General features: G+C 39.0%; 1 protein-coding gene across 2 annotated transcripts; it reads right to left on the bottom strand.

The window, feature by feature from the left end:
• Positions 1 to 15453: 15453 nt before the first annotated feature.
• Positions 15454 to 79585, bottom strand: TMEM26 (transmembrane protein 26). 2 transcript variants are annotated; one of them, XR_003509179.1, is made up of 7 exons: positions 79027 to 79585; positions 58228 to 58306; positions 57030 to 57166; positions 52533 to 52646; positions 41051 to 41271; positions 22687 to 22763; positions 15454 to 19777 (listed from the first exon to the last, which is right to left on the bottom strand). XR_003509179.1 is itself a non-coding variant. In XM_027530600.1 (6 exons), the coding sequence occupies exons 1-6, from the start codon at positions 79215 to 79217 to the stop codon at positions 19353 to 19355; spliced, it is 1107 nt and encodes a 368-aa protein (XP_027386401.1). In that variant the 5' UTR covers positions 79218 to 79571; the 3' UTR covers positions 15454 to 19352. The 2 variants fall into 2 exon arrangements, 1 of the variants encoding a protein (XP_027386401.1); XM_027530600.1 differs by lacking the exon at positions 57030 to 57166 and having other exon boundaries at positions 79027 to 79571.
• Between the last annotated feature and the right edge of the window lie 64594 nt (positions 79586 to 144179).

The raw sequence follows: 144179 nt of genomic DNA on the forward strand, positions 1-144179 counted from the left end.
GCTGTCCAGAACACTGTGTATGGTATAACTTTGTCAAGTGCAATGGAAGGAATTTCTGTCTAATCTTAGTACCAGCAACAGTAGTACTTCTGAGTAATGGGTTCATTTAGTATTTAATGGTCTCAGGGAACTATCTAATTGATCACATTTCCCTTTTCATACTGGTAATAAGAGAGAAAAATTCTCATTTACATCCTTCCCAAAGCAGTGTATAGATCCATATAGTAATGGATTGTCGTTGTCATTTCTGAATTCACTTTATGTTCCTCTAACATGTTTTTATTATGTTTAGTTAGCTCTATACATCTGGTTAAATGCCTTACTTAAGTCATTTCTGGAATGAATGTGGGAGTTTGGGAGGAAGAGAAAAGAGGAGAAATTTGAACATTTTAGACTTTGACATAAATATAATTTTCTATTACAAATTGTAAAATCTATTTTTCCTGTATTTACAAAAGAGGTAACTAAATTCCCCTTAAGGGATTCATATCCTTAATGCTAAATACCTCTGATAGTAAATATGAGTTTTAGCTTGTATCATGTTCATGGATATAACCATATTAATCCACATTGAATATTACTGTGGGGTTTAATACTGTGGGATAGTTTCTTAATAGGTTTCTTGCCTCTGTTCCAATTTATTCCTCTATAAAATGGCAGTAATTGCATGTACCTTGAAGGCTTGTGAAAATTAAAGATAATCTCTATGAAGAACAAATCTTAACCTTCTTGTCCCTAAATGTTCTAATCTGTGAAATGGGTATAAAATAGTACCTATGTCACAAGTAGGTTTGCGAAGATGAAATAAGAAGGCATAGTAACAAACTTAGGAAAATTTCCAATTGAGTATAACTGCTATTCTTATTATTTCTCATATTTTTATTTTATAAAAAATTTATAAATACCCAAAATTAATTGCTCTAACTTAAAGGTTGGAAATAGAGGTTTACCGAAATAATCCATAGTAGGCTTCTTAAATGGTCTTAAAATGTCCAGGTTTTAAAAGTCACTTAGTCTACCAGTGCCTCCTTGGACCTCTCTTTTTACATTGATCCTAAATAACACAAGTTCAGCTACTGTGGAACTGTAGTTGTCAGCTGGGTGATTTTGACCCCTCCCCACCCACTCCCTAATACCAAATAACTTTGATTGTAAATATCAACTTTAATTTGTACCATGTTCAGGGTACATTTGACAATGCCTGGAGTCATTTTTGATTGTCATACCTGGCTCATGGCATCCAGTGAGTAGAGACCAGAGAGGCAGCTGAACATCCCAGAATACACAGGATTGGCCTGACACCAAAAAGTGATCTAGCCCTGACTGTCGACAGTGCCATGGTTGAAAAATCCCGGTGTAGATTTTTTTTTTCTTGGCCAAAAGGTGAGTAACAGAAGGAACTGTTAGAAAACTGGCAGAAATTAAAATCTTTCTCATTCAGTCACTGCTGTTTCTGCATTTCCACCCAGATTTTGGTTTTCAGTTTAGTTGGCTCAGAGGTTAAAGCGTCTGCCTCTAATGCGGGAGACCTGGGTTCAATCCCTGGGTCAGGAAGATCCCCTGGAGAAGGAAATGGCAACCCACTCCAGTATTCTTGCCTGGAGAATCCCATGGATGGAGGAGCCTGGTGGGCTACAGTCCATGGGGTCGCAAAGAATCGGACACGACTGAGCGACTTAACTAACGAACTAGTTTAATCACAAGCTTAACAAATACAGTAAGAAAATTAGGAAATGTAGCATGGTATAGTTTAAAAAATTCTGACAACTGTCATTACCTACTTGCCTCTAAATATACAAACAGTTCTATCTTCAAAAAGTCACTTAGACCCAAATGAAGAATCTCAGAAAGAGCTGTCAGTGTCTGCCTCTAGCACACATCCTAGAGCAACTCTCATGCATGTGAGTCCATGGGGCTCTGCAGAACAATATTTTGGTAATGGTGAAAAGTTTCTAAAGGCCCGTAAAAAGGAAATGAATAGAAAAAATAAATTTAAAAATAAGTGAACTAGATATGTTTCAAAATGGATAGAGGTCAACCATGATCTGAGTGAAAAAAGCAAGTTATAAAACAGCTTGTTAGGGTACCACCATTTCTATCAGAATCTTTTTTGGTGGGGAGTGAGGAAGGCCATGGAACTTACCTGACCAGGGATAGAATCCGTGCCTCCTGCATCAGAAGTGCAGAGTCTTAGCCACTAGACCACCAAGGAAGAAAAAAACAAACAAAAAAAAAACACAAATATCAGCAGCTAGGACTGTGTTTAGCTATGTTTGCAGAAATTTAGTGGCAGTGGCTTAACCAAATCAAAGTTTACGATTTTATCTTGTAAGAGTTCAACTGAAGGAGATTCAGATGAAGGTAGTTCCAAGAAGCCATCAGTCAGGTCCCACAAAGTGCAGGGATGGGATGCTTATACAGTTAATCAGGTCTGGTGCTCCAGAAAGGGGACAGTGTATATGATGATCACTTGTAAATATGTTTAATCAGTCCACTTCTGATGGACAGCTTGACAATAGTTTTCTGGGGTCCTCAAAGCTGCAACCAGAGTTCCTTCCCAAAAGCTCATTCTATCTTTCTTTTATGTTCAAAATGGTGAGAGCTCCCATGCCACACTGTGCATTCATGCATCAGGTCCACAGAGAGGGAGGGTAGAAGGTGACTCTGAATCTGAATCTGAATATATGCACTCTTACCAAGAAAATGCTGTTTTTTTTCCAGAAGCTTCATCTTCTGAAATTCTGCTTCCACCTCCTTGACCAAAACTAGGTCACATCCTCTCCTCTGCTTCCCTCCCCTCCCCTCTTTAGCTGCACAAGAGCCAGGAGGGGATGATGAATGCCCTTCTTGGACCCTGCAAGACCAAGGTCCTGATAGAAGGGAAGAGGGGGATGACGATGATTAGGTGGACAAACAGAATCATCTGCCTCGAGTATTACAAAATGTTTAAAGATGGGTAGTGAAGATATAAAAACATGGGCTGGGAGAATATATCCCAGATTTATGAGAGTGTGTGCCTCTAGGGAGGGACAGAGAATCCCATTGAGTAGGCATACAAAGCGGATTTTCCCTTCATTCCTATTTTATTTATGTGTTTAATATGAAAGATTTCTGGAGCAGATATGATAGAATATTAAAATTTTAAAATCTACATCTTTAATATATGAAATGTATACTCTGTTCTATCATGTAAGTTTTCTAAGTTAAGGGAAAATCTCATAACTTTTGTTAACCTGCAAATTACTTGGGGTGGTGGTATGTATTCTTTTGTCTCAAGAGAAAGACAGACATGAGTGAATCTACCCAGATAATGAGACAAGTGAGGACTGGGATAAAAATTGGAGGGAGCAGCATCCTCACTGGCTACAGAGCTGGTCAGTCGTTGGAAGCGCCAACCCCCAAACCCATATTGCATATGGCTTCCCTCAGGTGGATACTCTGAAACAATTAACTAGGATTTCAGCAGAACTGTGGGGAAAAATTTTTAAGTATTCATGATTCATCTCGTTCTCAGTGAAAGTCAGCATAAAAGCTTGCACGTACAATGTTTCCAAATAGCTGACTGTCCTAACATTTCCTTTCATAGGAGGTAGGTCACACGGGATACTCATACAAGAGGTGCTTTTATGAAAGGCACTTTATCCACCGCACCACCACCAAAAAAAAAAAAGTGTAATGAATTATTTTCTAAAGCTGATGATTTCGGAGCACTCATTTTCATGAAAGTCAAAGTCACCCCCACTCAGTAATGAATTCCTTTTGGATGCAGTTCAGACTTTCCAAGGTTACCAATTCATATTTTACAGAAAAAAAATTATTACCAGTCTTCAAGAGACATGCATGAGAAGTTGAGGAACAAAAAGTTGAGGAAGCCAAAGTCCCAGGATGAGGTGACTGGGCATTTCCTGAGCACTTGAAGAGCTTATTTTCATGCCAAGGAAGAAGCCAGTTTAGAATAGGTTTTAATTTATGTAAATGAAGAAGTCAGAGAAAGAATAAAAAGGAAGACTCAGTGATTTTCTTTCAGTTTCACCTGCTGCAGACTCATGGCCCTGTGACCTAAAGTGCTTCTACAAAAGAGGAAGAGCTTGGAAGGGAGAAGGAGGGAAAAAATTCTGTGTCAGGGAAACTCAAAAGGCCCTCTGGAAAACAATCCCACGTCTTCCCTGTCAATGTCTTTTATTAATTCGTCTAAGGAAATATGGTAGGGGTTTCAGTATGGGAAGGAAGAAAAATGAGTTTTATTTTTTCTAATGCCATTAAATACAGAAAAGGAGACAATAAAAAGAAAACACTATATGGCATAATTAATCCCAGGACCACAGAAACAACAGCAGCAATTTCCTTTGAACAAATGTGGACAACACAAAACTCTCTTTGGGAAGAAGCAGGCAAATTATGGGGTTGTCTAAAAAGCTAATCTGGGTTTTTCCACAGCATCTTGGCTAAACAAACTTTTTGGCCAACCCAATACTTTAATATTCCTGAGGATCAGAGTTCTTGGGAGCAAATCAGTTTAGGGCCCAAAGAACCAAAGTGGTAATTTTGTCCCATTCTGATGATGCTGACAGGTGTTCTTGTCATCTTATGGAAGAGGCTTGGACCCACTTCCAGGGACAGCAGGACAATTTTGCTGGTCAAAACTAAGTTTGGAAAATTTCAGGCCAATGAGAAAAGAGAATCTATTTAGATTGTGAAGTAGGTTTGTGCTCACGGCTGCTCACTGATGGACAGAATCATTTGTAATGTGTTCCTGCCTGTGGAGCTGAACCTTTGGACTCAGCTGTCATTCACCCCCAAAGATATGACCTTTGCTAGCCTTTTGGCCACCCTGAGTGTTCATTTCCTCAGTTGTTTAAGAAAACAAACAAAAAAACAAACCTTGCATCCAGAATGGTTGTGAGGATTAAAATAATTTGTGTGAAAGCTTTGGGTAAACTCTGAAATGTTGAGCAAAGAAGATTGTCTTCAGGGTGTTATAGATGCTATGTTATTAGCTGAAAACTAAACCTGTTTAATTTTTTGTTCTGTTGTATGCATTTTGCTTTTGTGCACAGCTCATTTGATCTTGAATGTGCCATTCATGAGAGTAAAGCTAGGATGCCCCTTCCCTTCTTCCAGCTTTCATTTCTTCGCCTTCAAAGAGGTAAGGAGATCTAACATCCCTTCAAGCTCAAAGGCTCCAAAGGTATGTTACTCAAAGTACAAACACAGACCAGAATCCGTCTTGAGTAAAATCCTTGTGTGAGCCCATCGGAAAGGAAATCAACAGCATGACATGAGTAAAAGAGCATTGTTAAGGCAACTGAAGCTAAAACATAGAAACTGGTTGATATTTGCTTTGGCTTCATGAAATTAGAGAAATGAGGTCTGTATCCTTTGGAAGATTTTGATTGAAAAGAAGATTTTTATTAAGTTTTAGAAAAGTCATGAGGCAAGGTTGAATTCTCTGATAGCTGCTCAGATAGTTCCTGAACATTCTCCCTTTAAGGGACTGGAGCTTTGATGAATGTGGCTGTCACCCCCAGAGGTGTCATGCACAGGATAATAAATGGCTCAGCACTGGGATGTTCAATCTTCTATGGAAGAACACAGAATACACAGATTCGAGGGGAAGCTGATTTTGCTTGGTGCTGAGTTTACATCTGGGCTGGTAGGTGTGCAGTTTTCAAATATGAATTACCAGCATGCTGTAGATCACTGGCACTCAGGCTATGAAGAGGTGTGTGCATGCCGCAGATCCAGGGATGTCTGAGAGCTCAGTCAGGTCTGACTCAACAGCCTTGAGAGTAGAAGCAACAGCAGATCCAGAAATACCAGCCACAGCAACTCAGGCTGCTAACTCTCAAGCCAAAATAAACCGGGCTGAATGAGCTTTTTTGTCACATCTGATTCAGCAGCATGCAGCTTAATGGACTGCTTCCCCTGAGAGAAGTGATGGACATCTGCTCTTAAATATGACTGACATTTTCCCCAGCTAGCATTTTCTCTAAAGTTTTTGTGTCCTAGATTGTTGAAGTTTAATCTTAAACTTTTTGCAGAGTTAATGAAAGAGGTTGTAATCTGCAAGTACAGACCCTGTGTGTCTTCCTTTTCTGAGATTGTTTTTGCTGTGATGGAGATTGCTAGAATGCAAGTCCTCCTTTCAGCTCACGGAATCTGTAAAAATAAATGTCACTGCTCCCTCACATGTGACAAATGAGCATCTTTTGTCCTGGACATGTACTAAGAAATGCTTTAGATGATTCTGAAGGTCCGAATAGTGCTTTTGAGTCTTCCATGGTGCTTTTGCATGAGCAGTGTCCCACTACTTTGAGCCTGGAAATACGGCTGAGTTCAGACAAAACCTCTCCAGAACAGCTGCATCCTTTGAAAAGAAGAGAAAAGATAATCTCCAAAATCATTCCAGGTCCACAATGAGCTCTTGCAATGTTTTAGGGGTCCTACAATGACTGTCTCACAGTGATTAAGAGCCATCACCTACAAAACATGTTTTAAAAAATAAACAACTTTCATTTCTTTTCAATCGGCCCTTTCAGATCTCCTTTCTTTTTTTGCATCCCCTCTTATATTTCCAAGTATATGTTGGGAGCTGGGAGCTTGGCTGGAAACGTAGGTCCTACACAAAACCCAGAGAGAACTAAAATGAACCCTTCACAGGCATGAAGACAGGTGGTAGGGCATGAATTTTTGGCAAGGTATAGTACCATTTGTGTGTGTGTGTGTGTGTGTGTGTCTAAAAGCCATAGATATAAATTTCCTCAAAAGCAAGGGTGATGACTTATTCATTCGTGTGTCCCTCGCATAGCTGGTATTGGCTTATAAAGACTTTAAAAGAGATTTGTTGAGGCCATTGATCAGTCATAGGGCAAAATATTATTCTACAGATACCATAAGAGTCAATTCAACATGGAGCATAGACAGATGAAGAAAGTAAGGTCCAATTCCAGAGTTTCCACAGGGTTAGGTTCCAGGCTTCAAATTCCCAAAAACCCTAAAACAGGTACTCTTCATTTCTCCACATGAGGTTTTGTGTTCCTTCATAGAAGTAATACTGATAAGATTGAGAGCTGAAGTTGTTCATCATAAAAATATAAATTAACCCACAGTTTTTACAACTCTTTGGTATTTTTTTTATCTTTAAAGACTTAATTAGTATATTATCCCATTTATATGAACTCATCTAGCTAGCTAGCTAGTTGTCCTCTATGTCTATCCATCTATCTGGGAATACCAGACCACCTGATCTGCCTCTTGAGAAATTTGTATGCAGGTCAGGAAGCAACAATTAGAACTGGACATGGAAAAACAGACTGGTTCCAAAGAGGAAAAGAAGTTCGTCAAGGCTGTATATTGTCACCCTGCTTATTTAACTTATATGCAGAGTACATCATGAGAAACACTGAACTGGAAGAAACACAAGCTGGAATTAAGATTGCCAGGAGAAATATCAATAACCTCAGATATGCAGATGACACCACCCTTATGGCAGAAAGTGAAGAGGAACTGAAAAGCCTCTTGATGAAAGTGAAAGTGGAGAGTGAAAAAGTTGGCTTAAAGCTCAACATTCAGAAAAGTAAGACCATGGCATCCGGTCCCACCACTTCATGGGAAATAGATGGGGAAACAGTGGAAACAGTGTCAGACTTTATTTTTCTGGGCTCCAAAATCACTACAGATGGTGACTGCAGCCATGAAATTAAAAGACGCTTACTCCTTGGAAGGAAAGTTATGACCAACCTAGATAGCATATTCAAAAGCAGAGATATTACTTTGCCAACAAAGATTTGTCTAGTCAAGGCTATGGTTTTTCCTGTGGTCATGTATGGATGTGAGAGTTGGACTGTGAAGAAGGCTGAGTGCCGAAGAATTGATGCTTTTGAACTGTGGTGTTGGAGAAGACTCTTGAGAGTCCCTTGGACTGCAAGGAGATCCAGCCAGTCCATTCTGAAGGAGATCAGCCCTGGGATTTCTTTGGAAGGAATGATGCTAAAGCTAAAACTCCAGTACTTTGGCCACCTCATGCGAAGAGTTGACTCATTGGAAAAGACTCTGATGCTGGGAGGGATTTGGGGGCAGGATGAGAAGGGGACGACAGAGGATGAGATGGCTGGATGGCATCACCAACTCGATGGACGTGAGTCTGAGTGAACTCTGGGAGTTGGTGATGGACAGGGAGGCCTGGCGTGCTGCAATTCATGGGGTCGCAAAGAGTCGGACACAACTGAGCGACTGATCTGATCTGATCTGATCCATCTATCATTTTTCATCTGAAATAAAATATTCATGAAAGAATGATTATTATTTTTAATGATTAATGATGAACATTGCAGTAAAGGGGGATCCCATGTGATTTTTGCCCTCTTACATTTCCATGTTTGAAATCATTGCATTGAACATGTATGACTTGTATAATCAGAGAAAAGCAGCAAAATTATATTCATTATGCAAAAAAAGAAATAGGATTCAGTAAATATGTGAATGAGGCAAGTCAAAGATGACAACTAAGACTGAGCCAAAATAACTGGAAGGTCGGTGGTTTTGTTAACAAGCATTGTGGGTTCAAGAAAAGGGTTGATTTCCCTGATGGTTCAGTGGGTTAAGAATCTGCCTGCAATGCAGGAGACATGGGTTCTACCCCTGGCTTGGGAAGCTATCCTGGAGGAGGAAATGGCAACCCACTCTAGTATTCTTACCTGAAAATGAACAGAGGAGACTGGCAGGCTGCGGTCCAAGGGATTACAGAGAGTCAGAATTAACTGAGCATGCATACATACATACATGCATACATACATTGGGAGAGGACACGTTTTGAATCCAGCTGTGGACATGGTGGGCTGGGAGCACCAGGAGATCATTGCCATGGAAACATGATAAAGATGCTTGGGAAGCAACTGGTGCTGTAGACCTAAGGGGTCGCTGATGGGAGTGGGATTGCAAAGGGAGAGATTAGCCAGATGGATGAGTTGGAACTTCCACATTTAGAAAGTGAAGGAGTAGACAGACCCATGGAAAGAAGGAACCAGTAATGGAAAAAAATGAAAAATGAGAGGTGAGGATTCTCACATCACCAGGGGAGTGGCCGCAAAGAAAAGGCATTCCAGGAACCCAAGGCCTAGTGCTGAGGAGGAGGATGGCTGGAAAAGCCTGTGGTGTTTGGTGAGGAGGTCTCCTTTTTAATTAATTTTATTGGAGTATAGTTGATTTACAATGTGTTAGTTTCAGGTGTACAGTTGAGTGAATCAGTTATACATATATCCAGTTTTTTAGATTCTATCCCTATATGTCATTAGAGAATATTGAGTAGAATTCCCTGTGTGAAACACAAATATCATATGATATTGCTTATATGTGGAATCTTAAAAAAAATGGTAATTAGGTCTTTTTCTACATTCATGCAGAAGAGTTTCTTGGCATTATATTATCAAAGAATAATTAACATTAGGAAAAGCTCAAAAATGATAAATGAACAAAGCAGAGTATATACATAAATATGTTTTATGTAAAAACATATTTCAATTTTATAAAAAACTATAGATGTAAATAAGCACAGAGAAGTAATGTACTCACAAGTAGTTTTTTAGCAGCTGTTATGTGCCACCCACTGGGGATCCAGAGATGAACAAGATAGGTACTCTTGACCTTTAGGTTTTCATTATAGGTAGGATAGACAATAAACAAATAAATTTATAAAGCAGAGATAATTTCCCCTAGTGATAAAATCTAGGAATAAAATAAAGATAGAGGTGATGGAGATTATTCAGAAAGGGAAAACGTGATGGTCTCTCTGAGGACCCTGCACTTAAGCTGGAATCCAAATGAAAAGAAGGAGCCAGCTCTGGGGGAATGGGAGAAGGGGTGGGAGCTGTCCCGGGTAAAAGCACCAATAGAACAAAGACTCCCAAATAGAAAGAAGCTTGGTGAATTCTGTAAACAGGCAAACTTTCAGTGTGTCTGGAGCAGCGAAGTGGTTATAATAGAGTCTAAGACATGGCCCATGGCCTCAGACAGCTCCCAGAGACATAAACAAGTCATTACATATATCATGATAACCACTGGAAAAGAGACAAGTGAAGGCGAGTGGCTTGGTCCAGGAAGCAGGCAGATGTGGTCTTTGCGCTAAGCCTCTGAAGCTTTTGTGGTGGTTTCTACCAGAGCTGGAGATCATTGCTGGGTGAGATGTATTGCTAGAAGGGGGACACTTCATAATAAGCAGGGGAAAACGTCACTAAGACAGTTTAAAGAGAAGCTGTAAGATTACAGCTACCTGTGATACAGGAGAAACTGCCTCGTTCAGCCAGATCTGAGAAGAGGGGAAGACTTCTGGGGACCACTGACCTGTCTCTTCTCCTGTAGATTCTTTCCATGACCATGATAAGTGACAAAGCCCACAGCTCTACATTCACGTTGTCTTACCCGAAATTTTCATCAGCACTGCTGCTTCAAAGGAAACCCTAGAAACCAGGGACCCCAGACTGGAGGATGTCTCTGCTTCTAGAAGATGCCTGTGCTCACTTTCTTGGGTGCCCTTAGGATGCAGAATAATCTTTGCTGATGGGGTTGTTCTTCCTCCCCTAAAAATCAACTCTGAGTGGGAAAATAGGCCACCCACAAGAGCTGAGGGGTGAGTAGACAAGGAATTAATAATGGAGTGGTTGCAATAGCATAGTTACATTGAAGAAAAGAAATAGCAAAGTACACAAACACATAGCAATGTAAAAAAGCTCGCTCAGTCGTGTCAGACTCTTTGTGACCCCATGGACTGTAGCCCTCCAGGCTCCTCTGTCCATGGAATTCTCCAGGCAAGAATACTGGAGTAGGTTGCCATTTCTTCCTCCAGGGGATCTTCCTGACCCAGGGATTGAAACTGCAGCTCCTGCTTTGGCAGGTGAATTCACCACCTCTGCACCACCTAAGAAGCCCCAACAAAGTAAGGGATAATAGCAAATTTAGGAGATCATGAGTAGTGTGTTATGGTGGCAGCTGCATGTGTAAGTGTGTATGTGTTTGCGTGTGTGTGTGTGAGAGAGAGAGAGAAAAAAAAAACAGTGATGGAAAACAAGATTGAAAACTCAGTATGGGGCCAACTTGTGATAGGTCTTAAATGATTTCCTCCAGACTTTATACTTGATCTTGTTGAAAGCGGGACATCATCAAAGTGTTAAATAGAAGAGACATGTGATAAATTGTGCCTTTTAGGATGGTTCTGAATGCAGTTTGGAATATTTTTATGGGGGATTAAAGCAGGAAGTTGAATGACCATTTGAGAAACGACTGTGGTCAGCGAGGTAAGAAGTGATGAGACACTAAATTAGGATGGTAGCAATTGGACTAGAGAGGCAGGTTATACATTGAAAGGAATGATAAGCAATAAAACTGAAAGAATTTGGAGATCACTTATGTAGGAAGGATAAGAAAGAAGAGCCAAGGGTCAAGGGTATCTCCAGTTTTAGCATGGGTACCTGAGGGGCTAGTGGCTACAGGCCATTAAGTGGAACACAGGGAGGGGATATAATGCAATTTGAGTGTGGTACAATATGTATTCTATGTATACTGAGTGTATGATGCTTGCAGAATATCTGGGGTCGGGGGAGGAGATGCAAATCTAGGCACAGAGTCCAGGAAAGAGGTTGAAGTTAGAGACGGATAACTAGGTATTGATAGGAATTAGTTGAAACCAAGAAAGCTGATGAAATAATTACAGGTTTTGACCCAGCTGTTAGCTGTCACTCGGGTCATATGGGAACCCTTGAATACTAGAAAGAACACTCTTTGCCAGAAGGTAGAAACAACCCCCAAGATCCCAGAACCACAACCATCCAAATTCTCCAGCCAAATACTTGGCAGAAACTGAACAACTGCCTCCACGGAGAAAACATATTTTGTCTCATAAATCCAATTTTCCTTGCCTGAAATATCTTAGTTTAGATACAAAGACTGTATGATACCTGACATATGGTTGGTTTAGGGATTTTTGTTTTCCACAGTGATTTGATCAGACTTGCATACAATCACTTCACCACCATCCATTGTAAATTTAGTTAATATTTAACCAAAATCTAAAGAAGTTTATATAAACAAATTAGATGGGCTATGAATATGAACTTGGAAACAGATGCATAGATTCCTTCTGAAGTTTTCTCTTTTAGGTTCCTTTAGTTGATTCTCTCTCTCCTGGGGAAATCAGCTGGACTTTCTAATTCAATGTAAAATTTCTCTATGGTTTGTCTTGCTTGTATGAATGTCAGGGAGGGCAAAAGTGTCAGACTGGCCCTTGCAAAGTATTCATCAAGTTTATCAAGACCCAATGAGTTATCTTGGTCAGTTTGATTTTTCTGACTTCTTTCAGATATATTCATTCTTTCATTTCCCAAGGTTTAACACTTCACACAGCAAGCAGAATTTGACGTGTCTTAAACCTTCGATTTATCTAATGCATCTAAAATAATCCTTTGTTGGGTGAAGACGATCAGTGTGCTTTCCTTTTAACTGCAAAATAATATTGGCAGCAGGCGCAGTTGGTAAGATTTATTTTTTGTGAATAATAGCCTTTAAAATTGCGAAAGTAATGCATAATTAAGGTGTTCAAACTATAGAAAGCATTAAGGTTAAAAAAAAATGAGGGGCTGCCCATGAGCATTGGAGGCTTGAGCATCATTTCATCCATGTACTAGCTACCAGTAAAGGCTTGGATAACGTTTATAAAGAGTTTGCTCATGGTTTTCTCCGTTACGTTTATGTAATAAAATATCTAAGTGATTGTTCCTAATTAGCATTTATGGATCTACTCCATTCTCTTTAAAACCTACATAGTAGTATGTAGTGGGAAAGTAAAAGTGTCACTCCCTCAGTCGTGTCCAACTCTTTGAACTCTGCAGTCGTTAGGTATTTGGCATTTAGGTGTTTATTTCTATATAGGTATCGTTGTGTGTATATCTGTGTGCTGGGTCGTGTTCGACTCTTTGCAACCCCATGGGTTGTAGCCCACCAGATTCCTCCACCCACAGAATTTTCCAGGCGTGAATATTGCAGTGGGTTGCCATTCCCTTCCCCAGGCGATCTTCCCTACCCAGAGATCGAACTCATGTCTCCTGCATTGGGAGACATGAGTCATTCCCACTTGGGAAGCCCGTTATGTAGTATATATGTTCCCTAATTTAATAATAACCCTATTAATGGGCACCTGCTGCTGTTATAGAAAATCCTACTCTGAACAGGCTTGTGTATATATTTTTGCACACATTTATCTGCAGGATACATTCTTAGAAGTTGACTTTGCTGGTCAAATGATAAATGTATTTTAAATTCTGACTGATCCTGCCAAATTGTCTTCCAAAGGAGTTGTACCAATTTGCGTCCTCACCAGCGATGAAAAAGATGCCTCTTCCCTTAATCCCTTCTAATAGAGCATTTGATAATTTTTTTTTGAATCTTCACCAAACCGCTCACTGTAAAATGGTATCTTATAGTTTAGTCTGCATTTGAAAAATGGTATTTCACTGTGGTTTGATTTGCACTTTCTTTTTTTTTAAATTACATGTATGTATTTTTTGGCTGTGCTGACTCTCCATTGCTACTCAGACTTTTCTCTAGTTGTGGGGAGCGGGGCCTCCTCTCCAGTTGCCGTGTGCGGGCTTCTGGTTGCAGTGACTTCTCCTGTTGCAAAGCACAGGCTTTAGGATGCGAGCTTCACTTGTGTGGCACGTGGGCTCATCAGTTGCAGCTCGCAGGTTCTAGAGCGCAGACTCAATACTTGTGGCGTGTGGGCTTTGTTGCTCCATGGCCTGTGGGATCTTGGACCAGGGATCCAACTTGCATCTCCTGCATTGGCAGGCAGATTCTTTACCACCGAGCCACCAGGGAAGCCTGATTTGCATTTTCGTAATAGTATCTTTTGCAGTGAACCATGTACTTAACATCTTTTGTTCATTTTTCCAATGGTGTTCTTTTTCTTTTGCTTATTTGTGAGAGCTGTTTACTCATTAAGAAAACTAATGCTTTGTTACAATTGTTGCAAAAATATTTACCCAGTTTTTTGTTTAACCTTTAAATTCACTTATGGTATATTTATGATATAAAATGTTTAGTTTTACAAGTTGAAATTTTTGTATCATCTATGCTTACTTAGTTTTATATCTTGCTTTGAAAACATCCTCATCATTACAATTGTAAAAACATAGTTCTCTGTTTTTGATTTTTAATGTTTAATTCTTTGATCCATCTGGAAATGTTTTAGATATAAGGATTGAGGTAGGAATCCACTTTAATATTATTCATATCTTAAACCTCTATAAGAGTCATTCACTATTTATCTTTTATTAAAGTCCTTGTGTATTTCAGTTTATTTCTTGAACTTGTTCTGTTTCATTTTTCTTCTTGACAGAATCAGATTATCTTGCTTACTGTAGCTCTTTAATAAGTCTAATGAAAGCACACTCTCTAATTTTTTTCTCCCTTTTAGTATTTCCCAGCTATTATTTCATGCTTGTTTAATCATAATATTTTAGAATCAATTTGGGTAGTCATTAGAATTAAAATCTTGATTTATTCTGGAGATTATATTAAATTTATAGATCAATTTAGGAGAAATTGATACTTTCTAAAATATCAAGACTTCTTACCATTCCCCAATAGAATATATCTTTCTATTTGTTAAATTATTTGTTGAAGGTCCTCAAAGTCATTTTAAAATTTTCTTCACATGAATCTGGTACATTTCTTATTCAGTTTATTCCTATGTAGTTCATGGTTCTAGATCATATTATAATGGAAATTTCATCTTCAAATTTATGTTCTATGTGAGGTTTGTATATAAAAAAGTTATTGATTATTGTATAATTTCAGATTATTTATAATAGTTTCTTTAGTTTTTTGTGTGCTTTTCCTGGCTATTCAGGACACAATCATCTATAAGTAAATGATCAATTTGGCTCTTCCGTTCTGATTTCTCCACCTGTCATTTCTCTCCTTTGAGTACACTGATACCCTTCTCCATAAAAGAAGGTATTAGTGATGTATTGATGATACCTTTTGCCATTTAGAAATTTTAAATCTTTGCATAGGAAAATCTGTCATTCTTTTCTTTCATAGCTTCGGGGGTTTCTAACTTGCCTTGGAAGGTATTTCCCACTCCCCAAATGCTAAAGATACATTCCATATTTTCTTCTAATATTTTAGAGTTTTCACTTTTACACTTAGATCTTTAGTCCATCTGGAATTTATTTCTATATATTGCATGAGATAAAAAATTAACTTTATTTTTTCCAGATGGTTTGCAGGATTTCCCAACATCATTTATAAAATTGGTCAATCTTTCCTCACTAGTTTGAAATGCCACTTTCATCACATTCTAAATAAGTCAGTTTTCTTTTTAAGCAAGAGCTTAAAAACTAAATGAAATGAATTACAGTAGAGAACAAAGATAGGAAATGGAGGCAAAAAAACAGACATTGATAGAGTTCTACACAAACTATTTAATGTATATAATACAATACAAATGTCATTCATAGCAAAATAGTAAAAATATAAATAATTCAGAGCAAACATTCTTATAAAATATTCTAGTAAGAAAGATTCAGAGGATGGACACCCATGAAATATAAGTGTGCAGGAGTTATTTAAACATTAAAATTGTTTATAGTTACTCCCATCATGTGGATTGTTATTTAAAGCCTCAAAACTATAAACATCCTCAAGCTGCCTAGTTTAACTCCAAATCAGATATTACTGAGAGAGGATCAGAATGTACATTAAGTAAAAAAAGCCTAAAATTAGGGGGGAAAAAGTAATGGTCTCTTCTGTTTTAATATTTCTAGATGGTTTGGCTTTTCATTGACATATCTAAGGCTCTAGATGTATGTCAGTGTGTATGTCGTACATATATGTAGAGTGAAGGTGGAACAGTGGTTCTGTGCGATCCTTTTTCTCTTGTAACAGAAGAGTTAATTAAGAGTCATTGAGATCAACTGCCAAAGATAACAAGAGTCAGTGTGAACTCTGAATTCTTGGTGGAAATACCAAAATATGTGCACTAAAATGCATGCCTTCCCAAGGCTTTGAAAGATCTGTGAAATAACAAGTTGACAATTACTATTATGATCCTGCATCCTGATAGTTCTCAGCTACATCCTTTTAGTCTTCAAAAGCCTGAAGTGCTCCTACCCTTCACTTTGTTAGTGGAACTACAACAGAGCTAACTGATGCATTTGTGAAACTGTCTTCACTTTGGAAGATTAGAAAGAATATTATTGGCCAAGAAAAATTTCCATTTCCTCATGTTATCTGTTCCAGCTTAGATCAAAATTAACAGAGTAGTCAGAAGAGAAAGACAGTTCACTAATCTTGCAGCGGCAAGTCATGTCCTCTAGGAAGTAAAGAAAGGCCAGAAGATGATTGTGAGGCGTGTTTCTACACAGCGCCACTCTGTTTTCTCACAAATGAAATGGCAGGATTTTAGGAAGGACATTCAGTTGAGTTCATCCAGCAATTAAATAGCAGCAACAGTAGTAATAACAGCAGCACCAACAACCACAAACAAGCCACTTGGTTCAGTGGCGAGGATATGGATGTTCTGTGTCTGTGAGGGGTTGGTAGAGAGGTATGGCCTGTTTTGCGTTGTATGAATGGTATAAGTCAGTTATGCTGCACAGATAAAGCAGAAGCCAGTCCCAGAATGTCAGCCTCTGGGAAGTAACTGCTGTCCAGGGCACTTTACAGCAAATACTATAAATGTTTTAATAGTTTAAAAAACATCCATAATACTATAAATGGATGTTTTCAAACATTACAATATTTAGCAAACTACAATAAAAACATGCAATTAACTAAGTCAAGTTTTAAGTTTTCAACAAGGGTCCTAAGCATAGAACCTGAACTTAGGTTTTATTTTTCAATAAACTAAATGAATATAGATTTTCTTGACTATGGAAAACGGTCCAAGAGAGTGGCCATTCTGGCAGTCAGGTTAACAGATGTTTCCCTTAATAGTCTTTCCTGGAAACTCTTGCAGAGCATGTGTCTCTTTTGCCACCGCTACTTGTTGAGACAGCTTCCCAGGCGGCGCTAGTGGTAAAGAACCTGCCTGCCAATGCAGGAGACAGGAGATATGGATTCAATCTCTGGGTCAGGAAGATCCCCTCGAGAAGGAAATGGCAACCCACTCCAGTATCCTTGCCTGGAGAATCCCACAGACAGAGGAGCCTGGCGGGCTACAGTCCATAGGGTCGCATGAAGTCAGATATGACTGAAGTAACTCAGCATGCACGTACTTGCTAAGATTGTCTTGGTTGCTCTCTGCCTTCCTGGCAGTGGGGTAAAGCTAGACTCTGGACTTTCTTTTTCCCAGGCCTTTGGAGGACTGCTAATTACAAAATACTTAAGTACTAGAAACTCATTCACTGAGCCAAGCCAAGTCTCAGAGTCAAAAGCATTTTAAAAATATCTGCACAACAGCCATACTTCTTCATACTTCATCTATTTTTAGAGGCCCAATATTTGTTTTGCTGGAAAAGAAAAATTAAAACATAAAAAGCATGCCCATGAGCAAATCTGCAATAATAAGTGGCACATACATGATGTAGAGGAAAACATTCAACATAAGACAGTCAACATAAAAACAGATTCAGCTGAGTATCTTTATAAATAGAAGTTATTATTTTGTGTTCAATTGCTAAACGTTTTAAATAACATGCCCTTAAAAGTTATCAAGTTCTTTACATAAATACAATTTCCTGATGTTAACTTTTCATAAAATTATTATGGAAAATTATAAATGTACTCTATTATTTTCATGTGTAATTTTGCAATCATCATATTGTTAAAATTAGAAACATGAGGAAGAAAAGAAACAGAAACATTATCAAGCACCAAAGAAACTATTAACCGAAAAATATTAATTTTTCTGTATAAAAACAGTTTGTCTATGCAACTATTAAATAGTTTGAACAGATATCATGTCACACAGATTTATAGATAAAATTTGTCCCAATTGGGTGTCCTAGGTTATATCCAATTTAAGTTCACACCCTGCCTTATCTTTAATGTCCCTTTCAATTCCTGAGCATAATAACAAGGTGGAATTATGCTTTGAACCCTAAAGGAACAGTTTTGGAGTTGTTTGCCTTATATAATTACTGCTATAAAGCCAGGTAAGTTTTCACACTGTATCTTTAAAAGCAAAAATCATTTTAAAAGGTTCTGAATCGCCTCCAACTGGAACGTACAGAGGCATATGAAAGGAAAATACAGCTTTTTCAGTACTGGGGAAATGCAGTCCTAATGCAGGGAAGAAAAGCAAATTTCCTGATTTCCACAATGCTGTGGCATTTTCTGACCCCCGTCACTCATCAAGGGCTGTCGGTGGTGAGGAGGGCTAATGCAAGCCTCCATCACCACCATCTTCCCGAGACCAAAGGCTGGCTCCAGCTGTGGCAGTTCAGAGGCGCTCCCAGGACTGCAGACGGACACCAGCGATTGTGGTAACACTTAAAGGGCCTGAAATACCTTTATTCACTGCTTCAGTGCTTTCTTGCATCAACCCACATAATTCGACTTGGCAATATAGAAAATGGTAAAGTGGAGTTAAGGAAAATCCTGACGAAGACTGCAAATCATGTTCAGAGTGGAAACTGTGACTGTCAGCATTACCAGTATTTCCTGCCCCACAACCAGTAGATCTGTAACCAAAATGGCTTGCTGTGAATTTTGCAGCACCCAAGCCAAAGCAATAACATTTCCAGAAGAGCATATGCACCATGACAGAAGACCACAGCAGCCCAGAAAAATGATTTTCCTGGGAAGGTCCATGCAGTGATGAATAGGGCTCTTGATGCTATGGCAGCTGGGCAGAGATTTTCACTGTTTCCAGCCCACAGTGAGGTAATTTTAAAGGCACTTTTCCCTTCATTTGTTCTACATTCACTGAATGTACATTTTTTGATGTCAGAGGCACACTGCAGAAAAGATCAGATAAGATAGTCTGACAATAGAGCCAAAGTTCAAAGATGCTCTATTTTCAGGTAACAGCCGCGACAGCTTGTCTGCATTAAATCTCTCGAGGGCATGTCACTCTAACCCTGTCCACAGCTTTTCAAACAGTTCAAAACAAACAAATCACTTAGTCATTGAACAACTCGAACATCTGATACCATCACACAGAAGTTGTAGCGATAGCCACTAATCAAAGTTCTTTTCATTCCGTTCAAAAAAGAAAATTTTTCAGCTTTGGTTTAAGATCACTTTTTATGTTGTTCTTTTGAAAATTATTATATGCCAAAGCCAAAAAAAGAAGATTCTGTCTGAAAGACGAACCAGAAAGTCAAGCTGTCTAGCTGCACGCTGCTGTCAGCGACTAACTATGGTGTGGGGTGGGAGTCGTCGGAGGTGACCGGCGAGGCCTGTAAAGGAATAGCCAAGGCCTCCATGGAACTGCCTGGCCAGGCCTCAGGTGAGACCCCACACTCAGCAGGTACATCCGGGCATCTGTGCTCTCCTTTCAGGCGTTCCCTCTGACTTCGCAAGGAAGCGCGTACATCCAAGGCCAACACCACCAGGCGGTAGAACTGTAACACCACCACCAGGAAATTCTTGGCAGCAAAGAACACTAGCATCTGGTTGATCACTTCGAAATAGGTCATGAGTATGAGCCGCACAACAAGGAAGGGACCATCTTGTATGAAGATACTGATTCCAATGTTCCATAGGTCGGCACTGTATTGGCAGAAGAACCGGCTGGAGAACCCCCTCGTTGTCATGGACACGGGGCACACGACATTCTGTACTGAAAACACAAGACAGGCCAATTAACGCAGGTCTCTGAAATGCATAAAAGAATGGAGGGGGTAAAAGCCATCAAACACTGGGGCTACACTAGTTCACGATTGGGAGTGAGCCTGTAATTTCATTCTGCGGGGCAGGGGCACAGAAACAGCTGAAACCACCCTGCCATTGGACATCCTTCATCACTTTATATTCAAAATGCATCATCTGTTTTAAGTCCAATCAAACACATGAAAGAAAACCAGCCTCTACTTTCTATCCATGTAAAAAAAATTCAGCTCACCTTCAAGTCCTCACACTGAGGAAAGCACCATTAACTAGCTAGATAAAGAACAGAAGAAACTGCCCTGTCTTTGAAGTCTGCAGCATAGGGAGGCAGCAGGGCGGCAGGGTACTCTGGGCCTCAAGTCAGGGAGTCTGGCTGCTGCTTCTGGCTTCCTTACTTTCTAACAGCAAGATGCTGGCCACGTTACTTAGGCTGCCTGGGCCTCAGTTTCTTCCTTTGAAAACTGCAGAACAATGATACCTTTGAGGAGAAGGGCCCCTGTTCCCTGACTCTTTTTGTTTCCATTAGACTAACACCCTGGCAACTCTCCTTTCTCCCTGTCCGTCTCTCCCTTAAGATAATGTATGACTTACCTGGCTGCTAAATTTGGAAGATGAATCGGAGTATGCATGGCCAAGATCCTTCTGCATCCTTTCTTTGGTACCTACCTATTTACTGGCTGACTCACTCAGGCCTCTATGTAAATTGTGTTGTGAAAACTCAAAGTGCTTCTTCAAATTCAAACTTAAGTCATGTTAAACATATTTCTCTAATGGTAGTGGGAAAAAAGCCCAAATAACTGCCATTGTTATTATATTTTGTCTAATTCCTTATGGTTTTGTTTCACAGTTTACAAGAAAGACTGGATATAATTACTGATTTTCCAGTTGAACAAAAGGAGGTCCAATCAACAATGGAACCTTATTTGTTTTAATTTTTAAAATGTAAATTTAATTCAGGGTCAAGGGCAGAAAATAGTCCTTTTATAATAATACAGCCTTCCACGTGGAGTTTTCAAACAAAGAATGCCTTCATCTATTGGAGCCTGCAAATACTATGAAGCCGCTTTGATATGGGTGCACATAATGTACTGTTTGTTGGAAAATACAATCGTGATTTAGTCAGAAGTAACATTTGGTCTTTGTTTTTCAAACAGCTGCATAACATTACCACCCATGAAAGTTTACAAAATTTCTTTCTTAAATAAAAATTTTCCAAGTGAGGCTATAAACCACAAGATATGGGAGGGTAAGGATGAGCAGAGGGAATGACAAGAGAAAAACCAAGATAAGATCAATAATAGCCTTTCCTAAGATGTTAGGGTCAGGTAATGTCTCCCAGAGGATCTCCTAAGGGTATCTTTCAACATCTAAACTGATGATGCCTAATATTCTGGCAGAGGACACCAGCTGATCGATGGGTATAGAGCACGTGTGTGTGTGTGTGTGTGTGTGTACTTATTTGTACACATTTGTTTGCAGTTATTAACTCATAATTAGGTTCTGAGCATTTCCAAAAAGCCACAGCCATGCTTTCCATCTATTCTGTTGAAAATTTTGTTTTGCAAAAGTGGATGCTAAAGTCTAAAATGGCCTCTGAAACTTCTGTGCTTATCGGAGTGGACCGAAAAAGGATGCAGAAAAATTAAATATCTTTGTACAAAGATTCATTCTACCCCTGAGGTCATCAGGTAGGGTTCCATAAGAGAGGAATCAGACTTGAGGAAAATATAACTATTCAATCCAAGAACTTATTCAGAGTGAAATGGTATCCAGGAGAATTGCCACATCAAAATTCTAGGGCTCCTAGAATTTATAGGCTCACTCCAGGTCAATGCAGTACAATAAAACCATCTGTATTAATAAAAAAAATATACATTCTATATCTGTGCTGACAACACAGCCATGTATGACCACTGAGCAGGCTAGTGTGACTGAGGAACTGAACTTTTAATTTGATTTAATTTTAATAACTTTAAATAGCCACATGCGGCCAGTGGGTACTGTACTGGATAACATAGCACTAGATCATCAGTATGAAATGCCTGAGAAACAGTTTACTTCTGGCAAAGTCTTAGGAGGTTTATGTTTTTATTAAAATAAGCCCAGTGGGAGTATAAGACCCTCTACTGAGGAAAAAATCCAGTTTTCCATGTGGCCCTGAAACTGCTCTTATTCCTTTGGAAGTTCTAATACAAAGGTCTGACAAAAGAATGAAAAAGTGAAAGTGAAAGTGAAGTCGCGTCTGACTCTTTGCGACCTCATGGACTACAGTCCACCAGGCTCCTCTGTCCATGGGATTTTCCAGGCAAGAATACTGGAGTGGGTTGCCATTTCTTTCTCCAGGGAATCTTCCCAACCCAGGGATCGAACCCAGGTCTCCTGCATTGCAGGTGGATGCTTTAACCTCTGAGCTACCAGGGAAGCCCCCAAAATATCAAGAGATAGCATGAATATGCCAGTAACTATGCTAATAAGCACAAATTGTTACAAACTACATCTTATTTTTGTCACCACAAGAACACTCAACCCTCACTACAGCAATTATCAACTCTATTTCATGGATGAAAAACTGAGGCTCCTAACTAATTTGCAGAAGTGATGGAACCACTGTATGAAATGGACATAAGGCTGTGCTCTTATCCTCTCAACTATCTCGGGTTCACCAGGTACTCGAAGGGAACCTTCTTGTGGCTCTCCCAAGTTTCAACCCACTTTTCTTCTAAACTGACCTGGAACTAACACTGAGATATCAAAGTGATAAAAAAAAATGATAGTCCTCTCAAATGACTCCTTAGCTTCATTACAGTTTCATAATCAAGAGTTGTTATTTTCTGTTTCTCTGAGCAAACATCAGATACTTACCTGCCAGGTCAAGTGGAAATTGTAGCATGCTCCAGGTCCATATAACAAGGATGGAATAAACCAGGGCAGGGCTATTCCTGGAATGTAGAAAAGATTTTAAATTAGCAATGAAAAATATGATCACATGCAGAAAAACAGTTCCTCTTTTTTCTCCTTTTTGACTATACCCTAATAAACGAGAGTTGTCAAAATATCACCAAGATATTTGTGAAAAATCCATGCATGATTAAAATGAAATAATGAAAAAGAAGTTTTAAAAAATATGAAACTTAAAACCCAACTTCCACATGTAGCAACGTCTATGTGAATCATGGCAAGACCTCTTGGTCCCATATTCCTGTATTTCATTTTACAAAATCAGAGAAGCATTATAGGACAAAAGTTAGATATTAACCTGAAAATTCGGAGGAGTTATTTCAAGAAATTTCAAGGACAGAAAGTGAAAATTGTCCCAGGTTCCCAAGACTCTGACTTAAAAATCCCTCTCAAAAGGGCTGGATAAGGCTCAACAACTAAGAGCTTAGCATGTAAAAGAAACTCCATCCTCAGCTGGAGAAAAGGTGGGAAGATAAATCCAATAATCAAAGATTTACAGTGGACACTAGGAGGTAAACTATTTCATTCACAATTGAAGCTGTTTCAGTTGTGAATCAAGGAATAAGATTGTTTCATTCACCACTGGATTCCCAGTGCCTACAACAGTGCCTGGGAAATAACAGTCACTCAGAAATATTTATGGAAGGAATTGTTGCATGTACAAAAGGATCCATACCTGGAAAACGTACAGATGTCATAGACGGAGGAGAATGGTCTCAAAGACTAAAGTCAGAAAGAATAGAGGTTACAAAAATATAAAGGATATGAAAGAAGAATCAAAGTCACTCTTTTACAGCAAAAACCCAAAGGAAGTTATCAATTTGAGGTTAGTGGTGTAATAACAGATTTTGTTGCCAACTTCTCTGTCAAGAGGGATTTCCAGAATGGAGAGGGATAGAAAAACATCAGGGAAGAGTAATTGAAACCAAATTCAATGAGGTGATTGTAAGGGATGTTTTTAAATGTTCCAAGTATTGAAGTCCTGAAAAATTAGATCTCAAAACTCTGAGAGAATTTGTAAATGAGATTTCTAAGCCATCATTATCTATCCTGGCAGTTGATGGTGCAGACAAGGTTGGTGACAAAAAAATGAGGTCTTAACTTTCAAAATGAAGCAAAAGTATATCTTGAACTATAAAGGAGCATTTACTCTTAATCCCTGGTTAGATTATAAAACTGGTTATTTGAAAGATTTCTGAGAGCCTGTATTGAAGAGAACAGTAATTACTAGGAATCATCACAGGTTTCCTGAGAACAAAAGCACTCATCTAAGATTATTTTCTCTCTCTCTCTTTCCTTTTCTTTAAAAATAGAGTTAGGATTACTAAGCAGGTAATGATATATAAATTAATAATAGACATTTGGATTTAAACAAGGCTCATGAAAAAGCCTCCCATGGTGTTCTTATTAGCAAGATGAAGAAATGTTCCGGGTGTGAGTACAGTAAGGTGGGTTCCTAACTGCGTAAATGACTCCCCAAAGGAAGCTCTCTACCGGGTCGCTGCAGGCTCTGCTTTTGATTCTGTTGCACTTCACATTTCATCCCTGAGTTGGTTGCTGATGCTGATGGAAGGCTTCTCCTATGCACATATGACACTGGAGTTTGGATCGGAAACCAATACCTCAGAAGACACAATCAGGATCCCCAGAGATCTTGACAGGGTGTAACTGGATGACCTTAATAGGATAGAAGAGGTGGCACTTCATGGCAGCCATTCAAAAGGCTCAAGGATTTTCCCTTCCTATTATCTAATTATGAGTCCGCGGTGTGACATAATTTTTGATTTTCCAAAATCAAATGCAATCATAGATCACTTCCCAAGAAGTATAAGTCAAGAATTTTAAATGAAAATGCCGGGGGGATGTGGTCTATAATTTTCCCTTTGCAGTTTCAATGTCTATATTTAGCACACCTTCAATAAGTGCCTGGATTTTTCAATACTCTTACCTGCAGTTTCTGAGCTCATACTATGTGCCAGGGAGTTTTCTAAGTATTTAGCTCTTCAGTCACACTTAATCCTCATACCGGCTCAACAAATGGGTACACTTATGATCCCTATTTGGCCAGTGATTTCAGCATCCACCCTTTTAACCTTTACATGATAGTATTTCCATGAAGAAAATGGAAAGTTTTAGCCCTGCTCTGTTCTACAGTGTTCAGAGTATATCTGAAATATTATGTGCTGCCTTCATGTTTTAGGAGGAACGTTTAAAATGTCTTTGGTCCAAAGGAGAGAGTCTAGGATGGTGAAAGACCTCAGAGCCATGTTAGAGACGGTATAGTTCATGAAACTAAAAACCAGAGACGATTCCTTAAAAACTGAAAGGGTTATCATCTGGAAAATGAATTAAACTTATTTCTTGTGACTTCAGAGAACCAATTCAGGTTCAAAGGATTTTAGCTGCACCTATAAGAATCCAAATTTCATCACAATAGAGGAAAGTACTTTCTTATAATATTAACTCAAAATAGAATGAGTTGCCCCTGGGGTTAGTATATTCTCTATTAGTGAAAATGTTCAAAGAAAGTCTGGACAAAAACTTATTGAGAACATTTTGGAGAGGATTTTGCAAGAGATGTAAAATAGATTTCTCCATAGATGGTCACTTTTGAAGTTTCTTCTCATCTCAGACTTCAATAACTCTACCAAAAACCTCATGTGCAATTTTGTCTGCAAGGCAGCAGAAAGAAATGGTAAGGCATGAACTCTGGTGCTGGGTTGCCAGAATTCAAACATCAGCTCTAACCCTCACCAGAAAGACAGGGCGTGGGCCTCCAATCCCAGACTAATCATTTACCAGCTACATGAATATGGACAAATAATTTAATACCTATGTGCTTTAGTTTGGTGTTTTAGTTGCTAAGTCAAGTCATGTCTGACTATTTGTGACCCCGTGGACTGTAACCTGCCAGGCTCCTCTGTCCTTGAGGTTCTCCAGGCCAGAATACTGGACCGGGTTGCCATTTTCTTCTCCAAGGGATCTTCTCCTGCTTTAGTTCACCCACTTTCAATGACAATAATAATAGCTACTGGATTTTATTTCATAGTTGTATTACATGTTGTTTAAATATGTTAAACATATAAAATCAGCTCTCAAAACAGCACATGATACAGACTAAGCATAGTTGAGTCCTACAAGTTATATATATATATATTACTAGGTAACCTTGAGACTGTCACAACTTCTCTTGACTACCACTGTTAAACTTATAAAATTGTGATATTGATAGTCTCTACTTAATGGTATTATTGTAAAGACTAAATAACATATCACAACTAAAACCCTTAAAGCAGTGCTTGGAACACAGCAAGAGATAAATATTATCCAAGACTACTATTAGTAGTAGTAATAGTATTTTTATTATGGGAACATACTTCTTAAACACTTTGTGTTTTAACTTCATTATTATACAAAATAGGGATAAATAATAAGCTGACCTTGACCCCAAATAAGATTCTAACTCTATGATACTGAATATATATTTTTTGCAAGTATTCTCTGAGCACATGCAATATGGGAGAATATGGGTATTGACAAATGTATTAGTAAAGTTATCAAACATAAATTTTGAAAAGATGATCAGAAAATCTTTGGAACAAATTTGCATTATGAATTCAGGCAGTAAAATTTACTCAAGAAGGTTAAACGCTGGAATATAATTAAATCACTAAGCTTAAATGGCAAACACTCCAAATTTATGAAGGAATTTTGGAATGAATTTATCCAACATTGTCTCTATTGTGTAATTGTCTCCCCTACTTGTCTTGCCCCATTTTCTCATGTGCAATCTATCTTCATAAATGTCAGCTGAGAAGCATGTAAGCAGACAATGGACTCTATTCATAGACAGACAAAAGATCTTTTGAAGTATAATTATAGATGTGAGTATCACTTCTCTACTTGGAAAACTTAGGAGCATAAAAGCCTGACATTTGGTAGATCAGTGCACCAAAACTATTGAGTGAAAAACTAAAAATAAAGTCATGCACTGCTAGCTTTTTTAAATTTATTGATTTACAATGTTGTGTTAATTTCTGCTGGACAGCAAAATGACTCAGTTATACGTATATATATATATATTCTTTTTTATACTCCTTTCCATATGGTTTATCCTAGGACACTGAATTTAGATCCCCATGCTATACAGTAGGACCAGTTGTCTCTCCATTCTATATGTAATAGTTTGCATCTACTGACCCCAAACTCCAACTTCCATCATTTCTCCACCCCACTTCTTGGCAACGATGTTTGTTCTCTATGTTCGTGAGTCTGTTTCTGCTTTGTAGGTAGGTTCATTTGTGTCTTTCTTTAGATTCCACATATAAGTGGTGTCATATGATATGCCTTTTTCCGACTTACTTCATTTAGTATGATAACCTCTAGTTGCATCCATGTTGCTGAAAATGGCATTATTTCATTCATCTTTAATGACTGAGTAATATCCATTGTATACATGTACCACATCTTTTTTATTCATTCAACTGTCAATAGATATTTAGGTATCATTTCCCTGTCTTGTCTATTGTAAATAATGCTGCTATGAATGTAGGAGTGCATTGTATCTTTTTGAATTATAATTTTGTCTGGATATATGCCCAGGAGTGAGATTGCTGGATCATCCTGTGCTGTGCTGTGCTTAGTCACTCAGTCATGTCGGATTCTTTGTGATCCCATGGACTGTAGCCCACAAGGCTCCTCTGTCCATGGGTATTCTCCAGGCAGGAATACTGGAGTGGGTTGCCATGCCTTCCTCCAGGTTGCTGGTTCATAGGGCAATCCTATTTTTAATTTTCTGAGGCTCCTCTATACTGTTTTCCATAGTGGCTGTACCAATTTACATTCCCATCACAGTGTAGGAAGGTTCCCTTTTCTCCATATCCTCTCCAGCATTTGTTATTTTAGACTTTTTAATGATGGCTATTCTGACCACTGAGAGATGATACTTCATTGTAGTTTTGATTTGCATTCTCTAATAATTAGTGATGCTGAGCATCTTTACATGTGCCTATTGGCCATCTGTATGTCTTTGGAGAAATGTTTATTTAGGTTCTTCTGCTCATTTATTTATTTATTTATTTATTTTTTTATGTTGTTGAGTTGTGTGAGCCATTTGTATACTTTGGAAATTAAACCTGATTGGTCACATTGTTTGCAGATATTTTCTCCCATTCCATAGGTTGTCATTTCATTTTGTTTATGGCTTCCTTTGCTATAAAAAAGCTTGTAAGCTTGATTAGCTCCCATTTGTTTATTTTTGTCTTTATTTCTATTGACTTGGAGATTGACCTAAGAAAACACTGGTATGGTTTATGTTGCAGAGCATTTTGCCTATGTTCTCTTCTAGAAGTTCTATTGTGTCTTGTCTTATAGTTGTCTTCATGGCATTTTGAGTTCATTTTTTATGCACATGTAAGGGTGTGTTTTCATGCATTGCTAATTTGCTTAACTATGTCTGTTTGGAAGTGTAAATTCATCCATAAATAACAGATAATCAGTGGATAGACTTGCTCTAGCTTTTTAAAAAGCATCCAACAAGCTTTTCAGAGGAGGGGAAAAATTAAGGGGAGAGAGAGAAGGAATGAAAGGAAATGAAGTATTAATCTAACCTGGAAGAAATGTTTCACCAAGCAAAAAGAGCTAAATTAAAAGAACACACAGTGTGAACATAGAAAAACTCCTTTGTTTGGTCAGATATTCACAGTGAAGTTGCAATAAGGCTACAGGAACATTTTACCAAATGTGTTTCTTCTTTTCAACAAATGATCTATGTTCAAAAAAAGACTGCAGAGTGATCTCCAAAGGTGTAAATAACCACTTAACCAGTGCTGGCAACTATATGGAAATTTAGACTTGTTAAAATGTTGGAGGGTGGCTGTAGCAGAATGAAATGGTCAGCAAACCCCGTCCCCAGCAAACATACATAACAATGGAAAAATTATCAAAAACAACCACTTCATATCTCTGGAAATAAACCAAAGGCAAATAATAAATTGAGTAATTTATTCATGAAAAGCTGGTAGAACTTTAGTTAAGAAGAGTGAGTATCTAAGACATTCTTGCTCATGGGATATTCCCTTATTCCTCCAGCTTTGTATGTAAAGGAAATTAAATAAGAAATGAAGACTTCATTGAAGGCCATTGCAGTAAGCTTTGTATGTAAAGGAAATTAAATAAGAAATGAAGACTTCATTGAAGGCCATTGCAGTAAGGGAGAAAGACTGAATTCACCCCCATTGAAAAAAAAAGGCAGAAGAGTTTTTAAACAGGGGCGTAAACTAGTGGGAAAGTACTGCTGCTGCTGCTACTAAGTCGCTTCAGTCGTGTCTGACCCTGTGCGACCCCATAGACGGCAGCCCACCAGGCTTCCCCATCCCTGGGATTCTCTAGGCAAGAATACCGGAGTGGGTTGCCATTTCCTTCTACAATGCATGAAAGTGAAAAGTCAAAGTGAAGTTGCTCAGTCATGTCTGACTCATAGCGAGCCCATGGACTGCAGCCTACCAGGTTCCTCCATCCATGGGATTTTCCAGGCAAGAGTACTGGAGTGGCGTGCCATTGCCTTACTAGAGGACATTAAAGAGGGAAGTTGGTCAATGTGATTAGGCCATCTGTATTGCTTATTGGCACTGATCTAAGTTAGGTTCCTATCATCCCAAGAGTCTAGGAGACAGAAGTGCTATCTTTCTTGATGATCAAATTTCAAAGGGATAGCTCTTACATTCTTAAGAAAGATATTCCTGGGTCATATTATAAAACTGGAAAGAGGCTGAGAAAAGACTTGCATCTCAAAGGGATGGAGGAAGAATTTTTAGCCCCAAGTTTCTTAAAATAAATGCTTTAAGGAAAGGAAAATCAGAGGCCTATATGCAGGAATAAATCTTTTTAAAGTTTAGTCAAGATGAGGGAAATGTTAAGATTGTCTTGGTTAATCGGAGTAGTGGTTTTTACAACAGGTAGAGCTTGACAATGAAAACCAGAAGCCCCTTGTAATCAGAGTATACTGACTTGATTTGGAGTCGAGTGTGAAATCCCATGGTTAAAGGTGTGGTCAGGTAACAAATTTGGTTGGAAATGAATGGGGAAGTCCAAAACTTTGCTACTTTGAGGTTGCAATCCCAGTGGGGGTGAGTGGTTGACTAACTTGAAATTTAATGGAGAAACTCCGAAAACAAGACAGCCAGAGAAGGGCTAGGTAACATCTCCATGTATGCCAGACATATGCAGAGATGATCCAAGAAGGGTCAGTAAAGATTTGAAACTGGATAAATCTGAAAACTTTGATGTACTTTCCAGTTCATACAAAGATCCATTTGTTCATGGAAGGTAGAAATAAAAAAGGCTCAAGGTGTTTGATCACAATCGCTGCTCAAATCATTGACTGATCATAAACTGTGCAATTATAGGTGTGACTCTAATAGCCACGCTAAAGACAAAAATAAGAAATAAAAAGAAACAAAACAAGATCAAGCAGAGACATCAGTGACTGGAATCCAAGGGAAGATAGAATCCTCAGAATACATTCAGGCAGTTTATTGAGACAACAAAAACAAGAAGATGCCTGAGGCATATGGGGAAGCCTGAGGATAATATATTGCAACACAATATAAAATGTCTAGTTTTTAGCCAAAAAAGTATGAGACATGCAAAGAAACAGGAATGTGTGGTTCAGCTCAGGAGAAAACAACAACAATCAATCAATCAATCACTAGAAACTAACTCTAATGGGGTCCAAATGTTGGGTTTAGCAGATAAATACATCAGAGCGACTAAATAAATAACTTCAAACAATGAAAGAAAACTATGTTCCATAAACTAAAGAAAAGTATGATGACAATGATTCAACAAATAAATAACTGAACTACAAAATATAAACTAAAAAGAGACTTAAATAGAAATTCTGGAGTTGAAGATATGGGAACTGAAATGAAAATTTCACTAGGTGAACTCTGCAATTTTGACTCTACATATATATTGAACATGGTAGACAAATCAGTGACCTGAAAGATAAACCCATGAAAACGATCCAGTCTAAAGACTAGAGAATAAAACAGATAGGAGAAAAAGAGTCTCAGAGGCCTACAGAATGCAACTAAGCGTATCTATTTGTGATAGAAGTCCCAAAAAGAAGAAGAGACAATGGAGGAGAAAACGTGAAGAAATCACAGCTGAAAATTCCTCTGAGGAAAAATATTAGTTTACATATACTAGATCAACAGATCACAATAAACTGGAAAATTCTGAAAGAGATGGGAATACCAGACCACCTGACCTGCCTCTTGAGAAACCTGTATGCAGCTCAGGAAGCAACAGTTAGAACTGGACATGGGGCAACAGACTGGTTCCAAATAGGAAAAGGAGTACGTCAAGGCTGTATATTGTCACCCTGCTTATTTAACTTATATGCAGAGTACATCATGAGAAATGCTGGGCTGGAGGAAGCACAAGCTGGAATCAAGATTGCCGGGAGATATATCAATAACTTCAGATATGCAGATGACACCACCCCTATGGCAGAAAGTGAAGAGGAACTAAAAAGTCTCTTGATGAAAGTGAAAGAGGAGAGTGAAAAAGTTGGCTTAAAGCTCAACATTCAGAAAAGATCATGGCATCCAGTCCCATCACTTCATGGCAAATAGATGGGGAAACAGTGGCTGACTTTATTTTTGGGGGCTCCAAAATCACTGCAGATGGTGACTGAAACCATGAAATTAAAAGACACTTACTCCTTGGGAGGAAAGTTATGACCAACCTAGACAGCATATTAAAAAGCAGAGACATTACTAAGGTCCATCTAGTCAAGGCTATCGTTTTTCCAGTAACCGTGTATGGATGTGAGAGTTGGACTATAAAGAAAGTTGAGCACAGAAGAATTGATGCTTTTGAACTGTGGTGTTGGAGAAGACTCTTGAGAGTCCCTTGGACAGCAAGGAGATCCAACCAGTCCATCCTAAAGGAGATCAGACCTGGGTGTTCATTGGAAGGACTGATGTTGAAGCTGAAACTCCAATACTTTGGCCACCTGATGCGAAGAGCTGACTCATTGGAAAAGACCCTGATGCTGGGAAAGATTGAGGGCAGGAGGAGAATGGGATGACAGAGGATGAGATGGTTGGATGGCATCACCGAATCAATGGACTTGAGTTTGGGTAAACTCCGGGAGTTGGTGATGGACAGGGAGGCCTGGTGTGTTGCGGTTCATGGGGTTGCAAAGAGTCGGACACGACTGAGAGACTGAACCGAACTGAACTGACATCAACAGAGTCATAGTAAGATTAAAGACAAAGATATCCAGACCTAGACACATCACAGTGAAACTTTCAAAAGTCAAAGAGAAAAAGCAACTCTTGAAAACAGCAACATAAATAAATAAATAAAAGATCATTTGTGCAGGGTAACAACAAAACAATGGCTAACATCTCATTAGAAGACAGAAATAATGAAGGTCAGCAGAAAGTGGAATGACACATGTAAAATGCTAAAGTAAAAACTATTGACCAAGAATTCTGTATACAACGAAACTATTTTTCCAACATGAAGGAAAAATACATACATTTCTGCCAAAGATGAGAAGAATGTGTTGCTAACAGATTTGCCTTAGATGAAACAATAAAGGAAGTCTTTCAGGTTGAAAGAACAATGACACTGAAAGTAACTCAACTCCACAAGACAGAATGGAGAACACCTTCAAATATGTGGGTAAATATAAGTGAACATATAAATATATAATTCTATCTTAATGTCTTTAAAAATTAATCTATATAACAGTAATGATAAAACTGTACTCTTTGGTTTATAACATATAAAGATGTGACTCATATATAACAATAATAGTAAAAAAGAAGGGGAGGAAATGGAACTATTAGAATGTGAAGATTTAAATATATACATTGTCTTCCCTACTTACATCAATAGAAAATCAATAGAGGAACTGAAATTGTTCATTAAATATATTTTTAAAGTAGTAAATAACATAAGAACAAAAAGGAAATGAGATGTAGAGAAAAATGAATTGCAAAATAGCAGATATAAATTCAACCACATCAGTAATTACATTAAATATTAATGGATTGAACACCTTTTAAAAACTTAGAAAGTGTCCACCCAAATTCGTGTCTACCTAGACTTCAGAATGTGATCTTACTTGGCAGTAGGGATTTTGCAGATGTAATGAAAATAAGATGAGGTCATATTAGATTAGCATGGGTCCTAATCCAATGACTGGTTTCCCTAGAAAAAAGAGGAACAATTGGAGACACAGACAGACACACTGGAAAGAAAGCCATGTGAAGACAGAGGCCAGAATACAAGTTTTTGTTAGATTAAGCCACTGAGTTTGTGGTATTTCGTTATGGCAGCCTTGGGAAATTAATATACACTCCAATTAGAGACAAAGATTGTCTAACTGAGAGGAAAATAAAAGATTCGAGTATGCTGCGGCTGCTGCTGCTAAGTCGCTTCAGTTGTGTCCGACTCTCTGCGACCCCACAGACGGCAGCCCACCAGGCTCCCCATCCCTGGGATTCTCCAGGCAAGAACACTGGAGTGGGTTGCCTTTTCCTTCTCCAATGCATGAAAGTGAAAAGTGAAAGTGAAGTCACTCAGTCGTGTCTGACTCTTAGCGATCCCATGGACTGCAGCCTACCAGGCTCCTCCATCCATGGGATTTTCCAGGCAAGAGCACTGGAGTGGGTGCCGTCGCCTACTCCGAGTATATGTGGTATATAAAGAACACAGTTTAGATGTAAACATACAGAGTTTGAAAAAAAAAAATCCATGTCAATAGTCATAAAATAGAGCGCCTAGATTCATGAGAGACAAAATAGACTTTCAGACAAGAAATATTACTAGAAAAAAAGAGTGACATGTCATTATGAAAAACAACTACTACATCAGGAAGAACTGTTAAAAACTGCACATCTTAAAACAGGACCTCAAAATACATGAAGCAAAACTGACAATACTGAAAAAAGAAACAGACAATTCAACAATTAGAGTTGAAGATTTCGGTGCCCCACTCAATAATTAATAGAACAACTAGGCAGAAATTCAGTAAGGATATAGAAGACCTGAAGAAATGTATCAGCCAATTTGACATTACTTAAATTTATAAAACAATCAAGCAACGTGTTCTTTTCAAGCACATATGGAATATTCTCCAGGATAGACTGTATGTTAGGCCACAAGATAAGTCTCAATATCTTAAAAGAGTTAATTTTGTATATTCTCAGACTACAGCAGAATTAAGATAAAAAAAAATGCAGGAAGAAATTTGGGCAATCCCCATACGGAAATTAAATAGCTTTGCTTCTAAACAATTCAGAGGTCAAAGGAGAATTCACAGGAGAAATTGGAAAATAATTTGAATTGTATTAAACAAAAAAAGATAACATATCAAAGCTTATGAGATGCAGATAAACCAGGGCTTAGAGGGAAATTTATAACTTTGAATACCATACTAGAAAAGGGGAAAGAGTTCAAATCAATAAGCTTCCATCTTAAGAAACTAGAAAACAGAAGTGCAAATTAAATCCAAAGCAAACAGAAGGAAGGAAAAATTAAATATCAGAACACAAACCAATTAGATAGAAAACAGAATAATAATAGAAAAAAATCAGTGAAACCAAAAATTAGTTATTTTAAAAGACTGAGGAAACTGAGAAGTCTAAGGAAAAACGGAGAAGACACAAATGACCAACTCAGAACGAAAAGGGCAGGGTCATAATAAGTGACTCTACAGGAACTGACACAAGTATAAAGGAATAACAGAATGTTCAGCTTCATATGGAAAATAAACTTAGATAAAATGGAAGAAATCCTAAAATGTAAAATATAATAAAACTTGACCCAAGAGGAAACAGAATAACAGAGTAGACTTATAAGAAATAATGATCTTGAGTTGGTAATAAATATCATCCCACAAAGAAAAGCATAGGCTTAGACAGCTTCTTAAGTGAATTCTATAAAATATTTAAAGAAGAAATACCACCAGTCTTATACAGAGTCTTTCAGAAAATAAAGAGGGAATGATTCCTGAGATATTCACTGAGGGAATATTACCCTGATAGCAAAGCCAGGAAAAATGCCATTTGAAAATATTACTAAAAGACAGTGTGTTTTGTGAATATAGATGTAAAATGATTAACAAAGTGTTAGCAAACCAAATTCAACAGCATACAGAAAGGATTATACACCATAACCAAGTGATATTTATCCTAGGATTTACCATCTGAAAATTAGTTAATGCAATATACTATATTAATAGAATAAAGAACAGCCACTACATAACGATCATAAGAAAAACAGGAACATATTTGACAAAATTAAATGTCCATAGAAAGGAGAGAGAAAGAAAGAGAGAGAACGGAAGAAATAAAGAACTCTCAGTAACCTAGATAGGGATTTCCTCTAAATGATCAAGGGCATCTAATAAAAATATCTGTGCAAAACCTACAGCTAGCAACATCCTTAAGTGAAAGACAGAATGCTTATCCTTTGAGATTTAAAAGTTCACTCATATTTATTTATTTTGGCCATGCCTCATGGCATGTGGAATCTTAGTTCCCCAGCCAGGGATGAAACCTGCACCCCCTGCAGTGGAGGCATGGAGTCTTAAGAACTGGACCGCCAGGAAAGTCCCCACTCATACTTCTGTTCAACACTGTATGAGAAATTTTAGCTGGAGCAGTAAGGCAAGAAAAAGAAATAAAAGGCATATAGATTAGTAAGAATCAAAACTATCTTTGCTTTCAAATGATATTCTCCTGTATGTAAAAAGCCCTAAGGAGTCTACAAGACTAATAAACATGATCAATGGGTACAAGAGAAGTCAGCTGTATTTCTATGTAGTGGTAATAAAACCATGAAAATGATATTAAGAAAACATTTCTATCAAAAAGAAAAAATATTTAGGAATAAATTTAGGAAAAGTGCTGTAAGACCTATATGTTGAAAATTATGAAACATTTCTAAGAGAAATCAAGGAAAATCTGAATAAATGATGACATAGTTAACATTCATGGGTTGGAAGACTTAATATTATAAAGATGCTGCTTCTTCATAAACTGATAGTAGTCATGGTGTTAGTTGCTCTGTCAAGTCCAACTCTGTGACGCCTCAGACTGTAGCTTATCAGGCGCCTCTGTTCATGGAATTCTCCAGGCCAGAATACTGGTGTAGGTAGCCACTCTGTTCTCCAAGGGGTCTTCCCAATCCAGGGATTGAACCTGGGTCTCTTGTATTGCAGGCAGATTCTTTACTGTTGGAGCTACCAGGGAAGCCTGAGGCTTAGATTTAATACAATCCTTATGAAAACTACAGCAGGATTTTTTGGTTTTTTTTTTTAGAATTTGACAAGCTAATAATAAAACGTATATGAAATTGCAAAGCATCTAGAAAAATCAGAACAATTTTTTTAAAGAATAATGCTAGAGAACTTAAGAATATCTAGTTTCAAAACTGATCATAAAATGTCAGTAATCACGGTAATGTGGTACTGGCATAAGGACAGACACACAGAGCAGATAGACACACAATAGAAAGTCCTGGAAAACTCCTTACATATGTGGTCAATTGATTTTTGACAAGGAGTGCCAAGTCATTTTAATAGGGAAGGGATAATGTTTTCAACAAATGGTGCCGAGACAGTTGGCCCAAGCTGGGACAAAAATTAGAGCTGGGACAATGCCAAAACATAAAATGAAATAAGATAAAATATGAACTTAGACTCTTACCTCAAGGTACACAAAAATTAAGTCAAAATATTAGAGAAAAATATTTCTAATTTTTGGTGAGGAAAATTTTTTTTCCTTTTTATTAAAAAAAAGTTTTTATTATTATTATTATTTTTTTTTTACTTTACACCAAAGCCCTACATAGAAGAAAAAATGATAAATAGGATTTTATCAAAATTTAAAAAAAAAAAAACTGTTCTTCAAATGAAATCATTAAAAAATAAAAGATTATATACTGGGAAAAATATTTACATTTATGTATCTAATAACAGACTTGTAACCAGAATATATAGACAACTTAATAAAAATTTAATCCAGTGAAACATGGGCAAAAATTTGAACAGATACTTCACCAAGGAAGATATATAAAAAGCTAATCAGCACGTGAAAGATATCCACTTCATTAATCATTAAGAAAATGCAAATTAAAAACACAATACAATACTACTATGAGCCCACTAGAATGGTTATAATCATTAACACTGAAAAAAATGTGTTGGTGAAGACGTTGAGAAAATGGAACTCTCACACCTTGCTAGTGGTGTGTTTTTACATAGGTATAGCCCCTTTGGGGGGCACCCCTGGTGGCTCAGTGGAAAAGAATCCATCTGCCAATGCAGGAGATATGAGTCCGATCCCTGGATTGGGAAGATCCCCTAGAGAAGGAAATGGCAACTCATTCCAGATTTCTTGTCTGGGAAATCCCATGGACAGAGGATCCTGGTGGGCTAGTTCCAGGGGATCGCAAAGAGCTGGACACGACTTAGCAACTAAACAGCAACAACAGCAATAACAAATAGCCATTTTGCAAACAGTTTGGCAGTTTCTTAAAAAGTTAAACATGTACTTAACATAAAATTGAGTCATTCTACTCCCACGTATCTATACAAGAGAAATGAAAACAGATGCATACAAAGGCTTGTAACTGAATGTTCCTAGCAATATCATTTTCAATAGCAAGAAAACTGACTACAGAATGGATACATAAAATGTGGTATATGCATAGGATACTAGTCAGCTATTAAAACAGAGCTAGACAACCCATACAGTGAACCATGGGAATGAACCACTGAAACATTATGCTATGTGAAAAAGCCAGACACAAAGACCATACACTTTATGATCCCATTTACATGAAATTTCTAGAAAAGGAATTTCTATCTATAGTGATATAAAGCATATCAGTGGTTGCCTAGAGTTGACAGTGGGAGTGAGAATTGACCACAAACAGACACAAGGAATATGGATTCTGGTGATAGTTACACAAGTCTATAAATTTCAAAATATCACTGAACCATAGAATTACAATAGATGCATTTGTGTTGTATCAAGTGGAGTTGTTATGAAAAACTTGCAATATCTCATGAGTCCATGCAAATTCATAAGAATCAGAAAGATGAACTTTGTGTAGGTATGTGGAAGGGAACTGATTTAGGTTAAAAAAAACAAACAAACTGGATTTGAAGTATTACCCAGGATGCAGGAAAGAGAGATAGACATCGCTGTGATGTAACATCATCGCAGGTTTTCTCATAAACCTGTCAGCTCAAATTACAGAATAAAATAAAAAAGAAAAGAAACTGTTGTAATAATAAGTGATGCTAAGTAGGTTATAATGAAGTAACCCTCTTTTCTATATTACATGGGAACATCCTTTACATGTATATTAAATTTATGCTTTATGATTGTCTTTTTGAGGCCAAAAGGGAAAGCTATGCTGAGAGAGTTTAAGTCTTTCCTTTGAAAACATGGCAATCTGCAGTGTTTATGCTTACAGTATGGAACCTGAGATGAAGTCAGAACGTGGGAGGTGGGCCTTAGGTGGAAATAAAAACTCTCAGTTCTTTCTAAGCCTTGATTTTGGAGGCCTTAGGTTGTGATGGAGATATGCAGGAGTGCAGTGGAAACCACAGACGGTCTCTGACACAATGCAATTACATTAAAAATAAAATGATTTCATTTGAGATCATGAAACCCAAAAAGAAATTGAAAAATAATAACCCAAGCAGAGTTGATTCAGTTCTATTCTCAGGACTGGTATACGTTTAGAATGAGTAAAAAGATTTATAAAACACTCAGATGAATGTGCAGGGGGGAGAAGAAAATGCTGGATTGAAATTACCTGGGTGAGGACAGGACTGTGTATCCTTTCGCTCATCACTTGCTCCCTATTAGCTCCCCACTCTCCAGTAGCACTCTTTTGGCCCGCACTACATAATCAGTCAAGAGTTGGTGAATGAATGATCTCTCATGACTTTCAGAATGTTTTTTAAATTGCCTTGGATGATTGACATTTTAGTCATTAACTTACTTAATATTCAACATCTATTGGCAAACTGATCTATAAAATGCCTCTTGCCATCACTTGTGGATGGGCCTAAAACATTGAGCATTAAGATAGCCATAAAACCATAAAGATGTGAGAAAGATCAGATGAGTCCCTCAGAACGTATTCCTCCCTGAAGCCCTACCCCCGCCTTCTACCTTATATCCCTTGGATCTCACTAGATATTTGGCCATTTATGTGTTTATTTCTATATAGGTATAGGGGTGTGTGTGTGTGTGTGTGTGTGTGTGTGTGTGTGTGTGCGCGTGTGCGCATGCTCAGTCGTGTTTGACTCTTTGCAACCTCATGGACTGTAGCCCGCCAGGTTCCTCTGCCCATGGGATTTTCCAGGCAGGAATACTGGAGTGGGTTGCCCCTTCTTCCTGCAGGGGATCTTCCCAACCCAGAGATCGAACCTGTGTCTCTTGCATCTCCTGCACTGGCAGGTGGATTCTTTCCCATTGTGCCACCTGGGAAGCCCCATAGGTATAATCAGCTGTGTGGTGCCTGTAGTTATTTGTTTTTATATGCTTGGTCATGATTTTTAAATGTTTTTCTTGTAACCTCACTGTAGTATAAGTATTCTAATGTATCTGAAAATATGTTACACAATGTAAAGCACTGGCCACATGTAAGGTATTAAAGCCACAAAGCTAAAATCAACATTCTGGGGACTTCTCTGGTGGTCCAGTGGGTAAGACACCTTGCTCACAATGCAGGGGGCCTGCTTCAATCACTAGTCAGGGAACTAGATCCCATATGCTGCAACTAACACCCTGCACAGCAAATTAAGTAAATATTCTTTAAAAAATAAAGTTGGCATTGTGAGGACAATGGATCAACTTAGACTAGATTCTTTTTAAAATTCTATATCTACTTAAGATATGAGAAAGCAGTATAAATGGAACAGGAAATGATCGTATAAAGGTAACCTATGATAATGATACACTTTGTACTATAATTGGGATATTAAGTTTACTCAGTAGGTTAGTGTATTTTGCTCAGCTTTATGTTTCGTTATTTGAGAAACATAGCATAAAGTAAACGGTAGCATTAAAAGCCAGACTCATTGCAATTTATTTTTATAGCATACTGCATAACAACCTGAGCTGAAAGTACATTCAGGCACTGAGACTTAAATCCCTAAAGGTAAGTAGTTCCATAAACAGATGTGATCATGGATTCTGGGTTTATTTGCTTGTGGCAAAAATAAAAGTACCAACTCAATAAGTTTTAATTTATAGGCATCTACACCAGATAGCCTTTGGGCACTTCGAACAAAACTGATTAAAAATAAAATTTAGGAAAATAAAACCTAATCTGCCCCATTCTCCATTCACACCAGGGAATATAAATTCCTCAGTCAGCTAGGGGAGAGAGTCCTCCATGCCTCCTCGAAGTACTTTCCTGGAATAGCAGCTCTGCTCTGCAAGAGACACTTAAGATTGCCTGCATTCCTGGACACTTGAGAATGTGAAAGAGGAGCCAGGGACAGTTTTCAGGTAACCATGGCTTCACCTAACCTGTGGTCATGCAAATAGGCAAAGCGTCTCTGTTCTTACCCATGGAAAATATTGTCTGCCTTTTTTCTGTAGCAACAATGTCCTTTACAGATTCAGTCAGACATGACTGAGTGACTAACACACACACACACACAACTTTCTTTACATATTCATATACAAGTACTATATATATATACATAGCACATATATATGGCACATACATACACATATATATATGTATATGTATATGCATGTGTGCATGCTGGATCCCTTCAGTCATGTACAACTCTTTACAACCCGATGGACTAGAGCCTGCCATGCTCCTCTGTCCATGGGATTCTCCAGGCAAGAAGAATGGAGTGGATTGCTGTGTCCTTCTCCAGGGGATCTTCCCCACCAAAGGATCGAACAGACATCTGTTATGTCTCCTGCATTGGTAGGTGGCTTCTTTACCACTGGAGCCATATAGGAAACCCAGATATGTGCATACATGTATATGTGTGTGTGTGTGTGTGTGTGTGTGTGTGCACGTTGGGGTACTGGTACCTAATATATACCTGAACAGCAACAAATTCTATTATTCTACCACTGGACATATGATATACGGAAAAAGCTTTATTAATGCAAAATATAAATAATAGAACAAAAAAGCAGGTGTGTGGGCCTGACCTTGAAAAGTAGGTCTTTTCATCGCAGGGCCTACTTACCTCACATTTTCTTCTTCCAGGGTCTCACTTGTGAATTCCAATATGTCAGCAGCTGTCCCCACAAACATAAGGAGAAGTTGAGAGAGTTGATCCCGAGTGATCCCACTTCCAATGGGGAGAAGCCATCTTCCAATTATTAGCATCAGAAGGAATGTCTGATGGAGTCCCAAAGTCCAGACTTTCTCACATACTGTAGATAAGTTATTTACAAAAACTTTGGCCTGTTTAACAGAAATGTTATACAGACAGAGGAATTATGAACTAGAACCTTATAAAGGCCTTTTTCACCATGGTTTTCAATGAAGAGTCAGCTTTTGTGGAAGAGCATTTCCAGAAAATGATTCTTCATTTATTAAAGAAAGTCCAACTCTTTTTAGCTGAATAATCTTATAAAAAAGAAAAAATGCTAATGTCTCTTTAAAATGGGGCAGCCTTATAACTGAAAGTAATTTAAATGTTTTACTTAGTAGTGAGGTTGTACTTATATTTTAAATGCTAATTTTGCAACTTTTCACAGACAGTTTCTCATATTATTTCATTAGTCTCTGTAATAAGTATAACACATAGCAACATTTTTTAAATTCCATATTAAAAATTTTAAATTCCTATATTTTTATAGATTTCAAATTTGAATTTACTAATCTGGTAATATTTTCAGCATGGTAAAGATCTTCTCCTTTGATTTTTATTGCTTTAAAATACTATCAAAGGAGAAAACATATATAATGTTTATTACCTAAAAGAAACAGAATAATTATAAGGTTATTTTTATTCTGAACATTTATTATTAAAAAATCTATAAGCAAGCAACCAAATTTCTTCTGCCCTTATTCTTGGACTCTGGAGAAAATTTCCATCCCATTAATGTATTCCAAATACTATCTCTTGCCCACTTAACATCTAGTGTTCAATATCTTATTGGCCTTATAGGTTATGATCTTCTAAAGACTACAGGGGTGTAGATCTCCAGTGGATGGACAGTGATTCCAACTGATTTATACAAGTGACTTAACTATATTTCTACAAATTTATTTACCCCTCTTTATCACATGCTGAGGTCAATGTAAAGGTGATGGGAGAGAAAGATACATCAGTATGCTAACCTGATTGAAACCATGCACGAAGATCAATAACCTTTCCTTTGCACATTGCATTATATGTCTTCTACGACTCTTCCCATTGGCTGTTGTTAGTCACTAAGTCATGTCTGACGCTCTTGCGACTCCATGGGCTCTAGTCCTCCAGCCTCCTTGATCCATGGGATTTTCCAGGCAAGAATACCGGAGTGGGTTACCATTTTCTCCTCCAGGGCATCTTCCCCACCCAGAGATCAAACCCATGGCTCCTGCACTGGCAGGAGGACTCTTGACCACTGCGCCACCAGGGAAACACTGATGAGTCTTTCCAAACATCTTATTTGATTCTTACAGGATGTGTGTTGTAGTAGTTGCTGTTGAGTTGCTAAATCATGTCTGACTCTTACAACCCCATGGAATGTAGACCACCAGGTTCGTCTGTCCATGGGATTTCCGAAGCAAGAACACTGGAGTGGGTTGCCATTTCCTTCTCCAGGGGATCTTCCTGACCCAGGGATTGAAACTGTGTCTCCTGCTTGGCACTCCTCTCTACCACTGAGCCACCTAGGATATAGGAATGTATGCTAGCAGGGTAAATATGAATGTTTTCAATTACCAAATGATAAACTGAGAGACAGTGAGGTTGATTTGTTCAAAGTGACATGAGTAAGCTGTGACTGAAGGTTGAATTAGAACCCAAAACTAGTTCTGTTAAGCTCAATAGAATCAATAGCCTATCTTACTATTGAAAACATGGTTCAGTGAAAGGGGCCTTAGTCTTGAGAGTCTCATGGGCCATAGTTAGTTTGCCAAATATCAAACATGGGAAGAAAAAAGAACAGATTCTATTTTGGCTGAAAACCTTCCCTATTGTTAATATAAGCACCTAAAAATATAAAGGGCAGAGGACATCAAGAAGGCAGAGGAGTAAGTGGACAGTACATCTTTCTCCACGGCTACATCAGGAATACACTTTCAGACACAGAAGTGCATGCAGAACACCAGCTGAGAGCGGACAGGAGTATGTGACCAGTGGAAAAGAATATACAGAACCACGCAAAACTCAGTAGGATGAAGGAACTAGGGGGAGAAACAGGAGTGTTAATAGGACAGGACCTGCCCTCAGCGGGTTGGGGAACTGAAGCAGGGGTCATCCAATCCCCACATTGGGGCAATCGTCTGAGACAGAAGAGAAACATTTAAGGCTGAGAGTGAAATAGCTGATCTGTGGCAGCCTAAATGGAAAGAGAATCAGACAGTCCTTGTTGCAGCCTACATACCCCAGACAGGAATGCTGGTCCCTCCAAATGTGCAGCAGCTGGGAGCTGGAGTTTAGGGACTGTGGAGCAATCCCAGGACAAGGACTGCTGTTGACTGAGAAAGATGGAGTGAGGGGATGTGAGGTAGGAGATTGTGATGGGAAATGCCGGTAGAGGAAAGCCAGGCAGCCATGTAAGCAAGGGGATGCTGCCGAGTCATGCATGGTGGGTGGAGCCATCATCGTAGCCTCTCTCTCCCCACAAGCCAGCATCCGCAGCTGAACAATAGAGATGCTGGCCCATTCTAAAGCCTAATGCACTGAACTACAGAGTAGGACCTCACTGAGGGTGCTCCTTTAAATGACTGATGCACCAGTCTACAGAGTAGGACTCCAGCCAGGGGGCCCCCCTCTATGTGCCTGATGCACTGAACTACAGAATAGGACCCCAGGCAAGGGAGCTTTCTAAGTACCTCAACAAGTGGAGCTACAGAGAAAGACTGGCCAATGAGGCCTGATCGCCATCTACAAGAGGCTTGAAAAAGACTCTGATAGGGCCATAACTCCTGTGGCTGAGGCAGTCCGTGTTCCTGCACGCTTGGCACTGCCAGGGTCCCCACAAGACAAGCAGTGGTGCCACCTTCATGCTCAACTCTCACTGGGGCAGAGCTGCCACAGGCAAAAAAAGTCTTGTGTCTATGCACACAGGTTCACTTTAGTTGTGTCCGACTCTTGGCAACCCTGTAGACTGTGGCCTGCCAGGCTTCTTTGTCAGAGAGGGGGGCTCTCCAGGCAAGAATACTGGAGCATATTGGCCAATACTGGTTGCCATACTCTTCTAGAGTACTGTATTTCCTGCTGCCATAGCCACCAACTCCCCTGAGTACCTGGTGCTGCCAGAACCCCTCTAACTCAAGCAGCTGCCACCTCCACACCTGGCCCTCAAAGGGGCAAACCTGGGTCCTCCAGGGCAGCCTCAGGAGCAAACCCCAGTGGATGGCCCACATGTAGAGTTGGAAATAAAACCACAATCGAAACCCAGGGGCAGTGTGGCTAAGGAAGAAGACCCAAAAACCTTCCCACCAGCTGTACAAGTTGCAGATTAAATCCATGATCAACTAGGTAGACTGTATGTCTATGGAATATATAAAAGGCCATTGAGAGCTCCCACAAAAGAAAACGCACTAGTTCTGATAGCTGTGGACATTGGAGACAAGAACCCACTGGAATAGGATCAGATTAGAATCTGAGCTGCCCCCACAGCAGGTCCAGAGATCAGCAAGCACAGTGTTGGAGGGCATCCTAGGGAGGTAAGGTGGACTGTGTCTCCCAGCGAGGGAAAGGACTCTGACTGCAGTGACTCAGGAAAAACATTTATTATTCTTATTTTTTGACTTGTTCTGTAGATTCTTTTAGATTTTTCCCCCTTTTCCCCCCTCTGTTGTAGTTGTCAATATTATTGGCACTATGAAATCCAATTAGGCTTTAGAGCTTTTCTTTTTTTTTTCCTCAGTCACATTTTTTATTGTTGTTATAAACTTCTGCCTCTCTGTAGGGCTTTTGCAGTTTTGTGGAGTTTTCCTTTTTTATTTTTCGTTTCTCTTTTTTTTAATTTTAATTTTTAGTTTTTTAAACTTATTGTTATTTCTACATTTATTCTTTTGTTGGCTTTTCCTACTGTTCTTTTCCCCTTGCAGTTAATCTTTAACAAATATAAATCTTCCTTATCTACCTCTGTCTAACTTTGCATATATATTCTTTTATTCTTTTCTTTCTCTCCTTTCCTCTCAACATATTTGTTAGTTTTATTTTCATTGCTTTATTGCACAGTTTGCATCTTGCTTTAGTTTTGTTTTCCTGTTTGTGCTTTAGTTAGTTTTGTTCTGGTAGATATAATTTTTGGTTTCCTTAGTTTGCCAGGTCAATCTATTGTACTTTATTTTTGCTGGGCTGTTTTGATTTTGCTTATGGGTATATATGTATATATGTATATTCAGTCACACCTTTTATTGTTGTTATAAACCTCTCCCTCTACATGGAGCTTTTGCAGTTTTGAGGCATTTCCTTTTATTTTCTCTATTTTCTCTCTTCTTTTTTTCCTTTTCTCTTTTTTATAATTGCAATTTTTAATTTTTTTAAACTAAATTTTTTCTATATATTCCTTTGTTTGCCTTTCCTACTATTCTCTTCCCCTTGCAGTTAATCTTTAATGTATATAAATCTTCTGCACCTACGTCTATTTAAATTTGCATATCTATTCTTTCTTTTTTTTCTTTCATTCCTTTCCTCTCAACATATTTGTTAGTTTTGCTTTCATTGCTTTATTCCCCACTTGGTACCTTGCTTTGGTTTTGCTTTCCAGTTTGTGCTTTAGTTAGTTTTTTTCTTAAGTAGTAAATATAATTTTTGATTTTCTTTGTTTGTTGGGTCACTCTACTGTAGTTTATTTTTGTTGGACTGTTTTGACTTTTCTCATGGGTGTATATGTATATTCCATTATTTTAACTATTATTTGCCTGATTTTGTAACTACCATTTGTCTGGGGTTCATCTCTGGTTTCTCATCTTTGGATATTTGTTTTAATCTTACTTAATGCCATAACAAACCACTTGTGGAGTCTTCATTCCTGACCAGAGATCAAGCTCTGAGCCTTTGGAGTGGGAGAACTGACTCCAAGACCATAGACTACCAGACAACTAACCTTAGGGAGTATCAGATAGTGAGAACTCACACAAATGAAACCACTTGAATACCAGACCCAGCATCACCCAACCACCAGTAGCACCCTGTGCAGAATGCCTCATCTAAACAATGAAAAAACCAAAAATACAAACCCAATCATCAGCAGACAGGAGTACCACCTCACTCAGCCTTGCCCATCAGAGAAAAACAAACAAAAACTCAACACAAATCTCACCCTATATGAAGCTTACACAAACCACTGGACCAATGTTAGGAGAGCAGAAACCAAAAGGAAGATAGAATCCAACTTTCTTCAAGGAAGGAATTCAACTTTCCTGGAAGCCTGGGAAAAGGAGACCTCAAACACAATAAGTTAAAATAATAAATAATGAGAAGGCAGAGAAATACTACACAAATGAAGGAAAAAGTCCAATAAATGTCCAAATACAAAGTCCAAATAAATGAAGAGGAAACAGGAAAACTACCTTTAAAAGAATTCAGAATAATGCAAATAAAGATGATCAAGAATAATGAAAATAAAGATGATCAAAACCCTTAAAACAAAATGGAGAAAATGGAAGTACCAATTAACAAAGACCTAGAAGAATTAAAGAAAAAACATAAGAGACAAACAACACAATAACTGAAATTAAAAATACTCTAGAAGGAATCACTAGCAGAATATCTGAAACAGAAGCTGGAAGATAAAATGGTGGAAATAACGTATGAAATGCAGAACAAAGTAAAAGGAATGGAAAGAACTGAGGATAGTCTCAGACCTCTGGGACAATACCAAACACACCAACATTCGAATTATAGGGTTCCCAGAAGAAGAACTCTTGCCTGGAAAATCCCATGGACGGAGAAGCCTGGTAGACTGCAGTCCATGGGGTCGCTGAGGGTCGGACACGACTGAGCGACTTCACTTTCACTTTTCACTTTCCTGCATTGGAGAAGGAAATGGCAACCCACTCCAGCGTTCTTGCCTGGAGAATCCCAGGGATGGGGGAGCCTGGTGGGCTGCCGTCTATGGGGTTGCACAGAGTCAGACACGACTGAAGTGACTTAGCAGCAGCAGCAGAAGAAGAGAAAAAGAAAGGGTTTGAGAAATTTTTTGAAGAGATTATAGTTGAAATTTTCCCCAACATGGAAAAGGAAATAGCCAAGAGGCACAAAGAGTCCCATACAGGATAAACCCAAGGAGAAACACGCCAAGACACATACTAATCAAACTAACAAAGACTAAACACAAAGAAAGTATATTAAAAACAGCAAGGGAGAAGCAACCAGTAACATACAAGGGAAACCCCATATGCTTAACAGCTAATCTTTCAGCAGACTCTGCAAGCCAGAAGGGAATGGCAGGATATGTTTAAACCACTGAAAGGGAAAAATCTCCAACCAAGATAACTACCCAGCAAGGATCTCATTCAAAATTGATGGAGAAATAAAAAGCTTTTCAGATAAGCAAAAGTTAAGAGAATTCAGTACCAGGAAACCAGCTTTACAACAAATGTTAAATGGAATTATATAGTCAAGAAATACAAAAGAAAAAAGATCTACAAAATCAACCCCAAAGAATTAAGAAAATGGCGATAGGAACATATATATCAATAACTACTTTAAATATAAATGGATTAAATGCTCCAAGCAAAAGACACAGACTGGCTGAATGGATACAAAAACAAGACCCATATATATTCTGTCTACAAGAAACCCACATCAGACCTAAAGACACATATAGACTGAAAGTGAGAGGATGGAAAAATATATTCCATGCAAACGGGAGGCAAAGGAAAGCTGGAGTAGCAATCCTCATATCAGACAAAATAGACCTTAAAATAAAGATTACAAGCTACAAGGAAGGACACTACATAGTGATCAAAGGATCAATCCAAGAGGAAGACAGAACATTTGTAAATATCTATACACTCAACATAGGAGCACCTTAATACATAAGACAAACACTAACAGACATAAAAGGAGAAATTGACAGTAACACAATAATAGTAGGAGATTTTAACATCCCACTCACACCAATGGACACATAATCAAAACAGAAAATTAATAAGGAAACACAAGTCTTAAATGATACATTAGATGAGATGGATCTCATTGATATCTTCAAGACGTTTCATCAAAATGCAGAATACCTTCTCAAGTGCACATGGAACATTCTCCAGGATAGACCACATCTTGAGTCACAAATTAAACCTCAGTTATTTAAAAACATTGAAATCGTATCAAGCATCTTCTCCAACCACAGTGCTATGAAGCTAGATGTCAATTACAAGAAAAAAGCTGGAAGAAACACAAACACATGGAGATTAAACAACACATTAAAAAATAATGAACAGGTTACAGAAGAAATCAAAAGGGAAATCAAAAAATTTCTAGAAACAAATTACAATAAAACATGACAACTCAAAACCTATGGGATGCAGCAAAATCAGTTCTAAGATGAAGTTTTAGCAACATAATCCTACCTCAAGAAACAAGAAAAACATTGAATAGACAACCTAACTTTACACCTAAAACAACTGGAAAAAGAAGAACAACAAAGAAAACAAAAACACAAAATTAGTAGAAGGAAAGAAATGATAAAGATCTGAGCAGAACTAAATGAAAAATAAAGAATGAAACACTATTAAAGGTTAATAAAACTTAAAGATGGTTCTTTGAGAAGATAAACACAATTGACAAATCTTTAGCCAGACTCATCAAGAAGAGAAGAGAGAAGAATCAAATCAACAAAATTAGAAATGAAAAAGGAGAGGTTACAACAGATAATGCAGAAATCCAAAGGATTATAAAAGACTTATGAACAACTATATGGCAATAAAATGGATAACCTGGAAGAAATGGACAGAGTGTTAGAAAAGTTCAATCTTCCAAGACTGAACCAGGAAGAAATAGAAATTATGAACAACCCAATTGCAAGCACTGCAATGGAAGCTTTGATAAAAAATCTGCCAAAAAAAAACAAAAGCCCAGGACCAGAGGGCTTCACAGGAGAATTCTATCAAATATTTAGAAAAGAGCTAATGCCTATACTTCTAAAACTCTTTCAAAAAATTGCAGAGGAAAGAACACTTCCAAACTCATTCTATGAGGCCACCATCATCCTGATACCAAAACCAGATAAAGACAGCACAAAAAAAGAAAACTACAGGCCAATATCACTGATGAACATAGATGCAAAAATCCTTAACAGAATTTTAGCAAACAGAATTCAGCAACACATCAAAAGGCTCATACACTATGATCAAATTGGGTTTATTCCAGGGATGCAAGGATTCTTCAATATACAGAAGTCAATCAATGTGATATACCATATTAACAAATTGAAAGATAAAAACCATATGATCATCTCAACAGATGCAGAAAAAGCCTTTGACAAAATTCAGCACCCATTTATGATGAAAACTCTTCAAAAAATGGGCATAGAAGGAACCTACCTCAACATAGTAAAGCCCATATATGATAAGCCTATAGCAAACATTATTCTCAATGGTGAAAACCTGAAAGTATTCTCCCTAAGATCAGGAACAAGACAAGGGTGTACACTTTCGCCGCTATTATTCAACATACTTCTGGGAAACTAGCTACAGCAACCAGAGAAGAAAAAGAAATAAAAGGAATCCAGATTGGAAAAGAAGTAAAGCTCTCACTGTTTGTAAATGACATGATACTGTACATAGAAAACCCTAAAGATAGTATCAGAAAATTACTAGAGCTAATCAGTGCATTTAGCAAAGTTTCAAGATACAAAATCAATACACAGAAATTACTTGCATTTCTATATGCTAACAATGAAAAATCAGAAAGAGAAATGAAGGAATCAATCCCATTCACCATTGCAACAAAAAGAATTAAATATCTAGGAATAAACTTATCTAAGGACACAAAAAAACTGTACACAGAAAATTATAAAACACTAAAGAAAGATATCAAAGATGACATAAACAGATGGAGAGATACTCCATGTTCCTGGGTAGGAAGAATCAATATTGTGAAAATGACTATACTACCAAATGCAATCTACAGATTCAATGTGATCCCTATTAAATTACCAATGGTGTTTTTCACAGAACTAGAACAAAAATTTCACAATTCATATGGAAACATAAAAGACCCCAAATAGCCAAAGTAGTCTTGAGAAAGAATAATGGAGCTGGAGGAATCAACCTTCCTGACTTCAGGTTATACTACAAAGCTACAGTCATAAAGACAGTATGGTCCTGGCACAAAAACAGAAATATAGACCAATGGGATAAGAAAGAAAGCCCATAAATAAACCCATGCACCTATGGGTACCTTATTTTTGACAAAGGAGGCAAGAATATACAATGGGGCAAAGATAGCCTCTTCAATAAACGGTGCTGTTTAGGTCTTTTTTTTAGCACAATAAATGGTGCTGGGAAAACTGGACAGCTGCATATAAAAGAATGAAATTTGAACACTTTCTAACACCATCCACAAAGATAAACTTAAAAGGGATTAAAGATCTAAACGTGAGACCAGAAACTATAAAAACTATAAAACTATAAAACTCTTAGAGGAAAACATAGACAGAACACTCGATGACATAAATCAAATCAAGATCCTCTATGACCCACCTCCTAGAGTAACGGAAATAAAAACTAAAGTAGACAAGTGGGACCTGATTAAACTTGAAAGCTTTTGCACAGCAGAGGAAACTAAGCAAGGTGAAAAGACAACCCTCAGAATGGGAGTAAATAATAGCAAATTAAACAACTGACAAAGGATTAATTTCCAAAATATACAACTCAATCCCAGAAAAACAAACAACCCAAGCAAAAAGTGGGAAAAAGACCTAAACAGACATTTCTCCAAAGAAGACATACAGATAGCTAACAAACACACGAAAAGATGCTCAGCATCCCTCATTATTAGAGAAATGCAAATCAAAACTATTATGAGGTACCACCTCACACCGGTCAGAATGGCCATCATCAAAAAGTCTACAAACAATAAATGCTGGAGAGGGTGTGGAGAAAAAGGAACACTCTTGCACTGTCGGTGGGAATGTAAATTGATACAGCCACTATGGAAGATGGTATGGAGATTCCTTAAAAAACTAAGAATAAAGCCACCATATGACCCAGCAATCTCACTCCTAGGCATATACCCTGAGGAGGCCAAGACTGAAAAAGACACATGTTCATTACAGCACTGTTTACAGTAGCTAGAACATGGAAGCAACCAAGATGTCCACGGACAGATAAAGAAGTTGTGGTACATATACACTGTGGAATATTACTCAGCCATAAAAGGAACACATTTGAGTCAGTTATGAGGTAGATGAACCTGGAACCTATTATACAGAGTGAAGTAAGTCAGAAAGAGAAAGATAAATATTGTTCAGTTCAGTTCAGTCGCTCAGTCGTGTCCGACTCTGCGACCCCATGAATCACAGCACGCCAGGCCTCCTTGTCCATCACCAACTCCCAGAGTTCACTCAGACTCACGTCCATCGAGTCAGTGATGCCATCCAGCCATCTCATCCTCTGTCGTCCCCTTCTCCTCCTGCCCCCAATCCCTCCCAACATCAGAGTCTTTTCCAATGAGTCAACTCTTTGCATGAGGTGGCCAAAGTACTGGAGTTTCAGCTTTAGCATCATTCCTTCCAAAGAAATCCCAGGGCTGATCTCCTTCAGAATGGACTGGCTGGATCTCCTTGCAGTCCAAGGGACTCTCAAGAGTCTTCTCCAACACCACAGTATTCTAATGCATATATATGGAATCTAGAAAAATGGTACTGAAGAATTTATTTACAGGATAGCAATGGAGAAACAGATATAGAGAACAGAGTTATGGACATAGGGAGAGGGGAGGTGAGAGTGAGATGTATGGAAAGAGTAACATAGAAACTTACATTATCATATGTAAAATAGATGGCCAAGGAGAATTTACTGAATGGCTCAGGAAACTCAGTCAGGGCCTCTGTATCAATCTAGAGGGGTGGGATGGGGAGGAAGATGGGAGGGAGTTTCAGAAGGGAGGGTATATATGTATTCCTCTGGCTGATTCATGTTGAGATTTGGCAGAAAACAACAAAATTCTGTAAAGCAATTATCCTTCATTAAAAACTAAATTAATTTTAAAAATATATATAGGGCAGATCCCAATCTTTTCATTATATCATTCCTTCAGAATTGTCTGTATCTCTCTTTGTACATAGGTCGTCTGATCCAAGTGTTAAAGGTTCCTTAATACTGCAAGTTAAATATATTTATTAATGCATATAAGATATATATGCCCATTAGGCTTGTTAAATATATTCAATAATAGTGCAAAATACAATTTTCTTGTGACTTTCTGAGCCAAACAATTGGTGAATTTCCCTAGGGAAGAATGAGCTGAAAAGTATAGAAAGTGGTATTCTCACCAAATGAAAAGGTGATTTGTTAGATCCCTTAACATACAATGAGAAAGCTCTCACCGTCGCAATGAGATCGTCTGCTCTGTTGGTATGTTCAGCTGACAACAGAGTTTGATTGAAGTTTTCTTTTCTGCTGGTATTCTGTGACAATCCTCCAAATTGGCTACTGCAATACTAAGAAGTATTTGTAAAAAAGCAATGTGTCAGAAAATATCACAGTAGGCAACATTTAAGATGGCTTCAGTGTATCTAAGAGATTATGAGCAAAGATGTGAAGTTTCTGTAGTAAAGCATAAACATTTTCAAAAATCAGAATATAGCCTTGAGATAGAAACCATTTTCAGTTAATATGAGGAAAGAATCAACTATACATGTCCCATTTTCCCACAAGTCTATGAGGCTGTAGATGCTCTAAGTTCATTGTGGAGAGCTATAGAATTTATGAATTGATCTCTGGGGTCCATTTCTTAAATCATGAAACAATTATAAAACAAACCAACAACCAATGAAAGCATGTATGATCTTGGTCAAAGCATTCATTCTATGATTTTATTACTTGTTCAGAGCCTCTTTATCTAAAATACCATTTTGCTAATGTAGGTAATTCAGTTACTTTCAGTCATGTCTGTTAAGCACTGTAACAATCCCCCCAAAATGATAATAATAAATTAACATATCTACCCATCAACATATACATTTAACATCACTCTAGAGGCCAATTTAGATTTATAGAAAAGTTAACAATAGACCTAAAATAAATGGCATTTCCCCCTCCTTATTCTTTCATTTTGCATGTAAATTTCTTTATATGAACTATGTGTGATTTTTAATCCAACCAGAAGCTGAGAATCTGAGGTAAAGAAAGAAAAGAGAAAAGTACATAAGAGAGGAAAGGTGTTGTACTTGAAAATGTAAGTGTAGCCAATGATTATTTCACAAACTCATTAAGAAAAAAACAGACTGATTTTAAAAAAACAACTGCAGAGCTAACATACATTTGAAGTGCACACAAACACACCCACACACACACACAAACACAACCACCACTGCACATCCATGATCACACACTTGGATTTAGAGAGAATTTTTTTTAATGCTATCACTGAGAAGCATATTTTTCTTAATTAATTCTGGATACTTCATTGATCATTCTATGAGCTACTTGGAAAAGTAGAAAGGAAAGTCTGTCAAGAAGCTATTTTTTTTCCCTTCCATCGAGACAACTAGTGTTATGGATGGGGAAAAAAAAAAAAAAACTAGTGTTATGGGTGAAATGACAAGAATAATTAAGAAAAATGGCCATGTGCCATATCTCTAAGAGTAAAAATGTAGTTGTTTGCACACTTTTTTCTATATAGCTAAGGCTCCAAGAAAAGATAATGAAGATAACAAATTAAATCTTTGAACCAAGCAACAAATCCTCATTGCAGGAGTTCTGTGATTCTAAGAACCTAATGTTCAATAGGAAACATATTTGAACACTTCTTGGCAGGCATGAAAGCAGATTGTATATTAAAAGTGGTGACCTTGATATGTTTTTCACATTCTTATCACTAAAAATCCATAGACATCTTGTTATTTTTTAAAAATAGTCATCTGTACTGCAGCATAAGATAACATGATGGCAAATGGCTTTGTAGCTCATATTACGGTATAAAGACCCGAGTCCCTGTTCATTCTTAGAATTCTGTTTGTTATAAATTGATGGTTTTATGGTAATACTGTTTACAATCAGCATTATATAAGTGAGTTACATGGATGATCGGGGTGCCAAAAAGTCACTTTTTCATGGCCTATGTCTGAAAAGCGTTAAAAGCATTCCTTTGGTTCAAACCAGACATCTTCAAGACCAGAATATTTCCATTGCTTTAATTGTGCCAATTCATAAATAGACTTGCTGGGAGGGATTGGGGGCAAGAGGAGAAAGGGACGACAGAGGATGAGATGGCTGGATGCCATCACTGACTCGATGGACGTGACTCTGGGTGAACTCCGGGAGTTGGTGATGGACAGGGAGGCCTGGCGTGCTGCGATTCATGGGGTCGCAAAGAGTCGGACATGACTGAGCGACTGATCTGATCTGATCTGAAAAGTTAAGGTCATAATTATTGTCACAAATATTTTCTTTCCATTCGTGTAGACCCAGTCAGATTCAGAAGTGAAGGTACAGAATTGATCATCTAAGAGAAATGTTGTCATGAAATAGGTCAGGATGTTTTTCGAATGCCATGTCATAGGTTAGAATGTTTAGGGTGTAGAGTAAATGGAAAATGTGAAAGCAAATTAAATTATCCTTTTCCATCATGAAACATTCAGATGATTTTGATGTAAATTCCTGTAAAACATAAAACACATTATTGAAAAAGGCAGTATGATTTAATGAACTAGGGGTTAAGACCCAGGTTCTGAACCCCAGAACTGCTGTTGATTAGCTGTGTCGCCTTGGGAAGATTACTTAACCTTGCTGAATTTCAGGTTCCTATTCTCTAACATAGAAATCTACATACCATGTCTAACTTAAGGAGTTGCTGGGTATACGAATGAGAAAATGAGAAAAGTATCTGAAAATAGTTTGAAATAAAGAACTATATGAAAATGTATGATATGATTATTATCATAACCAAGATTTCCTACATGAATAGACTAAGAATTTCTGTACCTTCCTTTATTCTGCCATTTTTTATTTCTTTAAATGCAATTCCAATACTTTTTTGTCTCTCACTTTTTTCTACTTCCAACTCTGCCCACCCTGCCCAATTCACAATCTGGGCATTCATTGTAATTCTCAGTGTCAAAATGAGTCAGATCCATTACTGCTAAAGGTCCAATTTGTTTTGTAGTGTGAAAATTAGAGAGGTACTGCCCAGGGCCCAAACATCTCTTTTTTTTTTTATTATTAAAAAGAGAGTTTTTGGTTGCGTGCTATTTGTTGTAATGGGATTTGACCTGTATATCAATTAACTGTGCAAACCTTTATACTATAAGAGCATTTGGGGAAATGAATTGTTATTGTGGATGATAACCATGTCATAGAATTGGATGTGAAAAAAAAAAAGTGATTCAAGTCACCAGAGCTTATTCCCATACCCCTGAAAGTAGTAAGTAGTAAGGAAATTAAAAGTCTCTTCATATCCTAAAAGCTATAGTAACTCGAATGAACCAATCTACTGTGACAAAACTTCTTTTGTATAAACATAGAGACAGCTTTTGACATTAATATTCTTTAGACAGGAGATTTAGGCAGACAGATGTCTTCTTCATGCCTACATTATTGGTACATGCATGTGGAATTCCACAAAACTAGTCCACAGAACTAAACTCCCCTCTGTGTGCCTAAAATGTTGAGCAAGCATTTTCTAGATAAGGTTTGAATATCTGAAACATGTATCAGAGGCTTAACTTTGCTATAAAGTGACCTTCTGTAGCAAAGTAATCTGTGATAGTCTCACAGATTTTACCAGTAAAGATACTACACTATTATTATATCATAACTACAGTTCATCTATAAAACATAATCCTGTACCCTGACCCCTGAGGATGTGAAGTCCAGGCTGCGGTTTAATGGACTGGACTAACTGCCCCCCATCCAGTGTCATACAGGAGCATTGATGACAATCAATGGCTGACCAGTGTCATACAGGAGCATTGATGACCATCAGCGGCTGAATCCAGCCTAGATCCTGCTACCTGGGGTTGCCCACGTAAGAAGTAATTCAGTGAAAAATCAGCACCTGTCTCTAGAGCGGGATGGGGCGAGGCATGGGAGGGAGGTTCAGGAGGGAGGGGATATAAGTCTGCTGCTGCTGCTGCTGCTGCTGCTAAATCACTTCAGTCGTGTCTGACTCTGTGCGACCCCATAGACGGCAGCACACCAGGCTCCTCCGTCCCTGGGATTCTCCAGGCAAGAACACAGGAGTGGGTTGCCATTTCCTTCTCCAATGCAGGAAAGTGAAAAGTGAAAGTGAAGTCGCTCAGTCGTGTCTGACCCTCAGTGACCCCACGGACTACAGCCTTCCAGGCTCCTCCGCCCATGGGATTTTCCAGGCAAGAGTACTGGAGTGGGGTGCCATTGCCTTCTCCGGATATAAGTCTACTTAGAGATTATTCATGTTGTTGTCCAACATAAACTAGCACAACATTGTAAAGCAATTATCCTCCAATTAAAGAAATTTAAAAAATTAAATCAGTGCCTCTATTTATAATTAGGGACTCATACTGGAAGCCACTGTTTCTTTTCTAGGTCAGTGTGGTCTTAATATATATAGCCTATCCTTCCTGATTGTGGGTTCCCTGGTTCCTCTCCTTTACACTTATTTTGGGGCACTTGAATGAAGTTCATATTTTACTAAGTCAGCTCTTAGGACTTCAGAAGTGAATCTGCTATAACCTGCAAAACCTGTATTTTAAAACAGACTATATCAAATATCCCTTCCAAGGCTGACAGTTTTGTACAGCAGAGTACAAATAATGGAGTTCTGTTTTTGTTGTTCCTGTACATGTATGCTAAGTTGCTTCAGTCCTGTTTGACTCTTTGTGATCCTATGAACTGTTGCCCACCTGGCTACTCTGTCCATGGGATTCTCCGGGCAAGAATACTGCGGTGGATTGTCATACCTTCCTCCAAGGGTCTTCCCAACCCAGGGATCGAACCTATATCTCCTGCAGCTCCTGCATTGCAGACGGATCCTTTACCCCTGGGCCAAAGGGGAAAACGTCATTTTATAGGATGCTAGATGATTGGGCCTTGCCCATTCTTTTTTTTTTAATTTTTATTGGAGTATAGTTGCTTTACAATATTTTATTAGTTTCTACTACTGTACAGCAAAGTGAATCAGCTATATGTATACATATATATACAGCCCTTTTGAATTCCTTTCCCATGTAGGTTACCATAGAGCACTGAGTAGGGTTCCCTGAGTTATACAGCAAGTTCTCATTAGTGACCCATTAGTTATCTATTTTGTACATAGTATCAATAGTATATATACAACAATCTCAATTTCCCAGTTCATCCCACCCACCCTCCGTTCCCTTGGTATCCATATGTTTGTTCTCTCTGTCTGTGTCTCTATTTCTGCTTTGTAAATAAGATCATCTATACTAATGTTTTTTTTTCAAATTCCACATATATGCATTAATATATGATATTTTTCCTCTCTTTCTGATTCACTTCACTCTAAGATACTGTCATGGGGCTTCCCAGGTGGCTCAGTGGTAAAGAATCCACCTGTCAGTGCAGGAGATGCAAGAGACATGGGTTCAATCCCTGGGTCCAGAAGATTCCCTAGAGTTGGAAATGGCAACTCACTGCAGTATTCTTGCCTGAAAAATTCCATAGACAGAGGAGCCTGGCAGGCTAGGATCCATGGGGTCAAAGAGTCCAACATGACTAAGCGACTAAGAACCACAGTCTGTCATACAGAGCCCTGCCCATTTTTAGTACAGTAACTCACTGAAGCTGCAAGGGATAAAACGAGAATTGTATACCCTTATGTAAACTGTAGCATATTGGAGGGGAAGTGTTAGGAACAAGACCTCTAACCCAGATTACTAATGAATACTCTTAAATCTTAAATGAAAGCAACACTTTTATTAGTTTAGACAGATCATGGATTCATTTCCTTTTTGCTGAGGGCTCTTATTTAGTCAGTTCTTGATACCTCCAGTTCCTTAGAAAAGTGCATTTCTGACAGAAATTGGATTATAATAGGAATGTAGTTTATTGCTGAGTATTCAACTTTCCAAAAGTACATACCTGGGTTTCATGGTGCATTTCAAGAAGCCATAATGATGGAACAATGCTAATCAGATATAAAAATATGGCTGGTGAAAACCTGTGAATGAGGGGAAAAAATAGTTCAGCTTTTATAATTTTTTTTAAAAGAAAGAAAACAAGTGCACATACCCTGACCACACTGAGTCAAACCTTTTAATCTCCAGTATTTATTTGAAAGGGGAAAATGCATTATGTGATTCCTGCCATATGGATTATAGAGAAACGGAGCAACTGTAAAAGGCACTAGCAGCTGTCATTCTCACTGAATTTCTAATCCAATTAATAGATGTTAATTTTAATACGGTTTAATGGGACACTGCCAATTAGTCTCAGGCACAAAACGGGGTATTTTGTGTTTAATACGAAAGCAAATACAGCAACAGTAAATCTTGATTTTTGAACACTGTAATTTCAGGAAGGTTGCCTACATTTTTTAACATTAACCGGAAATTCTGAGAGCTCAAAAAATAACATTCTGCTAGAAGACAAAAATCAGTTGATAAGGAACAGGACTAAACAAAATCAACTGGCTTTGTGTGTTTCTGCTACACCCAGGAAAAATAAAAATACAGGCACACCTCATTTTATTGTGCTTTGCTTTACTGAGATTCATAGATACTGTGTTTTTCTTTACAAATTGAAGGTTGGTAGCAACCTTGCGTGAAGCAAGTTTGCCAGTACCATTTCTCCAACAGCATTTGCTCACTTTGTGTCACATATTTCAAATTTTCTTATTATTATTGTTCTGTGATCATTAATCTTGGATGTTACTTCTAAGATTCACTGAAGACTCAGATATAGCTGGCTATTTTTAACAATAAAGCATTGTTTAATTAAGCTTTGTTCATTGTTTTTTAAGACATAATGCGCACTTAATAGACTATGGCCTATTGTAAGTATACTTTTAAATGCACTGGGAAACCAGAAAATTCATGTGACTCTGTGTTTCAGTGGTATGGAAATGAACGTCCATCTCCAAGGTATGCGTATACAAACAAACCACAGATGAAGGGTTTGGTATTTCTTTGAGGGCTACCTATAGTAATTATTTTCAGACTCAAATTCAGAGGGCAGTCCATAGAGAGGACTCTCATTTGTACTTGGACACATCAAATTTAAATGTTAGTTTTGCCACTGACCTCTCAGTTTGCTTCCTAATCAACAAAATGGGAACAGCCCCATAACAAAAACCATAGACTGGGTGGATTAAACAACAGAAATGTATTTTCTCACAGTTCTAGAGGTTGGAAGTTCAAAATCAGGCTTCCAGAATGGTTGGGGTTTAGTAAGAGCTCTCTTCCTGGTTTTTAGACAGCCACCTCCCACTGTGAACTCACATGGCCTTTCCTGAGTGCATACACTTCACAAGAAAAGAGAGAATTTCTCTCTTCTCTTCTTATGAAGCCACCAGTCTTAGTGAATTAGGACCCCATCCTTATGACCTCAGTTAACTCTACCGACTTCCTAAAAGCTCTGTCTCTAAATATATTTACTCTGGGACTTAGGGCTTCAACATATGAATTTTGAGGCAACACAGTTCAGTCCACAGCAGTCACATTTATCTCTCAGGAATTTTTATTATTTAGTTGACCCTAGAACAACATGGAGATTAGGACTCTCTGTGTAGTTGAAAATCCACATATAACTCTGAGATCGACCCTCTATATGCACAGTTCCACATCCACAGATTCAACCAACCGTGGGTCATGAGGTACTGTAGTATGTATTTATTGAAAATAAGATGCATATAAGTGGATTTGCACAGCTCCAACCCATGTTGGAACTTTCTATAAAGCAGTGTCTGGCAGAGTTGTACATTCTGTAACAAGTAGCTGTTACATAATTATGGGATGTCATGCAATGAAAACACATCCTTCAAAATTTGAACTAAGATAAAAATTACATACTTTACAAATTTATTTCTTCCAATTGCATTTTATTTTAGATTGGACTCTTGTTTTATAAATCATCTTAAAACTGTAAATCAGTATAATTTTATTAAAATACTTTTAGTACATTCATGCGATGGTTTAAGATGACCTGAAAAATAGAAATGTTAATTGCTCAAAAACAGAATTTGAGATGAAAATCTACTAAAATCGTATGGTTATAATCCGGGGGAGGAGAAAGGGAGTGAATAAACCTAAATGGAGGAAAACATTTAGAATGGACTGTTTAAAGGCTGTTAACCTTTTCACTAATATCTCCTTTCAACTTCTGGGAAGAGAAAGAGAAAGGGCAAGTGAAAGCAATTCTTAAGAAAATCAGTATTTAAATAGATATTACCCTACCATCAATTTCCTGCAGAAATTAATTTGAAATAAAGGGTTATGGGTCATGATATTATTAGAATTTGACTTAGACAATGGTTGGGCTGCAGAAAGATATCCAAGGCCCCCATGTCAAACATGTTTTTAGAAAGAAAAGGAACACTTAATTCTTTGACCTCCCGTATCAACGGAAACATCAGGAGAGAATATTTCCTTTGTGAAATTGGGGAAGGATATGAATTCTGGTTGGAAGGACAGTTGGAATATGTAAATCTTTTTTTTATATGTCGAATGTTGGCTGGACTGCAATTTTGTTGACTCTCTCAGGATTAATTTTAGGATTAACTGGCCTGGCAATACTGTTAAAATAATAATCTAGGGAAGCTATATACTGAACATATCATAGTTCTTGGAAGAGTTCAAGAATAAAATAATCAATCACCCTTAATATCTTCTGTGCATAAAATTTATTTCTACAATTGGAAAAAAGACTATCCTGTTTCAACATGTTTCCTCTAATTAGGAATCTAGTTATATATTTTAAAAAACATTCAAAATCCAGGATTTTCTCTGTTGCCTATTACAAAGACTATAAATTCCCTAATCAGATACATATTCAAAGCCTCCTCCATTCCTCATCTTATCTCTACTTCCCTTTCCTCTACCACATCCTATCAAGCTGAGCAACTCGGGAGTTTCAACCTGCTGTGTATTTAAAATGAAACAAAACAAAATGTTTTGGAAACTTTCCCTTGTTCCATCCCTCTTCGTCAGACCTATTTGACATCTGTGAAAGGGAGTGGGAATCCCATTAAGCACCTGAGAATTAATCATATTCAAGTCAAGAGCATGTGAGTCCATTGTCTTCCTCCTCCTCCACCCCTGTTCCTGACCCTCTTAACCCTATACCTAAGAGGATTTGCTGGAATTCCCAAAGGCTTCCAGGAGAATTACCAAGGAAATGCCTAGTCCACAAAGTGATCAATAGCAATTCAGAATTAGGAACTTCCTCCCCTAGCTCCTCTCTCTCTCTCTCTCCAGTAGCAGGCTATGCTAGTTGTTCAACTGATTTTTTTTAATTATAGAGAAAATAAAAGTCTGTTATCTAGAAAAGTATTGAAAGGTATAGATACATTGCATTTTTTACATGAAAGGTATATTTCAGCTCTATGTTTTATTGGACCATGGGTCCCTATTAAGAGCAAAGGACTCTATCGTCCCTTCAAGGTTGGTCCATCTGAGAAGAGAGGTTCTGATGTGGATTTTGGAGCAGATGTCCTTCAAATTATGACTACTTGTTTCAGAAAGCCCTGCTCTTATATCTCTATCTATCAGTACCCTTCCTATATTTTGAAATACAGAAATTCACTGCAATAATTAACTTTAACTTGTACTTCTCTTGTGACCCAGCACATTCTCCACTGTTTTCTGTTGTGTGTATTTATAATACGATTCGGCAGATCCTGAGTCTCTAATTTATGTCCTTTCCCTCTTCCATCTCCTTCATCTTTTCCTCTCTTCAGTAGTCTCAGCTGTCTTTTTAAATCTCTGTTGTTGTTGTTCAGTCGCTAAGTCACGTCTGACTCTTTGTGAACCCATGGACTGCAGCACGCCATACTTCCCTATCCCTCACTGTCTCCCAGAGTTTGCCCAAGTTCATGTCCATTGAATCGATGATGCTTTCCAACCATCTCATCCTCTGCTGCCCTCTTCTCCTTTTGCCTTTAATCTTTCCCAGCATCAGGGTCTTTTGTAATGACGTGGCTCTTAACATCAGGTAGCCAAAGTATTGGAGCTTCAGCTTCAGCATCAGTCCTTCCAGTGAATATTCAGGGTTGATTTTCTATAGGATTGACTGGTTTGACCTCCTTACTATCCAAGGGACTCTCAAGAGTCTTCTCCAGCACCACAGTTCGAAAGCATCAATTTTTCACACTCAGACTTCTTTATGGTCTAACTGTCACATCCGTACATTACTACTGGGAAGACAATAGCTTTAACTATATGCACACTTTGTTAGCAAAGTGATGTCTTTGCTTTTTAATATGCTGTCTAGGCTTGTCACAGCTTTCCTTCCAAGAAACAAGTGTCTTATAATTTCATGGCTGCAGTCACCCTCCACAGTGATTTTCGAGCCCACAGAAGAGAAAATAGGTCACTGCTTCAACTTTTTCCCCTTCTATTTGCCGTGAAGTGATGGGACCGGATGCCATGGCCTTAGTTTTTCAATGTTGAATTTTAAGCCAGCTTTTTTCACTCTCCTCTTTCATCTTCATCAAGGGGCTCTTTAGTTCCTCTTTGTTTTCTGCCATTAGAGTGGTGTCGTCTGCATATCTGTGGTTGTTAATAATCTCCCCACAATCTTGAATCCAGCTTATAACTCATGCAGCTCAGCATTTTGGATGATATACTCTGCATATAAGTTAAATAAGCAGAATGACAATATACAGCCTGTTGTACTCCTTTCCCAATTTTGAACCAGTCATTTTTTTCCATGTAAAGTTCTAACTGTTGCTTCTTGACTTGCATACAGGTTTCTCAGGAGACAGATATTCCCATCTCTTTAAGAATTAATGCTTATTTATGAATGCTTAGAGGTAATACTTATTAAGCAAATGCTTAAATGTTTGAATGACTAAATTTATAAATAAAGGGAATACTGAGAAAGCAAAACAAGTGATGGCTGCTGGCATCTACAAGGACCTTTTATATTCATATTTCAGCAGGCCTGGTAACAGGTACAGTTTCTTAGTTGTGTCACTTGAGGAATTGTTACACTGCCATAGCAATTTCAGAAACTTGAGAGACCCAAATTTGAATCTTGCCTCTCCCATTCATTCATCTTTGGAAATTCATTACTTTTTCTGAAACTCAAGATCCTTGTCTATGAAATAGGTTATATCAACCTCATAGGGTGGTTATGAGGAGTAGAGAAGACAATGTTATGGGCTTGATATTGTACTTAAAAAAAGAGAAAAAACTAAGTGGGTTCTAACTCAAACCTTCACATATGTATTTCTCCCCCTTGAAATACCTCTCTCCCTCACTTTTCACCATATCATCTCCTTTTCAAGGTTCATATCAGCTCTATAGGACTGCACAGAAGAACTTTCCTTGTCCTTCCAAGCTTCAATTGGGTCTCCTTGTGCAATTGGGTCTCCTGCTTATCCTAGAGCACTCTTCACTTGTGCTCCATGGGTGTTAAAAGAGTTTCAACATTTATAATTATATGTGTGCATACATGTGTGTGTCAGTGTGTGTCTTGTGGTCATTTGTCTCCCAGCAATTCTAAGTGACATAAGCATAAGACCTGTACCTGACTGTGTCTATCTGCGCATCATGCCCTCAGCTCCTTCCACAGTACCTGGTGCGTGATGGTCCATCCCAAGTATTAAGAGTGATCTCATAAGGTCCAGTTGATTTACAGTTCTGACTTTCTTGACACTCTGTTGCTGGTCTGACTGGAAATCTCCTTTTGAAATAGCATAAATTGATTCTTATCAAAAGTTTTCCTGAAGGAAACATTATTCTGTGCCTGGATGAATTTGATATTTTTTCTACTGTGCAGGATTTAGTATTTCAAGGTGACATTTAGCCATGACATATTATTTTGAAGGTTTACCATATTCCTGATAGTGCATGATCAGAGCAGTTCATTTCTGGAACCAAGGAGAATGTGAATCCTAAAAATTAAAAACTAAGCCTGATCCTACCTTTTTCTGTATAATGAACCAAACTGCATACCCTTTCTTAGGGGCTTCAGATCATTTTACTCTAGTTTTCATGTCTTAATTGTATTGAAAGTAAGTAGAAGCCAACCATAAGCCCTAATATCAGAGACGGGTCTAGCCATCTCAGAAATAAATGAAATCAGGTTTCTTGATGATTGTTTATAAAAAATAAGTTACACCAATCATAGACTGACAAAAACTGATAAATATATGAGTAAATGATTAAGATACATCCAAGTGGGATATTTTTACAAAATTGCTATTACCCTATTACTAATGAGCCATCTGCCCTTGGAAACTCAGATTTATTACAATTCTAATTATCATTACCTTATCACAATACAGAATATGCCCAACATCAATACTTTAATGCCAAACTGCTTTCCTTTTGGTCAGCTATTTTTTCTAAATTTACCTTCCTAAAGATAATTTTTCTCCACAGAAATTTTCGTTTGTTTGTTTATTCACAGCCCTTAGCCAGTATGCCAGTTCTCCCTAAATATACAGCAGGAACACCATCCTTATTTTCCTTTATTTGTTATGTACTTACTTGTTGACTAATATGTTTGCAGGTCTTGCTACATGCTAGACACTACTCTGAGCTCTTAAAGAACTATACTCATTGTTTTATTTTCAGTTCACTTCTTCCAAAAATAAAATATTATTTAGCTTACAAAGTTGTCATTTCAACATGACATAATGTTTTTCACAAAATGATTGTGTCATGACATTTAGCAATTTAGCTCTGCAGTGGATTATATTTATTTCAATTCACCATTAGTCTAAAAATAAGATTCCATTTTCCTCTTCCCCAAAATGGTATGTATTATTGTTTTCTTATTGAAAAAGTAACATTTGTTCATTTTAGAAATGTATAACAATAGAAATAAGTAAATGGAAGAAAATTAACCATAATATCACCTAATACCCTGCATAGCTTTTCTCTCTGCATACAATAAGGATTCTAATCTTCAAATTATATGCATAAATCTGAAGATAGATAATATTTAAATGAAGCAAAAATAATGTTCCAAATTACTCTGAGGTGAACTGCGATTTATTTTGTATTTCAGTTCTCAGTATTTCCTACTCTACAAAGGCAGAGTGGAATTGTCAGGATATACTAGACCCAAGTTTCAAAATCTCATGTTAAACTGCCTCAAGGGTCCTCAAAATTTCTGGAGCACTTTTTAATAAAACGTTTATTTTCAAGGAAATTAAAAAACTAGGTCAAGATATCCTTTCATGCACCCCTAAATCCTATCTAACAACTTAAGGACTGTCCTCCTTACATGTAGACTGGTTTCTTGAAGTGGGCCTTAACATCCAGGGTTTGCATCTGGGCTGCTCAGGAGGCCTCCCTGTTAGCACAGAGGGAGAGGGCAACCGATAGGATGGCCTCTAGCTACCATCTGTCTCTCTGCCACCCCTCAGAATGCACCGAGTGCTCCTGCAGAACACACAGCCCCCGGATGCCTAGGAAGCCTCTTATCTGCACCTCCCACCTAGAGCCCTTTGCCTGTGTCTGCCCATGAGAGGAAGGAGTTGAGGGGAGGAGGAGAGGCCACAACCAAATGGCCATAAGCTGGTGAGAATGCCCCACAAATGGAGATCTGAATACGAAATGTGTATGTTTCAATAGGTACCAAGACCACGTGATGGGTTTGTTTTGTCCATGATCTTTAGCGGGGAGGTGGCTCAAACGGTCAAAAACTGCTTGGAATGCAGGAGACGCGGGTTCAATCCCCAGGTCAGGAAGATCCCCTTGGAGAAGGGAATGACAACCCGCTCCAGTTTTCTTGCCTGGAGAATCTCATGGACAGAAGAACCTGGTAGGCTATAGTCCATAGGGTTGCAAAGAGACGCAACTGAGCAAGAAAACAACAGACTAATAATGAGAACAAAAAAGACAGGATTTCAAATAAGTCAGGAATACCTATTGTAATGGAATTTTTAAGCGTTTGAAAAATGCCCACATTTAGGTTTTATAAAAAGGAGAATACTTGTGAAGGTGAATACTAGCACTCTTAATTAGAGCTTTTGTGGTTTGTTGTTGCTGACTTTTGTTTTTTAATTTTTTTTTTTTAAGTTTATTTGGCTGTGCTGAGTCTTAGTTGTGGCATGTGAGGTCTTCCATCTTCATTGAGGCCATGTGAAATCTTTAGTTGTGGCACACGGGATCTTTAGTTGCGCCATGGGAACTCTTAGTTGAGCCACGGGGGATCTAGTTCCTTACCCAAGGATCAAACTCAGCCTCCCTGCGTTGGAAGTGAGGAGGCTTAGCCACTGGACCACCAGGGAAGACCATGAATGTTTTCTTTCATAAGGGAATATTCTTAAACTATAATATCAACCACCAGCAAAATTAATATTATATACTTCACTTAAAAATTTCCAAGTGGATATCTAAGGCAAGAACAAACTCTATTAAAATTGAAGTTGCTCACATTCAAAGCTCGGAAAATGCCTCACAATGACTAAATGAGCTGCTGCTGCTAAGTCACTTCAGTTGTGTCCGACTCTCTGCGACCCCATAGACGGCAGCCCACCAGGCTTCCCTGTCTATGGGATTTTCCAAGTTAGAGTACTGGAGTGGGGTGCCATTGCCTTCTCTGACTAAATGAGCTATAGGGACAAAATATGCATATGCATTTACGATCTACATTACTATTTTTTCTCATAAAAATTCTGATCCCGAGAACATCATGACCTCTTCCTAAATGAACTGGTTCCAGCTGAAACCCTAACTATCGCCACCATTCCCTCAACCTAAAAAGCCCTTCTCTCTTTTCTTCTCTTCACTCTTGTAAAACCACCAGCCACTTCAAAGGCCAGGACCTAAAGCACATATCTGAGAAATTTTCCTTGTCTAACAAGCCTATTGCACAGACTATATCTTTATTCTGCAGCCTTTCTGCTCTTTTGGACTTAATTTGTCGAAAATTATTTGGTACTCAGAGTATTGTTTTGTCTTGTCCTCATATAACTGCATATGTTTTATGTTCCTTCAAGAACACCATCATAGAGCCTAGTATAATAAATGAATGTTTAATGAACAAGTGAACTTAAGTGCTAATGACCAAAGGAATGTTAATGGTCTCTCAGGGGATTCAATGGATTATGGATGTTATTTATGTGAACTTTAATTTATTTCACTCTATAAAAGACAGTGGTGTTTATTTCTGTTCTGTGGAAGAGTTTGGTTGTTCACTTTAGGACCCATGAAGACAGTCTAGAATTTTTCCCCTTTTCTATCTTCTTTTACATATGCTTTGATTTTAGAGGGATGTCTGCTTATGCAAGAGTGTCTCTGAGCTGTGGCCATGTCTAGTCTAAAATTTTATTCTTTTTAAAAAAATACTTAAAGAAAGAAAGAAAAAAAAAAAAAAGATCCTGCATGCCACAAGTAAGACCCACATATTTATTTGGCTATGTGGGTCTTACTTGCAGCATGCAGGATCTTTTTTTTTTTTTTCTTTCTTTCTTTCTTTCTGTTTTTAAGTTGCAGCATGTGGGATCTTTAGTTAGAGCATGCAAACTCTTCTTAGGAATCTAGTTCCCTGACCAGTGATTAAACACAGGCTCCCTACATTGGGAGCACAGAAGAGTAAAAGTCGCTTAAATTTTCTACATTCTCTTCTAAGCAAAACCATTCTAGTGTTCATTTAGCAAATCACCTGGGATTTACCTACCCAATTTTGGAACACAGAAAATACTTTGACCCTTTCTGTACCAAAGAGAATCCTTGACCCCAAAAATGTCTGTAGTTGTACTGTCTACAGAAAAACCCAGTTTGGTTGCTGAATGTAGAGTACAGCAACTAGGTGATGGAGTTCAATTCTGGCATGGGAGTACTTCTCTGAGTTTGGCTTCCTCATTTGCAAGCAGGAACTAGCACCAGGGCTTTTGTGAGGAGTGAATGAGGGAATCCATTCAATGCAAAAGTCTGGCTCAAGAAAAGTGAGGGTTCACAGATGCTAGGATTGTCTTTATGATTCATTATTGCTAGATCCCCTGGAGAAGGAAATGGCAACCCACTCCGGTGCTGTTGCCTGGAAAATCCCGTGGACGGAGGAGCCTGATAGACTACAGTCCATGGGGTCGCAAAGAGTCAGACACGACTGACGACTTCACTCACTCATTGCTAGTTGTGACCTTTGATGAGTGATCTAGCCTTGCTATGCAGCAGCATCTTCATCTTAAAATGGTAATAAAGATGAAAATGAATTCATCAGGTCATTTTGAGGATTACATGAGATAATGGATAGAAAGCAGGCTTGGAGCAGCATCAGTTCTCCGTATCTCAGTAACTGTTACCATCTCCACGATCAGCATCACCATTATTTTCATCATCCTCCTCATCCCCATTATTAACAGACTGTCAGAAAATGGCACAGCCAATTTATTAACAGGCTTTTCCTAATAATAAAATCCCTTAGAAGAAATGAAGAAATGAAGTAGCTATCATAGTTAACAAAAGAGTCTGAAATGCAGTACTTGGATGAAATCTCAAAAATTACAGAATGTTCTCTGTTTGTTTCCAAGGCAAACCATTCAATATCATAGTAAGCCAAGACTATGCCCCAACCAGCAATGCTAAAGAAGCTGAAGTTGAACGAGTTTATGAAAACCTACAAGACCTGGAATTAACACCCAAAAAATATGACCTTTTCATTATAGGGAACTGGAATGCAAAAGTAGGAAGTCAAGAAATACCTGGAGTAACAGGCAAATTTGGCCTTGGAGTGGACAGTGAAACAGGGCAAAGGCTAATAGAGTTTTGCCAAGAGAACACACTGGTCATAGCAAACACCATCTTCCAACAACACAAGAGAAGACTATACACATGGGCATCACCAGATGGTCAACACCCAAATCAGACTGATTATATTCTGTGCAGCCAAAGATGGAAAAGCTCTATAGCAAAAACAAGACCAGGAGCTGACTATGGCTCAGATCATGAACTCCTTATTGCCAAATTCAGACTTAAATTGAAGAAAGTAGGGAAAACCATTAGACCATTCAGGTATGACCTAAAATATAACTCTTATGATTATACAGTGGAAGTGACAAATAGATTCAAGGGATTAGATCTAATAAACAGAGTGCCTGAAGAACTATGGACGGAAGTTCGTGACATTGTACAGGAGGCAGGGATCAAGACCATCCTCAAGAAAAAGAAATGCAAAGAGGCAAAATGGTTGTCTGAGGAGGCCTTACAAATAGCTGTGAAAAGAAGAGAAGCAAAAAGCAAAGGAGAAAAGGAAAGATATAAGCATCTGAATGCAGAGTTCCAAAGAATAGCAAGGAGAGATAAGAAAGCCCTCCTCAGCAATCAATGCAAAGAAATAGAGGAAAAGAACAGAATGGGAAAGACTAGAGATCTCTTCAAGAAAATTAGAGATACCAAGGGAACATTTCATGCAAAGATGGGCACAATAAAAGACAGAAATGGTATGGACCTAACAGAAGCAGAAAATTTTAAGAAAAGGTGGCAAGAATACACGAAGAACTGTGCCAAAAAGATCTTCAGTACCCAGATAATCATGGTGGTATGATCACTCACCTAGTGTCAGACATCCTGGATTACAAAGTCAATTGGGCCTTAGGAAGTATCACTATGAACAAAGCTAGTGGAGGTGATAGAATTTCAGTTGAGCTATTTCAAAACTTAAAAGATGATGCTGTTAAAGTGCTGCACTCAATATGCCAGCAAATTTGGAATACTCAGCAGTGGCCACAGGAATGGAAAAATTTCAGTTTTCATTCCAATCCCAAAGAAAGGCAATGCTAAAGAATGCTCAAACTACCGCACAATTGCACTCATCTCACAGGCTAGCAAAGTAATGCTCAAAATTCTTCAAGCCAGTCTTCAACTGTACATGAACCATGAACTTCCAGATGTTCAAGCTGGATTTAGAAAAGGTAGAGGAACTAGAGATTAAATTGCCAACTTCCTTTGGATCATCAAAAAAGCAAGAGAGTTCCAGAAAACATCTACTCCTGCTTATTGACTATACCAAAGCTTTTGCTGTGTGAACTGTGGAAAATTCTGAAATAGGTGGGAATACAAGATCACCTGACCTGCCTCTTGAGAAACCTAAATGCAGCTCAGGAAGCAACAGTTAGAACTGGACATGGAACAACAGATTGGTTCCAAATAGGGAAAGGAGTATATCAAGGCTGTGTATTGTCACCCTGCTTGTTTAACTTATATACAGAGTACATCATGAGAAACGCTGGGCTGGATGAAGCACAAACTGGAATCAAGATTGCCGGGAGAAATATCAATAATCTCAGATATGCAGATGACACCACCCTTATGGCAGAAAGTGAAGAAGAACTAAAGAGCCTCTTGATGCAAGTGAAAGAGGAGAGTGAAAAGTTGGCTTAAAGCTCAACATTCAGAAAACTAAGATAATGGCATCTCGTCCCATCATTCATGGCAAATAGATGGGGAAACAGTGGAAACAGTGTCAGACTTTATTTTTCTGAGCTCCAAAATCACTGCAGATGGTGACTGAAGCCATGAAATTAAAAGACACTTGCTCCTTGGAAGAAAAGTTATGACCAACCAAGACAGCATATTAAAAAGCAGAGACATTACTTTGCCGACAAAGGTCCATGTAGTCAAGGCTATGGTTTTTCCAGTAGTCATGTATGGATATGAGAGTTGGACTATGAAGAAAGCTGAGCACCAAAGAATTGATGCTTTTGAACTGTGGTGTTGGAGAAGACTCTTGAGAGTCCCATGGACTGCAAGGAGATCCAACCAGTCCATCCTAAAGGAAATCAGTCCTGAATATTCATTGGAAGGACTGATGCTGAAGCTGAAACTCCAGTACTTTGGCCACCTTATGAGAAGAACTGACTCATTTGAGAAGACCCTGATGCTGGGAAAGATTGATGGAGGGAGGATAAGAGGATGACAGAGGATGGGATGGTTGAATGGCATCACCAACTCAATGGACATGAGTTCGAGTAAACTCTGGGAGTTGGTGATAGACAGGGAGGCCTGGTGTGCTGCAGTCCATGGGGTCACAAAGAGTCGGACATGACTGAGTGACTGAACTGAACTGAACAAGTCCCTTGTGAAACTAAATAAGAAAATATGACTTTTTCTTGAAAATATAGCATAGTGCTAAGTCAAGAGAGCATAAGAGTCTTCTTCCTAAACCATGACTCAGATCCCTGAAAACAAAGTCATTTACTGGTAGCATTCAGTACATGCCTACAAAAATGATGCAATTTTGAGTCACTCTTTTGCATTGGAAAAATCCCTGATGCTGGGAAAGGTTGAGAGCAGGAGGAGAAGAGGGTGACAGATGATGAGTTGTTTGGTTGGCATCACCTACTCAATGGATGTGAGTTTGAGCAAACTCCAGGAGATGGTGAAGGACAGGCAAGCCTGGCATTCTGCAGTCCATGGGGTTGCAAAGAGTCAGACAGGACTGAGTGACTGAACAACAACAGCAAGGCTCAGGATAGAAAATGCCTACACACAAACCACATAAACACGAAGATAATGAGTACTGTAAAACTCCATATGCTGATAAATCCAGGGCACAGTGGAAACTGTTAGTATCATTAACTAAAAAAGTTAAGGAGAGCTATCAGGCAGTCCGTATGAATTCGCTGTTTGGGCAGCAAATGTAAGCAAAGAAATAGTTTATCTCCTGGGAGAATTTCTAGTGCCCATGTTGGCCACATGGAAATCATAGGGTCTCCTTCTTTACACCTGCATTTCATCCTCTCTGATACCCCGTAAGATGGGTGGAAGAGTACTTGTATTCCCCAACTTTCTCTGTGGCATTTTTGTAAGCACTCTTGGTAGAGGGAGATACATACTATCAAATACTACAGAATTACATCTGACAAAGCTCTTCTCTGCTAATCAGAACTTGTTCATGATCAGACTTCATACGATATCCGTCACATCTAGGTTTTTCATTTCTCCCTTTGAACCCTCTAAATATTGTACAGTTGAGTAATCAAAACATTTCATTGAGGTTTTTTTTTACAGAATTGAATTGAATTTGCAATGAAATTAGGACAGAATCTCTTTTGATTCCTAATTTATCTTTCCTGTGTTTAGTTGGAGGCCACCCAGACATTTTCTAACATATGATGCTTCAAATGAGATATGGTAACAGTTACACACTAGTGTGTATAAAATAGGTAAACTATAAGGGCCTATTATATAGCACAGGGAACTATATTCAATATCTTGTAATAACCTATACTGGGAAAGAATCTGAAAAGACTATATATAGTCATATATATATATACATATATATGATCCTTCTCTCTCTCTCTCTCTCTACATATATATATATATATAGTCTTTCTGTAGTGATTCAGTTATACATATTTATAACTGAATTATGTGTTGTACACCTAAAACATTATAAATCAACTATGCTTCCATTTTTTTAATAAAATGAGATATGGTGAAATATAAAATTTATTAGGAATTTTTCACCTAGATGAATGGGACATGATGAGAAGAGACAATGAAGAGTCAAAGAGAAAGTCAGTACTTCTCTGTCTTCTGGGAGGGTGTCAGCAGTGACCCAGGACACGCTTAGCTCTTCCTTCTCTCAGTCCTTTTTTTGCCTCCCAGGCTCTTCCCATGCCTGACTCCTCTCTCTAACAGACTCGGCTCCCAGATCGCCTCCCAGCAAGACATCTCACTTCCCACTCAGTAGAACCTCCCCAAGTCCTCCATCCATCTATAACCCAGCCCATTTAGCCCTTCACTGTTCTGCTCACTCACCTGTTTACTTGCTTATTGCTATTTACCAGCACATCTGCTTTTTTTCCTTCCCATTTCTCTAGGTATAGTTGACACACAGCACTGTATGAGTTTAAGGTATACAGCATAATTATTTGACTTATATACATCATGAAATAATGACCACAGTAAGTTTAGTGAACACCCATCATCTCATATAGATACAAAATAAAAGCAATAGGAAAAAAATATTTTTCCTTACGATGAGAACTCTTTAAGATTTACTCTCAGCCACATCCACCTGGGGCTTCCTACATAGTGCTAGTGGCTAAGAACCTGCTGGCCAATGCAGGGGCCGTAAGAGACACGAGTTCAAGTTCAGTCCCTGAGTCAGGAAGATCCCTTGGCAGAGGGGAGGCCATGGCAACCCACTCCAGTATTCTTGCCTGGAGAATGCCATGGACAGGGGAGCCTGGCAGGCTATAATTCATAGGGGCACACAGAGTCAGACACAAGAGAAACAATTATCACTCATGCACAGTAGCACACGTGCGTGCAGTTTCATATGTAACATACGGCAGTGTTAACTGTTTCAGTCATGTTGTACATCACACCCCCCATACTTATTTGTCTCATAACTGAAAGTCTGTACCTTTTGACCATCTTCATCCAATTCCCCCTCAGCACACCTGTTTATTATTTATTTCTTTATTTTCTGAGTCCTCTGACTAAAACATGAGTTCTTTTAGGGCAGGATTTTACCTGTTTTATTCACCTCCACTTTCGTGTCACTAAAAAGAATATCTAACACGTTTGAGATGTACCAGGCATTTTTGCTGAGTGAAGAATAAGAAGGCTCTGTGCTTCCTCCAGAGAAAAGTGCTCTTTCCCCATCCTCACTTCCCTCAGGATGTTCATTACCTACCCAGCCTTGCCACTTCTCTCTCACCCATTTTTCCTGCTCCAGTTCAAATGCTGTGAAGTCCCCTCCCCCTCCCTACACACCACAACCCCCACCCCGCCTCCTTCCCCCACGCCAACCACCACCCCTGCTATCACGCCTCCTCACATCCTATCTCTGCGAATTTGTTAGTGTATTAATATCCTTGCTCTTCCAATCGCCAACTCAGTGATCTCAAGTAAAATGATTTAACAGCTTTGTGTCTCAGCTTCCTCATCTCAAAATGGGAGAAAACAGAAACAGAAAATAACTATAGCCACTGTCAAGATCACGTGGGAAATTCTGTAAAACACTCGAAAAAGCCTGAACATCACTAAATGCTAAATATTCATAATAATTCTTATCCCCACATATTTGAACGCATCACTGAACTGCTACCTTTTATTTTAAAACCTCAAATGTGTTTGCTTTCTGTTTCTTCACATAGTATCTAGCGTGTCATGCCCACTTATTAAGCAAGTGAACAAAAGTGGTTGTCTGATTCAACTTAATAAAGGGAAACAGAAATAATGAAGTAACCAAGTCAGTAAGATATTTTGTTCACTCAAAGATATGTACCTTGTATTCTTGAAATTTTGATGAAGAAAGATCGGTGCTTAAAATTCTGTACTTTCAGCAAGAAATTAAACTTAGATTTTGACATATTCTCAGATACTGTCTGCTTGAAAGTGAACAGGCTTCAAATTTGTCAAAGTCTTGGTCACTTCTTTTCTCTCATGAACAATGTTTTATCAGTATTAGCTGGAAAGGAACTGGAAACCTTGTCTTCTATTGGACTCTATCCTAAATGATAATTCACGGGGCTTCCTAGGTCGCACTCATGGTGAAGAACCCGCCTGCCAATGCAGGCAATATGAGAGATGCAGTTCGATCCCTGGGTCAGGAAGATCGCCTGGTGGAGGGCATGGCATGTCACTCCAGTATTCTTGCCTGGAGAATCCCATGGACAGAGGAGCCTGGCAGGCTACTGTCCATAGCGTTGCAAAGAGTCAGACACCACTGAAGCGACTTAGCACACAGGCATGCAAATGGTAATTCACAGATCCTTTTGATTGTTGTCCAGACAATAGAAAATAAAATCAAGAAAAAAATTAAGCAATAATCAAACTTAGAGAATGAACTTATGGTTGTGGGGGAGATGGGGGAAGAATGAGGGGGAAGGAATAGTTCAGGAGTTTGGGATGGACATACACACACTGCTATATTTAAAATGGATAACCAAAACAGGGAACTCTGCTCAGAGTTATGTGGCAGTCTGGATGGGAGGGGAGTTTGGGGGAAAATGGATACATGTATATGTAAGGCTGAGTCCCTTTGCTGTCCACCTGAAGCTGTCACAACATTCTTAATTGGTTATACTACAATATAAAATGAAAAGTTTTTAAAAAATAAAGCATTGATACTAATTTTTATCTTAAATGAATGTAAGTGAATAGCAGATGAAATTAATAAATACTAGGGGAAAAGAACCAAATTCCACCAGCACACATTTCTTGGACTTCATGAGGAATGTGTCACTGGCTTCCCTTCTTTATCCTATATGATCCCAACAAATTAAGCTTTTCCAACTGGCAAGTTCTTACTGCTGATGTAATGTTGCCTGTCCCTGGACAGCTGATCTCAGCAGCTCTAGTTCCATTTTTCCTTTCCAAAGAATAGCTAAAGAAACATTCTTTGGATAAGTGTAATATGTTTGCTACATTACAAGAAATTTTGTTCACATTTTCCTCTATAGCTCTGTTTATTGCCCCATTATTTCTATCGATTTGATTTATTTGGGGCCAGGTGCAAATTTTAATAAAAAGAAAAAAGTTCAGACCAGCCCAGAGCAGTCTAAAGGAGGCTTATAGATCTAATGTTCCAGAAAAGACACTTTCATTTCATGTATGCACGGAGTTTAATCCACCGTTCAGACCTCGATTGATGGATTGATTTTTAATATGAGAGGGTTTTCCCTCTTCCTCCTCCTCCTTTCTCTTCTCCTTTTTTTCTCCTCTCATTCTCTCCCTCCTCCTCCCTGCCAGCCTCCCTCCCCTCCACCTCCCTCTTCTTGACTAGTAAATAGATAATGTATTTAAATGATACAAAGGATAATTCTTTGATAAGTTTGTTTTTAAAGAAACTGAGGCAATAATATATACAACGCTGTTACTTTATCCTGACAGTGTATCATGGACATTCCTCAAAGTCAATACTAAAACCTACCACATTATTTTCAATACCAGCAAAATATTCTATAGTGTGGGTAGGCACAATTTTTCAACCAATCTCTAGATGAATGGTCAGGTCGCTTTCAGCTTTATTTTCCACTATCAAGATGAAATTTAGTATTTTTTAATGTATGTCTTTATATTCAGGTACTTTTGGTTCTATAGGGCAGAATAAAAAATGTAAGACAAATGGATTAAAAGATAACATATATATTTATATAGATCTCTATAGTAACATTTTCATAGAGGTATAGATACTGCCATAACTTTGTCTTTTAAAATATCATTTTAACATTCCATTTTCTGATTTTTTCCCTGAAATTCATGAAAGAACATTGTGTGAGCTTTGTCCACCATGCAAATGATCATATTTATAGACTCAGTTGTAGTTGATAGCATCAGTAGAACAAAGTTTTACTAATCACATTTGTATTTAGATCATTTTACAAAGATTCCTTTGTTCCTGAATTTGTATAATAAACCAAGTCTATCAAGGTGTTTTTTTTCTTTTTTTTTTTGCTTATTCTCAAATATAGTCTAGATATTGAGTCCGCATTTTTTTTTTTTTTTTTTTTTTACTGCTATATACAAGGTGGTTCAGATGGTAAAGAACCCTCCTGTAATTCAGGAGACCAGGGTTTGATCCCTGGTTTGGGAAGATCCCTGGAGAAGGAAATGGCAACCCACTCCAGTATTCTTGCCTGGAGAATCCCATGGCCAGAGGAGCCTGGTGGGCTCTAGTCCATGGGGTTGCAAAGAGTTGAACATGACTGAGTGACAAACACTTTCACTTTACGCACTTTTGCTATAATATAAAATATACATCGTGGGCCTATTATGAAATAAAGGTGAGAATTGTTTTCTACTTTTTGGCTCTGAACTAATGGTTTATTGGCTAACTTCTCAGAGTTTTTTAACTTGAAAATGTGTCCACTTGACATAGAATAATTTTTAATAAGAAAAAGTCTAGGATCTCGAAAAGACCATCTCTTTTGTATTCACTGACCATCAACATGTATCATTTCATCTAATTCATAATAACCTATAGATAAGGGAACTGAGACTGGAAAAGGTTAAGTAACTTGTTCAATGCCTCACAGCAAGTAAGTAGCAAAACCCAGATTTTACTCCATTATCTGATTTTGAGTCCATCCTCTTTACACAAACATGCCCCTAGTTTCCTGTTTAACTTGACACATTGACCATCACCTGTTTCGGTCCCAACCTTTTTTCTTTTCTTAGTTTTAAGTTACACGTCCATCTTAGCAGCCAGTGGTCAATGGTGAAGGTGCCATCGACTAGAGTATTTGTACATAACTGGCATGCAATTTTGACTTAATGAACTGAGCCCTCTTGTCCACTCTTGGAGAAGAAAGAGGATGTTTCAGGGCCAGTTAAGCTCATCCTTCTGAGGCTGACATTTTTCCCAGATGATGGCTGCTGGTAGGACTACTTTCCATGGAACATCTATCAGCCTCAGTCTTCATCCTCCTGTTACTGAAGATCTTTTCTACCCCAGCATGTTAAAGCTACTCAGTAAACACTAAATCAGTCTCATGTGAAATGCTTGCTAGATGAACACTTTTCTCCCTTTTGTTTCTTTAACCCTAAGGCGTATCTGGGAAACTAATACCATTTATCTTTGAGACTTCCAAAAGACACGCTGAAAAGTACCTCAGATCTCTCCTATTTAATAAGCTGTTAATGAGGGGAGGGTTAGTGACATGGTTCTAGTCCTTATTGTATTAAATTAAGGTTCTACTTGAATAACTTCTTCACTGATAATTCTAGAAATTTTTCACCAGTGGAGAATTTAAGGAAGAGTTTCTTTATTTTAAGAGCCAACACATTCTCTCCCTTGGATGGTCGTGAAATACACAGCCTGTTATAGTTTAATATGTAAAATCGTCAAAAGGATTTTTTTTTTTACTTAATATGCCACCATGTATATAATTCTTGAATTGGGTAATAGTATTTTCCTCTTTCTCATAGCAGTAGGTATTTTTTTTTAATATGGACATACATGAAAACACATTGTTTTTTTTTAAAAAATAATACAGGAAGAGGACTAACTCAGATAAGTTTGGGATGAAAATCTTGGAGTAGAGCGATAGAGATAGATGGTCTTGTAAATGGCAGGAAATCTTTCTCTCAATTCTTTGATTGCCATCCAAGTCTTTGGGGAGGAAATAAAGCATCAGACAGAACCCGTAGTATGGCACGTTGAGTTTAAGGCTGAATCACTGCCTGCTAGTCCCTTCCCCAGCATCACAACCCCTCTTTGACAAGATGGACTGACCATTAACCAAGGCTGTGAAGCAAGCCCGGAGGATACCTGAAGCTGATGCCAAGCCAGGGCGCCCTGGGCGCCAAGCGAAGCGGCTAAAACCACAGACGTGCTGCGAGTGACTTCTCGCCCCTGGACGCTGCCCGATGCGCACAAGCTCTCACACAAGTCTGCCCAGAGAAGGGCATTCCCATAGCTGCACGCACCCAGGCTAAACTGTGCACACTCACACCCCAAAATCAGAACGCAGAGGGTCTGACACCCCTGATGCGCTTTCCGCAGAGCAAGCAAGCGCTTCCCTTCTTTTTCCCGTCTTCCAAGTTGCCAACCCTGGGACTGGGTGGCACGTGGGTGCGACTCGAGCCTTCCCCGTGTTGCCCTGGGACCCTGGGGGCACTCCCGCGTGCCCAAGAGAAGCCCAAACAACCCGCGCTGCCTCGACGTTCCCAAAGAGGACAAAGGGGGTCCGCATCCCAGTAAAGAATCGGCAGCCTGCAAGGAGAGGGGCCCCAGGGCCGGCCGAGAGTGCCCCCGGGGAGCGTCCCAGGGACTCGGAGCGCCCTCCCTCTCCCGGGGTGCGCTCACCATTTGTAGCCTCTGCCGCGCTTGAATTTGAGGGTCAGCGCCGTTTCCAGAAAGAGCAAGAGATTAAGCAGCGCCAGCAACCAGTACCACGGCTCCTTCTTCACCACGGTCACTCGCCAGACTCCAACCAGCGAGTGCAGCACGAAGAGGAGCCGGGTGGCCAGAGCGTTGAGCAGGACCAGTCCCTCCATGCCGCCCGGCTGCGTGCGCTCTGCCCGCGCCCCGCCGACCCGGCCCGGAGGAGCCGGAGCCGGAGCCGGGGGCGGAACGTGACAGCTCCGAGACCTGCGGCGGCTGCAGTCCTCTCACCCTCCCAGAACAGGAGAGAGCCGCGCCCCTCCCCCAAACTTCCTGAGAACTCTCCAAAGAGAGGAGATGCTAGCCCCAGCTTTCCAGGCTTTCTGGGGAGTATGGGGCTGCCCTGCTCCGGCTCCCAGGCATTGTTCTGCTTTTGTCCATCTTCCCTCCCAATCCCTGAGGGTCCTCTTTCCATCCCTGCCTGACCCTCCACCCTTCAGGCTTCCGTGGGGTCACCGAGAACTTCCCCCATTGGAAAGAGGAGGGAGGTGCACAAAAGGGCGTGAGGCTGCACACCAGGAAAGGGGAAGGGGCGCACACGGGGAATATCCCTTACTTTTCCACTGAAGTACTTTCATTCACTCACATGTTGTATAGGAACCGGGTCTCCTGATGATTCTAAGATGGGATGCAGGAGAGCCAGAGAATCTGCTGTCCAGGCAGACATACAGATCCAGCCCAATTTGAAGAATTAAAACTTCCCTGGGCTAGAGGAAATGAGGCGGACTAGGATTTTTCACAGAGCTCTCAGTACCTCACTTAGCAAGATAGGTAGCTGGGGTTAGCTCTACTTTTGGGACAGGTATTATTAAAGCAAAGGGATATTCTTTATTATGTCTCCCCAACCCTCACCCACTACCCTGACTATTTATTTCCTAAAGGAAATAGAGTGGCAAAACAGGAAGGCAGGGGGACAGTGCAGAGGAGATAAAAGATAAAGCCAGGCTTAGATTGGAAGGAGAAATTCATGGAGTGGGGAACTGTACCCTTGACATCAATGACTAATGAGGTACACTGCCTTTTCAGCATCCAAGGCAAAGAGGAAACTGGAGTCAGGGTTTTCCAAAACACCTCCATGATTTTTGTTTCCTTGTTTGGTCTCCTACCACCTGTACCACTATTTACTTAACATTTTTTCCTTAAATGAACTCAAATTTTTACTGAAATAATGTTTAAAGGAAACTTTCTATCACTTGTAAATGGAAGTGTAGTAGGCTACAAATGGGAGGTAATTGCAAAAATAAATAAGATAAAATGAAGCTAACTTACTGAGATCTGGTAGAGATTAACTATTACCTTCCAAGGCTCTGTGCCTCAGCTTCCCTCTTTCTGGGAAAATAAAAACATGCTGCTGCTGCTGCTGCTAAGTGCTGGGAAAGATTGAAGGCAGGAGGAGAAGGGGACAACAGAGGATGAGATGGCTGGATGGCATCACTGACTCAATGGACATGAGTTTGAGTAAATTCCAGGAGTTGGCGATGGACAGGGAGGCCTGGCGTGCTGCAGTTCACGGGGTCGCAAAGAGTCGGACCCGACTGAGCAAGTGAACTGAACTGAGTCCTGTTACTACCAAGCAGGAATACTCTCTTGCCCACATTAGTAAAATTAAAAAGTATAACTCAAAGAGAATATTTCTTGGTTAGGTTTATTCAACTGAAAGTCACCCCATAGCTTTCTTAAAATTAGGTTGAAATTTCTAAAGTATGTGATTACTGTCTTCATTAGGTGAGAAAAAGATCCAACTGCTTAAAAGAAGTTCACTTATTTCTGGTAATATGATTAGGGAGATTTCTTTTGTTCCTGTGGGTCTACACTCTCGCAAATCTTAGAGGAAACCCAGTAGTGATATCCTGGAGCTGTTTCTTATGTGCCCTTCAGTGTAGGCTGATGGCACTGTGACCAGCGACTGTACAGGAGTGATGATGAGAGCACATAGAGCATACAGTGGGAGGTAGCAGGGTATGGACACAGGAGCCCTAGCCCTGAGTCAGCTGGCTGTCAGCTAACCCTAACCCTAACCCTAAAGAAAGTCAGCTGGACTCCTGGCTCAGCCACTTAGTTGCACTGTAATCTTTGTGCCTCAGTTTCCTCACCTGTAAATGGGGTATGAAGCCTCTTGACTCATGGGGCCATTGTGGGTATACAATGAGTTAATACAGGGGTCCCCAGACTCCAGGATCTAATGCCTGTTGATCTGAGGTTGAACTGATGTCATAATAATAGAAATAAAGTGCACAACAAATGCAGTGCCCTTGAATCATCCTGAAACCACCCTCCCTCCCACCTGGTCTGTGGAAAAATTGTCTCCATGAAACCAGTCCCCAGTGCTAAAAAGTTTGGGGACCACGGAATTAATTCACGTAAAGCACCTGGCACATCGTAAGAGCCTGGTCAACCTTGGGAGTTACTGCCTGGATCAGGATAGTTAGTCCAGGGGAACTGCTCTTTGAAGATCTGTGACAAGTAATAATAAACGTGGAGAGAAAAATGTGACATTCCTAAGACCTGTCAAAATCCTCTAGTCCAACACCACCAGGAACACATCTGTTGCTGAACAAATTGGTTTTATTACTATTTTAGGGACGGAGTACACACTCCATGGAGAACTGTGGGGCATCTCACTAAGAAGTTGTTAGAGAGGTTGGAAAAGACTTACTAGAAAGGACTGGTCTTGTGTTAGGTGATTTTAAAGAGGGCTGAAAAAGGCACGGCTTTACTCTAAATCGGATGCTATCAGGAAGTTGGATTAATAATTCTAAGGTTGGGTATCTTAATAAAGCTAATTTACATCAGTGGGGAATGTTTGGTTTTTTTGTGTGTGTGGTTTGAACAATGTTAATGTTTTGTCTGTGTTCAGACACGATTGCAGAGTGATCCACTTTTTGTCTCATCCATCATGCTCACAGAGATCTCGCTTGATATTCTGTGAAATGTTTCTTCACCAGGAGGACACCAAGGCCTGACTACAGTGACAGACTGGTTGCCTCCTTTTGGAAGCTGCTTTTCTCTTTCTCAGGCCTCCTAGGTGATGCCATCCAACCATCTCATCTTCTGTCATCCCCTTCTCCTGCTTTTAATCTTTCCTTGTATCAGGGTCTTTTCCAATGAGTCAGTTCTTCACATCAGGTGACCAAAGTATTAGAGTTTCAGCTTTAGCATCAGTCCTTCTAATGAATATTCAGGACTGATTTCTTTCAGGATTGACCGGTTGAATCTCTTTGCAGTCCAAGGGACTCTCAAGAGTCTTCTCCAACACGACAGTCCAAAAGCATCATTTCTTCGGCACTCAGCTTTCTTTATAGTACAACTCTCACATGCATACATGACTACCAGAAAAACCATAGCTTTGACTACAGGGACCTTTGTTGGCAAAGTAATGTCTCGGCTTTTTAATATGCCATCTAGGTTGGTCATAACTTTTCTTCCAAGGAGCAAGTGTCTTTTAATTTCATGGCTGCAAGTCACCATCTGCAGTGATGTTGGAGCCCCCCAAAATAAAATTTCGCACTATTTCCATTGTTTCCCCATCTATTTGCCATGAAATGATGGGACTGGATGCTATGATCTTAGTTTTTTGAATGTTGAGCTTTAAGCCAACTTTTTCACTCTCCTCTTTCACCTTCATTAAGAGGCTCTTTAGCTCCTCTTCGCCATAAGGGTGGTATCATCTGCATATATGAGGTTATTGATATTTTTCCCAGAAATCTTTTTTTTTCTCCCAGCAATCTTGATTCCAGCTTGTGCTTCATCCAGCCCAGAATTTCACATGATGTACTTTGCATATACGGAGAAGGCAATGGCACCCCACTCCAGTACTCTTGCCTGGAAAATCCCATGGACCGAGGAGCCTGGTAGGCTGCAGTCCATGGGGTCGCTAAGAGTCGGACACGACTGAGTGACTTCACTTTTACTTTTCACTTTCCTGCATTGGAGAAGGAAATGGCAACCCACTTCAGTGTTCTTGCCTGGAGAATCCTAGGGACGGGGGAGCCTGGTGGGCTGCCGTCTATGGGGTCGCACAGAGTCGGACACGACTGAAGTGACTTAGCAGCAGCACTTTGCATATAAGTTAAATAAGCAGGGTGACAATATACAGCCCTGACATAATCCTTTCCCAATTTGGAACCAGTTTAGTTCTTATTTTTTTATCCTTTAAAAAAGCATCCTTCTTGCTTCTTTCTGGGCAAGGCAGTTTGAACAGGAGATGAAGGAGGCATGGCAGGCATGTTGACTGGCACACCTAGTACCATCTAGCTCTGGGGATGACCCATAAAAACCCTACACCTGCAGTGTAGAGTTGTCCCTACCTGATACTATCCAAATATCATGCAATTATGGACCCACTTATGGCCTGTCAATAGCGATGCATACCAAAGTCATGTCTACACCCAGAGCCACCCAAGTTGCAGGCTGGTCTCACAAGTCACAACCTCCTTTTAATATTCATTTCTCCCTTAGCCCCATTTTGATCCTATTCAGACAGCACTTTAATGCACACAGTAGCAGTGATGTCAGAGTAAGGAGGGTTTCCCTGAGCCTCTGAGAGCTGGTGCTTAACGTATCTCATTCAGGCCTTGATAGAGCTGTCTTTACCCCATCTCCCAGCCCTGGTTAATGCAAAGATCCACATCCACTCCCAAGGATGCTCTGATTCCTTTACACCCTTTCTGGGAGTCTCCCTCAGCCCACCCCCATCTTTCTTTAAAGAACATTTCTCAGATTTTAGCTGGGGATCATTGATGACCCTAGGTAAGGAGTAGAGATGGTCCCCAATATAGAAAGTCTGAATATAGTTACTGAATAAATATCTCACACATAACTGTTCTTTGTACTTGCTGATGTGACTTAAACTTCTTAGGTGTTCTCATAGAAAGAACCATGCTCACCTCTGTTCTCTTAGACTGTTTTCTTTTACTCTGGTATCTCCATTGACCCCCTCCAACTGAATTCTATCCTGAAACTCCTCAAAATGTCCAGTCCATAATGCTTTCTAGCAGTGTTTTAATTGCATCCTTTCTGGCTTTAAAAATATTTTCTATTATTTCAGAGGTGAAGTCCTAGCTCTTACTTCATGAACTTTAACTAGGAAACTCACCGATTTATTTGCTCTTCTGAAACGTATGGATTAAATGGGAACTTTGCAGCTATTGCACATTATGTATAATAGTAGAGGAAACACAGAGCTTTGCTAAGTTAGTAATAACCATAATAATTACTCTTCTTAAAAAAAGTAAAAGTCACTGGTAATTGTCAATCTTCAGACACTTTAAAAGCTAGCAGGAAAGAAGAATCTGAAGTGTAGGAAAAGGGTCTGGAATGAGGCTGCCTTCAAGTTGCTGTCTTCAAGCCTTGGCACCATCTCTTAAGTGATTGTTGGTAAGTTATCTATTCTCTTTGAGCCTTGTTTTTTCATTTATAAGATAAGAATAATGATAATACCTTCATCTATTAAGAGGGTTAAATTGATTGATATTTCTAAAGTGCTAAGAAAAATGCCCCAAATATATCAGGCACTCAGTAAATATTTGTTGAATAAATCAATTAAAATATGAATGAGGGCTGAATAAACAACACCCCAAAACAGAAACATATTATTCCCCATCTGGTATCATAGCTGAGTCATCTCCTAAGGCCAGCTGGTTGTAAATGCTGGGGTAAACACCAAAGTAGTCAGTGTCACTGGTATGAGCTCAATGCTTCATTCTGTCACATGAAAGGAGATCAGATCCATGGAAACATGGCATGATTGATGATAAGTAAGTCTAAAAATGCTGGTGGTTTTACTACCCTGAATAGTGTGAGACTCATCCTTTAGGATAGCTAAATAATTAAGATTTTGGCTTGGGAGTCATGCAGCTTGGGTTTGAGTCACCATTCCTGTCAGGGGCTGAATTATGTCCTCCCAATATCCATGTTAAAGTCCCAATCCCTAGTTGTTGTTCAGTCACTCAGCCATGTCTGTTTCTTTGCAACCCCATGGGCTACAGCATGCCAGTCTTCTCTGTTCTTCACCATCTCCTGGAGTTTGCTCAAACTCATGTCCATTGAGTCAGTGATGCCATGCAGCCGTCTCATTTTCTGTCATCCCCTTCTTCTCCTGCCTTCAATCTTTCTCAGCTTCAGGGTCTTTTCTAATGAGTCAGTTCTTTGCATCAGATGGCCAAAGTATTGGAGTTTTAGCTTCAACATCCGTCCTTCCAATGAATATTCAGGGTTGATTTCCTTTAGGATTGACTGGTTAGATCTCTTTGCAGTCCAAGGGACTCTCAAGAGTCCTCTCCAACACCACAGTTCAAAAGCATCAATTCTTCGGCGCTCAGCCTTCCTTATGTTCCAACTCTCACATCCATACAATCCCTTTGTAGTATAACTCAAAATGTACCTGGATTTCAAGACAAGGTCTTTAAAGCAATGATTAAATTAAAATATATCCATTCAGACAGGTTCTAATTCAGTTTGACTGGTGTCCTTATAAAAAGAGGAAATTTAGGTGCACAGAGACAACTGGGACGCGTATGCACAGAGGAAAGACCGTGTGAGAATTCAGTGAGGAGGTGGCCGTCTGCAAGCCAAGGAGAGAGACCTCAGACAGAAACAGACCTGCCAACATCTTGATCCCTCTGTGAACTGGGACTGTGAGAAAGTAAGTATCTGTTCTTGAAGCCACTCATTCTATGTATTTTATTATGGCAGCCCTAGCAAACTAAATGCTTCAAGAATATGATCTGGGTAAACTTGGGTGTTTCTTTATCTCTCTAAGCCTCAGTTTTCTCATTTGAAAAATGAGAATATTAAGTAGCACCTAAACCACAGATTTTGAGGATAAAGTGAGATTATTGTTTAGCAGAGACCCTGCCTTACCTTATAAAATGTTAGTCGCTCAGTTGTGTCTGTCTCTTTGCAACGCCATGGGTTGAGCCGCCAGCCTCCTCTATCCATGAAATTCTCCAGGAAGGGATACTGGAGTGAGGAATCCCTTCTCCAGGGAATCTTCCTGACCCAGAGATCAAACCCAGGTCTCCAGTATTGCATTCAGATTCTGTACCCTGTAAGTCACCAGGGGATATTAGCTATTATTATTATCACTATCATTATATCGATGATTATTATTGGTGTTATTAATGTCCCCAGAGGGACCGTTATCAGGCCCCCTTCCTATCTGATTGAAAAATGAGCAACATTGTTACACATCCAAATGTAAACCACAAGCCTGTTTTACAGGTGAGGAAACAACTTCCTTTTAAGGATTTTTGAGGTCTAATAAAAAGGCTTGAGTCTTTAACAAAATCACATATGACTATCAAACACAAAATAATTGGTTTGAAAAGGGAAAGTTCACTCCAAATATGAATTTAAATTATGATTGGTTCATGTAGGTTTTTTTTTTAACGTATTTATTTTTGCCTGCACGGGGTCTTGTTGCCTCGCACAGACCTTTCTCTGGTTGCAGCGAGTGGGGGGCTTCTCTATAGTTGTGGTGCACGGACTTGTCACTGAGGTGGCTTCTCTTGTGGAGCATGGGCTCTAGAGTGCCCGGGCTTCAGTAGTTGTGCCGCGTGGGCTTAGTCGCCTTGCGGCAGGTAGACTCTTCCTGGACTGGGGATCAAATCCATGTCCCCCACACTGGCAGGCAGATTCTTTACCACTAGACCGCCAGGGAAGTACCATGTAGTTTGTGGTTACCTGATTGGTTGATTGGACCTGTTGATCCCTTTTGCATTTGTTCCGATAAGCCTACGATTATAGCTGTAGCCATGAAGATAACATGTATCATTTAATCATGAGAATTCTTAACCACAAGAGCACTGAAATGAACATATACTTGAAAGCATTCTAAACCATTGCTTCTTATAAATGCTTCTTTTGAGTGTGATTTAGAAGAAGTGGGTTAGGGTTAGGGAGAGATTGATCGAGTGCAGTTACAATGCCTTAGTTCTAGCCCCCACCTCAGGGTCTTCCTTTGTAAAATGGGGCTGAGAATGCCAGGCTTGTATACACCGTGATCCTTAAAAGAGTCACATGACATAATGAATATGAAATTGCTCCATTAAAGGACTCTGAGATCAAGGTTAACTTTACAGTTATCAGCCAAGTTGGTATACATTCCCTTGATATGATGTGATGAGAATAGCACTTCTCTGTGGTTTTCCTCCCCCAAACCTATAACCCTCATCTATCCATGAGAAAAATATCAGACAAACTTAAATCAAGGGACATTCTGCAGGATACCCTCCCAGTACTTCTCAAAACCACCATAGTCATAAAAAACAAGCAAAGACAAAGAAACTCTCACAGCCCAGAGGAAATTAAGGAGACATGGTGACTCAATGTGGTATCCTGGACGGGATCCTAGAACAGAAAAAGGAGAAGGCAATGGCAAGCCACTCCAGTACTCTTGCCTGGAAAATCCCATGGATGGAGGAGCCTGGAAGACTGAAGTCCATGGGGTCGCTATGAGTCGGACGTGACTGAGCAACTTCACTTTCACTTTTCACTTTCACACAATGGAGAAGGCAATGGCAACCCACTCCAGTGTTCTTGCCTGGAGAATCCCAGGGATGGCAGAGCCTGGTGGGCTGCCATCTATGGGGTTGCACAGAGTCGGACACGACTGAAGCGACTTAGCAGCAGCAGCAGCAGTGAAGTCCTAATGAGGGCTAAAGTTTGGTTCATAGTAATGTAAGATATTAACAAAAGGGAAGCTGGATGAGAGGTATACAGGAGCTCTGAACTATTTTTGGAAACTTTATGTAAAGCTATAATTATAAAATTTAAAAGTAATTTTAAAAAAGGAAATTGATATACTAATATAAGATTTTATTTATTTCATTTTATTTGAAAGCAGCTTATAAATTCAAAAACTCACTTTAGATATTTCAGGCAAGGGAATTATTATGTGATAATTTGAAAATACTTTTAGGATAACACAGTTAATTATTTTTCTCTATTACTCATGGGTAGAGTCTCTGGTTTGTTATTATTGTCATCAAAAAAATCATCTCATTACTGAAGAGTCCACTGAGTTTACTAAGTCCTGTCTCCTCATTTTGCAAACGAGGCCCAGAATGGGCAGGTGACCTATTTAAAGTTTATAATAGTATTGATAATGGGAAGCAAAAGATACTTTTATTGCACAAAAAATTATGAATAAATATATAAAGAAATACATGCACACGTATGTCATATACTGCATTATCTAGAAAATATTTCTTTTTGATAGAAATGAGATGTGAAAGCATAGGATGGTCTCTATAGTGAGTCTTTTTTTTTTTTTTTTTTTTGAGTTTGTTATTGTTTTATTTTGTCTAGACTTAAGGAAACACATCCAGCTGAGTTTAGGAAGTAAATTAATAACAAAAAGCAATAAATGAAACTGTGTCACTCTTATGTGAAAGGGCTGCACTAGACTGAGGATTTAAAAGTGAGCAGTATCAGGCGTCTGACCTTGAGGCCCTCCCAGCCTGGTCCAGGCAGCAAACACCTAAGCAGTTGATACTAGCCTGTCGGAAGCAAAGGGTTAGATGGCTATGCCAAGAAAGCTCTGCGGAGTCACCTGACCCAACGAGGGGCCCAGCCTGATGGAGCCCTCCTAGAATGAATGACCACCTGAAATGCTTTAAAAGAGGAGTGAAGAGTTGGCCAAATGGAGAGGAAGGAGGAAGGGACTCCAGGCAGGAAAAGGGACTTCGTGTCCTCTGAGGTTGCAAAGAAGGAAGGAAGCATGTGGATTTAGATAAGGCAGAGGCTGAAAGGAGACAGGAAGTCAACAGAGATCAGGCCCAAGGACTTCAGCCTTCACAGTGAAGTAGGGTATGAGCCCAAGCACTGACAGTGGGGGTGGGTGCTGGCTGGAGATCTGGATGAACATGGTAAAGCCTTGGGCCCATATCTGAGGGCAAAGAGAGTAGACTAAGCAGAGGCAAGCAAAGGGTGTATGAACAATTCTGAGCGAGTATTAGCACCAATGTAGAGGAACATGAAGTTTCCTCTGCAGCCTTCAACAGTCCAGCTATAGAGAGAGCATAGAGCAAGTGGGATGTAGCATTCATCTTGGGCTCAGTTTTCCCAGACAGGGTGAACAGAGTGTAGGAGCCTAAGAGAACCGAGGTTGGGGAATATTTGCTGTTCAGACCTCAGTTGTAAATGTCATGGCGGGGCAGAAAGGGAAAGTGGGGAGGTCAACTGACCGGAAGAAAACAAAGGCAGCATGAAAGCTGATGTTCCTGTAAAGATAAGGGGAAGTCAAAGTCTCTCTCTCTCTTTTTTTTTTTAATTAATTTTTATCGGCATATAGTTGCTTTACAATGTTGTGTTAATTTCTACTATACAGCAAAGTGAATTAGCTATAAACTTAGTCGCTCAGCTGTGTCCGACTCTTTGCAATTCCATGGATGTAGCCTGCCAGGCTGCTCTGACCGTGGAATTGTCCAGGTAAGAATACTGGAAGGGGTAGCCATTCCCTTCTCCAGAGGATCTTCCCAGCCCAGGGATCAAACTCTGGTCTCGAGCGGAGGGGGTCTGTTCGGCCAGGCGACCCAGCTGCTGTCCCTCCTCGTGTCTCATTGAGTGACTGCTGACAAAGCACTGCAGCTCCTGGGCCATGGTGCCTTCCTGGGGAAGACGCATGAACCTCCATAGCTGATGCAGGCCCCTCTGCTCTCAAAGACTGGAGGAGTCTCTGCTTCAGTTTCCCCATCTGGACAGCAGAGGGCTCTGCCTGTCCCCCATTGATATCATTATGGAACCCCAGCTGGGATCCCCTATTCAGTGCTGACCACCCCCCACGCACATACACAGGAGCTGATCCTCCAACCACACCCCTCCTCCTGCTTTCTCATCCACAGCCCTTGACCCTGGCCAGCCTCCCCCTAACCAGGTCACCAGATGGGCTCCTGAGACCCTCCCCCTGGCAAAAGGCTGCCTGTGTGCAGCTCATTCCGCTGGGGGTGGAGAGCAGGGGCGTGTGCACTTCACCTTGGACTGGCAAATAGAGGCCTGGGGTGGGGGGTCAATGTGCCTCAGTTTCCTTCCCAACAACACTGACTTTTTATAATATCTAAAAAATGAGGGGACTTCCCTGGTGGCTCAGCTGGTAAAGAATCCACCTGCAATGCAGGAAATGTGGGTTTGACCTCCTGGGTCAGGAAGATCCCCCAGAGAAGGAAATGGCAACCCATTCCAGTACTCTTGCTTGGAGAATCCCTTGGACAGAGGCCCCCCGGTGGGTTACAGTCCATAGAGTTGCAGAGTCAGACATGACTGAGCTACTGATACATGCACACTGCATTGCAGGCAGATTGTTTACTGTCTGAGACACCAGGGAAGCCAGCCCCCTGGTATGTATGTATGTATGTGTGTCTGTGTGTATATATATCTATATATCTATATATCTATATATATATATATATATATATCCCTTCTTTTTTGGATTTCCTTCTTATTTAGGTCACCAAAGAGTATAGAGTAGAGTTCCGTGTGCTATATAATGGTGGTGGTGGTTTAGTCGCTAAGTCGAGTCTGACTCTTGTGACCCCATGGACTGTAGCCTGCCAAGCTCCTCTGTCCATGGGATTTCCCAGGCAAGAATACTGGAGTGGGTTGCCATTTCCTTCTCCAGGGGATCTTCCCAACCCAAGAATCGAACCCAGGTCTCCTGCATTGCAGGTAGAGTCTTGCACTGCAGGCGGATCTTTACCAATTGAGCTATAAGGGAAGCCCGTGCTATAGAGTAGATTCTCGTTAGTTACCCATTTTGTAATGTAGTATCAATAGTGTATATATGTTCATCGCAGTCTCCCAATTCATCCCACCCCTTCCCTGCTTGGTATCCATATATTTATTCTCTACATCTGTCTCTATTTCTGTTTGCAAATAAGATCACCTTAACCACTTTTCTAGATTTCACATGTATGCATTAATATACCATATTTGTTTTTCTCTTTTAGACTTATTTCACTCTGTTTGACACCATCTAAGTCCATCCATGTCTCTTAAAACTAAATATGTTAGAAAAGAAAGCTAATCCATGTGTCTAGCTTCTGAGTAAATAAAAAGAAGGGTATGGGGGTTTAAGAGAAGCAGAAGATGTTAAACCCAGGTGCCATTGCCTTCAATAAGGAGGGTGAAGCTTTGTGGGGTGTCAGGAGAATGCATCTGGGGTGTTGGGATTGTTGGGGGTACAGAATTGAAGAACAGTAAGGTGCCATTAGCAGTGAAGAACCCACGTGTCAATGCCAGGAAAAGAAAGAGATGTGGGTTTGATCCCTGGGTCTGGAAGATCCCCTGGAGGAGGGTGTGGCAACCCGTTCCAGCATTCTTGCCTGGAGATCCCATGGACAGAGGAGCCTAGTGGGCCACAGTCCATGGGGTCACACAGAGTCAGACACGACTAAAGTGACTTAGAACACACAAGGGATAAAAACACAGCAAAGAAAGGAGATGGAGTGCTAGAAGATGGAGTGGACCAAGGGTTAGAGAAAATGGGAAGAATGATCAGAATAGATGATCCTAATATAACTGGGAAAGAAACAGCTCATGGTGAAGGGCTTCGGTACCAAGCGACCATAACTATGTAATGACAGGCAAGTGCATTCATCTAAGCTGCTCTTCCCTCATTGTACGAGTTCTGCTCTAACAGGCTATTGTGGCACTGAAGAGAATAATGCACTTGGACCATAGTAAGTGGTACCTACTAAAGAAGAGCCAACTTTGGCGCTATGGCTGAGAATCCTGGGTGGTCTGGCTAGTCTATGTAAGACCTGCATACAGAGAGGTGGTGATGCCTAGGCACCAGGCAGGTAGAGCAGCAGTTGGGGGTCTAATATGACCAAGAGTTTAGATTTGAAAACTTATGCATGCATGCATGCTAAGTTGCTCAGTCATGTCTGACTCTTTGTGACCCTATGGACTATAGCCCACCAGGCTCCTCTGTCCATGGGGTTCTCCAGGCAAGAACACCAGAATGGGTTGCCTTGCCCTCCTCCAGGTTGAAAACCCGTAGCAAGAGTTTAATATTGAAGCCTACTTTGAAATTAAAAAGAAAAAAATGGTGGAGATTGATATCCTAAATCATTACTGCCTTTATGTGTTTTAAAATCAGTTCTCTTTTTGGATCTGACAGCACCCCAGAAGGCTTATTTGCTTGTAGATGAAGAGGAGGCATACCCATGGCAGAAAGTAGGGGGAAAGCGTGTTGAATTGAATAAGGAACACAAACACAGAGACAAAGGAAAATCTTTATGGAGGCAACACTGTCGAGTGAACTCAACCAAATTCTGAATTCCATAGCTCTGGGCTCAGGTTCTGTGTGTTCATGAGGAAGAGCCATTCATGAGATCCAGAGGGTCTTTTGCACTCATTATTTCTAACAAGTTGGTTATGTTTATAAAATAGAATCATAACTACATCTGGAACTTTTACATAGAAATTAAGGTTGACGTATATGCCAGAATGATTTATATTCCCTGATAAGATGGTAAAGTAAAGATTTATTTTACTTTGCACTCTCACAGCTTGGATTATTATTCATACTTTATTTTGCAAATTGGTGGTAACCCAACTGCAGCCAAATCAAGAGTTCACATGCCAAGTTTTAGTCTGAAAAAGTTTTGCATCCAATATAGACTTGGCCACAAAAATGAGGAGATTGAATAATAGAAGAGAAAAGAAAGTGTTTTATGTACTCGGGAGGTCAAAAACAGATGTGAATAAGGTTCTCACGGAGAATGGCTCGCTAACATCTGGTAATCCCTAATGCCTTTCACTGTCCATTTGTAAGTTTCCCCCAATGTTTAATATCAACAGCTATTCAGGAACGTAGTGACTTGCACAAAAAATTAAATAAAATTTATAGATACGAAAGACAAAGCCAGAAAATTACCCTGTTCTTGGCATTCATCCTTCCTGGGCAAGCACTTCGTATTTTCTTTCTGTCGATGCTGTTTAATAACGCTATATGATTGGTTAGATTTCGATGGGGCTGAATGTGTGTTGTCTTGTTTCTTTTGTATGACTCAGTGAAAAAAGAAACATAAAACCTTATGCTGACTTTAATCAAAGAACTCTGGATTTTTTTTTTTTTTTCTGTGTAACCTGAAGAAAAAATGAGAAAATAGTCCCTGAAGGACAAGCTGTGCCTATAGCAAGGGAGGAAGGCAAGAAAGGATTGTTGAGGAAGGTGGATAAATTAACCCATCTTGTTTTCTTGGCACAGTCTCTCTGATTTCTTGTTCCCTTTCACACAACTCCCACTGCTCCCACAAACTGCAGAATTTGTCAAGTAATTTACAGAGGAGGGCAGACATGTCTGTATTTCCAGCCGCAAAGGTTACAGAGGCTGAGGGATGCAACTGCAAAGTTGGTGGCTGCTAAATGCAGCAAGGAAGGTTGGACGTATGTTCCTCACTCGTCCATAGATCTACCTTGTATTATATAAATTAGAAGTCTAGACATTCCTTTGGCAGATGAGTCAAGCCCACAAAATTGATTAATTAATAACTGATTCAGAGAAAACAACAAGGTATCAACTTGTATGCCTACTCAGGTCCTGTGATAGTAGCTGCCAGGAATACAAAGCATTAGAAGAATGCTGCTGCTGCTAAGTCGCTGCAGTTGTGTCCGACTCTGTGCGACCAATAGACGGCAGCCCACCAGGCTGCCCCGTCCCTGGGATTCTCCAGGCAAGAACACTGGAGTGGGTTGCCATTTCCTTCTCCAATGCATGAAAGTGAAAAGTGAAAGTGAAGTCGCTCAGTCGTGTCTGACCCTCAGCGACCCCATGGACTGCAGCCTTCCAGGCTCCTCCGTCCATGGGATTTTCCAGGCTCTTCCCAAGCTCAGTGGGAAAGTGCATTCCTGGTAGACTTTGGATGTTGGCCAGGGCAGTGGGCAGGAAGGGTAGCAGCCCATGAGCCACTTAGTAACCATCCTTGCTCTAACCTATGGTGTTTGTCATGATAAGATCTGTTTCATAAGGTTTGGGCATTTTTAATTCAAATTAAACCCACAGTCACAAATGCACATGCATGTCATGCAGTAATAGTAATACATTAGATCATTTGATGACACTCTATATCTGTAGAAGAGCTTTTTTAAGTCATCTCATGAGATTCTAAAGTGATCTTATAATACAGAATGCAGATGTGTTTCTATCCCCCTTTCTGAATGAGGAACTAGATTTCACAGCAGATAACTCATCCGAGGTCATGCTACCAGTAAGTAGAGAATTTAGGAAATACTTTGTAGTCTTTTGAATATTTTGTAATCACTCAAATTTCTGACTCAAATTAGGAGTCATAGAACTGAGAATTCTGACTGTGATTTTCTGTTTCCTAAATTTTGCAGCAACAAGAACTAAACATGAAATGTTTACAATAAATGTGTATACACATGATTAAGTGACAACTAGTGGGAGACAGCTGGCCTTTGAAATGCATGACTATTAGTCTGAGTTGTCCAGGAAAAGAGAATGTATTTATGTATGTGATTGTTTATTATAAAGGCTGAGTCATGTGCTTTTGGAGGTTGGCAAGTCCAAAATCTACAGAGCCCGTGTCCCAGTTGGAGTCTGAAGACTGGCAGCTTCTCATAGAACCAGAAAGAACAGATGTCCCCTTTTGAAGGCAGGAGAGAGAATTCTCACTTGTTTGTAGAAATCTCAGAGTTTTGTTCTATGCAGGTCTTCAACTGATTACTTGAGGTTCATCCACATTATGGAGGGCAATCTGCTCTACTCAGTCTGCCAATTTAAATGTTAACCCAATCCCCAAACACCCTCACAGAAAAATCCAGAATAATGTTTGACCAAATATCTGAATATCATGGCCCAGTCAAGTTGACACATAAAATGAATCATCTCAAGTTCACTCCTTGTCAACTTGTCATCCATATACTTCTTCTTAAGCCATATTTAGTCTCCAGATAAAGAAAATGACAGGTTATCCTTATACCTAACATGATACAACCATCCTGTGTAAAACCAAAATACGCTAAGCTTTCTTCCAGAAGAGGATGAAAAACCCTTGAGCAATATTTACTCTTCTTGTTTATATGTCATAGCTTAAGTACTATGCGGGTAGAATGTTATAGACTGAACTGTGTTGCCTCAAAATTCATATATTGAAGCCCTAAAGTCAGATGTAACCATGTTTGCAAATAAGGGTTTTAAGGAGGTAATTAGGGTGAAACAAGGTCATAAGGGTAGGGCCCTAACTGTATAGAACAGGTGTCCTTACAAGAAGAGGAAGAGACACCAGAGGTCTCTCTCTCTCTCTCACTCTGTGCACACACAGAGGAAAGCCCGTGTAAGGACATAGAGGGTGTGCATCCACAAACCAGAAAGAGAGGTGTCACTAGAAACCAATCCTGCAGACACCTGGATCTTAGACTTTCAGCCTTTAAAACTATGGGGAAATCAGTGGCTGTTGTTTAAGCCACCAGTATGTGATGTCTTGTCCTGAGCTGACTAATGACCACAGCCTTACCTGAGAACATTTATTGCTATCACAGAAGAGGGACTTTAAAGTGCATCAGCCCAAATGATACAAATGAACTTGTTAACAAAACAGAAACAGAACCACAGACTTGAGAGAACAAATTTATGGTTACCAAGGGGGAAGGGTGAGATGGAGGGATAGTTAGGGAGTTTGGGATTGACATGTACACACTTGTATATTTAAAATGTATAACCTACAAGGAACTGCTGTATAGCACATGGAACTCTACTGTTATTTGGCAGCTTGGATGGGAGGGGAGTTTGGGGGAGAATGGATACAGGTATGTGTACGGTTGAGCTTCTGCTGTCCACTTGAAACTATCACAGCATTGTTAATTGGCTATGCTGCTGCTGCTGCTAAGTCGCTTCAGTCATGTCCGACTCTGTGCAACCCCGTAGACGGCAGCCCACCAGGTTCCCCTGTCCCTGGGATTTTCAAGGCAAGAACACTGGAGTGGGTTGTCATTTCCTTCTCCGCTATACTCGAATGTAAAATAAAAAGTTTAAGAAAAAATACAGTATATAACTCCAGGAATTGTCTGCATGTGCTAATTCATTCTGTTAAAGTACCAGGCTGGGCATAGACCCAAAATACCCTTCCTGGTATTTCAAGGGCTGGATTATAAATTATAAACTGCTGAATCTTCCCATGCTGTTTCAAAGGCAGCATGGCAAAATTGCTAAGAGTAGGAAGATGACTGGGAAGAGAAAAGTCGTCAATCAGTTTCATGGAAAGCTTACCATATGCTGAGACTTTGTGACACAGTGGGGAAAAGATGCAGGCAGTATTCTGGAGAGTGACCTGGGTTCTAGGGTGGGGGCAGAGTATTTTTCCCTCTGAATATTTAGGGTTGTAAAAAATTTGACCAAAAAATGACCCCAAAAATTGATTCTATAAAGTTTATTTGGAGGTTGTAGCAGAAACCAGACTATTCATATAGGCTTACCTGAAAGTTACTCTTCCATGACTGGGGAGAGTGTACACTTTTTCTCTTATCGTCTTTGGCTGTTGGCTAGGCTGCTGATGCTGTGACCTGGTTATACTGATGTCTTAACATTGTGCTGCCTCTGGATTATAGAAGACTTGATTTATGTCTAAGGAGTTTGCAATCAGCACATGCCAAGATGAAAAACTAAACTTAATCATAGTGTGCGTTGTGTGTGTGTTTAATCACATAACTTTTAGGGTCCTAATTTGTTGCAAGGCCCCTATTTTTTAAATTAAGTTTATTTATTTTTAATTAAAGGATAATTGCTTTTTAGTAGTCTGTTGGTGTCTGCCAAACATCAACATGAAGCAGCCATAGCTATACCTAGGTCCCCTCCCTCTTAAAACTTCCTCCCACCTGTCTCCCATCCCACCTGTCTAGATGGTTACAGAGCCCTGGTTTGGGTTTCCTGAGTCACACAGCAAATTTCCACCGGCTATTTTACATATGGTGATGTACGTTTCCATGTTGCTCTCTCCATACATCCCACCCTCTCCCTCCTCCCCTGCCCCGAGTCCCTAGGTTTGTCCTCTATGTCTGTCCCCATTGCTGCTCTGCAAATGACTCCATCTGTACCATCTTTCTAGATTCCATATACATTGTTAGTGTCCAATATTTGTTTTTCTCTTTCTGACTTACTTCACTCTGTCTAATGGGCTCTAGGTTCATCCACCTCATTAGAACTGACTCAAATGCATTCCTTTTTATGAAGATCCCTATGTGTGTAAGGAGTTGGTTTTCATTCTTTGTGCAAAACCATTTTTTGACGAAGTTGAAGAGAGCTCTTGAAAAGACAATTTCAGTGTTGATATAACACGTTTATGCTGTAAGTTCTAAAGAAAAGCCAAGCAGAGCATGGTCCCCAGCAGCACACACTGTTTCAGTCTCTCACTGTACTGCATTCACAGATTTTGGAGATGACCTACGAAGCTGTAAATAAAAGCAGTACAATTTTTCTCTCAAACTATTTCTAAATTCTCCGATAGCACAATGATAGGTTCACTTAATAGATTGGTACAGACTTTCCTTAGGGGAAACTAAAGGGTTTTATTTATTTATTTTTACCTCTCTGAGTCAAAAGTTGATAATGCAGAAATATTACACAAATACCATGACTACAGCATCTTTTCTTTTTATTGGACAGCAGTTGTGGTTTGAAAAGTAACTGTCTTCGGAAAGTTTTAAAGACTTCATGGCAATGGCTGAAGCTATGTGGACTCTCCAAATTACCTAATGGAATAGGTAAGCTTTATGCCTTTAAAATGGGCCATATGTACATTTTTTTGAAGCCTCCAGAGCTTTTTGGTTCATAAGGTTTTGTTTTGAGCATGAAATTGACTGTAGTTCTTACTGTTGTATTTTTTTTAAGTCCCCAATGTAGGAAAAAAATGAAATTTTTAATTTTTTTTATTGTGGTTAAAGTCCCATAATATAAAACATACTATTTTAACCATATTTAACTGAACAGGTCAGTGGCACTAAGTACATTCACATTGATGTAATAAAAAAAATAGAATTTTTTAACAAGCCCATGATTCAAAGATTATACCAATGTTTTCTTTGTTTCCCATAGAACCTTAAGAAAAATCACTTCTCAGCACAGCTTCTGCTAAGTCACTAACCTCTATCAAATGTATGCTTCTAACAACAACAACAAATTCCCCAAGATGTGATGGTATGCTGCATGATGAATAATGAAAGGAAACAGTAGGGGGTAGGTTAATAGACAGTGGCACTTCTTACAAAACTCAAGAAACTTCAAAAATAGCCTCTTTATGAATCAGTCCAATTCAATTTTGAGTCAAGGGCATTCAAGACAATTTTTACCATTTTCTGAAACTATTAAGAGCTGAAAATTTAGTCACAGATGAAAATATTCTTAATCAAATAAGCTAACAATTGATTACAAGGAATGAAACCCTGGTGTGGCTGACCATAGAAACCTATCAAGGAATATTGAGGGCAGAGGAATATTGAGCCTTAGACTTGCTAGCATGGAAGAGAGATGACCTCAAACTGCCTCGTCACCCCACTGCCTCTCCTCCTCACACCCCAGCCCCACTCGCATGCAACTATTGAAATTTGCTCTCCTAACTTGAGATCGCCTTCCTCAGCGATCAATGCAAAAAATAGAGGAAAACAACAGAATGGGAAAGACTAGGGATCTCTTCACAAAAATCAGAGATACCAAGGGAACATTTCATGCAAAGATGGGCTCGATAAAGGACACAAATGGTATGGACCTAACAGAAGCAGAAGATATTAAGAAGAGGTGGCAAGAATACACAAAAGAACTGTACAAAAAAGATCTTCATGACCCAGATAATCACGATGGTGTGATCACTGACCTACAGCCAGACATCCTGGAATGTGAAGTCAAGTGGGCCTTAGAAAGCATCACTACGAACAAAGCTAGTGGAGGTGATGGAATTCCAGTTGAGCTATTTCAAATCCTGAAAGATGATGCTGTGAAAGTGCTGCACTCAATATGCCAGCAAACTTGGAAAACTCAGCAGTGGCCTCAGGACTGTAAAAGGTCAGTTTTCATTCCAATCCCAAAGAAAGGCAATGCCAAAGAATGCTCAAACTACTGCACAATTGCACTCATCTCACACGCTAGTAAAGTAATGCTCAAAATTCTCCAAGCCAGGCTTCAGCAATACGTGAACCGTGAACTTCCAGATGTTCAAGCTGGTTTTACAAAAGGCAGAGGAACCAGAGATCAAATTGCTAACATCTGCTAAATCATCGAAAAAGCAAGAGAGTTTCAGAAAAACATCTGTTTCTGCTTTATTGACTATACCAAAGTCTTTGATTGTGTGGATCACAGTAAACTGTGGAAAATTCTTCAAGAGATGGGAATACCAGACCACCTGACCTGCCTCTTGAGAAACCTGTATGCAGGTTAGGAAGCAACAGTTAGAACTGGACATGGAACAACAGACTGGTTCCAAAGAGGAAAAGGAGTACGTCAAGGCTGTATATTGTCACCCTGTTTATTTAACTTCTATGCAGAGTACATCTTGAGAAACGCTGGGCTGGAAGAAGCACAAGCTGGAAACATGATTGCCGGGAGAAATATCAATAACCTCAGATATGCAGATGACACCACCCTTATGGCAGAAAGTGAAGAGGAACTAAAAAGCCTCTTGATGCAAGTGAAAGAGGAGAGTGAAAAAGATGGCTTAAAGCTCAATGTTCAGAAAACGAAGATCATAGCATCTGGTCCCATTACTTCACGGGAAATAGATGGGGAAACAGTGGAAACAGTGTCAGAATTTATTTTGGGGGGCTTAAAAATCACTGCAGACGGTGATTGCAGCCATGAAATTAAAAGACGCTTACTCCTTGGAAGGAAAGTTATGACCAACCTAGACAGCGTATTCAAGAGCAGAGACATTACTTTGCCAACAAAAGTCCATCTAGTCAAGGCTATGGTTTTTCTACTAGTCATGTATGGATGTGAGAGTTGGACTGTGAAGAAAGCTGAGCACCAAAGAATTGATGCTTTTGAATTGTGGTGTTGGAGAAGACTCTTGAGAGTCCCTTGGACTGCAAGGAGATCCAACCAGTCCATTCTAAAGGAGATCAGTGCTGGGTGTTCTTTGGAAGGAATGATGCTGAAGCTGAAACTCCAGTACTTTGGCCACCTCATGTGAAGAGTTGACTCATTGGAAAAGACCCTGACGCTAGGAGGGATTGAGGGCAGGAGGAGAAGGGGACAACAGAGGATGAGATGGCTGGATGGCATCACCGACTCGATGGACGTGAGTTTGAGTGCACTCCGGGAGTTGGTGATGGACAGGGAGGCCTGGCATGCTGCAATTCATGGGGTCACAAAGAGTCAGACACGACTAAGCGACTGAAATGACTGAACTTGAGAGAGAAAGAAGCTGTCCCTTTCTACCATCACCCCCAACTGTGACCATTTCAGACTTGTAGACCTAGCCATGCTCCAGGTGTCTCTAGGACCCATAAGTCTCCAAGAACTTGAATTTCATCTGGAGCAGGGAACTGGCCTGATGCAGGGTAGGGGTAGTGAATGTAAAATGGAGACAAAGTACAGGAGGGCCCCTGAGAGAAATTACTTACCAAGCTGGATGAAGGATTCTGGCTTTGTGAGTCAGTCTGAGGTGAGAAACCCAATAGGGGAGGAAGGAAAGGTCCTGTGTGCTGAGTGAGGCTGCTCTGTAACTCCTCCAGCGCTGAGTCACCTGGTCACCTGTATGCTTTGGGTGAGAGTTACAACCAACTATAACCAGGGAACCAGGCCACTCTACCATGCATGTCCCCTATGAGCACTGGGGTGAGAAAAGAAAGGTGTTTGCCTACTATCTTAAAGAATAGAACCAAAGAGTCCAAGGCAATTAACACCAAACCTCCACGTGCAGCCCTGGCACCTCTGGAGATGATCCTCTGTCTCAAAGGCACTGATCTTCAAACAGGATGGAGGTAGTATTAGTCATGCATGCCAAACATCCGCCCTCACAGACTTGAGAAAAGACTCTTTTGGTGACTTTGTTGTAAGCTGGACAGACCTGGGAACATTTGAGTTACATATGACTTAAACCACATTTGGTCAAGACTAATTCATGATTACAAAGCAAACCAAAGCTAATGTTAATCGTGTAATTTAGACGTTCGCTGCTAGCTTGATGGACCACCTGCTCCCTTTATTTTTTTGTGTTCATTTTGTTTGGATTGCTTCATTTTCAATCAAGAAAGGGCAAAAGTGAGTCTATTTAATTTTTTATTAATTATTTTAATATCTTTGCTCACTCTCAGTTCAGTTCATTTTAGTCACTCAGTCATGTCCAACTCTTTGTGCCTCCCTGTCCATTACCAACCCCTGGAGTCTACCCAAACTCGTGTCCATTGAGTCAGTGATGCCATCCAACCATCTCATCCTCTACTGTTTTTTTTTTTTTAATTTTTATTTATTATTTTAGGCTGCACTGGATCTTCACTGCTACACAGCTTTTTCTCTACTTCCATAAGTGGGGAAGACTCTATAGTTGTGTTGCATGGGCAACTCATTGAGGTGGCTTCTCCTGTTACACAGCTCACACAGGCTTCAGTAATTGCAGCTCCTGGGCTCTAGACCACAGGCTCAGTGGTTGTGGCACATGGGCTTAGCTGCTCCGCAGCATATGCGATCTTCCCAGATCAGAGATTGAATCTGTGTCCCCTCCATTGGCAGGCAGATTCTTTATCAGTGAGCCACCATGGAAGCCCAGGTCTATTTAATTTTTAATTCTACACCTTTTCATAGCAAAAGGGAGTCTTCATTTTAAATTCTGCACTCCTAATCAAATACTGTTCCTATGAATTATAACTTGCCTTGTGGTCTGAACCCACAATAGCATAAAGGTAATAGTTGAATTCTGAGAGTAGAACATCAGGAGAAGGCGTTGAGGGTTGAGGACTCAGCCTTTGGGAATTTTCACTGTTAAGCATTGGAGGGACCCTAGGAGAAGCAAGAGTTCAAAGTCAGTTGCCCCAAGTAAAGATCAACCAGCCCAGATATCCATAGTACCTAGTACAGACATTGAGTCTTATGGTCTTTAAATATAGGACAAAGTTGACTTATACATACGTATAGTGTAGTGTTAGCCACTCAGTCATGTCTGACTCTTTGTGACTCCATGGACTGTAGCCTGCCAAGTTCCTCTATCCATGAACTTCTCCAGGCAAGAACACTGGGGTGGGTAGCCATTCCATTCTCCAGGAGATCTTCCTGACCCAGGGACGGAACCCGAGTCCCCTGCATTAACAGGCAGATTCTTTATCATCTGAGCCACCAGGGAAACCCATACTTACATAAATACATATGAATGAGGAATTTCTCTATATATTTATATGGATAAAAGATCTGTATCTCCAAATAGATAGATGTGTGTATTTCATAGATTATATTTGCATTAACAGCAGGAGATAAGAGAAAAGGAAAACAGAATGTATTTATTCTGACTCCTTCCTATCTAATCGTTTTTCTTCCAGTTACTGCCTTGGAATTACTGCTTCAGTCAGATGGACCCTGTTCCATGGCTCAAAGCTTTCTCTGATCTCTCTACCCTTGTCCCTACACGTAGGACAGCTTCCCAATGTTACCGACCCCTGGCTGTTTCAGCATCCTATTGGCCCCACTAATTCTACCCACACCTCTATAAACTATTTCTCATGAAACATGTCTCTTTAAACAAAAGTTAATCTTTGAGAATGCCAGATAACCCATAATGAACTCTGGGCTGTGACAGGAGCTGAGTTCATGTTGATCTTCCTATTAGGCATCCAAGTGAAGATAGAGATAGGCAAGTAAAAGTGAGTCTGGAAACACCTTAAGGCTGGAAAAGTCTGGGCTGGAGAAAATCACATTTAGTCTTCAGCCTTTAGATGCAGAAGGGAATAGTTATGACCTTTTGCTCTCCAGGAAAGCAAGCATCTCCTCTTGCTAACCTGCCCACAATCTTGAATTACCATCTTGTTGGATTCGCAGTCCCGGACTGCCCTATCCTCACAATGAGAAAGCCTGACATCTAGGGTTAAAATCTGAGCTTATTACTCTCCTTCTTCTAAGTGTCAGGCTCCCCATGCCTCCCATCACTGCTTACGAACAGAAGCCTAAACTTCCCAGGCATCTACTTTTACCAGAATTCTCATCTCTACTGCTTTGTACCTCCCAGTAATAGGAACTAATTTTTCTGTCCCTCTCAAAAATCTCTTCCTTTAAGCAATTTTAGATTCTTAATCACATATGATTTAGTCTATGACATAATGGACTATTCAAAAAAATGTCCTAAGATTTGTCCAAGAACTGCACAAACTAAATTGACTTAAGCTATCTGTTCATAATCATATGGATACAATGCACTGCATCACTGAGCGAACTCCAAGATAAACATTTGGCCATAAAGACAATGAGCCAAATTATACAGATTTTTTTTTTTTTTTTTTGCTATTTTGGGTTTGCACTGACATGCATGGCCATAGACAGTTAATTGGATCTATAAATACTCCCAGTTAAGTTTAATTAGTTCTTGGTGGAGAATCTTAGGTTATGTTAACTATGGTGATAATTTGGTATAATTTTTTTTTTTAATTCCACAGAAGTTAGCTTTGCAACATTGACCTATAATATGCTCTGAGATAAAAGGTAAAAAGAAATTGGATAAAGGAGTGAGAAATAAGACTATGAAAGGATTAGTTACTCTGTAAAAAAGCCAATATGATTGTAGAAGTATTAAAATCCCTGTAGGAGATTTACAGAGGAAGTCTGCCCTGGATTAGAATTTGATATCAAATAACTTAACTAAAGTCATACAATTTCTGTGCCATTTGTAGTTGAGTTAATAGCATATGTTCCTAGAGGATTAGAGCCAATGATTAAGGAAATTAGGTTTTGTTTGAATTTAATTTAGTTATATAAAGCTGCTACTATAATTTACAGCTTTGATATTTAATATTTAATAACCCAGATCTTAGAAGAATACTAGATATAGCCATGTCATTATGCCTTGAAATATTATTCCCATAAGTCATTTATATTTGCTGGCTGATAAGGATGTTCATCAAGTAGATGGACTCAACTTGAGGCCACTGATAAGGCCAATGCAGTTTTACAGTTTGCTCAGTCCTTGTACTTTTCCACTCCATTTCCCACACCTGTAACTTACTGAATCATAATTTATCTGGCCAGTCAATTGTCATAATAAAGAAACATAACAGCCTTTCCTTCAGAAGCCATCTGTGGGAATGAGTCAGCTCTGCCTTTCTCTTACATTTTATGTATCTGTGACTCTTAGTCATTAAAAACCACAGGGATGTCTTTGGAAATACTGGACCCTAAGTATTTTTCTTTCACTGCTTTGCTGCATTTTCCCCCATCCATCTCCTTGACTTTTTCTTCCTTTTTTCCTTCATTTTTTCTGAAGCTTTGTACTAATGATTCCAATGACTTTGCTGAATATACCTATAGCTCTTTATCAGAATTTAACTTTTCTTTCTTCTCCAGTTTACAAAAATGAGTCCTAAATTTCTAATCCCAGGCTAGTTTTTATTTCCTAACATTCCCATTGTTTTCTCCCTGTGTGTTAGTCGCTCAGTCATGTCTGACTCTTTGTGACCCCATGGACTGTAGCCCACCAGGCTCCTCTGTCCATGGACTTCTCCAGGCAAGAATACTGGAGTAGATTGCCATTTCCTTCTCCATATTTTCTCCCTAGATAAGAATATTTGTATTAAATGAACTATCTTTTTCCTTTTGTCCTTGTGTAACCTCTTATCTCTTGTATTCACATGCTTTCAAAGTCCTTACAACTACTGAGACCCCTGCCCATCACTACACTGGTTAGTTTTGTTCTTCTCCCTTGCTTTTACTTTCTGGTTTGTGCTTCCTTCAAAGACAGGTCAGATCAGCCTTTCTGAAAATTCACAAGGTACAGTCTCTAGATTCAAAGATTTTATAGGTCTAAACAGAGGACTTATGCAAGAATATCTACTTTAAGTGAAAGTGAAAGTCGCTCAGTCATTTCCAAGTCTTTATGACCTCATGGACTATACATTCCATGGAATTCTCCAGGCCAGAATATTGGAGTAGGTAGCCTTTCCCTTCTCCAGGGGATCTTCTGAACCTAGGGATCAAACCCAGGTCTCCCACATTATAGGAGGATTCTTTACCAGCTGACACACACACACACACACCCTTTAGGTAGGAAGCAAAGTGTAGAAATTAATAAAAATGAAATATTTGAAGTAGGCTAATGCATAAGCATGCAAGCTGAAACAACAGGAGTTTGTTGGAAAGGAATGAAAAATGCATTAACATATCCTAAGAAACAAGTTTCTTTTGTGTTTTCCTGCCAGACCTCTTAAAATTCCAACATCAGATTAGATCAGATCAGTCGGTCAATCGTGTCCGACTCTTTGAAACCCAAGAAATTGCAGCACGCCAGGCCTCCCTATCCATCACCAACTCCCGGAGTTCACTGAGACTCACGTCCATCCAGTCAGTGATGCCATCCAGCCATCTCATCCTCTGTCGTCCCCTTCTCCTCTTGCCCCCAATCACTCCCAGCATCAGAGTCTTTTCCAATGAGTCAACTCTTCACATGAGGTGGCCAAAGTACTGGAGTTTCAGCTTTAGCATCATTCCTTCCAAAGAAATCCCAGGGCTGATCTCCTTCAGAATGGACTGGTTGGATCTCCTTGCAGTCCAAGGGACTCTCAAGAGTCTTCTCCAACACCACAATTCAAAAGCATCAATTCTTCGGCGCTTAGCCTTCTTCACAGTCCAACTCTCACATCCATACATGACCACAGGAAAAACCATAGCCTTGACTAGATGGACCTTTGTTGGCAAAGTAATGTCTCTGCTTTTGAACATGCTATCTAGGTTGGTCATAACTTTCCTTCCAAGGAGTAAGCGTCTTTTAATTTCATGGCTGCAGTCACCATTTGTAGTGATTTTGGAGCCCAGAAAAATAAAGTCTGACACTGTTTCCACTGTTTCCCCATCTATTTCCCATGAAGTAGTGGGACTGGATGCCATGATCTTCATTTTCTGAATGTTGAGCTTTAAGCCAACTTTTTCACTCTCCACTTTCACTTTCATCAAGAGGCTTTTCAGTTCCTCTTCACTTTCTGCCATAAGGGTGGTGTCATCTGCATATCTGAGGTTATAGATATTTCTCCTGGCAATCTTGATTCCAGCTTGTGTTTCTTCCAGTCCAACGTTTCTCATGATGTACTCTGCATAGAAGTTAAATAAACAGGGTGACAATATACAGCCTTGATGAACTCCTTTTCCTATTTGGAACCAGTCTGTTTTTCCATGTCCAGTTCTAACTGTTGCTTCCTGACCTGCATACAGATTTCTCAAGAGGCAGATCAGGTGGTCTGGTATTCCCATCTCTTGAAGAATTTTCCACAGTTTATTGTGATCCACACAGTCAAAGGCTTTGGCATAGTCAGTAAAGCAGAAATAGATGTTTTTCTGGAACTCTCTTGCTTTTTCTATGATCCAGCAGATGTTGGCAATTTGATCTCTGGTTCCTCTGCCTTTTCTAAAACCAGCTTGAACATCAGGAAGTTCACGGTTCACATACTGCTGAAGCCTGGCTTGGAGAATTTTGAGCATTACTTTACTAGCGTGTGAGATGAGTGCAATTGTGCGGTAGTTTGAGCATTCTTTAGCATTGCCTTTCTTTGGGATTGGAATGAAAACTGACCTTTTACAGTCCTGTGGCCACTGCTGAGTTTTCCAAATTTGCTGGCATATTGAGTGCAGCACTTTCACAGCATCATCTTTGAGGAGTTGAAAGAGCTCCAGTGGAATTCCTTCACCTCCACTAGCTTTGTTCATAGTGATGCTTTCTAAGGCCCACTTGACTTCACATTCCAGGATGTCTGGCTCTAGGTCAGAGATCACACCATCGTGATTATCTGGGTCGTGAAGATCTTTTTTGTACAGTTCTTCTGTGTATTCTTGCCATTTCTTCTTAATATCTTCTGGTTCTGTTAGGTCCATACCACTTCTGTCCTTTATCGAGTCCATCTTTGCATGAAATGTTCCTTTGGTATCTCTGATTTTCGTGAAGAGATCCCTAGTCTTTCCCATTCTGTTGTTTTCCTCTATTTCTTTGCATTGATTGCTGAAGAAGGCTTTCTTATCTCTTCTTGCTATTCTTTGGAACTCTGCATTCAGATGTTTATATCTTTCCTTTCCTCCTTTGCTTTTCGCTTCTCTTCTTTTCACAGCTATTTGTAAGGCCTCCCCAGACAGCCATTTTGCTTTTTTGCATTTCTTTTCCATGGGGATGGTCTTGATCCCTGTCTCCTGTACAATGTCACGAACCTCATTCCATAGTTCATCAGGCACTCTATCTATCAGATCTAGGCCCTTAAATCTATTTCTCACTTCCACTGTATAATCATAAGGGATTTGATTTAGGTCATACCTGAATGGTCTAGTGGTTTTCCCTACTTTCTTCAATTTAAGTCTGAATTTGGCAATAAGGAGTTCATGGTCTGAGCCATAGTCAGCTTCTGGTCTTGTTTTTGCTGACTGTATAGAGCTTCTCCATCTTTGGCTGCAAAGAATATAATCAATCTGATTTTGGTGTTGACCATCTGGTGATGTCCATGTATAGAGTCTTCTTTTGTGTTGTTGGAAGAGGGTGTTTGTTATGACCAGTGCATTTTCTTGGCAAAACTCTATTAGTCTTTGCCCTGCTTCATTCCGTATTCCAAGGTAATATGCAGGTATTATTAATAGTAATAATAAAAATGTATGAAAGCATAATGATTAAGCATGTGTTTTTCTGGAGCTAGAATGGCAGAGGGGCAATCTTGGCTTCACCATGTACAGCTCTGTGACTTTGGACAATCACTTAATCTTTCTATGCCTCAGTTTTCAAATATATAAAATGAGGACACCAGTAGTACTCTGTTGACAAAGTTTTGGTGTTAATACATGTGAAATGCTTAGAAATAATGCCTTATTTATAGTAAACTCTCATTAACTATTAGAGTGGTTTACTATTATTTTTGTTATTGCTACTGTAAAATAAAGCACCAGTTAGTAAAAAACAGCAGATCAGAGTGAACATTAAGAAACACACAAGCCACAGTGCAGTAATTGTAAAGTCATTTACTTAATCTGTATCTTTTTTTTTTTCTTCCTTCATTTCTGGAGTTAAAAATTTTAGGTATTTAGAGTCACCTCCAAATAACACATATCAAAATCACCAGTAGAGTATAATTTCTTAGCTCAAAAGTAACCTCTGTAAAGAGGTAAAGGAACCTCTGCATCAAGCATATTTGAGATGGGAAGCCTTTTTCTTTTCCTACCCCAAGATAGTGAGCTACTTCAAATCCTGCAAAGTTTGAAGTTCTGATGACTTAAAAATTCCAACTTAAGAACTAGAGAAATAGTATGTTTGCACTAAAATGAAAAACATAAAGCACCAACCAGAACTAGATCAAAAGATCCCACAACTCAGATTAGCCTTGCCTAATTGATTGAAGAGAACTCACTGAGTGCTAGCTCAGTACTAGCAGAAGTACTTACAGAAGTACTTACCTCCACCCAGGAAGGAAGTTAAGAACAAGTGGGTAACTGGAGCAGCAGTTCTAATCCTTCATATCTGATACAAAGCAAAGAAAGGTGAGAGTTCATTATGTTCCAACTAACCAGGAGAAAACTGGAGGCTCCCAGACAGTTGTCAGCTCAGTCATGAAGTAAACCAGATCATTCAGTGAAAAAAAGAAAATTCACATTGATCAAGGAGAGAAACAATGTGAAGAAAATTCACATTAATCAAGAAAGAGAAACCGTCTCTAGCTGTGTTTTTGTTTATCTGAGAGGTCGACCCCATAGAATACTGGGCAAGGATAATAATCTTGGTCGTTAATAGCAAGTAAAGCATCTTCAGCTGTAGGGGGGGACAGACAGCATGTGTCAGACATAAAAATATAGCAGCAGAGGCTATAAGAAATCTAGTTTTAATTTATCAGGGGAAGAGAGAAAGAGGGTGGCTAATGATGGGCATCCCTAGGAACAAGATTACTAGTAATAAGAAACAGAACCACAGTCAACAGGTCTATTACAAAATTATATTTAATTACATAAGACTTTTAAAATAGCCTCACACTTACAGAGTTTTGGGGCTTCCCCAGTGGCTCAGTAGGTAAAGAATCTGCATGCAATGCAGGGGACATGAGTTTGATCCCTGGGTTGGGAAGATCCCCCTGGTGGAGAATCCCCCTCCACTCCAGAATTCTTCCCTGGAGAATCCCATGGAAAGAGGAGCCTGGCGGGATACAGACCATGGGGTTGCAAAGAATTGGGCATGACTGAGTACATGGCACATTTGTAAAGTTTTAGAAATTGCCACTTTTTGACTGAGGAAATCTGAGAGTGAGTTACATCTCTACCATTTACTAAACTCCATGATGTGAGCAGTCATTATGCTTGCTGAGCCTCATTCTTTCCATAGGAAAACAGATGTAATAGTATCTACACTGTGCCACCTTAAAGGGTTTTAAGAGTAGTCAAGTAAAATTATGCTTTGAAACATAAAGCACTATTGGAATGTAAATTATTAATATCACTCAGGTTTGACTGATTTTTTATTGGTGATGGTATTACTGTTTTATCATATTATTATGACTAGTTCTAATTGATAAAGGGAAATGACTGTTCAATATATGAAAAGATATATATATATATATATATATATATACCTTTACATATATATAAATTCCACACTCATTCTAGCTATATCTCCTGGTCCATCAGAATTAAATTTAATCAACTATCCAGTGCTATTTCTCCAATAATGATAGCTATCACAACACTGTCTTAGTTTTCTATTCTGTATATTACAGAGAAAAGTTCAAGGGTTGGTTAATTCAGTTGTTTAATGATATGGACCTGACAGAAGCAGAGATATTAAGAATAGGTGCAAGAATACACAGAAGAACTGTACGAAAAAGATCTTCATGACCCAGTTAATGATGATGGTGTGATCACTCATCTAGAGCCAGACATCCTGGAATGTGAAGTCAAGTGGGCCTTAGTGAGCATCACTATGAGCAAAGCTAGTGGAGGTGATGGAATTCCAGTGGAGCTCTTTCAATTCCTCAAAGATGATGCTGTGAAAGTGCTGCACTAAATATCTCAGCAAATTTAGCAAACTCAGCAGTGGCCACAGGACTGGAAAAGGTCAGCTTTCATTCCAATCCCAAAGAAAGGAAATGCTAAAGAATGCTCAAACTACCACACAACTGCACTAATCTCACACCCTAGTAAAGTAATGCTCAAAATTCTCCAAGCCAGGCTTCAGCAATACATGAACTGTGAACTTCCAGATGTTCAAGCTGGACTTAGAAATGACAGAGGAACCAGAGATAAAATTGCCAGCATCTGCTGGATCATGGAAAAAAGCAAAAGAGTTCCAGAAAACCATCTGTTTCTGCTTTATTGACTATGCCAAAGCCTTTGATTGTGTGGATCACAATAAACTGTGGAAAATTCTGAAAGAGATGGGAGGCACCTGACCTGCCTCTTGAGAAACCTATATGCAGGTCAGGAAGTAACACTTAGAGCTGGACATGGAACAACAGACTGGTTCCAAATAGGGAAAGGAGTAGGGCAAGGCTGTATATTGTCACCATGCTTATTTAACTTATATGCAGAGTACATCATGAGAAACACTGGGCTGGAGGAAGCACAGGCTGGAATCAAGATTTCTGGGAGAAATATCAATAACCTCAGATATGAAGATGACACCACCCTTATGGCAGAAAGTGAAGAAGAACTAAAGAGCCTTTTGATGCAAGTGAAAAAGGAGAGTGAAAAAGTTGGCTTAAAGCTCAATGTTCAGAAAACGAAGATCATGGCATCCGGTCCTATCACTTCATGGCAAATTGATGGGGAAACAGTGGAAACAGTGTCAGACTTTATTTTTTGGGGCTCAAAAATCACTGCAGATGGTGATTGCAGCCATGAAATTAAAAGACGCTTACTCCTTGGAAGGAAAGTTATGACCAAACTAGACAGCATATTAAAAAGCAGAGACATTACTTTGCCAACAGTGGTCTGTCTAGTCAAGGCTATGGCTTTCCAGTAGTCATGTATGGATGTGAGAGTTGGACTATAAAGAAAGCTGAGTGCCAAAGAATTGATGCTTTTGAACTGTGGTGTTGGACAAGACTCTTGAGAGTCCCTTGGACTGCAAGGAGATCTAACCAGTCCATCCTAAAGGAGGTCAGTCCTGGGTGTTCATTGGAAGGACTGATGCTGAAGCTCCAATATTTTGGACACCTGTTGTGAGGAGCCAACTCATTGGAAAACACCTTGATGCTGGGCAAAATTGAAGGCAGGAGGAGAAGAGGGCAATAGAGGATGAGATGGTTGGATGGCATCACTGACTCAATGACAAACTCTGGGAGATAGTGAAGGGCAGGGGAGCCTGGGTTGCCACAGTCCATAGAGTCACAAGGAGTCAGACACTAAGCCCTATTTAGCACCATCTTTTAAAGCCCCTCATTATCCCTTTTGCCCACCTGAGATGATCAGCTGGTTGCCAGCAAACTGATGGTTTTCCACCTCAGGTTTCTTGAACCTCCTCTCTTCCCAAAGATCCAATGCCAGGTGAGGTAGCAGAGGAGGAATATATATCCTTCCCGCTAAGCATCTGTCAATAGGTAACAGGATTCAGTGGAGCTAGGGGGTTAAGTCCCTATGCACTCTGGTGGGTCATTTCTGAAATGCATTCCACACAGTGTCTCAGAGGGCTCCAACAGAGTCCAAGTTGCCCGCAGGAGAAACCCACTTATTAACTCACCTTTTGCTGACTTGTCTCCCTTTCTGGTCTCACTTTTCTTACCCTACAAATTTGCTTTCTTTGAGTTTGGGATCACCTTCTAAAGAAATCACATGTGCCTAAGACCTTTTCTAGGGTGTGTTTTCAAGGAATCCAAATGAAGATGAGTTGGGTATTCTGTTACTTGTAGCTGAAAGCTTTCTGGTGCAAATATGCTGGAGCAGTGCCCTCCAACAGAACTTTCTTTGATGGTGCAAATGTCCCATAGCTGTGCAGCCCAATCGCCACTAGGCACATGTGGCTGAGGCACCCACAGAATTTAATGTTACATCTTATTTCACTTAAATGGCCACATGTTGCTGTGGATGCAGTTCAGAGAGGGCCACGTGAGTGAAAGAATTGCATCTTGTTTTGTTTCATTTTGTTTTAATATTTATTCACTTGGCTGTGCTGGGTTTTAGTTGTGGCACTTGGAATCTTCAATCTTTGTTGCTGCATGCAGGATCTTTAGTTGCAGCACAATGTGGGATCTAGTTCCCTGACTAGGGATTGAACCTGGGCCCCCAGCCTTGGGAGCACAGAGTCTTAGACACTGAACCATCAGGAAAATCCCTCCCTATTGTATTAAACATCAGAATTATATTCCACACCTATATATTTTGCACAATGAAGATTTATACTAGACTAGGCTTTGTGAAAGAACAGAAAGATGAATAAACAGCTTCTGCCTTCTAGAACTCAATCTAGGCAGGAAAATACACGTAAAATGTAACTATATGTATGCCGCCGCTGCTGCTGCTGCTAAGTCACTTCAGTTGTGTCCGACTCTGTGCGACCCCATAGACAGCAGCCCACCAGGCTCCCCCGTCCCTGGGATTCTCCAGGCAAGAACACTGGAGTGGGTTGCCATTTCCTTCTCCAATGCATGAAAGTGAAAAGTGAAAGTGAAGCTGCTCAGTCGTGTCCGACTCTCAGCGACCCCATGAACTGTAGCCTACCAGGCTCCTCCGTCCATGGGATTTTCCAGGCGAGAGTACTGCAGTGGGTTGCCATTGCCTTCTCCAAACTATATGTATAATATATATAAATAAAGCAGGATACATTTTATAAGAGTAGCATAAACAAAGTGCAATGGAAAATAAAGGGATTCACAATTAATTTCTGCTGTGGAAATCCAATAATATGTCACTGAGGTAGCATTTGAGCTGAATTTTGAACACTAATACTGTGAGGTTGAGAGTACACAGAGCTTTGAATCTCATATTAACACACTTAGATTTTATTGTTCTATAAATGACAGAATCATCAAAGTGTCTGAGCTTGGATGACAAGGATGGTGTTGTTGGTGACATAATTGGTTACAGATTACACTTCATGTCAAATAGGTGGGGAAACAATGGAAACAGTGAGAGACTTTATTCTTTGGGCTCCAAAATCACTTAAGATGGTGACTGAAGCCATGAAATTAAAAGACTCTTGCTCCTTGGAAGAAACGTTATGACAAACCTATAAACCAGCATATATAAAAAGCAGAGACATTACTTTGCCAGCAAAGGCCCATCTAGTCAAAGCTCTGGTTTTTCCAGTAGTCATGTATGGGAGGGAGAGTTGGACTGTGAAGAAAGCTGAGCACCGAGGAATTGATACTTTTGAACTGTGGTGTTGAAGACTCTTGAGAGTCCCTTGGACTGCAAGGAGATCCAACCAGTCCATCCTAAAGGAAATCAGTCCTGGGTGTTCATTGGAAGGACTGATGCTGAAGCTGAAACTCCAATATTTTGGCCACCTGATGCGAAGAACTGACTCACTTGAAAAGACCCTGATGCTGGGAAAGACGGAAGGCAGGAGTAGAACGAGAAGACAGAGGATGAGATGGTTGGATGGCATCAGCAACTCAATGGACATGAGTTTGAGTAAACTGGGAGTTGGTGATGGACAGGAAAGCCTGGTGTACTGCAGTCTATGGGGTCACAGAGTTGGACACAACTGAGCGACTGAACTGAACTGAACCAACCAGAGACGTAGAAATTAAGTAGAAGTTTATAACATTAGTCCATGTAACAAATGATATTAATGTGAACTTTGTCTGTACCACTGAGAATAAGAACAAGAGGCAGGTTCAAACATGTTGCTCAGGTAGATGTGTCAAGTCCCCACCATAAACTGAAAGTGGGACATGAGAGAGAATAATCAGAGATGGCCCCTATGTTTTATAAGGGAGAACCAGGTTTGAGGGAGAAAGATAATGAATATATTGGGATGAAAGAGATGTTCAGCAGATGCTTACACAGGCAAATTCTGGGTATTTGTCATCAGCTAATGTCAAAAGAAGCAGACTCTGAGCAGGAAAAAGCAAGACAGGAGGCTCTTTGTAGCCCAAAGAGGATGCAAAGAGTTTGGAAAAACTAAGCAAATCAAAGGAAATAATTCATTTTTTTTAATGACCACCTTAAGTACTTTAAGCTAAAATTGAGTAAAAGATGGTCATTTATTCCTATTAAGTTCACTTATTGATTCTGGTACATTATTCCAGTCTACTGAGTTTATTTTTTCACTAGCAGTCATTGCATAGAAACACTGCTCAGTTTTTCCAATTGTCTTTTGTATATTTAGCCTCAAAAAGTTATTTAAGACATAAAATTATTGAATAAAACAGAAAGCTAATCATTGTCCTGAGAAATGAAGCAATATTGTAAAAATTGTGTAGTGGACACTCTGGCACACCACCTGTGTCTGCATTCAGGATCAGCACTTATTTCCAGAGGTTGAGTGTTGACTACTCACAACTCATAGCTGAGTCCTTCCCTAAGAATGGCCTTGGCCTTGCCTGTTAGACCTCCCTCAGCTGTGTCTGTTGACTTGTTGAAGTAACCCCTTTCTTTCATTCTGGTCAATAGAAGAATCATCCTAGCTCTGAAGCCTCTGATGGGATCAACTGATGCCTCTGTTGCAACTACATCATAGTTGGACTTCTCCTCTGCAGCCTTCACTCTCTCATAGGTTTATTCTTACAGGCATTCTAAAACCACCTACAAACAAATCTCCATCGTAATGTCTATATCCCCAAGGAACTCTGCCTAAGATGAATTTCAAATCAAAATCTTAGTCGGTATTTTTTGACTTGACAGAACCATTTTAGACATCATTTGGAGTATCAGGATCCTTTATACATTTGGAAAAGAAGATTAATGAGGATGACTGTTTTTAAGTTATGTTATTAATTTAATCTGCATGGCACTGGTATAACAATAAAGAGGGAAATGAATAGAGGAGAATAGATATCTCAAACAGATTCTACTCCATACAAAAATTTATTATATTATAAAGGCCAGTGACATCACAAAGCTATGATCAAGATTAATGACATAACAAATCAAAGAGGAAGGGAAAAATTACTCAGTAAATGGTGCTGGGACAAGAGGATCAGAAAAATAAATGAATTCTTTTATCATCCATTAAACTAAATCCAAGATGGATTAAAAATGTTCACCTTTACTAAATAATCAAGGAAGCAAATTTAAACATCAATGAGATACTATCTTTTGCTTGGCATATTGGTAGGGAGTTTATTGATGAGGACCTGGAGATAAAAGAGTACCTTCATAATACTGGTGGAAATTTAAATTGTTATAGCTTTTGAAGGACGATCTAATATTTACTGTAAAATTTTAAATTGTGTATCTTTGATTTAATTTACTAAACTTTTTCATTGAAGAATAGTATAAAATATTAAGATCAGCATATGTGTATATGATAAACTTCAGAGATCTTAAAGTTTGTACAAATTTATATGTTTTGCACATGTAAAAATAAATATATACAATCATGTAACCACCACCCAAATCAAGATATGAGATGTTTTCAGAACTTCAGAAATTTACCTGGTATTCTTTCCTGAATAATTATTTCCCTTCCAATAAATGACTAGGACAAAGCATGTCCTCTTATGGAGCTTATGGCTTACTGGCAAAAGTGAATATTAAGTAAAAACATACACAAATGAGTATTAATACTTGGTATCAATATTATGTGAAAAAAAGTGTGAAAAGAGAAATACTATTTAGATTGCAGAAACTGATGGAAGACAAATCAGAAGAAGTGATATTTAACAGGAAGAATGAGTAGGAGTTAGCCAGGCAAAGAGAGTAGGAAGGGAAGAGCATCCTAAGGAGGGAAAACAGTATGTGGCTTGAGTTGAAAAAGAGCTTCAGGGACCTGAAAAATAAAAACAGTGTTGCTAAGCAGAAAAGAGGCAATTCTGGAGACTGGAGAAACAGGCAGGAGCCAATCCCAGCAGGGCATTTTAAACTGGTTAAAGATGTATATTTTAACCTTATTGTAATAGAAAACCAATAGATGGCTTTAAAGGAAAGTACATTTTTAAATGATAACTGTGGGCCACTCTGACCTTAATGGATTGTTGGCAAGATAGAATGGAAGTTGGGAGATGACTTATAATGCTATTACAAGAGAGGATGGTGACTTGGACCAGAAAGCAAAACAAAAAGAAATGGAGAATTTAAAATGTATTTGGAAAGTTGCATCTACTGATCTCAGCAGGGGATGAGAAATATAAGGGCAAAGGATATTGTAAATTTATGTAAAAGAAAGGCTTTGAAGGATAAATGTCAGACTGCTGGCAGTTATTTCTGCTTTGGGCTTGGATGAGGAGGGAGAAAGGCTGCTATCGAAAAGTCTACAAGCAATAAATGCTGGAGAGTGTGTGGAGAAAAGGGAACCCTCTTACACTGTTGGTGGGAATGCAAACTAGTACAGCCACTATGGAGAACAGTGTGGAGATTCCTTAAAAAACTGGAAATAAAACTGCCTTATGACCCAGCAATCCCACTGCTGGGCATACACACCAAGAAAACCAGAAATGAAAGAGACACGTGTACCCCAATGTTCATCGCAGCACTGTTTATAATAGCCAGGGCATGGAAGCAACCTAGATGTCCATCAGCAGATGAATTGGATAAGAAAGCTGTGGTACATATACACAATGGAGTATCACTCAGCCATTAAAAAGAATACATTTAAGTCAGTTCTAATGAGGTGGATGAAACTGGAGCCTATTATACAGAGTGAAGTAAGCCAGAAAGAAAAACACCAATACAGTATACTAACGCATATATATAGAATTTAGAAAGATGGTAATGACAACCCTGTATGCGAGACAGCAAAAGAGACACAGGTGTATAGAACAGTCTTTTGGACTCTGTGGGGGCGGGGGAGGATGATTTGGGAGAATGGCATTGAAACATGTATAATATCATATAAGAAATGAATCGCCAGTCCAGGTTCGATGCAGAATACAGGATGCTTGGGGCTGGTGCACTGGGATGACCCAGAGGGATGGTATGGGGAGGGAGGTGGGAGGGGGTTCAGGATTGGGAACACATGTACACCTGTGGCGGATTCATGTTGATGTATGGCAAAACCAATACAATATTGTAAAGTAATTAGCCTCCAATTAAAATAAAAATAAAAATATCAAAAAAAATTAATTTTTTTAAAATTGAAGGATAATTGCTTTACAGAATTTTGGTGTTTTCTGTCAAACCTCAACATGAATCAGCCATAGGGATACATATATCCCCTCCCTTTTGAAACTCTCTCCCATCTTCCTCACATCCCACTCCTCTAGGTTGATACATGGCCCCTGTTTGAGTTTCCTGAGCCATACAACAAATTCCCATTGGCTATCTATTTTACATATGGTAATGTAAGTTTTCATGTTACTCTTTCCATACATTTCATCCTCTCCTCCCCCTCCCCATGTCCATAAGTCTATTTTCTATGTCTGTTTCTCCATTGCTGCCATGTAAATAAATTCTTCAGTACCATTTTTCTAGATTCCGTATATATATATATATGTTAGAATATGGTATTTATCTTTCTCTTTCTGACTCACTTCACTCTGTGTAATAGGTTCTAGGTCCATCCATCTCATTAGAATGGACTCAAATGTGTTCCTTTTGATGGCTGAGTAATATTCCATTGTGTATATATACCACAACTTCTTTATCCATTCATCTGTTGATGGACATCTAGGTTGCTTCCACGTTCCAGCTATTGTAAATTGTGCTGCAATGAACTCTGGCAAACACGTGTCTCTTTCAGTTTTGGTTTCCTCAGGGTATATGCCTAGGAGTGGGATTGCTGGGTCATATGGTGGTTTTATTCCTAGTTTGTTAAGGAATCTCCATACCATCTTCCATAGTGGCGTATCAATTTACAATTCCAACAATGGTGCAAGTGTTCCCTTTTATCCGCATCCTTTCCAGCATTTATTGTTTGTAGACTTTTTGATGAGGGCCATTCTGACTGGTATGAGGTGATATCTCATTGTATTTTTGATCTGCATTTCTCTAATAATGAGCGATGTTGAGCATCTTTTTATTTGTTTGTTAGCCATCTATGTATGTATGTCTTTGGAGAAATGTCTGTTTGTGTTTTTTTCCCACTTTTAGATTGGATTGTTTATTTTTCTGGGATTGAGTTATATGAACTTCTTGTATATTTTGGAAATTAATCCTTTGTCATTTGTTTCAGTTGCTATTATTTTCTCTCATTCTGAGGGTTGTCTTTTCACGTTGGTTATAGTTTCCTTTGCTGTGCAAAAGCTTTTAAGTTTAATCAGGTCCAACCTGTTTACTTTTGTTTTTATTTCCATTACTCTAGGAGGTGGGTCATAGAGGATCTTGCTTTGATTTATACCATCAAGTGTTCTGCCTGTTTTCCTTTAAGAGTTTTATAGTTTCTTGTCTTACATTTAGGTCTTTAATCCACTTTGAGTTTATCTTTGTGTTTAGTGTTAGGAAGTGTTCTAATTTCATTCTTCTACATGTAGCTATCCAGTTTTTCCAGCACCATTTATTGAAGAGGCTGTCTCTGCCCATTGTATATTCTTGCATCTGTTGCCAAATATAAGGTAACTATATGTGCATGGGTTTATTTCTGGGCTTTCTATGTTGTACCATTGGTCTATATGTCTGTTTTTGTGCCAGGACCATACTGTCTTGATAACTGTAGCTTTGTAGTATAGTCTGAAGTCAAGAAGGTTGATTCCTCCAGCTCCATTCTTCTTTCTCAAGACTGTTTGGCTATTCAGGATCTTTTGTGTTTCCATATGAATCGTGAAAGTTTTTGTTCTAATTCTGTGAAAAATGCCATTGGTAATTTGATAGGGATTGCATTAAATCTGTAGATTGCATTTGGTAGCATAGTCATTTTCACAATATTGATTCTTCCTACCCAAGACCATGGAGTATCTCTCCATCTGTTTATGTCATCTTTGATATCTTTCATTAGTGTTTTATAATTTTCTGTGTACAGTTCTTTTGTCTCCTTAGATAAGTTTATTCCTAGATACTTAATTCTTTTTGTTGCAGTGGTGAATAGTATTGATACCTTAATTTCTCTTTTTGATTTTTCATTGTTAGCATATAGAAATGCAAGTGATTTCTGTGTATTGATTTTGTATCCTGAAACTTTGCTAAATTCACCAATTAGCTCTAGTAATTTTCTGATACTATCTTTAGGGTTTTCTATGTACAGTATCATGTCATTTACAAACAGTGAGAGCTTTACTTCTTTTCCGATCTGGATTCCTTTCATTTTTTCTTCTTCTCTGATTGTTGTAGCTAGGACTTCCACAACTATATTAAATAATAGTGGTGAAAGTGGACACCCTTGTCTTATTCCTAATCTTAGGGGGAATACTTTCAGTTTTTCACCATTGAGTATAAAGTTTGCCATAGGCTTATCATATTTGGTCTTTACTATGTTGAGGTAGGTTCCTTCTATGCCAATTTTTTAAGAGTTTTAATCATAAATAGGTGCTGAATTTTGTCAGAGGCTTTTTCTGCATCTATTGAGATGATCATATTGTTTTTATCTTTCAATTCATTAATATGGTATATCACATTGATTTCTGTATATTGAAGAATCCTTGCATCCCTGGAATAAACCCAACTTGATCATGGTGTATGAGCTTTTTGATGTGTTGCTGAATTCTGTTTGCTAAACTTTTGTTGAGGATTTTTGCATCTACGTTCATCAGTGATATTGGCCTGTAGTTTTCTTTTTTTGTCTTGTCTTTGTCTGGTTTTGTTATCAGGGTGATGGTGGCCTCGTAGAATGTGTTTGGAAGTGTTCCTTCCTCTGCAATTTTTGAAAGAGTTTTAGAAGTATAGGCATTAGCTCTTCTCTAAAAGTTTGATAGAATTCTCCTGTGAAGCCATCTGGTCCTGGGCTTTTGATTTTTGGGAGATTTTTTTTTTTTTTTTAAATCACAGCTTCCATTTCAGTGCTTGTAACTGGGTTGTTCATAATTTCTATTTCTTCCTGGTTCAGTCTCAGAAGATTGGACTTTTCTAAGAATCTGTCAATTTCTTCCATGTTATCCATTATATTGCCATATAGTTGTTCACAATAGTCTCGTAATCCTTTGTATTTCTGCATTGTCTATTGTAACCTCTCCTTTTTCATTTCTAATTTTGTTGATTTGATTCTTCTCTTTTTTTTCTTGACGAATTTGGCTAAATGTTTGTCAATTTTGCTTATCTTTTCAAATAACCAGGTTTTAGTTTTATTAATCTTTACTATTATTTCTTTCATTTCATTTTCACTTATTTCTGCTTGGATCTTTATGATTTCTTTCCTTCTTCTAATTTTGGGGGTTTTTCCTTCTTGTAAAGTTAGTTTGTCTATTCAATGTTTTCCTTGTTTCTTGTGATAGGATTGTATTGCTATAAACTTCCCTTTTAGAACTGCTTTTGCTGCTTCCCATAGATTTTGAGTTGTGTTTTCATTGTCATTTGTTTCTCAAAATCTTTTGATTTCTTCAGTTACCTGTTGGTTATTTAGAAACATGTTGTTTAATCTCCATGTGTTTGTGCTTCTTATAGTATTTTTCTTGTAATTGATATCTAGTCTCAGAGCATTGTGGTCAGAGAAGATGCAATTTCAATTTTCTTAAATTTACTGAGGTTTGATTTGTAACCCAAGATGTGGTCTATCCTGGAGAATGTTCCATGTGCAGTTGAGAAGAAGGTGTATTCTTCTGCATTTGGATGGAATGTCCTGAAGATGTCAATGAGATCCATCTCATCTAATGTATCATTTAAGACTTGTGTTTCCTTACTAATTTTCTGTTTTAATGTCCATTGGTGTGAGTGGGGTGTTAAAGTTTACTACTATTATTGTATTACTGTCAATTTCTCCCTTTATGTCTATTAGTGTTTGTCTTATGTATTGAGGTGCTCCTATGTTGGGTGCATGCTGCTGCTGCTGTTAAGTCGCTTCAGTTGTGTCCGACTCTGTGCGACCCTAGAGATAGCAGCCCACCATGCTCCCCCGTCCCTGGGATTCTCCAGGCAAGAACACTGGAGTGGGTTGCCATTTCCTTCTCCAATGCATGCAAGTGAAAAGTGAAAGTGAAGTCGCTCAGTCGTGTCCAACTCTTCGCGACCCCATGGACTGCAGCCTACCAGGCTCCTCTGTCCTTGGGATTTTCCAGGCAAGAGTACTGGAGTGGGGTGCCACTGCCTTCTCCGTGTTGGGTGCATAGATATTTACAATTGTTATGTCTTCCTCTTGGATTGATCCCTTGATCATTATGTAGTGTCCTTCCTTATCTCTTGTAACCTTTTTTATTTTAAGGTCTATTTTTTCTATTATAAGGATTGTTATTCTAGCTTTCCTTTGCTTTGCATTTGCATGGAATATATTTTTCCATCCTCTCACTTTCAGTCTATACTGTGTCTTAAGGTCTGAAGTGGGTTTCTTCAGACCTTATATAGACAGTATATATATGGGTCTTGTTTTTGTATCCATTCAGCCAGTCTGTGTCTTTTGGATAGAGCATTTAATCCATTTACATTTAAAGTAATTATTAATATATATGTTTCTATTGTCATTTTCTAATTGTTTGGGGTTGATTTTGTAGATCTTTTTTCTTCTCTTGTATTTCTTGATTATATAAGTCCATTTAACATTTGTTGTAAAGCTTGTTTGGTGGTACTGAGTTCTGTTAACTTTTGCTTGTCTGAAAAGCTTTTTATTCCTCCATCAATTTTGAATGAGATCCTTCCTGGGTACAGTAATCTTGGTGTAGATAGTTCCCTTCCAGTACTTTAAATATATCCTGCCATTCCCTCCTGGCCTGCAGAGTTTCTGCTGAAAGATCATCTGTTAAGAGTATGGGGTTTCCCTTGTATGCTACTTGTTGCTTCTCCCTTGCTGCTTTTAATATTCTTTCTTTGTGTTTAGTCTTTGTTAGTTTGATTTGTTTGTGTCTTGGCGTGTTTCTCCTTGGGTTTATCCTGTTATGGGACTCTTTGTGCCTCTTGGACTTGATTTGCTATTTCCTTTTCCATTTGGGGAAATTTTCAACTATAATCTCTTCAAAAAATTTCTCATACCCTTTCTTTTTCTCTTCTTCTGGGGTACCTATAATTTGAATGTTTGTGCTTTTGATATGGTCCTAGAGGTCTTTAAGACTGCCCTCAGCTGTTTTCATTCTTTTTACTTTATTCTGATCTTCAGAATTTATTTCCACCATTTTATCTTCCAGCTCACTGATTCATTCTTCTGCTTCAGATAGTCTGCTGCTGATTCCTTCTGGAGTATTTTTAATTTCAATAATTGTGTTGTTTGTCTCTGTATGCTTATTCTTTCATTCTTCTATGTCTTTGTTAATTGATTCTTGCATTTTCTCCATTTTGTTTTCAAGGATTTTGATCATCTTTACTGTCATTATTCTGAATTCTTTTTCAGGTAGTTTGCCTATTTCCTCTTCATTTATTTTGACTTCTGTGTTTCTAGTTTGTTCCTTTCTTATGCAGTATTTTCATTTTTTTCCTTTCATTTTTTAAAGTTATTGTGTTTGAGGTCTCCTTTTCCCAGGCCTCAAGGAAAGTTGAATTCTTTCCTTGAAGAAGGTTGGATTCTATCTTCCTTTTGGTTTCTGCCCTCCTAAGGTTGGTCCAGTGGTGGTGTGACCTTTGTATAGGGTGAGATTTGTGCTGAGTTTTTGTTTGTTTGTTTGTTTTTCCTCTGATGGGCAAGGCTCAGTTAGGTGGTAATCCTGTCTTCTGATGATTGGGTTTGTTTTTTTGTTTGTTTGTTGTTCAGATGAAGCATCCTGCACAGAGTGCTACTTGTGGTTGGGTGATTCTGGGTCTTGTATTCAAGTTGTTTCTTTTTTGTGAGTTCTCACTATTTGATACTCCCTATTGTTAGTTCTCTGGTCGTCTAGGGTCTTAGAATCAATGCTCCCACTCCAAAGGCTCAGGGTTTGATCTCTGGTCAGGAAAGAAGATTCTACAAGTGGAATTAAGGCATTAAGGGAGAGTAAAACACATATCCAAAAATGAGAAACCAAAGATGAACTCCAGACAAATGGCAGTTACAAAATCAAGCAAATAATAATTAAAATAATGGAATATCAGTTCAGTTCAGTTCAGTCACTCAGTTGTGTCCAACTCTTTGTGACCCCATGAACTGCAGCATGCCAGACTTCCCTGTCCATCACCAACTCCAGAAGCTTGCTCAAACTCATGTCCATCGAGTCGGTGATGCCATCAAACCATCTCATCCTCTGTCATCCCCTGTCCTTCCACCTTCAATCTTTCCCAGTATCAGGGTCTTTTCAAATGAGTCAACGAATATGTTGAGAGGAAAGGAAAGAAAGAAAAGGAAGAATGAATAGATATGCAAACTTAAATAGAGGTAGATGAAGAAGATTTATATAAAGATTAAAGATTAGCTGCAAGGGGAATAGAACAGTAGAAAAGGCAAACAAAGGAATAAATTTTTTTTAAAAGTAGGTTTAAAAAATTAAAATTATAAAAAAGAGAAAAGAGAAAAAATGGAAGAAGAAACAAAAAAAGCGGGGCGGGGGTGGGGGGGGGGAACTCCACAGAACTGCAAAAGCCCAATGTAGAGGCAGAGGTTTATAACAATAGAAAGTGTGACTGAATATACACATATACATATATACCCATAAGCAAAATCAAAATAGTCCAACAAAATTAAGTACAGTAGATTGACCTGGCAAACAAAGGAAACCAAAATTCATATCTACCAGAACAAAACTAATTAAAGCACAAACTGGAAAACAAAACTAAAGCAAGGTGCCAATTGGGGAATAAAGCAATGAAAATAAAACTAATAAATATGTTGAGAGGAAAGGAGAGAAAGAAAAGAATGAAAGAATAGATATGCAAAGTTAAATAGAGGTAGATAAAAAAATATTTACATATGTTAAAGATTAACTGCAAGGGGAAAAGAAGAGTAGAAAAAGCAAACAAAGGAATAAATGCAGAAGAAATAATAATAGGTTTAAAAAATTAAAATTAAAAAAAGAGAAAAGAAAAAAAAAAGAAAACAGGAAAACTCCATAGAGCTGCAAATGCCCAATGTAAAGGCAGAGGTTTATGACAACAATAAAACATGTGACTGAGGAAAAAGGGGGGGAAAAAAAGGCTCAAAATCTTAATTGAATTTCTTAGTGCCAATAAAATCGACAACTACAACAGGGGGGGCAAGGAAGAAAAATGAAAAAATAATCCAAAAGAATCTGTAAAACAAGTCAGGAAATAAGAATAGTAAATATTTTTCTTGAGTCACTGCTGTCAGAGTCATTTCCTGCGCTGGGAATCACAGTCCACCTTACCTCCCTAGGACGCTCTCGAACACTGTACTTATCTCTGGACCTGCTGTGGGGGCTGCTCAGATTCTAATCTGGTCCTACTCCTGTGTGGTTTTGCAGATTTTCATTTGGTATACTCCAAAATAAAATGGTAGTGGTGTTGCTGGTACTGGTGATGATAGTACTAGTATTATTTTAGAGTTATTTAAATGACCTTGCATTATTACCTGTGATTCATTACATTGTTTAATGGAAGTAAAAGAAACAATAAAGAAAATAGCCATTAACTTGACTTCATAAAATAATTTTTATTCTATAAATGAAGGAAAACATAATCTAAATTAAAATGCAAAAATACCCTGGAAGCAATGTTATAAGTATGAAAGTGAGTTGAGATAATTTTTATAATTGACATGTAATGTGTTGATTTGATACATTTATATATTGAAAATGATTATTACCGTAAGATTAGGTAATACCTACAGCATGTCACATAAATACCATTTTTTTGTGTGTGATGAGGACATTTAAGATATATTCTCTTAGCAAGTATATTATACAATATTATTAACTATAGTCATTATGCTGTACATTAGATCCTCAGAACTCATTTATCTTATAATTGGACATTTATACCCTTTCACCAACATCTTCCCTTTCTCTCCAACCTCTAGCCCCTGGTAACTACCCTTTTAGTCTCTATTTCTATGAGCTTTGGTTTTTTAAAAATCCACATATATGTGATATCATTCAGTTTTTTTCTTTGAATTTTTCCACTTAGCATGATGCCCTCATGGTCTATTAATGTTGTAGCAAATGTTAGCATGTTCTTCCTCATGGTTGAATAAAATTCCTTTGCGTGTATATATATGTGTGTGTGTGTGTGTGTGTGTGTGTGTTTATATGCATATATTTCACATGGGAAGATCCCCTGGAGAAGGAAATGGTAACCCATTTCAGTAGTCTTGCCTGGGAAGTTCCATGGACAGAGGAGCCTGGTGAACTATAGTCCATGGAACCACAAAAGAATTGGCCACAACTTAGGGACTAAACAACAATGATAATAATATATATATATGTACAACTTCTTTATCAATTTGTCTAGACACTTAGGTCATTTTTGTATCTTGGCTATTGTGAATAATAGCCAAGTGTGCAACGAACACAGGGGTATAGATAATATTTTTGATATACTGTTCTAATTTCCTTTGGATATATACTCAGAATTTGGATTTCTGAATCATATGGTAGTTTTTTTAAAATTTTTGAGGAACTTCCATATTGTTTTTCTAGTAGCTGCACCAATGTATGTTCCTACCAATGATACAAAAGGGTTTTCTTTTTCCCACATCTTACGCCATGGTTGTTATCTCCACTCTATTACAGCTGTGAAGAGATATTCCATTGTGGTTTTCATTTGAATTTCTCAGATAATTAGAGATGTTGAATATCTTCACATACCTATTTCATGAACAATTTCATGTACCGTGGACCCTGATGGTTAGTGATACTGACCACATTTTCATGTATCTGCCATTTGTAGGTCTTCTATTCCGTTCCCTCTCTGCCCGTTTTTATTCATATTGTTTTTGGGGGGAGGGTTGTTTGCTTTTTGTTTTGCTGTTTATTTGTATCAGTTCTGTGTGTATTTTGGATATTAACCAAATCAAGAGTGAGGAGTCAGCGGGGAGGTGGAGAAATCAGCAAGATGGGTCATTTCAAAGCATCCATGCTCTAAGTTAAATTGTTATGAATTGTTATGTATTGTTATGGCAGTTAGGCGATATTGTATGTAGCTATTATAGTTTTCTTATTCTTTGACTTGAACTTTTACCTCAGGGACTCTAATGAAATGAGCACAAATATGTAGAGATTTTACGCATTCCATAGCCAGTATTCATAATACAGCATAGAGGCACTCTAACATACAGCAGTAGTAAATGGTATATCCATGATTATCATATGGTCATTTGAATTTATATGGAGAAATGCTGAAGCTATAATTTTAAAAGAAACCATGTTTTATGTATGCTTGATACCTTACTCGTCTATGACCCTCGCCTTGTAACCTTAGTCCTGCCCGTATCAGCTATCAGATTTGACCTCAATGTAGCATTTCCACTTCAGCCTTGAATAATCTTTGGCAGGCTCATTTACATCGCTGTCTACTTATCTTGTTTCTCAGATCTCCAGCCACTACATTTAGGATGGGTGGAAATCACTGTTTTAAGGAAACCTGTAATAAAATTGAGGTACATTTGAATGCTGTAGTCAAATTGACTTTATATATGTAATAAGGAACACATTCCAGAGGAAATAAACTGTAAAGTTAGAACTGTAAGATAATCATAAAATCTATGAAAAATAAAAAGAGAGATGCTATAACGGTCAATGAAGATAGAAGAGAAAAACAGTCTGCAAGAAGCTTAGCAAAAAATAGAACTGAAAATTTGTACTTGTCAGTATATGTAATACTCTGTCCTGTGTCTAACAGGCACTTGAAATCTGTCTGTCAGTGACAACATTTAAGTTAGTTTTGTGTTCAAAAGCAGAGCATTTGAAGGCCCTTACCTAGTAACTTACTTGTGGAGAAACTTACCTAGTATGGAACAGTTTACATTCAAATTGGGTATACTCTATTCCTAAAACACCTAGCCTTGAGAGCAGCAGACTGAAAAAACAGACTGAAATGTGACATGGGATTGGGGGAGAATAATACAAGACAGTCACTCTTCCACATCTTCAAATACTTCACTTTTTGCATTAAAACTCTGTATCATTGTTTGACATTTTTTGTAATTGATATGTATTAATTTTATTAAAAATAAATACATAAAAACATATTACTAATCCTCCTTGATCTTTATTATGTAGCATATAAGAGGACCCCAGTGGCTCAGTGGTAAAGAATCTGCCTGCCAATGCAGAAGACTCAAGAGACTCGGGTTTCATCTCTGGGTTGGATATATCCACTGGAATAGGAAATGGCAACTGGCTCCAGTATTTTTGCCAGGAAAATTATGTGGACAGAGGATCCTGGCAAGCTACAGTCCATGAGGTCGCAAAGAGTCGGACACGACTGAGCACACAAGCACGAGGTATATATGTACCTAGTTTATCTATGTGTTAATCATATGCAAACCCAGGATGAGAAATAACTGCCTGAAGCAAATCCAAGAGAAGAATAATGCTGTTCGTGGTGGAGGTAGCAATTATAGCAGCAGTAATAGTAGTATAAATAGTAGTAGTAGTTGAGCCTTACGTATGTGTGTTACAGCCCTTGTGAGTTCTAAATGACCTTCATTATCACCTTTGTTCAATGAAAGAGCAGTGTAAAATCATTCCCATTTAACTAAAGGGAAAAATGGGGCTCAGTATTTTTGCCTAACAAATGGTATACAGCTAACAAATGATAGAACTAATATAAAATTCTGTCATTTGACTCCTAGACCTTTGTTAGTTTCACTGGTTTTCTAGGCGTTTTATACTCAACCATCCCAAATCAATATAGACAATAAGTTGGCATAAATATTTAGGCCAGTGGCATATTGTAATTTCAAGTGTTGTATTTCTCAGTATGAAAAATATAATCAAATAATTTTTCATTATTTAATCAATTTATCCTAATCATTGAGCCTAATAGCAGCGATGACTCACAGAATCTTCTGATTTTATTTACCTCATTGTCAATGACCTTTTTCACAGAGAAAGTAAAACTAGGCAGGTATAAAAATAAAGTGCAATGTGTCCTTGGGACACATTATAATTCTGAAGTAGTTCTGAGTAGGAAATGAAATGATTTACTGTAGTGGCTAAAATGAAAATTACTTGCAAGGTCATCTGGATTTCAGAAATTAATCTAAAGAATCCTAGGCTTAATATAAACTTTATGTGAGTTATCAACTTATAGTCTTTTGTGCTAACAAATGTCATCCCTAAACAATATTATTTAGTGACAACTAATAAACCTTACTGAAGTTTTGTTCCTAAGCAAGTGACCTCCTCCTAAAGAAACTGTAAATCTACACTTTACAGTTTCTGCTGAGACACACACATCCGGAGTTAGGTTGATGAACATTTTAGAATTGTGAATTTTAGCATCCATGAAATCTGCCAGTTTGTTATGTTCCTCTTGCTGTGAATCACTTCTGAACTGTCATTTCCTCTTACTTTTCCCATCATTCCTAAAGATTTGCCAATAGTCTAATACTCACTGGGGTACTTAACACTCTGTTTTTTCTCTAGTGGCTACATCCTGTTTTCTGTGACATGGGAACTTGTCCACAACTCCATCATCATCACCACCACCAGCACCACCATCAGTCAAGAGACACTTACCCAGCACTTTCTTTGGAGCACAGTCTGGGTAAGACCTTCTTCTTTCCTTGTCCTGGGGTCCAGACCTCTTCTTTGAATGCTCAAATATCTTATTTTCTTAAACTATTTCAATAGAAGTTATACATTTCTTTTCTGCATCAATGGACTATACTTTCCGATTAGATTTTTAGCTCATGAAGATACAGGAAAAGGTGAAACTAAGACTTACTGATGATTTTGAGATGTTAATGTTGTATACCGAGTATTTTACCAGGACTAAACTTTTACCCTGTGTGTTTAACTTGAGCAGAAAGATGAGAAAGTGAAGTATCAAGAGAGAATGCCATGAACAAGAATTCTTAAAGTCTGGAAACAACTTCCAGCATAAGGCCTTTCAGAAGGGAAAATTTGAGATGCAATAATATCGTCCTCTTTAATTCAGATATAAAGCTCTGTCTTGGATAGTTGACACCTGTGGGAAAGAACCTGCCTGCCAATGCAGGAGACATGGGTTCAATCCTTGGATCAGGAAGATCCCCTGGAGAAGGAAATGACAACCCACTCAAGTATTCTTGGCTGGGAAATTCTATGGTCAGAGGAGCCTGACAGGCTACAGTCCATCGGGTGGGACAGTCAGACACAGCTGAGCACATATGCATGCCTGGTTTGGATAGAATATATTTTTTTTAAGTCTAGCATTTTGAGAGGGGATATACCAAGAACACTTCCAAATATTTTACATTCGATGTCTCTTATAAATGTCACAATAACTTTAAAGATAGATACTGTTATGCATATTTTATAGGTTAGACACAAAGGCTTAAAGAATTTAAATAACTTAGGCAAATCAAATTGCTATTAAGAAACAAGAGTCAAGACTTAGTCACAGATCTTTCTCCAAAGAGAATCCAAATCTTTAGTCAAGTGTGGAAAAAGGTACCAGAGGCTTCTACTAGATTCAATAAAATTTTTTGATGGGACATATTGCCTAAATCATATTTGAGTTATTTCATTCAGTAAACAGATCTTCACCACCTGTCTTGTACTGGACACTGCGTAGGTATTGGGTTAAAATTCCAGCACTCGGGGTACACAGAAAAAATAAACAGGAAGAAAATTATATAAAGTCAAGTCTAAGGAGTTTCCCTGGTGGCTCAGTGGTAAAGAATCCACCTACAATGCAGGAGACACAGGTTTGATCCCTGGGTTGGGAAGATCCCCTGGAGAAGAAAATGGCAGCCCACTCCAGTGTTCTTTCCTGGGAAATCCCATGGACAGAGGAGCCTGGTGGGCTACAATCCATAGGGTTGTGGAGAGTCAGACATAACTTAGTGACTGAGCATGCATGCCATACTACTCCTACTACTAACTGTAAGGCAGTAAAAATCACAAAAGATGTCATGAGAATAAGGAAAAAACTGACTATACATAAAAACATTGGAAATGACGCAGGGCTTGGAGCAGATTGCAGGTTAACCTATCAGTCAGAAACGCAGTGCCATTTGACAGTCACATAGAAACATAACATGCAATAACTGCAAATAATCTTCTAGCTATATTTAGTTTTGGCTGAGTTTTCATGAGGAGAAGTCATTCCACTGTGACCACATTCTAAGCAAGATGTGGGAAACTTGGAGAGGGTCCAGGAGGTCACTAATGAAAATAATTAAAATTTTAAGAAGAAAAGAAATCCTTGAAGAAATACGGAAGGATGAGGGGTTATTTGGTCTGAAGAGAGCGAAGATGTGAGCAAGGTGAGCCTTAGTAACTATTTCAAAATACGAAAAAGAATTTTTTCCGATGATGGGAAACAGCTGTTCCCCTTGTACACTGAAGACAGAGCAAAGGAAATGTGTGATCCTCAGAGGATAATACCATAAAAGTGATAAAGAGGTCATGTTTTATCCTGTTTAAGAAGAGTCATCTTAATTCTCCCTCTTGGGACTTGTAAGTAGGCAAAAACAACTTGAAGATGGTCAGAGGACAAAAATTTCTCTTGGCAAACTTTGCCTGAGACACACAAAGCCAGGGAGTATCCATCTACCAACCAAAGACATAAACAAATCCATAAGCAGCGTGGATGTTGCACATTCATGGGGTTTCCAGGAAGAACGTACAGCATAGGCCAAAGGTCTGAAACTCTTTTGGTTTGGCCACACATTTTATAAATAAAATTACTAAAATTAAATTGGGGGATTGGGATTGACATATATACATGATTGATCCTGTGTATGAAACAGATAACTAATGAGAACCTCCTGTGTAGCACAGGGATCTCTATTCAGTACTCTATGGTGACCTAAAGGGGAAGGAAATCCAAAGAAGAAAGGATATATGTGTACCTACAGCTAATTCATTTTGCTGTACAGTAGAAATTAACATAACACTGTAAAGCAACTATGCTCCAATAAAAAATTTTTAATAGTTTATTTTAGATAATAATAGAAATCCTTATGTCTCTGATTTTAAAAAAATCAGAATACCTGGCAAATCTGGACCCATTCTTACTGGACTGGAGGTGTGGAGTGCAACCCATATTCAATGGTACATGGGCCTGCATTCTGAGAATTTCCTACCTGGCCTAGTTCACTCTTTCTTGCTGCCTACTTTGTCCCTTTAGACATTTGAGTCTGAAACTATGGGCTTAAATTAAAAACATCAATGAAAGAGAGACTGTTCAATCGCTTGGCCAAATCTACCACACTTACAGAGTTTTTCCCCACCCCAACCCTCTTACTGTCATATTATTTTAGAGCTGTGTAACCAAGATTGTACCTGTATAGGGTCCTGAGGCAAAAGTGCAGAAAGAAGAGGTACAAAAAGGAGATAATCCTCCAGAGTCTTCCAAAAGTATTCTCTGGAGCCAGGCTTCTCTAGGATTGGGACAGTGTGGTAGGAACCACTTCAAGACACTAAGAACTTCAGTGACTGGGTCTTCTTGGAGCATCATGTTTTTTTTTTCAATGAGGAGTAATTTGAAATACAATTTCTGTATTAAAATATAGTTTATAGTTTGTAAAATTCAAGAACCTTTACATGATAAAGCATGGAATTTCAGACATTTGTCAGTAGAACCAGGAACCAGGGTTCTCATACTCCTGCTATTGATGGGTATTTTGTTGGCAGAGTTTGAGGGGCATTACCAGATTTCTTGGAAGACAAGCTTTGACAAACCTAGACAGAGTATTGAAAAGCAGAGACATCACTTTGCTAACAAAGGTCTGTATAATCAAAGCTATGATTTTTCCAGGGGTCATGTATGGATGTGAGAGTTGGACCATATAGAAGGCTGAGTGCTGAAGAATAGATGCTTTCAAATTGTGGTGTTGGAGAAGACTCTTGAAAATTCCCTGGACTGCAAAGAGATCAAACCAGACAATCCTAAAGGAAATCAACCCTGAATATGTATTGGAAGGACTGAAACTGAAGCTGCAATACTTTGGCCACCAGATGTGAAGAGCTGACTCATTAGAAAAGACCCTGATGCTGGGAAAGATTGAAGGAAGGAGGAGAAGGGGGCGACAGAGGATGAGATGGTTGGATGCCATCACTGACTCAGTGGACATGAGTTTGAGCAAACTCTGGGGGATAATGAAGGACAGGAAAGTCTGGCATGCTGCAGTCCATGGGGTTACTAAAAGTCAGAAACTACTGAGTGAACAACAACTAGACTTCTGCTAGCTCCAAATCACTGCAGTTTCTATCCCCTGTACCTTAGTCTTTCCTGAATCTCTTCTCAGAAGTTTTATAAGCATAAGAGTATTTGTTCAAAGCACAATTCTAAGATTGTCCACCAAAATTAAGTAACTGTTCAGTTGAAATATTATTTTTAAAATCATCTCCTTAGCAATATTTCAGCATACTGTCCTGGTTGATGACACATCTCTGGAGTCAGATTGTCTGGATTGTCTACCATGCAAGAGCTGTGTGACCTTGAACAAGTAGCTTAACCTCTGTGTTCTTCAATTTCATTGGCCCATCATACGATCATTAGAAGATTTAAATGGGTCAACATTTGTGAAACATCAAGAGAAATACTTGGATATAATAAGTGGAAAGACCTTGTTGTGCAGAGCCCTAAAGTTTTATTTTTCTAAAGCTTTATTTTCAGAGGAGGAATATGCCTATTTATATAAGGAGTTTCATAATCTCATCTTGGGGTGAATAGCCATGGGTAGAAGGTATATATCAGTCAACTTTCTAGTGATCCAACCTTTAGTAACATTAGAAAAGAAGGCAAAGTGCCAGAGAGAAACTTCTAACTCCAGAGCTATTTAAGGGTATTTTGACATCCCAAAAAGCAATAGAAAAAGTAGGACAAACGGAAGCCCTGCCAAATAGCATTTATTTCAGAAAAGTGAGAGACTTGATCTCTAAATTTTATTTCAAAGAATCACATATTAAACAAAGGCACAAACATTAATGCAACGTTCTATTCAGTGGCTTTCAAATAAGACCAACTATATGTATTGCTACGTAAGGGTGTTTGGGGGAGGTTGTTTTATTTTTTGTCTGAAAGATTCTAGAAACAGATTCTATTCCAAACACCATATCTAGGCTTCTGTCCAACTAGATGATACAGAAGCTTATTCTAAAATAAGGACTCATTTTTTCTCTATTATAATATATTCATAATTAACTGGCAGTAAAAACCTGGCAATCTCAAGTTTTTCTAATAAACCTTGCCCAGTAATTCTCAAACCTTTCAATCTCAGAACCAATTGACACTCCTAAAAACTATTAAGAACTTGTGTTTATGTGGATTATATCAATAAATATGTACAGAATTGGAACATTTGAAATGGAAAACTTTTGTAAGTTCTATTTTAATGCTATTAAAATAACATTAAATCAAATGCATGCTAAAATACGTGACATGCTTTCATGAAAAAAAAAATATTTTCCAAAGCCATAAAGAAAATCATTAGTGACAAGAGTGACTTTGTTTCACATTTTTACAAATACCTCTAATGTCTGACTTCAGAGAATATGGCTGAGTTTTCATGTCACCTACTACATTCAATCTGCTACAATATATGTTTGGTTAAAGTACAAGAAAACAATCTGGTCTTCACAGATAATACTATATATTTTGAAATGTGAAGAATATTTTAATAGCTTTTTTATAACATTTCTGCATATTCTTCTTTGATACTACACTCAGACCTAACAAGTGGTAGTTTATTACAGGTTTATTGCAATATAGGATCTGAAACCGTATCAGTGATATATTTATACATGTTATGGATAAATCTATAAGTCTTCTTGCACTTTCATTGAGTTTTTTACCCATTCATAGTTTTGTTACATTATGCACTGGCCATCTGGAAAATTTGACTTGCTGAATTATGTAAACCATCCAAATGATGACACAGCGATGTCAAAAATTCCATTTATTAATATACCTTCAATCTTACCAGAAAAGCCTTTAAAATTGAGATGCTATGAAGCTCATAGTGACCAAGAAACATTTCCAAAAGTTCTAATTTTCGCTTGAGAGCTCAAATTTTATCATTAAAAAAATGAAAGCTATCATTTGTTTTCTTGAAGGAGTAGACTCACTCATTCACTTTCAAGATGTACAAATACCCACCTGGAATAACTGTAGCTTGTCTGCTAGTCACTCTTTCAAGTAAGAAGTGTTTTCAATGAAAAAAAATGTGGTTACTTCAGCTTGTAACTCAAACAATCATACAAGTGCTTTTCCTCCTGACACCATTGCATTTGGGATGCAGCAGACTTATTTTATATGTAATTCCCATTTTGTCACAAAAATATTAAAAAGACTGAATAAAATCCAGGGTCTTCATAAAATTAATAGCTTTTACTGCTTCACCAAAGTCATTCTTAAGTGAAAGTGGCATTTTTTTTTTCATGAGGACACCGTCATGATAAATACTGTGACCACTGTACAATTTGATGCCCCTTCCTTGATTCATGCCAAGGTGCCATCTGTTTGATTAATCATTACTCTTGTACAATTACTACATGTACTAACAAGAAAAAGTCAAGTAACGTCTCAGGATTATCATTAAAACAATTTGACCTCATGGACCTCTTAAAAAGGTCCCAGGTCAAACTGCAGACCATAGTTTGAAAACTTGCTAAACTTCCACACAATTGCACTCATCTCACAAGCTAGCAACATAATGCTCAAAATTCTCCAAGCCAGGCTTCAATAGTACGTGAACCATGAACTCCCAGATGTCCAAGCTGGATATGAAAAGGCAGAGGAACCAGAGATCACATTGCCAACATCCGCTGGATCATAGAAAAAGCAAGGGAGTTCTAGAAAAATATCTACTTTTCCTTCATTGACTATGCCAAAGTCTTTGTGTGGATCACAACAAACTGTAGAAAATTCTTTAAGAGATGGGAATACCAGATCACCTGACCTGCCTCCTGAGAAATCTGTATGCAGGTCAAGAAGCAACAGTTAGAACTGGACATGGAACAACAGACTGGTTCCAAATCAGGAAAGGAGTACATCAAAGCTGTATATTGTCACCCTGCTTATTTAACTTACATGCAGAGTACATCATGAGAAAAGCCAGGCTGGATGAAGCACAAGCTGGAATCAAGACTGCTGGGAGAAATATCAATAACCTCATATATGCAGATGACACCACCCTTATGGCAGAAAGTGAAGAAGAACTAAGCCTCTTGATGAAAGTGAAAGAGGAGAGAGAAAAAGTTGGCTTAAAGCTCAACATTCAGAAAACTAAGATCATGGCAACCAGTCCCATCACTTCATGGGAAATAGATGGCGAAACAATGGAAACAATAGGAGACTATTTTGGGGAACTCCAAAATCACTGCAGATGGTGACTACAACCATGAAATTAAAAGACGCTTGCTCCTTAGAAGAAAAGCTATGATCAACCTAGACAGCATATTAAAAAGCAGAGACATTACTTTACCAACAAAGGTCCATCTAGTAAAGGCTATGGTTTTTCCAGTATTCATGTATGGATGTGAGAGTTGAACTATAAAGAAAGCTGAGTGCTAAAGAATTGATGCTTTTGAACTGTGGTGTTGGAGAAGACTCTTGAGAGCTCCTTGGAGTGCAAGAAGATCCAACCTGTCCATCCTAAAGGAAATCAGTCCTGAATATTTTCATTGTAGGGACTGATGCTGAAGCTGAAACTCCAATACTTTGGCCACCTGATGCAAAGAACTGACTCATTGGAAAAGAACCTGATGCTGGGAAAGATTGAAGGCAGGAGGAGAAGGGGACGACCAAGGATGAGATGGTTGGCCGGCATCACCAACGTGATGGACATGAGTTTGAGTAGGTCCCGGAAATTGGTGATGGACAGGGAAGCCTGGTGTGCTACAGTCCATGGGATGGCAAAGAGTTGAACATGACTGAGCAGCTGAACTGAACTGAACTGAAATTTCCTTAAGGAAATTCTCTCTTCTTTGAAATTCTACGGTACCTATGGCCTTTAAAATTTGTGTGACTTTCCCTTTTCCCATGTCTTTTGTCATCACCTTAATTACCTCGTGCACTTTTATTATTATGGTTATCTTTCCACATGCTTACCTTGACTCCCTTAACAGGTAGTGTAGTGCTTTGCTACTTAAAGTAGTCCATGAAGCAGCAGCACCAGGAGTTTATTAATATGTTATTGACCAGGGGAATTTTGCAGAAACTAACACCTGTGGCCAGCAATTTGTTATGTAAGTGAATATTGAACCATCTCTGGTCCAAAATGTTTGGGTAACAAAAAGCATACCACTATGTCTCAGGTCAAATTGCAGAATTTCAGAACTTACCCTCACATTACTGAGTCAGAGTCTATATTTTAACAAGATCCTCAGGTGATTGGCAAGCACTGATGCAATGGAGATCTGATATATTTACCTATAATTCTTTATTTCAGAAAATCTATCATTTTCCCATTTCAAAAAATACCCCAACTCCAACACATGAAGATGGCTCCACTTTTCCTACCACAGAGGTGGATGTATAACTCAGGTAAGCTGTTGAGGACCCTATCCTTGTGAACAGAGTGGTCCATGGATAGGCATGGGAAAGCCAGATCCGTTTTCAGACTCATAAGGATGCTGGGAGACAAGACATGCTCCTTTTTCTGGGATTATCCTAGTAAAGCCCATTTCTTGTAGAGTTGCTGCTGGCCACGTTTGGTGCAATATGAAGGAAAACTCTATGAAATGATTTCAGAAAGAGAATGTCAGAAGTAAGAGAGGGAGATAGACCCTTAATGATATCATTTGAGCTCCTGCATCCAGCTTGGTCTGAAACCATACATTCCCATTATCAATAGATTCTCCTTTGGCCAAAATGAGTTTGAGTTTGTTTTCTGCTCTTTGCAACCAAAAGAGTTCTGATAAAAGGAGGAAAATGTAAGAAAAATGTATAATTTGTGTTTTTGCAACCTCAAAATATTAACAAGTTCAAGGTAACAATATTACCTTGAACATGATGGTCACTGTTGTTTCACTATCTTAGCTTCCGTTTAATTGAATCTCCTCATTTTATACCTTTCTAAAATGTACATTAGATTAGGTCACACCTGGATCAAGTGCTGCAATTGTTCCTTACCATGGTGAGAAGTTTCTTTTTAAAGTTTCTCACAATGCAGTACTAGCCACCCTTACAGCTTCTCTGTTCATTCTTCTCCACTCAAGCCCTATATCCCATTTGCAGGTTCTTGAAGGAACCCTAGCTTTTCTTGCCACAAAGACTTTGGACCTGCTTTTCCTGCGAAACCCTGGATATCTACTTGGTGATCTCTTACTTGTTCTTGAAAGGCCTTTTCAAGGATCAACTATTCAAGAAGTCTTTCCTAATGCCCACTCATTTCCTTCTCAGAGATTGTGCTTTCTCTGTGTTCTTTATCAAGCCTTTACAAACTGTATTAAAATTGCTCTTATATTTGTCAGTTTAGCCTGCAAGATTGTGAACCTCTCGAATGCAGAATTTTCAAGTTTTATCCTTTAATTTCCAGGTTTAGTAGAAAACCTGCTTAATAAGCCCCCTTTAAATGTTTATTAAAATCAAAGAATAACTAGAAATAACAGAAGGTCTTTCAATCATTACCCTTGGATGCTGTTGTTTACTTGCTCTGTGACCTGGGTTAAACCACTCACACAACTGAGATCCTGTATTTCTTCACCTGTAAAGCTGGGATAATAGTTTTCTCCTTGCCTAGTATGATAATTCTATGAAATAATAGGCAGAAAAATGTCCTATACCCAAAGGTGTCCATGCCTTGATCCCTGGAGTCTGCAAATACGTTATGTTTTTCTCAAATATTTCTTTCTTTATTTGGCTACACCAGTCATAGTTGCAGCATGTAAACTCAGTTGCAGCATGTGGGATCTAGTTCCCTGACCAGGGATTGAACCTGGGCCCCCTGCACTGGGAGGACAGAATCTTAGTCACTGGACCATCGGGGAAGCCCCGTGAATATGTTCTGTTCAGTTCAGTTGCTCAGTCGTGTCCAACTCTTTGTGACCCCATGAACTACAGCACACCAGGCCTCCCTGTCCATCACCAATTCCTGGAGTCTACCCAAACCTACGTCCATCGAGTCGGTGATGCCATCCAACCATCTCATCCTCTGTCGTCCCTTTCTCCTGCCTTCAATCTTTCCCAGCATCAGGGTCTTTTCAAATGAGTCAGCTCTTCACATGAGGTGGCCAAAGTACTGGAGTTTCAGCTTCAACATCAGTCCTTCCAATGAACACCAAGGACCGATCTCTGTTAGGATGGACTGGTTGGATCTCCTTGCAGTCCAAGGGACTCTCAAGAGTCTTCTCCAACACCACAATTCAAAAGCATCAATTCTTCAGCACTCAGCTTTCTTCACAGTCCAACTCTCACATCCATACATGACCACTGGAAAAACCATAGGCTTGACTAGACGGACCTTTGTTGGCAATGTAATGTCTCTGCTTTTTAATATGCTGTCTAGGTTGGTCATAACATGTACAAAAAGATTTTTGAGATATAATTTTGATTACAGACCTTGATATGGTGAAATTCTGATTATCCAGCCATGCCCAGTCTAATCACATGAGCCCTTAAAAGAGGAGAGTTTTCTCAGGTGGGAGGCAGATGAGTGATGAGGCAGAAGGGGAAATCAGAAACATTTAAAGCTTGAAAAGACTTTATCTACCATTTCTGGCTTTGCAGATGGAGAAAGGAAGCCATCAGTGAAGGAATGTGGGTATCAGTGAAACTAGAGAACCATCCCCAATCAACAGCTTCAGGGAAGCAGGTACCACAGTCCTACAACCACATGGAACTGAATTCTGCCAGTAACATGAATAAGCTTGGAAGTGAATACATCGCCAGAGTCTCAAGAGAGGACCACAGGTATCTTAATTTCAGTCTTGTGAAACTTGATGCAGAGAACCAGCTAATCCAACCTTTGCCTATATATATTTAACATTTATTGATTTGGCTGCATCATCTTAGTCATAGCACATGGGATCTTTGATCTTCATTGTGGCGTGCAAGATCATTTTGTTACAGCATGCCAACTCTTTGATGCAGCTTTGGGATCTCTGACCAGGGATTGAACCCAGGATCCCTGCATTAGGAGTACAGAGTCTTAGCTCCCTGGAAACATCAGGCAAGTCTCCAACCTGTGCCTATATTTTTGACCTAGAGAACTGTGAAATAATAAGTAGTTGTTTTAAGCTGCTAAATTTATGGTCATTTGTAAGATTCTAATAGGTATGTAACATAGAATTTTATAAACGAAAATGTCAAACAAGTATGTGCTCTTATAAACTGATACTGCAATCTCTTAGAAATTTTGGATTAAAGAATATGCTGACCTAATGCTGTATCTTACAAGGAAGATAAGGGTGAGAGAAGAAAGGAAGTGATGTTAAAGTCATGAATTTAGTTTGCTCTTCAAATGTTTAACTTTGAGGTTGCCTTTTTCCAAATCCCTGGAGATTTGGCCTTTCTGCATACAGAGAGGTTTTATTAAAGCTCAAGTCCCTTGTAAAAGCTTTTAATAGCTTTCTTAAAAAAAAATCATTCTTAACTCTCTCTTCTGTGCTATTCCTAAGAAAGCACAAAGATCTAAAGAAACACAGGAACAAAATTAAATCAGGGGCCCTCCTAGGTCCTCCATTATTCAAAGCACTTAGTGAACTATAAATGATTTAAGAGTGATACAATAAGACATCCCAGAGTAAATAATTTTCATTTTCCTGATTGGTATACAGGAGAAAAAAAGATTCCATATTCCCATTAGCAAAGATTTTGAGTCATCTTTTGCCACAAATAAGAGAATATCTTTCTTGCTGTCTAATCTACTTTTTAAAAAAATATATGTGAAGGCAAATCAAGAGAAAAGGGAAGAAGATTACAACTTTATTACTGTTTTTATTGGATAGCTATGATATGCCAGCAGGCTGCTGGGCACTGCACAGAATATAGAAATGAGCCCCTGAGTACTTGATCTGTGATGTAAATGAAGCCAGTCAGAATGCAATATTACTACAAGGTTCAAACTAAAGCTTTGGTGTTTGTTACAACTGCACTTGGTACTTAGAGCAGTTGAGACAACATGCTTTACACATATTAATTAATGACACTGGGCTTAAATTTAATTCCTCCAGTGGATAGAATGTACATCCAAAACATGTAGAAATCAGCTACAAGCTGGCATTCAAATTCTGGATTGTAGGATCAGCCAATAATAGTCACTATAATAGCTGATACTTGTCACCTTCAAAACACCATTTGAGCATTTATTAATCAACGATCACACTACCATGCAGGAAAGATAAATACTATTCTCCTTATTAATAGCCTAAGAGATTGTGGCTTCTAGTGGTATGGTTTTGCCCAGGACTCCCATAAAAGAACTAAACTGGAGCATCAGGAGTTATATTCCCTGCATTGACTGGAAGCGGACCATAAAGGTAATCAGGACCACTTTACGAGGGGAGCTTCAAAGGGGTGAAACTTACAGAGGGCTTTTGTTACTAGAGAAGTGTCCTCAGGTACATCTAGAAAAGAGGGAAAAGGGCAATGGATGAGAAAGTTTTGGGATGCTCCCAGGGAGAGTCTCCTGCTCAGAGAGCTTTCTTAGACTGCAGTGCACATTTTCTCAGTTTCTCCAGCACACTCAGTCCTGGAATGTCTACTCCAGGCTGAAAAGGGGGTTAAAAATACTTCCAGCCCAAAGGCCTCATAAAGCCCACAGATGTATCTGTCTGGCCTACATAGTGGTTGATACTTTTTTTTTTTAATTAAAAAAATTTTTTTTCGATGTGGTGGTGGTGGTTTAGTCACTAAGTCATGTCTGACTCTTGCAATCCCATGGAATGTAGCCTGCCAGGCTCCTCTGTTCATGGGATTCTCCAGGCAAGAATACTAGGTTGGGTCGCCATTTCCTTCTCCCGAGAATCTTCCCAACCATTCTAAAGATTTTACGACTGTTAAAATATCGCTTCTGTTTTATGGTTTTGGTTTTATGGCTGTGAAGCACGTGGGATTAGCTCCACAACCAGGGATGGAAACTGCACAGCGTGCATTGAAAGGTGAAGTCGTTTTTTTTTTTTTAGCATGGACATCCAGTGGTCTTTTTATTTATTTATGGTTGCACTGAGTCTTCATGCTTTTGCTTGGGCTTTCTCTAGTTACAGAGAGTGGGGGCTACTATTCGTTGCAGTGTGTGAGCTTCTCATCGCAACTGCTTCTCTTGTTGCCGAGCACAGGCTCTAGGCACATGGGCTTCAGTAGTGGCAGCCCGTGGGATCAGGAGTTGTGGCGCACGGGGTCAGTGGGATCAGTAGTCATGGCGCACGGGGTCAGTTGCTCCGTGCCATGTGGAGTCTTTCCAGATCAAGGATCAAACCCAGGTCCCCTGCATTGGTGAGTGGAGTCTTATCCACTGTGGGGAAGGAGAAGTTCTTAACCACTGGATTGCCAGGGAAATCCCAATAGTGTTTTATTTTTAATTGAACATAGTTAGGGTGCAGGCGTACTCGCACTCTTTCCATTGGGTAGGAGACGATGCGTTTGACACCACTGGTAACCAACACATGTAGAGCACACTGGAAAGAAGATGCCTTCTTACACCCAGAACCACCACCAGCTCAGGGGAGGTGACGGCTCCATCCTGGGAAAGGATACTGAGTGAGGATGCTAGAGCATCTCCAATTTGCTGCCTTCCTTGCAACTCTTTCTGCTCTATGTCCCACTGCTCATTTGTTTCCTTTTCAGCCTGGAGCTTTCTTTCCTTCCCTGTGTCTGGCCTTCTTACTCCCAGTTCTGAGCTTTCACACTGATTTTTCCTTCTTCAAGGAATGGTCTTCTCACTTTATCTATTCAAATGTCATTCCCACATACTCCCCTGATTCGTTACCCTGCTTTCTATTTCTTCATAGCAATTATAATTCCTGAAATTACATTATATATTTGGTTTTCATTTTTAATTTTCTGAATCTCTCACTGTTTTATATACTGCTGAAAGAGATCAGAGCCTGACATATAACAAGCATGCAACAATATTTGGTAAACCAATGAATTAAGAAGTGGTGAACATATTTCCATGTGTGTATATATATATATATGTATACACACATGGAAAAACATATTTCCATGTATATATACACACACACACACACACACATATGTGTGTGTATATATATCTTCACTATTATTTTCATAGTGGCATAATATTCCCCTATCTAAATTTATTAAACAATCATTGATTTTTGGAAATTGAGATTATTTTCTGCTTTTTTTTTTTTTCTTTTAAACTGATATAACATGAAGATCATGTTGGGGAAGGGTGAGTGTAACAAAGAGGAAGGGATCAGGGTGAAAAAGCAAAGCCACCCTGTTTCTTGGCAGTCAGAGCCTGTCCTGCTCCCTATGACCCAGCTGATTTCTAGTGACTCTATCTCTTTTAACCCTGAGTTCCTGTAGGAGCCCTCCGAAATCCAAGGCCTGCCTTCTGCTACTTGGTTCCCGCATCTGGCTATCTGGGTCCCAGTTGCTTCTTAAGGATGATGAGGAACTCAGGCATGAGGCATGTTCCTTTCCCACCCACATTGATCAAAGGGAGGGCACTAAGTCCGTGATTCCTTTTCCCTCTGGTCTCATCCTGTGTTTTATCCCTTTCGGGAGCTAATCATGGATAGAATAATCTAATTACACTAATTTCGGATGATGCATTAATGCAAGAGGTTTTGAACAGCCAAATAATTATCTGCTGAATTTGGAGCCTTCTGGAGAGATTACCAAGCATTGTGATTTTCAAAAAACAGTTCCGGGAGGGATAGGAGTAGTTAAGGGGCTGAGTGAGGGGGTTTGTGATTACTACCAAATGAGTCACCTTATCTGGAAAATGGGAGTGCTGAATTCACAGAACAATCCGGTGCAGTGCTTCCCCAGCTCCTCACAGTATGTAGACTCAGCCATAAGAATATTTCAGGCCTGTCCTCAGTTCTGCCTGCTTCTTGACTGCGGTTCAGCAGGGGAGTAACTGACAGGAGGTTAGTGCTATGTCTATGCCTCACCGAGAATGGATTTTAATCTTACATTGCTAAGAGACCCTGCCATTCCACAGTGCATACTGAAGTACAGTCTCTGCTCCTTTTATAAAATGCAAGATTGCTGGGTCTGTTTCCTAGAGGCAGACAGTATTAATCTGCATACCTGAAATGCTGTTTCAATATTCATCTTTGTAAAAGCATCTGTAGGTTTTGTCATAAACACATAGCGTTTAAGGAAACTAAATTAATTACATGTACTTTAATATTAAAGTACAAAATAACAAACCTTACCTAGTATGCATATTTTATCTGTCTTGCCAAGAGGAAAGACAGATGAAAGGAAAATGTGTACTTAAATATTCATTTAATAGTGTATGTAGATGGTGAGGGGCAAACATGTGTGGATGAAAAATGAATTCTATAATCAGATATTATTGAAATAAATGAAATAGAAATCTTTGTGGCTAAAATACAAGTATAATTTCAGGAACCGCTGAAACAAATATCATTACTAATAAGATCTTTCTTGAGGCTCACAAAAAATATAATCAATTTTTCAGTTCATAAAATTTCGAAAAATTGAATTTACATTTTGCTAAACCAATTAACAAATTCTAATTTACACAGTGTTGGTGCTTCTAATTGGCAGCCGTGCATTTTTATGAGTCTTCTTGTTAATCTCTTATGGTAATCAAACTCACAGATTTAAAATTCATTGGTGTTCTTGATACATGCAACTAGTTAAAATTCTTAATTAAATTAGGGTGACTAAAAGAAAAGTCGTTTTAAAAGTA

The sequence above is a fragment of the Bos indicus x Bos taurus genome, chromosome 28 (assembly GCF_003369695.1).
Source record: "Bos indicus x Bos taurus breed Angus x Brahman F1 hybrid chromosome 28, Bos_hybrid_MaternalHap_v2.0, whole genome shotgun sequence".
In the NCBI taxonomy this organism is placed as follows: Eukaryota; Metazoa; Chordata; class Mammalia; order Artiodactyla; family Bovidae; genus Bos; species Bos indicus x Bos taurus.

Bases quoted from the DNA above. Each gene is read 5' to 3' on its own strand.
- TMEM26 (XM_027530600.1), bottom strand. From the start codon at position 79,217: ATGGAGGGACTGGTCCTGCTCAACGCTCTGGCCACCCGGCTCCTCTTC. The intron at 52,647-58,227 runs GTATGTACTTTT...AATACTTCTTAG, and splicing joins AAATGCACCATGAAACCCAG to TATTGCAGTAGCCAATTTGG. The intron at 19,778-22,686 runs GTAAGTATCTGA...TTGTGTTTTCAG, and splicing joins ATTTCCACTTGACCTGGCAG to TACAGAATGTCGTGTGCCCC.